Source organism: Tamandua tetradactyla, chromosome 3, assembly GCF_023851605.1.
Source record: "Tamandua tetradactyla isolate mTamTet1 chromosome 3, mTamTet1.pri, whole genome shotgun sequence".
NCBI lineage: Eukaryota > Metazoa > Chordata > Mammalia > Pilosa > Myrmecophagidae > Tamandua > Tamandua tetradactyla.
This window is the reverse complement of record NC_135329.1, coordinates 1,309,267-1,453,445: the sequence shown is the minus strand read 5'-3', so window position 1 is coordinate 1,453,445 and position 144,179 is coordinate 1,309,267.

The following is a 144,179-nucleotide window of genomic DNA, read 5'->3' as shown; positions in this document are numbered from 1 at the left end:
CGCGTAAATTCCTAGTTGCTCCTCAAGATCAGTCTCACCTGCCATCCCCTGCCGAAGCCCTGGACGTCAGGTCCTTGTCCGCGCTGAGCTGCCCGAGGCTCCATTGACCTCCTGCAGCAAGGGTCGGTCTTGCGCTGCGGTGTCTCCAGCACTTCACCTGCGCTAGCTCCCAGCAAGGTGTTTTCAACAAGTCGGGGTGGGGGCGGGGCCCGCTAATCCAATAAACGGGAAATAGAAGGAAATTGCCCACAGATCAGCACAGAATCATATTTTAAAGGTATTAAATTGCCTTCTAAGCAACACAGGAATGGATGTTATTACCTCACCCTGTATTTCATAAATAACATCATTCCACCTGAAAAACTTCTTTGATTGGTAAAAAAATAGTTTTACTTAAAATGAGGGTTGAAGAAGTAACTCCCTGAAGAAACCCTTATCCAATTCACTTATATATGCCTAACCCAGGATTTTTTTTCCTTCTGAAGAGTGTGTCAGAAGGGATAGAAATGGGGGCGCAGGGTACATCAGGGGTAGAATTCCCACCTGCCATTCGGGAAGACCCAGGTTCAATTCCTGTTCCATGCACTCCCCCCCCAAAAAAAATAGCAAAACAAACAAACAAAAGTTTAATAAATGGTGCTGCAATAACAGGACATTCACATGGAAAATAATGAAATACAGCCCCGCCATACAGCATACACAAGAAAAAGGATGGAGATTCATGCATCAGCACATTGTTGCAACAATTTATTTTCTTAGTCACATTGATATAGACAGACTGTTCGAAAATCATTACAGGTTCCTTTCATGAAAGAAGATATTATACTACTAAATTATTTATCTACGTCACTGCAGCTCTGGTTTTGAGGATGAAAACTTTGCTAGAATGTAACAAGAATACTCGTCTCCATAGCTGTTTCTCCCAAAAGTGGTCAAGAACCATTCTTTTCCAAGTTCAGCCACATGGCAAGCCCATTCGTGATTGTTGGACCCAATTGAGGCAATATAACCCAATGACGAGGCCAGCAGATTTATGAAATGTTCATCAAAATTTCATGCAATGAAATATTGCAACTGAAGTCAGAGGGCCAGAAAGATTGGTCACAACAAGTAGCACTAATTCCCTCCCTGAGGCTTCATGAGAAGTCGTGTGCTGTTGAAGGACTATTAACCGCCCAAAGCCATAGATTCAACCTCAAAATGGAGACCCAAAAACAATAGTGAAGGGTGGACATTCATCTAACTGCACAATCTTATCAGTCACATATATTCAGAACATATTATTGGAGGCATACCAAATGAGGAGGAAAGACTTCTAATAGTTACCACCTTGTGTGCCTTCTTTATGCCAGATGTATCAATTTATGAAAATGGTGAATTCGCTAGAATGCATTGACTTTTGCCCATAAATTTTGGCTCTGATGTATTTACCAATATGAACACTCAGACTGTCGATAAAAAGAGTTTCAATTGGGGAGAGACTGTTGTGTCTTGAATGCACAACACCATCCAGATGACATAAATGATTGCAGTAGCTTTAGTTTCAGATTGTTAATGGGATGACAATAATCTGATTGACCTTGTGTTGTTTTTGCAGGAAAGCCCTGAGGTCATCCTGTTCACAGCTCTTGCAGTATCTGGTCACCTGGGTGAGGACTGCACCATGGGGTGGCGGCCTGCACTGGAGTGGAGGGCCAACGGGCATCACCCAGGGCCCACACGCCCTGCAGGCCATGCCTTCCACCCCTCCCTGTATGGGTATTTTGCCCCTGATCTTTGGCACTGAGCAATGCCGTATGGTTGCACATCCTTGTTGGACTGCTCACCCAGAGGTCACACCAAAGGGGGTGCCCAGAAAAGAGGCCAGCGGTGAGGCACAGACCCCAGCCTGTCCCTGCACTCCTCATTCAAACCCACCTCTTCCTTCCTCCTTTCCCTGCCTCCCTTCTGGAGCCTGGCCCTCGACACGGGCAGGGCGGCATCACTAGGGGTGATGGCTAATTCCCTGTAAGTCTTCACTGCAAAGTCTTGGCCAGGTACTGGCTTCACAACGTTCAGTAAATATTCAAGGTCCGGCTCAAATGGAGCCTGTTTCACAAAAACTGAGTCTTTTTTCTCTTCTTTCATCACTTTTTCTGGTCTGCTTCATTAATCATTTTCATCATCTCTTTTATTCCCTACATGACTTCAAGCACTTTGAGGGTAGACACGGCACCATTTACACGCCCGCATCCCCGGGAGGGGCACACAAGGCGCTCTGTGCACATCCGCGGGACGGAAGACCGAAGGAACGCAGCAGCATTAGAGGCAAGAACTTATTAAGCACTTAGGAAAACTAAGCCAGTTTGAAATGTCATTGCTTAAGTACAACTTATTTAATCCTGCCACAGATCTGAAAAGCAAGTAGATAAAAAGAAGGGCTTTTGACTCCTCCAACACTTTCCTTCTTAAAGAAAGACAAAGAAGGTGGAATGTGAACAGAGGGAAGCGGAGGAGGAGATGGCAAAGACAAAAAAATATAGAGAAAGGGAAGATTTTAGTTGTATGAAGTTACACCTGGAGGCTGGGGGGGTCTTTTGGGGAAGCAGAATTTAATACAAGTGAACTTATTCTGACCGCCGGAACGACCAAAATGCTCCCCGGGCCTGGCGAGGTCCCGAGAGCAGCGTGTGTGAGTGACCGCGGGGTGTGGCCCCCGCCACTGACGGCACTCACAGAGAGCCCATCTCACCCCGCCCCTCGCGGGACTGGACATGAAGAACTTCTATTGAGGGCTTCTTTACTGCCTGGCATGTGGTTTGACTTGATAATGAACCCTGGAGATATGGTTGAATGATTCTTGGGATGTGGGGACACAAATCAAACAAATAAGATGGAAATCAAAATGGGACAGAACATGCAAAGAAGCAAAGCTAAGTCAAGAGGCAGCTGTAAAAATACCAGCAGCAAAGGGTCCCCTTTGCAGGTGCCCAAGGACTCGAGACCTTTCCCTCATGACTACGGAATTAGGAAAGCCTTCAAGGAATTTTTTACCAAGTTCTCCTAAGTTTTAAACAGATCCCACCACGGTTTGTTAGCTACAGGAACACAGTGTACACAATGTGCTTCTGACTTTAAAAATGTTTCCAGGCACTAAACGGGATGCAGTGTATCTAACCATCTTAATCAGCTGAAATGAAATTACTTTCAACTCCTCCAGGATCTTATTTACTAATGGCTTTGGAACTAAAATTAGCTTTGATTCAATAGGTTGTTTCTTCATCAATTTGCCAAAGAGAATGCTGAGGTGGGAGAGAGAAGACGAGCAGGCCAGGTTTATGATTAGCTGCCACGTGATTTCAGGATGGAATTTCTGATGCTAAGATCAACTCTGTTTCCATGAAACCTGAAGACTTCCCCAGACCAGGATGCCGAAGCCCTTTAAGCCTCTGGATTATAAAAGCCTTATCATTCTGGCCATAAATCACAGCAGTACAAGGATGAGGGTATGCTCCAGTGGAATCCCGATGGATTGAAAACCAAATAGAGCTGAGACATGTTTATACAGCTGCATGAGTTACCACAGCAAAGAACCGTCTAGCCATAAGGAGGGTGTGGACCGAGGTGCAGTGGCATTTGCGTGCTCCTGAGGTCGCACTGGTCTAGGCACTCTGAGCTTAGTGGACAGATCATCAATCAGGCCTGTTTATGCCGTCATTGAAATATGGGTATCTGAGCTTATCAGAACTCTCTGCCACCTAAGCCCAAAATAGCCACGTCTGAAAGTATGAAGAGTGTCATAAAATTGCCTGTCGTCTCTGTCAGGGCAGCGCAGCCAAGGCTGGTTCTTCGCAATTCCCAACGGGAGAGATGGGGTCAAAGAATCGGACAGACATCTCCATGCAGCCTGTATAGACGTCAGAGCTTCCTGACATGGGTTTGGCACAAGATGGGCTGCAGGGATGCGGGGAGCCCCACCTGAGACGGGCTGGGGTGACACAGGGAGCCCCGCCTGAGACGGGCTGGGGTGACGCAGGGAGCCGCCTGAGACAGGCTGGGGTGATGTGGGGAGCCCCGCCTGAGACAGGCTGCAATGACACGGGGAGTCGCCTGAGATGGGCTGGGGTGACGCAGGGAGCCCCACCTGAGACGGACTGGGGTGATGTGGGGAGCCCCGCCTGAGACAGGCTGCGATGACACGGGGAGTCGCCTGAGATGGGCTGTGGCGACGCAGGGAGCCCCGCCCGAGACGGGCTGCGGTGATGGGGGGACCCTCGCCTGACGGTGGACCTACCGCAGGTGATGGACCCAGAAGGACCACCAGGAGGTCCGGACGGCAGTGGGGACGTCAGAGAGGGTGGTCAGCGTCGCCATCTACCTGGGCTCAGGCAGGCTGACAGAAGAGCAGGAGACCTGGGCTGTGGCAGCTCCTGCAGGGTTGGACTGCTGTTCCAGATTCTTCCAGGAAATCTGTCCACATGCAACAGGGACCCGAGAAGTGGCCAAGGAGGATGGAACAGGCCTAAGAAGAGGGGCTTGGTGAGAACTTGTTTAGGCTCTGTGGTCCCACTGTGGACAGGCCTGTGGCCAAGCAGCTGTTTATGACCAAAGAAGGAGCCTGAGGCAGAAGACGTGCCTCGTGGTCGGCCCCCAGCCAGCTGGAGACACAGGATGGGGACGAGTCAGACACCGGGTTCAGCTCTGACACAGGGAGGCACCTCACGGGGTCCAGGCGCAGGAGAGGCGATACCACTGAGGCCCCATGAGAGGGTCATTTGTGACTGGACAACACCTGTGACTGTCGGGTCACCACCCCTTGCCTCTAGTGGGGGCCCTGCTGGGCTGGGAAGACGTGTTCTTGTGCGTCCTCTCGGAGGCATCCTGGAGGCGATGGAGATGGCCTCGAGTCCAAGAAGAGTCCAGCACAGGCAGGGCCTTTCACCATCGCATGAAGGGCTGTAAATTCCATGACTTTCTCCCATTTCAAGGTCACCTCCAAGGAGAATATCGCCGTCAGCCTCAACCACGCTGCCCTCCACATGCTGTAGTGAAGAGAAGATGGACTTTGCAACCAGTAGATGTAGGTAGGTTCAAGCCTTCGCTCAGCCACTCAGGGGCTGGGCGTGGGAGCGGGGTTCATTACTGACCACAACTTGTGCTGTGCGCAGGTCAAAGGTATTGGGGGAATGAAGGAAAAAATTATTTTCTTATCTGAAGAATGAAAATGGTGTTATTTCCTCATTACTTATGAAAATTAAATGAAGCAATGTAGTTTAGTAGATATTATCAATAAATATTAATTCTCTTCTCTATCATCCTGTGCTCCATCCACAAGATTAATACACTCGTGATATTTTTATTGGATTCAAAAATAGTACACATTTTGACCTAAGTTACCTTAATCATAAGATAATTGATGTTCTAAGAATAAACGATGATTTACACCACATTGCCCTGCAAATTATGATTGAGACCAATGTGGAATCATCGATTTTTTTCTTCGTTTATTACTCTAAGTTCTGACTTGGTGTCCATACCAGCAGTTAGCACCCAGAACCATCTTCACCATCTAAAGCACAACACGATGCCATATACTATCCAGGGAGATGTTTTCAAGCCACTAGATAACTGAAATACGGGGTATTTTTTGAAACTTCAAACCTAGTGGGGAGAAGATTATACATAATGGCACAGAATGTTCAGTCTAAAATGTAACCAAACTTAGTGTGATGCCCCAATATAACCCAGAGTAATTTGGGCAGTAATAAAGAAATATTTGCAGAGTCCCCTTGGGGGGCTGGGGGAAAGAAGGAAATACTCAACTTCCTTATTTGGAGAATTCCTGATATTCTTGCAAGCAGTGGGGACAACAAAATCAATAGGCTGAGCCCTCAGTCTTGGGGTTCACCCCTATGAAACTTATTCCTCAAAGGATAGGCTAAGCCTACTTATATTTATACCTAAGAGTCACCCCCAGAGAACCTCTTTTGTTGCTCAGATGTGGCCTCTCTCTCTAAGCCAACTGGGCGAGTGAACTCACTGTCCTCCCTCCTACATGGGACATGACACCCAGGGGTATAAATCTCCCTGGCAATGTGGGACAGAAGTCCCAGGATTCATCAGGACCCAGCATCATGGGGTTGAGAAAGCCTTCTTGACAAAAAGAGGAAGGAGAAATGAGACAAAATAAAGTTTCAATGGCTGAGAGATTTCAGAGTCCAGAGGTTATCCTTATGCATTATATAAATGTCCCTTTTTAGTTTATGGTGTATTGGAGTGGCTGGAGGGAAGTGCCTAAAACTGTTGAGCTGTGTTTCAGTAGCCTTGATTCCTGAAGATGATTGTGTAACTATATAGCATTTATGATATGACTGTGTGATTGAGAAAACCTTGTATCTGATGCTCTTTTATCCAGGGTATGGACAGATGAGTAAAAAATATGGATAAAATAAATAACTAATAGGAGGAATACGGGGTAAAATAAGTTAGGTAGATTGAAATACTAGTGGTCAATGAGAGGGAGGGATAAGGGGTATGGGATATAAGAGTTTTTTCTTTTTATTTCTTTTTCTGGAGTGATGCAAATGTTCTAAAAGTGATCATGGTGATGAATACACAACTATGTGATGGTGTTGTGAGCCACTGATTGGTATGCCATGTATGGTCTGTATGGGTGTGAAGTTTTGTCAATAAAAACATTTTTTTTTAATGCAACCAAACTGAACATCAAATTTGACACTGGGCCAATAAAATGTTTTGTCTTATTTTGCTTTGGTAGTACCATTTGAGAAGGAATAGGCACAAAATTGTTTGAACATTGTTCTGTGAGACTCCCAAGGAAAGGTGACACTCATTACAATTACTGGAGTGGCAACTTGGCATTTAGCCTCTCACAGTCGGTATTTAGTTGTCCCTTTGTACCCACCCACCTCCTGTGTTCTCCGCTCATCACCTGGAGATAGCAAGTAGGGCCCAGTGGCCAAAAACGGGCTCTCTCCTCAGAAAGGCGGGGATCCCAAATCTTTGGGCAATTTTTAAAGTTGTTTTGTATCTCATTTTCCTCACCTTTAAAGTAGGAATGATAGTACCCATCCTACATGACTTCTGTAGTGAGATGACGCCGCCGAAGTGTTTATCACAAGGCCTCACACAGGTGAGAGCCGTTACGCTGAGGACTCTGGGGCTTGCAGACCGTGTGAGGACCTCGTTCCCAGCTCCCACACACACGCATTCATGTACTCGCCCTCCTACCACACATTAGTCGGCCGGTCACTGATTTACTCAGTCATTGCACAACAAGCATAGAATCAGTGCCTACCACGTGCCACAGCCTGGGCTGGGCACCATGAAAGATGCAGAAATGGATTCAGTGTCCACCCTGCTACGAAGACTTCGACAAGGCTAAAAAAAGACTAGCTCATGGCCACAGGTAAAATAACACAAAGCTGGAGGTGTAAGTGGCACAAACTATATTCCTTGAAATGCACTGTGGGTTGAAGACAGAAGGACTCACTATTGCCAGGGAAAAGGACGAGCTGAAGCCATTTAAACCACATGCTGGAAGAGGAATAGAAATTGACTTTCAGAGACGAAGAAAACAAGAGCAGTTCAGACCGTCTGCTGCCCCTCCGCCTGGAAGTGTCCCCTCTGCACCACCAAAGTCCAAGCCCATGGGTGTAAGAGCTGCCCCTCCTCCTCCTTCCATGGGGCACTGAGATGTGAAGGGGGAACAAGCCCAGGACTGCAGTTAGCGGCAGGTCTGAGCTGAAAACCCAGATAGCCTGACTCCCACCACGGAATTCATGCACTTCTCAGAAACGCTCACTAAACAGCACGTGCCCACTTAGTGGCCTGTTTATGTAGCACTCTTCCACATGTCTAGTTCAGTAGGCTGAATCATCACAGAGCCCAAATACCAATAACGTTTGGCTTTGACGTGAACACCGATGCACAGCTGGTGCTGAGGTTGTCGGGGTTGACATCTGGGGTCACTCACACGTGTGGTGAGTAACTGCCTCTGCTGCCCCAAAGCCACGGCTGATGGTGAGAGTCGTTCCATTCTCAGTTACTGCCCTCTATTAATGTTCATTACTTGATTACACAAACATTTATCATGTTACTCTCATGCTACCAAATGCAGGCACTTTTTAATTTTTACTTTAGGAATAAAGAATAGATGGCTGGACGCACTGACGGGTGGATGGACAGATAGGCTGTGGCAGAGAACTATGGTTTCACATAAGCAACAGCGTCATCAGCCGAGGCGGGAGAACGGGCTGAGATCTTCCGCATTTTTGAAAGATTTGAATATCTAATTGATGAGCAGGCAACAAGTGTGGTCCGTGGTTGGCCACGAGATAGGACTAGGGATAGTTTGGAGAGGAAAGGTAGGCAAGGGTACAGAGTCAGTAAGTCTGGGCATTTTAAGTAGGAAGAGGTGGTGGGTTCGCCTTTGTTTTGGGTTGAATTGTGATCCCCCAGGAAAGACATGCTAGGCCTTAACCCCTGGTTCCATGAGTGTGGCCCGATTTTGAAACTGGTCTTTGAAGATACGATTAAAGTGAGACAAAACCAGATAAAGGTGAGCCTTAGTCTAACATACCTGCTGTCCTCAAAAGAAGAGGGACGTGTGGACTCCGCCAGATGGACACACAGGGGAGAAGGCCGTGGGATGATGGCGGCGGAGACTGAAGAGCTGTGCTGCAAGCCAAGCCCCCGAGGCTTGCCAGCCAACCCCAGAAGGCAGGAAGAGGCAGGGCGGGCATGCTGCAGGCTTCAGAGGAAGCTGGTGCTGCCAGCAGCTCGACTGTGGTGTCCACCTCCAGGAACATGAGGCCAGGAGGGTCTGCTGTTTGAAGGTGCTGTCGTGGTATCGCGTCACCATCACCCTAGGAAACTGGTCCAGCCCCCAAAACCAGATGTGAACGAAGGGAAGAAAATTCCTGCCTCACGGCTTCCTCCCTTTTCCCCTTTTCCTGCCCTGGTAGGAATGGCACTAAGGGCACAGTGTGGCTGCAGACCTTTCCTGCCCCTTGGCTGGTCTGTCCACTCTGGGGCCACAGTGAGGTAAGGAGCAGGATGGTTGTGGAGCCCAGCAAGGGAACGGCAGTCGGTGGCTTTAGTTGGAGCCCCAGCTCCTTTAGTAAGGAGGGTTCCATATGGTTCAGAAGAATTTGTCATTAGGCTTCTCTGCATTGGGTTTTCTGTGCCGAGTCTCAGCTAATAACGATGAGCTCTTTACTTCCGTTTGCTGCAACTCCCCAGGAGAAGATTTCCCTCCGGAGGCCGTGAGGAGGGGGGGCTGGGGGCCCCACGCAGGCACCCATCCAGGTTTTCCAGTGCAGAGAGGCTTAGATCTGAACCCCAGCTTGGTCACTTCCTAGAAATATAAGTTTAGGAAGTTTTATGAGAGTATATAAGGATCATAAAAACTAGGTCACAGGGTTGTTTCCAAAGCCCAGTGAGTCCGTAAAGGTGAATCCAGTTTGCAAACGGTGAAGAAATGTGCATAGAGTGGATCAGAGAGGAATTGTCCTAAGTTCCCACCTCCCTCACTATCAGGTGGCCTCCGCTTCCATGTCTGCACCTCTGACATGAGTTTACTAGTACCTTCCCCAGAAGATAGTGTTTGCACACTCTGAACATTGCAGGCACTTAATTAATGGTTCTTTCCATTTCTGTTTGAGTTGCTGTTATTAACATCAGCTGGGCTTTGTGATTATTGAACCGAAGATCCGGTGGGCGGAAATAACACCTGAGACTGTGGCCTCTGCTCTCTTTGGAGCCGACGTCCGACTTCACTGCCCCAGCTGGGGACAGACCGTTCAGGCCCGTCTCCTGAGGTTTGAAGGGGGGGGGTGTCCGGCGCCGTCTCGCTCAGCTTCTGATCCCCGGCCGGCGGAGGGAACAGGAGGGAGAGAGAGACAGACGCAGACAAACCGACTCAAGTGACAGACACGGGTTCGAGACACGCTGCAGTTGTGAGCACAGACCTTTACTGGAGCTAAGCTTGCAAGCTCTGTTACAAATTCCGCGCGGGACAGAATACCCCGCGGGGGAACAACCTCTATGCGGCCGTCAGGTACGGCTCCCTATGGGTCGTCTCCCCCCACCCTGTCCGGGTAACCTCTTATATACTGTGCCCAAACCCAATAGGTTAGTGCCACGTATACAGAGGTGATTGGAAGATAGGGTTGGTGGGCGCGTGCGTCATACGCGGAAACAGGATGCGGGCGCCATCTTGACTCACTCGATGGGCGGGGGGGAACTCTAGAGCAGGCCGCAGCGTGTCCACTAGGCCAGACCCGGGAGGCGGCTCTCCACATTCTCCCCTTTTTTTATTTATTTTGACCCAGTGTCTCCATTGATGAGTGTGCTCCCGTGGGCCTGAGTGGCCCACTACATGTTTTGGTGCTTTGGGGAGTCTGGACTAGGCTTGCTAGGCACCAACCAGAATGCCACCTCATATAGAGACCGGAGAGCCCGTGAGCTGGAAACCACGTGACTCTCCCTGCAGTGCTTCGCCTCGCAACTGGGTTATGAGGGGGGGCAGGAGAGCGGCAACCAGAATCGAGAGTGTCGCTAGGTGTCTCTGTGCAATGGCTGGAGTCTAGTCTGGCCAGGACTGCGACTTCGCCTAAGAGATCAGCCTACGACCAAAATTATGACTGCTGGTGCCGCCTTTTATACCCGGGACACAGCCATGGGCCTTGCAGCGGGTCTTGCTTTCGAGCGTCCCGCCCTGAGTGGCCGGGATGGGTCATACGGTGAAATGGGGGACTGGGCAGCAGGGCGGTCGTTGTCAGGAGCACCAGGGGCGAGTGACATAGCCAACATGGTAGTAACACGCAATTGCTGCTGTGTCTGGAACAAGCGTTCTAACAAGCATTTAACAGTGACTAATCCCACTAATAGTCCCACCGCTACGAGAATCCAAGTAGTCAAATTGGGCCAAGAGAACCAAGAGGTGACTCGGTTCCACAGACTTTGTACAGTCTCGCCCAGTTTGGAAAGGTCGAAGGCAACGGGGGTTAACTTGATCTTCCCAAGCACTTTAAGGTCTGATTCCACCTGTTGGGAGAGCGGGGGGTATTAAAACTGGTCCCCCCTTCTAAACAGTCGAAGGGTGACCGGCGTTTTCGTTGCCATCTCGTCAGTCGCCGCCGTCATCAGCAGAGTTGGAGGCCTGATCTGATGGTTCAGGTTGAAGGCTTGTTGGTTTTTTGGGCAACAGCTCCGTGGCCTCCTCGGGCGATGTCACGGTTCTCACCAGTCTTTCCGGAACCCACACTGGTTGACGTCCTGGCTCCTGGGGAAAAACACAAACAGAGCCTCTGGCCCAGCTGAGCACGGGGTCAGGGCCTTGCCACTGTCCCGACAGGACATCCTTCCATCGGACTAGACCTCTATGTGGAGGACTCGGAGTGGTGTGTTGAAGGGCAGGTGTCATTCCCTGTGAATTTTCATTTAAAAAATTGTACGTAAACAAGGCTATAGACAGTTGAGCCTTTGGGGACAGGCCGTGACCTATTCCCCCTTTCTGTTTCTTTAGTAAGTCTTTGAGAGACCTGTGAGCCCTCTCAATGACTCCTTGTCCTTGAGGGTTGTAAGGGATGCCATGTTTTAATTGTACTTCCATATTATCACAAAATTTTTGGAAGGTTCTACTGGTGTAAGCAGGTCCATTATCTGTCTTTAATATTTTTGGCTTACCCCACGCTGCCCAAGCGGCAAGGCAGTGTGCAATGACTTGGTGGACTTTTTCTCCTGTCTCAGCAGAGGCAAATAATATCTGAGAACATGTGTCTACTGACACATGCAGGTATTTAATTTTACCATACTCTGAATGATGAGTGACATCCATTTGCCAAATGTCTCCTGGGATGAGGCCCTTAGGGTTAACTCCAACCGAAGGGACTGCTCTTTGTTCTGCACAATCCCTGCAGGCTCGGACTATATCTCTAGCCGCTGCACGCGGAATACTAAACCGCTTAGCTAGGGTACCTGCATTGATATGAAATTTGGCATGGAACTCTCGGGCTTGCTGATATGGTGTCAGCGCGGGGAAGACGTGTGGCTGTCGAGTGGCCACATCTACTATGTGATTTCCTTGTGTCATGGGACCAGGCAGGCCTGTATGGGCCCTAATATGAGTTGTGTAAAAGGGATGTTGTCTAGCACGTATTGTCTCTTGAAGCTCGAGAAAGAATGTGCTCACTGTGGAGGAACATTTTATAATGCCCACAGTTTCTAAAATTTGTAGAGAATTTACGACATAAATGGAATCAGAGATAATATTCAGGGGGCCAGGAAACTCTTTCAGGACTGTAATAATGACTTGCAATTCAACCCACTGAGGTTTTTGTGGTTGAAAAAATACTGTTTTGGGAGTGTCCCCTTCCACACAATACGCCCCTGTACCGGAGCTGGAGCCATCCGTGTACACGGTGAGGGCGCTCGCTAGTGGCTTAGGCGAAGTCACTTTGGGAAAGATCACTGGATGTCGGGTAACAAATTGTAAGAGGGGGGCTTTAGGGTATTGACTGTCAATACATCCCAAAAAGGTACACCGGAGAACGGCCCATTGATCTATGCACCCGGTAAGTACTTCAATTTGCTGGAGAGAGTAAGGCACCCTGAGGTTTTTGGGTGGCTGGCCAAAATGTTGTATGGCCTTCTTGATGGCTTCTAGGGCTAGTTCTGCAACTGCGGTAGGGTAATGCTCTAAAATCTTTTTTGGAGAAACTCCGGGATGGATCCAGAGTAATGGTCCCTGTTGCCACAGCACCGCCGTGGGCTGTGACTCTGTTGGCAGCAGGCAGGCTTCAAAAGACTCGTCGGGATTTATTCTCTTTAAAGCGGCGCTGCTGAGTGCCTGTTCTACTCGGTATAGTGCTTGCCTCGCCTCGGGGGTGAAGTGCCGGGGCGAAGTTATGTTCGAATCTCCTTTTAGTAAGTTAAATAAAGGCATTAATTCGGCATTGGGTAATTTTAGATACGGGCGAATCCAATTTATATCCCCCATGAGTTTTTGCAAGTCATTGAGGGTGTGTATGTTATCTAGCCTGAGAGACACCTTTTGGGGGGAGACATGAGTAGGCGTAAGTTTGGTCCCCAGGAAGGTGGCGATCTCTGTCATTTGGATCTTTTCAGGGGCTACTTCTAAGTGGGCTTTTCTAAGTGTAAGGACTAGGTGTGACAGAACTGTCTCAAGGAGATCTGTATCTTCATGAGTCAGCAGGATGTCATCCATATAATGAAGGATTTTTGCTTGGGGGAACTGTTGCCGAGTATCGGCCAGCTTTGTAGCAACATACAGTTGGCACATGGTAGGGCTATTAGTCATGCCCTGGGGCAGGACTGTCCACTCAAAACGGTGACAGGGCTCCTCTTGATTTAGAGAGGGCACAGTAAAAGCAAATTTTGGGGTATCCTCAGGGTGAAGTGGGATAGAAAAGAAGCAGTCTTTGATGTCTAAGATGAAAATAGGCCAATGCTCTGGCAGAGCTGAGAGAAGGGGCAACCCCATCTGAACAGGTCCTAAGGACTCCATGCAATTATTAATGGCTCTTAAATCATGTAACAATCTCCATCTGCCTGATTTTTTCTTTATGACAAAAATAGGGGTGTTCCAAGGTGATGTGGAGGGAATGATGTGGCCCTTTTTTAGCTGATCTGACACTAGAGTGTGTAATGCTGAGAGTTTTTCCTGTGATAAGGGCCACTGAGGCACCCAGACTGGAGTCTTAGTTTTCCACCTTAGTTTTATAGGTGTGGGTGGGAATCTCTCCTCAGTGGCCCCTAGGAAAAACCCAGGCCTCGTCTGTCAGAATTGGAGACAGCTTGTATAGGCCTTGCGCGCCCGTGCAATGAGGCTCCTAAGCCTTTGCCGGGGACATATCCCATTCCTTTTAACAAGCGCTTAGAAGTTGGAGAGCAGCCACTGGTCAAGGTAACGTCCATCTGGGTTAGAATGTCTCTTCCCCACAGGGAAACGGGCAGGGCTAATACATAAGGCTGAAAACTACCTTGATGTCCTTCCTCATCTGCCCAGTGGAGGGCAGTGGCACTCAGCATGGGTGCTGAGACCTGGCCTATTCCTCTAATGGTGTCCTCCGCCTTGCACGTCGGCCAGGTGGAGGGCCAGTCTTATTGTCTTATAATTGATCGATCGGCCCCGGTATCTAGCAGGCGCAGGAAGGATCTGCCTTGTACCTTAATAGTCAACATGGGTCGAGACTCCAGAGACATATGGAGGCCCTCAAAAACTTCTCCAGAAGACCCAAATCCCTTATCTCTTCTCTGTCTGGGTCTACTCGGAAAGAATGTATGTAAGCTGGGTAAGAGCAAGAGCTGTGCCAGCTTATCACCTTTTGCAATGACCAGAGTACCTTGCTGAGATTGTACCATAATTTGGGCGTAACCTGTGAAATCTGAATCTACAACGCCTGGTATGACTGTTAGTCCTTTCAGGGCTGTGGATGCCCTCCCTATTATGAGCCCAACAGTCTTCGTTGGTAAGGGCCCTTTAAAGGAGGTCCCTATCAACTGGACACCCATGGAGGGGGTCAGTACGAGTCTGGAGGTGGCACAGAGGTCCAGTCCTGCTGATCCAGGGGATGCGCGAATTTGGACGGGTGTTGTGTCGCCGGATGGCATGCAGGGGGGTCCACCGAAAGGGTGGACCCCCTCTGCCCGTTTTTTGGGTCCTGTTCAGGACGGCCAGAAAGGCGCACACCCTGCGCATTGAAGGCTGACCTACAGTCTTCTGCGCGATGGGGTCCCTTGTGGCAACGGCCACATAGCCTGGTTGCCGCATATGGTCTACCAAACTGTTGAGTGGCAGGTGGTTGGCCTTTATTGGGACAGTTTCTCTTAATGTGTCCCAACTGGCCACAATGATAACATCCTCTTGGCTTTGTTCCTAGGTCTTTGGATTTCTTTGCAGCTACTTGTAAGGAGCTGGCTAGCATGGCAGCTAGACCTGCATTAGTTAACGGGCTACCAGCATCTCTGCAGAGCCGAACCCATTCCGTCAGGTTTTTTCCTCTGTTTTGTGCTAGGATAACTTTACATTCCTTGTTGCACTGCTCAAATATCATTTGTTTAACTACAGTCTCTGCCACTCCTGGATCTGAGAAAATTCTCTCAGCCGCAGTTTGCATTTTGGCTACAAAATCCACGAAGGGTTCTGTGGGGCCCTGATGTATGTTGCTGAGTGAGGCTTGAGCCTCTCCCTCACCTGTCAGCTTTTTCCAGGCTCCTACGAAACAACGGAAAATCTGGGCGTAGACTTCTTGAGGGAACCCTGTTTGATTCTGGGAGTGGGCACCTTTCCCCAATAGCATATCTGCATTCCATCCGCCATGTCTCCCCGCTGCGTTTTTCGCAGCTTGCTCCTCCGCTAACTCTTCGAACCATGCTTTCCAATCTATGTATCGGCCCTGGGGCAAGCAAGCACGGGCCAGCTGATATATATCTGCGGGCGTATGATTCAGGGTGGAAAGGTTTTCAACCATATTCAAGGTAAAAGGAGCATTGGGGCCATACTGATGGACAGCTTGCCTCAATTCCCTTAAAACTTTGTAATCATATGGCTCATACTGGTTATTACCTTGGGGATTGATAATAACCGGGTACGTCTCTGAGACTGGTTCTGGCTTAAGCAGCTGGTAACCACCCATCATACCGAAAGGTCTAAAGGCTGAAAAGGGGTTCCATTTCCAGAAATGTCTCCCTCCATCACTTGGTGACGTAAGGTCTCGAGGGCTCGCGTACGCAGGCGGGGGGTACGGCTGTAACTGCCCTTCCCATGACCAGCCTGCAGGGGGCTCCGGATCTCGCAATGGAGGGCAGACGGAATTACCTGATGCTGCCACTCGAGGGAGCCCTTGCCTACCATCCACCGGAAGGCGCCGCGTCTCTAGGGGCGCAGCGGTAGGCGCGGGCGGGGCGGAGGGCAGCGGGGGCGAGACCGGGAGCCCCCCCAGATCGATCAGCAGAGGTGCGCCTGCACTCTCGGCCTCGTCACCATCTGACTCTGAGTCAGAGTCGTCTGAACTAGCGCCAGACTCTGGCGGCTTACAAGTGGGCGGCTCACTTTCACAGGAGCCGTCCGCTAAAAGGGTCTTTAAGGGAGCTAACAAAGGTAAACTTCCGGACTGCCCCATGTTTGCAGTCGGCACTGTACTTTATTTTTTTTTTTTTAGAGAGAGGAAGGAAGGGAAGGAAAGACAGAGAGAAGGAAGGAAGGATGGAAGGAAGGAAGGGAGGAAGAAAGGGAAACATTTTTCTTGTTTTTTATTATATTTTGTTTGTTTATTTGTTTTTTACATGGGCTGGGGCCGGGAATCGAACCGAGGTCCTCCGGCATGGCAGGCAAGCACTCTTGCCCACTGAGCCACCGCGGCCCGCCGGCACTGTACTTTAATCACTCGGAGAGCTCTTCCGAGTCCCCGGGGCTACCTGAAAGCCCGCGGGCCTTAACTCTCACGTAATAAGAAGTACTCACCTTCTCGCGGTGATCAGGCGCGGGAAGTCCGCTGCGAGCTCAGGATGCACGTCCTTCTCAGTTCAAGAAGAGACAGTACGGCTCTCCTTGCAGAAGAGGTGTCGAGAGAGGAGAGTCCCCGTACGGGCCACCACTTGTCCGGCGCCGTCTTGCTCAGCTTCTGATCCCCGGCCGGCGGAGGGAACAGGAGGGAGAGAGAGACAGACGCAGACAAACCGACTCAAGTGACAGACACGGGTTCGAGACACGCTGCAGTTGTGAGCACAGACCTTTACTGGAGCTAAGCTTGCAAGCTCTGTTACAAATTCCGCGCGGGACAGAATACCCCGCGGGGGAACAACCTCTATGCGGCCGTCAGGTACGGCTCCCTATGGGTCGTCTCCCCCCACCCTGTCCGGGTAACCTCTTATATACTGTGCCCAAACCCAATAGGTTAGTGCCACGTATACAGAGGTGATTGGAAGATAGGGTTGGTGGGCGCGTGCGTCATACGCGGAAACAGGATGCGGGCGCCATCTTGACTCACTCGATGGGCGGGGGGGAACTCTAGAGCAGGCTGCAGCGTGTCCACTAGGCCAGACCCGGGAGGCGGCTCTCCACAGGGGGGCCACAGGGAAGTGGGACTGCCCCCGTGTTGCCGGGAAGCTTCCCTCCCTACTCGGCTCTCTGCCCTGAAGTGGCCCTTCACAGACCCCAGGGCCTGCGGGACGAATGGACGTGCTGCCCGGGCCATGGACCAGCGCAGCGTCGCTTCCCGTGAGCCACTCCACGAGCCAGGAAATCTGCTCAGAAGTGAGAAATACGCCACAGTCCTAACCACAAGCAAAGCCAGCTGCGCCCTTCGCTGCGATGGCAGTGCAGTGACCTGGGCTCCGGGCGGGGGCTGGACCTCCCGGCCTGAGAGGGCAGAGACTGGTCACTGACCCCATGACCTGGGGCGCTGCTAAGGACAAGTAGGAAAGCCTGTGCTCACTCTCTCCAGGCTTGCCCAGTTAGCCAAAAAGACAATTACTACCAACTTAGCTCATTTAATGAATGAACTCCTTAGTCAGTCAACCACTCACAAAAGTCCTGAGTGCCCAGCTGAGTGTTTACAGGAGTAAAAATGCCTGTCATCATGGAGCTGAGAACCCAGCTGATATTTTGCTTAACTGAACAACATTTTTCCTTTGCTTTCTTTTATTTTTCTGCTCACGGACTTATTCATGTTGAATTTTAGTTAGTAGGTCATTTTGTAGCTGAAATCTCTACTTCTTCCCATGGATTCTAAAGAACAAACACACAAAAGTAAACCCCATGTATGTTCTCTGTACTGGGTTGCAAATCCGAAGCCCTGGTCCCTGTTCTGTTCTGTCTGGGCATGTGCATTGGAGAAGCTGCCTCCCTCCTCTGGGCTGAGACAGCCGCAGCTGGATGCAGCATTAAGTCTTCTCCAGGACAACACGGCTAGAATCCTTCCAGCAGGCCCTACTCTATGTGCTAGAAGTCCCCTCACTGCCTGCTCCACCAAAAGCTTGTTTTCTGACTGATGGACAAAAACTAGACTTCAAAGAATAACTCTGGTTGCTGAGCAGTGTCAATGTTGTTGATTTTAAGATCTGAGATAGCGATGCCAGTAATAGTAACACAATTTTTGCAAAGCATTTGAACAGGGCTTTACCTCTTCCTGGTACTACATCCATTGGCCCGTCTCTCATGGTGAGCCAGACGACACATCTCATTAGTGACAGGCAGGAGGAGACAGCCCGCTGCAAGCTGAGAGTGATACCAGCACTATTAGGTGATATTAAAATCCTCATTTGCCAGATGCTGCAGACTGCCGTGAGTGGGCTTCGCCTTCCTTCCGTGCCAGTTGTTATCTTTCACCTGTGAGACCAGGCTGGGCAGAGCAGACAGATCCACAAACGCTTGGGTTCTGCTACAATACAGCAACCAAATGATAATAATAAAGCCTCTAAGAACAAAGCAAAGTTGTTGGTTTTTAGCAAGTCCACTCCTTCTGGCCTTGGTTACGCCATCTGTAGATTGAGCGGGGCGTACATTTCTTTGTTCCCGTTTATCTCTATCATCCTGCGAGCTCCTGCCCCACCACACCCCCTGCGATCCGGGCAGGCTCCGTGTCTCCCTCCCAACCTCCCACCCAGATAAACAGGGGCGGTGGCGGCTCACACTCGGAATCCACCACGAGGGACAGGGGAGCCAAGGTCATGAAGTAGAACACAATACCAGACCTGGGTCTGGGGTCCTGGGGATCTTAATAGAACTCTGACTTGAAATGAATAATACCAAGCATCATGCATTGAATGAATCAGGGCCAGGCACTGAGCCAGGTGCTTTCATTTAACTCTCACAAGAGCTTGAGAAGTAGGCATTGCCAGTCCCATTTTTTTACAAGTAAGGCAAGAAAAGCTCATAAATGTTGAGTAATTGTTCCTGAACCCAGAATTGGTAAGCAGCAGAGCCAGAGTCATACACAGCCCCCTTCCTCTTAGAAGTCACTTGCTATTTCTTTCTGAACCACAATTTCTCCCCCATAGAAAGGAATCATTTGAACCTACTTTATCAGAAAAGTTGAGTTCAATTGGCAAAAATAGGAAATGACTGAAATACATCCTATATATCCAAGAGGAAATGACTGTGTCCTATCGAAGGAAACTAAGCCCCCAAATAGCTAAAAAAGTCTTCTAATGTCCCATGCATTGGCAGGGCCCTATTAAAAAATCACCACTCCAAGCTTGGGGTTCAGAAATGTCTGTCCCCAGAAAAATGCATGCTTCAATCTGCCCTCGGAGAACAATGCAATGTAGAGGAGCTCTAAAGTGAAAGGAAGAAATAAAGACCCTGGTTTGTTAAAGGAAATGGCTGTAATGGCTGTATTTTCTTGAAAACCTACTACTCTCTGCCTTTTAAGAACATTAGCCAGCATCTTATATTACATTATTCAGGTTGTCTAATGATGCTCACTTTACCAAAATTTCAACTCCAGTGATAAATAATTAGCATGGCACTTGAGAGTCTTCAATTGTTTTCACTTGCGTTCTGCTTTTTTTTACTTATAATTATTAAGAAATAGTTAGAGCACTTTATTATGACAAGATATCATTGAATGTCAGAAACAAATTTCCAGGGGTAGGTCGAGATTTAGACACTCCCAATAGATTGAAAATTTAAAACAGAAATTCAATATGCAAAACAAGTACACATTATGCAGGAAGCAACCTTATGTGCTCTGTTATTTAATAATCACAAAGCTTCTATCATACAAGACCAATACCTATTCTTAAATGAGAAGGCGACCATGCACAGAACTGAGCAATTTGCACCAAGTCTCAACTTAGGAAATGACTGAGCTTACAAGAATCCCAGTCTCTAACTCCCAGTTCCTCGCAACCCCATGGTGTTCCCGGAGACTTCCGTTCATTCTTTACCTAGGAAATCCTATAATAATGCCCGCCTTGGTACCAGTTGCTATTTCTGAGCAAATGTCCCTTCTCCCCATCCTCTCGAATTAGCAGAACCCTAATTTTTCTCTCGGCACATTTTACGTAGCTACAAAATTGCATTTCCCAGCCTTCCCGCAACTCCCTGGGACTGTGCCCAGGTCCTTTCCAGTGTGCTGTGGGGGGAGTATTGCATAAGACCCGTAAGGGAGGCGTCCACCCTCCCCCTGTGAGCTCCAACATTCACTGACAACCTCGAGCTGGGAGCACACTCTAGGCCAGACTCACTGCGGGAAAGCTGGAGGCTTCACCCCTTCCATGACGGTGAAACCATTGTGCTATCCTTGGATTGATGCCCTGTCTTCCTTCACTAGGGAAATAGATAAAGGTGCATCTTTTAATGCCCTTGATTTGGGGACATCTGTCATTTACTGTTGAACATGAACCTGATATACCTTATCAGGAGTAGTAGAAAATAAATGTCAAATTCAGCTAAAGTGCATTTCCCTCTCATGCAGGTTTATGTGTGTGTGTTTTATAAGCTATGATGTTGCATTTTACACAACCTCAGAGTGCCTCCTGAAGATCACTGACCTCGTATTGTCATTCTTCGTGTCACAGTGCCAAACCCACGACCTGCAACAGAGCAGCTTTGTGTACTGAAACTGTGCCCTGCACAAGGCGATAGAAATGGGCCATATGATGCATGCAAATTGGTTCAAAGGCAAGGCTTTAAGGCCATCGTTGTTATTATAGGACAATGCAAATCAAGGCAAAGAAAATCTAAAATGAATAAGCCATTGCATTCTTTTTGCTTTCTGGAGCATGGGAACAGTTATTGTGACTGCATGGATTTGTACTCGGCATTTAGTCTCAGTAATTGGACAGACTATATTCAAATGTAAATGGTAACTAATGCAAACAGAAAGTAATCTGAGACAATTAGTCTTTCTTCTTAATGGAGAACAGAAGAGAGGCTCTACCATTCAGAATACCATAAACTGAGAGAAGAACCTCCTGGTGACTACCTACATGCCATGGGTGGCAAAGGACTCTACAGTCCTACATATACAGACAGCACACATGGATGCCCACGGATCAGCATCTGAATCGTGACAGACCCTCGGGACTGAACAAATGAACATCAGATGCACTAAAAAAAATCAAATCTAGCACAGAGACCAGCATGCAAATAAGTAACCACACACAGTGAGACAGCTGGTGCGCCGAGCACACAGGAAGTGTAGGAAAAGCAGCCACTACATGTGCTTGGTAAAGAAAGAGAAAGGAAGTATTTCATAGAGAGAGAAGCATTTGAGTTGAAATTTAAATAGTGACTAGTGTTTTCCTAGTGGGCAGAGTAGGGAAACACACACCAGGAAGAGAGAGGAAGTACTGTCTGCAACGGAGAAGGGATAGAACTGTAAGGAATTTGAAGGAGCCTCACAATTTAGGGAAAGGGCAAGTCGCTCAATATTGCTACCTCCTGTGATCTCATACCTTGATACTCAGCTGTCCGTCTCGGGTGAAAATGTTTTTTTGGGTTAAGACAATCCCCAGAAATCCACGAGTTGGGAGGGGATGGTTTTCTTGTTTATGTGAACTACACACTGACAAAGCGAAGTGAGGAAACTCGGGTGGCAAAGCTTCCTTCCTGAGCCTATGGTGGAGAATTTCAGGCAACCAAGAAGTTCTAGGAAACTCCCAGAAGCCTTATTTTCTTTAATTCTTCAGAAATGTATGATTTATTGTCCTTCCCTTTCCTGAAGTCCACCAGTGTGATAACTCAAGAAAAGTTCAATGCCAGGAGCCCAGAAACAACAGGGAAATGGCACCTTCAGAGAGTGGTATTTACTTGTCAACTTTCCAATAAGCAATTATTTTATTTTAGGTTTGTAGTGGAATGGTTTTTATAGCTGCAGCTCTTCAGGTTTAAAAAATAATGCTTACCTACATGATACGACAGATCCAGAGACAGGAGGAGATGAATGATGGTTCCACTAAAGGCACTCCGAGAAGAATGAGCGATCTAACAGCCCCGGGGCCCCTCCTTTTGACATCGATGACTTGTCCCAACTATACTTATTTGAGACTCTAGTTTAAACAAGGCATGAGTTTTCAATCTTTGGGTTTCAAGGACTTGGATTTTTACCATTAGTCTACTGAAAATGCCCAATATATAAAGTTAAACAACAACAACAGGGAGGGGGAAGGGTTGGGATTTAAGGGAATATAGACTTAATGAGCGTGTGAGGAACATACTAAGACAGAAAGACTTCCACAGGAAAGACTGGGATAGAGGCCAGAGTGTTATTTTCCTCCTCTGGATTCACGATGCTGTCCTGTTTTCTCCAAACTGTAAGTAGTTGCTTAATATATGTTGTCCACTTTTGTAGCTGTGGATGGCAGGAGTGTCACACCAGACCCTAACAAAGCCAGAGCCTCAGAGGAGACCAAGCACGGAAATGCTGAGGCTGGTAATCTGCTGTTGAGGGAGTCACTGACCTTAGCTTTCTGACCCCAGCTGCTCTAACTGGTGTCTTTACTGGGAATGGTCTTACTCTTTCTCATAAGCAAACGGCACCTCCAATTGCTATCAACTAAGAAGAGAAGGTAAAGCCCAATATTATTCACTGCAGAGAGCAGAGAAAATCTGGAATTGGCTTCTGGGCTGCCAAACTACACGGCCCTTCCTCTGATGGGAACTAGAGAGATACCAGAGAGCTGAAATATATAATTGCTTTTTTTCTCCTAGATCTTAACTGTCTTAGGGCAATACATATTAATTTATATTAAGGAAATTAAGATGTAGGGAAAAAGAGTCATCCTATTCCTTATCTATGGGTGAGACATTTCCATCACTCTGTCAACAGGACGCACCACTTGTGTGGCCCTAGCAGCCTACTCTCAGCAGGACAGAGAGTAAGGTAGATGACACCAATAGGGTGTGATGCCCTTTCAGACGTCTTCTGGGGTCACTAGCCATACACATCAAAGCACTAGGGAAAACAACATGTAATTTATTTTCAGATTCCTCCAAGGAGGACTTGTAAAGGATAAAGAAGCTCTCTTCAAGTTCTTGAGAGACTGTAATTTGCAAGAAAGAATTGTACACTGGTCAAATAGAATTTAGGACCAGGGAATGAAATCTATACTGAGACAAAGTTTAGCTCAATATAAGGAGAAAGACGTTTCTAATGTGAAAGCTGCCTGACTACAGGACGGATATGATCATTGCATGTGTTCACACTGAAGTGGAATGAGCTTTCTTCCTTCTAGTGGAAGGAAAGTGGACTATTTCACTGGTTATTACCAAGTGTAAGAGTCAATAATTCCTGTCCTCAATCTTGAAGATTATATAATTTTCTTAAATTCCTTTTAGAAGGATAGGGATAATAAAGAGAAAATATTGCTCATATCTAAAGGATTGCAATTCCCATTTTCAGTCTGCCTCCCATATAAATTTATTTGACATCTTTTACTACTTAAGTTAACAACATTTCATTTAGCAAATAAGAATCCTGCTTCTCCCATCATTCTATGAGTCTAATGATACACACAAGACAGAAAATATCAAATTTAGTTTACTTTTGAAATGAGCTTGGGCTCAGTTTCAGGAGAGTCCTGGAAGTGTGTCCTTGGCACATCTCAGCTCTGTAAACACAGAGGAAGGTCAACAGCTGATTCCACTTCAAGAACCAAGGTGATTTCTTTTCTGACAACTTAAAGAGCTAAATTATTTTCTCTCTGATCTTGCAAAGTCTTTAAATGCTTCAATTTCTCATCAACGGTTCCAACTTCATTTCTTCCAAGCGACAATCACATGGGGTGCCATTTTTCATGAGGACTAATGAGATATTGTCAGTAAAGTGTGTTCCCTGGAAGAATAGCACCAGAAACAAATTTGAAATAACAGCATTCTTGTCTTCAAATTGGCCCTTTTCTCCCAAATGAAAGAATTACAATTAAGCATAATCAAGTTTATTTTTTTTTTAAATGCTGCTCAAATTTGCAAAAGTAAAAAGGTCCATGTTTATGAATCTGTGTTTGTAGGCTGGAACTGAAGCAAACTACCAATTCTGCCTTTGCTAACAGATTTTCCTTTGCAGGCTCATTTCCTATTCCCTGATTTATAACAATCTAAGGGGACTGGCCCAGGAGAAAGTCCATGGTGACAGCTTGCTCCTGACAGCATCTGAGGAAGGGCCACTGCTCTTGGCCCTGACGGGGTGCTGGAGACCTGAGCCCACATCAGCCTACACTCTGCCCACCTGGGAAAAAGGAAAAGAAGTGGTGAGTAATGCCTCTTGTTTTATTCATGTGGTGCAATTTTAAATTGAGGAAGCCAGTTATTTCCCCATGAAATGTGTTCTCTTTCCTGACAACTTTTTCTTGAAAGCAATATTTCAATAGACCCAGTCACTCCTTATTTCCAGAAAACATGTTTATACCTAGAAAAATTTCTAATATATACAATCTAACATATGAAAGAGTTGGATTTAAACCAAATAATACTCTTATGGTTTAGCAATATATCTCTACCTTCATTTATTTACTTTCCAAACAATCCTCTACGCAGATAGAAAGGCAAGACTTAGGCTTGTCTAAGGTCTAATGGCTATTAAGCAGCATGGCCAGACCCAGTCTGAGGCTTTTTGGTTTTCTGACCCACTATCGCTCCCTGGCAGAGCCCTAGCAGGAGGAAATAGGCAGCTGAGCTTTCTTGTTCATGGGCTAACTTATCTACTCTACATCAGTACACTCACTGCTTTGGGAACATTTTCAGTATCTCCTTATCCTTGGAGACTTATAAAAGGAAGAAACTCAAGAAGCAAAGACTTATAAGACTCGTTTTACACTAAAAAATGATTCCCAGCACCAACCTGTGCTCTCGTCATACCTCCCAACATCTCCTGGGAGGTGCCAGCTTATAAGGTAATGGTCAGGTATTTCGTAGGCAAGTTGGTAGCAGACAAGACAGATGAGTTCACGTGAAAGTCCTTCAGTTCATTACTCCTAAATTCAAATAGTGCCTCTTATGGTTGGCAGTACAAGAGACATTCTGCTCTCTTTTTAATTTTTTGTTTGTTTCGTTCTCCCAAAAGGAATTAAGCTTGAGTTAGCAGATGGGCAATAGTTTGGCTAAGGAACACCCAATCTGAGAACAACAGCCTTCCCCCACCCAAAGGAGCTGTTTCACTTGCAGTTTAAAGGGATTTAACCACTGCAGAATTCCAGATATGCTGAGATCCCACATCATACCATCTTCCAGCTTTGAAAGGACTTCAGCCTACAGGCAGAAGGTGGGGAGTTTCAGACCGGTGGACCTGACAGATCATGTTCCATTTATATCACTGATGCTAAACCACCAATTCTTCCAGAAGCAGCTGCTTCCAAGTCTTTTGAAACTTACCATTGACTCTCCCATCTCTTCTTAAATAATTTAAAAGCTGCAAACACCCTTCCTCCAATGAATGTTTAAAGATAGTTCTTTCCTAAGTCTACAGATATGATCTGAATCCTTAATCCCACTAGCCTGGGAAGCTAGAACTACTTGGTTTCCACTTGAGCCTTGTTTCAAGTCGGCATCAACACTGGAGGCAGGTAGCAGAGTACAGAGTTAACACACGGTAATTGTGTTTACCATGGAGTCCAGTAGAAACTGCTCACTTGTCCAGCATGTTCGGTCATCCTTTTTATTCCACCCTAAATCAATGTCTATAAAGACTCATCTTTTGTCCTGGCCTTCCTGTTCTCTATCACCAAAATCCTGCCCTGAATTCCAGTTCCTTCCTAAGCCTTTCCCTGCCTTACCCACCCAGTCCCTAAACCAAACATGTCTTATGGCATCTCCTACATCAGCTACCACCGACTACAACCTCTGCCAAATTCCTACTTAGTTTTGCTTTTGTATTCTGTCCCATTGTCCTGCCTATCCTTTCTCTCTCTAAAATCACTTAATTTGAGAGAAAACTTCAAACTCACATCCCTACATGCCTGATTCTAGTAAAAAGAAAATAGCCTCTGAGATATGACTCTCTTCTTCCTTCAAAGCTCCTCAAATATCAGCAAAGATTCAAGTGGGAATCCTGCTGAGAAGGGCAGGATGAGGATGGAAGAGTGAGCTCTGTGCCCTGTGTTGAAAGCCCCCAGTACCCCCGGTCTGAAGACAGGGGCCGTCAGTTCTGAGCCAGGGGCCTGGCTGGGAAGTGAGCAGCAGTGTAGGTCCTGCCTTTGTCAGGCAAATGTCTTATTGCCAAGAAGTGTTTCATCTGTCCAGTGCCAGGAGGACTAGCCATGCAGTGCACCCTTCCCTTCATTGACCCCTTCAACCAACTATCAAAATTCATTTCATAAATCTTCCCAAAGCCTTTGAGCCCAGTTTTCTTCCAAATTCAAGAGGCAGTATAATGGCCCCTTTTTTACTTCCTAGAGTTTTACTTTTCCAAAGAACTCCATAAACAGGAAACATTGAAAAAATATGCTCTTGAGGGTACAGATCTTCTTAATGGAAATGTATCCTTTAACCTTGATGTTTAATCTCCAAATGGTTCAGTCAAATTCCAATCTTTCACTGTTGAAACGCACTGACCTCAGAACTCATTGGATTTCAGCTTACGGCATGAACAGATGCCAAGTACCTTTCAGAAATCTGGTCTTCCATTTTGGACACTGCCAGTCCCTTTGGATGCCATCCCCTGCTGAGAGGGCGGCTTTTTGTCTTGTTTTATAATCTTTTGTTGATTGAGAGAATACCAAAGCAGCAGGAAGTCTTGGAGCTCTTCAAGCATGACTCCTTATTTCATAGATGACAAAACTGAGATAGATGGATCAAAGCCGCCCAGCTAGAACACAAGCGACTGAAATCCTAACTCACTGAGCCATTAGCAGTCACTGAGTTCTGTGCCGGGCACCGCACTGGGCAATCCAGGTGCAAAGTCCAGCCCCTGCCCTTCAGGAGCCTGTGCACCACATTGTTTCCTCCTTAGAGCTCAGATGGATGGTCGCATGTAAGGTGTTTGTTCTCAAACTACATTTTCTTAGGAAGCTTCTGGAGGCTTTTCCTTCAATGAGCCTTAGAGGACAAGCTCACTGGGATAGAAAGTGAGTGACCTGCAGTAAGCGAAGGGGCTGAATAAGAGAAAAAGACAACCCACCCTGTTGCCCACACCCGCCTCATCCTGCCATCAGCCCCACAGTCAGTGGCTATGATTTGTCCTGCAGCATCCTGCGGTCAGTGTGAGGCAGAGGCTGTGGGACCCAGTAGAAGGATCCTTGAAGTCAGGCAGACTGGGTCTGCATCTCAGCCAGGAAAGCTGCATGACCTTGGACAAGTCACTTTTGGACTTCAGTTTCCTCTTTTGTAATGGAGACAGGAAGGAATTCCAACTTCAGAGGGCCATTGAGAAGGCTGGATAAAGCGTGTGCCAGGCTGTGGTCACCAGGTGTTGGAGAACTTAATGCATTTCCCTCCCATAGGGCAGGGGTGGCCACGGTTCTGGACTCATGGAGGAAGGCTGGGGACAAGGAGCATACTTCTCCAGGCCTGACGCTCAGAGATGGAGAGGTCTTTATGACCGCTTTATGATCACCTAGACTGCGGGACCTGCACAGATGCTGTGGAGGCAGCCACGGGGACCAGGGCCCAGCAGGCTTAGGCAGCAGCAGCCCAACACTCTGTGCTTCCTCGTTTCAGCTTCCCACAGCAGCGCATCCAGGGAAAGGATCCTGCCATTGCAAACAAGTCTGTAAACCACTGGCGCACGGCAAGCCCTTCTACTGACCCATTAGAGGTCTGCAGACCAGACAGCCTCCTGGTGGCCCTCCATTTGCTCCTCCCCTCCTCCCTCTCGCCCCCCATGCTGCGGCAGATCCAAAACTCCAGTTTCCAAACTCAGCATGCTTTTCTTGCCTCTCGCTGTTGCACTGCTGCCCTATGAACCCGGGATGCCTCTCCTCCCTTCGTTTCTCTCCGCCAGACCTACTTCCTCATTCAGAACGGAGACCAGGGACACTGTCCTCAGGAAACCCACCTGACCCCAGCCCTGAAAAGTCCAGGCTGCGGAGAGCCTCCTCTTTGCCCCCTGTGCTTCCTCAGCGTGTGACGCCGCCTTCCCCGTGGGTGTGAACTCCTTGTGGGTGTGACTTTGTGTTCTATCCTCAGCGTTTCACATGGTCCCATGCCATGTAGGCTGATGCTGAATGATTTTTGAATCCATTAATGATAGGCCTGTTTGTAAGTTAGCTTAGAGTGGGATTACTATCGACAAAAGTGCTAGTGAAAGTGATAGAGACTACAGATCTGTCCTGCAAGCCTGCAGCTTGTCTGAAGTGCTTTTTGCCCTATCAGTTTTCAATCCCTAGAAATATTCTGAGCAGGGCATGCACTCACTGGCAAGGAAGGCAAGGCATCCTTCACCTGGGCTCCCTGATACTCTGCACTGAAAGTGCCCAAACGCAGGCACTTCTCTGCACAGCTATTGCTCCACCGTGCCTGCAGAGTCCACAGCTGCATGCAGAGATCCGCAGCCAAGCAGGTGAAGCTGCTCAGGAGCAGAGAGGTTACCACATTCTGCTGGCTTCCACTGCACAGTCAGGGCAGGAAAAATAGGGAGTTTTTCAAGCATAAAAGACTCTTCAACTCCAACTACTAAAACAAGAAAAATGCCTCACCAATGGCATCTTCTCTTAGACATCAAATTTCTCTGTTGACAGCATTTTTAATCAAAAAGTCAGAAGGAAAAAGATGAGTAGAATTTATAAAGATGCACCCAGAGAGAATAAATGAAGACATTTGTCATGTTTCTGCAGGGAAAAGAGGCAGCAGAGACCCACCTCTGCTCAGGGGCCCTCAGACTTGTTATTGGACTGATTCTGCCAAGTCCGTAGATCCACCGACCTGAGAAGCATCACGGGCTCCCTTGGGACACATAGTTGCCAGGAGGATCTGTGCGGGCTCATCTCTCTACTGGGACCCCTGAAATGCAGGGATGCTGTGGTAGTTAGATTCAGTTGTCAACTTGGCCAGGTGAACATACCTAGTTCTGTTGCTGTGGGCATGAGCCAATGGTACCTGAACCTCATCTGTTGCTAATTACATCTGCAGTCGGCTAGGAGGCATGCCTGCTGCAATGAGTGATGTTTGACTTAATTGGCTGGTGCTTAAATGAGAGATTGCAACGTAGCACAGCCTAAGCAGCTCGGCATTCCTCATCTCAGCACTCGCAGCTCAGCCCAGGCCTTTGGAGATACAGAAAGAAGTCACCCCGGGGAAAGTTGTTGGAACCCAGAGGCCTGGAGAGAAGACCAGCAGAGATTACCCTGTGCCTTCCCATGTAAGAAAGAACCTCAGTGGAAAGTTAGCTGCCTTTCCTCTGAAGAACCAACAAAATAAATCCCCTTTTATTAAAATCCAATCTGTCTCTGGTGTGTCGCATTCCGGCAGCTAGCAAACTAGAACAGATGTGTGACAAGAAGGTGGAAGGAGGTGGCAGCCGAGAAGCAGCAGACCCCCCTCACCTGCGGGGCTCGGATAATATGAAATCTTCCGAGTCTTCAATTCCCAATTTTCACCAAGTTAAATTACTGAGCCAGAAACCTACCATGATTTACACTTGTCTTCATAAAACTCTGCTCACCACCAGAAAACTCTGAATATAAGATTTTTGTTTACTATGAAACAATAGCATTTCAGGCTGTAGTTATATAAGGACAGAAAGGCTCACAAAGGAAGAGGGAGAGGATAAGGGGGAAATCTGTGACTTCTTGAGTTTGTCCTGTTGCCAGTGAGCTCTGAAAAACCAGCAGGTATTCAGAGTGAGGGTCATGTTTCCTCCAAAGAGTTTTCTAAACTTTCAAATATCTGATCTGAAAGTCATGATGCCCTACTAGGGGGCAGACAGTTCCTTGCACATAATAGATTCTTAGCACACAATGTGGAGATGACATGATTTGACTGGGTTTATAATCACAATGCAATTGGCAGAATTCTTCTTCAAGTCCCATCAGATACCCTCACTTCCTCTAGGTCCCTGGTTCCATGGATTCCATCATGCGGGGATTCTCCATAGAACTAGACAAACCAACAGACAGCCCCATAGATAGCAAATGTCACAAGCAGGACACAAGCAGGAAGAAGACAATGCATCCCATATAAAAGTTCCAGCCCTTGCCAGCCCCCCACGCTGGACTCAGGCACTCACGGCAGGAAACAAGCTCACCCGGGCAGGGAGGTGGGTAAGACATCCTGTCGTGTAAGGCACAAGACCCGGCCTGGGGAAGGGAGGCGCAAGCCAGACCTGCAACAGGTAGTGCCCATAAAACCTGGTAAGAGCCAAGCTGCAGGCGGGCAGAGGTGTTGCGATGCTAAGGATGGGCCAGCTAGTCTGAGAGGGGCAGTGGGCTGTAGGGAGCGCTCCTGAAGGAAGGTGCAGTTGGCATAGAACCTGAAGTGTGTATTCGCCAGGAAGGGGAACAGTCAGGGGGCATCTGTCTCGCTCGGACTCCCAACAGCAAGCAGATGTCACTCTCTAGATAGGATGGTTCAGAGAGTTTATTTCAAAGGGACGATTTACAAGTGTTTGGATGAGGAAATCACATGGTGCACACTGCCCGAGGGCTAGAGGAGGCTGCACTTACTACCAACCCCAGGCCAAAAAGGATGAGTGGCCACCAGGACCCAAAAAGTGTCACGTGGGTCTGGCTGCCTGGAAAGGAACAGCAGCCCCTGGTCGGGGGGTCCTGCCAGCTTCAGTCCCCCCATCCTCCTGCTGGGCATCACCTTGTCCAAACCCATGTGGAAGCCAAAGGGCATGGGAAACTGTTGGTCGGGTAGGCCTGGCAGCATGGAGGGGGGTGGGGAAGGGAAGAGGGCAATCTGGGGGGCCCACAAAGGATGTCTTCCTGGTTTCAAAACAGAAATCACCACAGGGCAAGGACCTGGGATAGAAACGCAGAGAGCTGCTCAGGACACCAGAGAAGCTGAGCCTGGTTCCACCCTACAGAAGTACTGATGGAGACGAGCGACAGCCCCTCCCAAAGCGAGGGTCTCCGTGCCAGGCGTGCCTTCCAACCTGGGCACTGGCACCTTTCATGAGCAGACCTGAGCTCTGACACCCTTCTCCACGCCGTCCCCACTGCAAGCCCAGCACTGACCAGGGTCCTGCTGCCCCACCTGCTCCCCTGTCTTGGCCGCTGGTCGTGGTCTCAGGTCAACCCTCGTGGTCAGTGGAGAGGACAGGCGAGCTGTGGATCCTGCCCCTGCCCCCCGTGCTCCACCAGCCTGGGTCGGGCACCGTCAGGGAATGGCCAGGCCCAGCAAGGACACTGTGGGCGGTGGGGCTCTCAGCAGCCCGCAGTGCCTCCACCCTGCTCTGGGGCTCCCCCAGGTGGAGCCACCAGACCCCTCGTATTAACTCAGTCACGGCTCAGAACCCCTCTTGACTTTCTTCTGTGCCTCAACTCCTTGGTTTCTTCTCTGATAACCTGCCTCCTGATCCAAGCCCTGCCTAGCTCTGGAGACCACCTTACCAGAATCTACCTAATGTCACCCTGTGTTCTAGTTTGTAGCTGCTGGAATGCAACACATTGGCTTTTAATAAAAGGGGACTTATTTCGTTAGTTCTTCAGAGGAAAGGCAGCTAGCTTTCAACTGAGGTTCTTTCTTACATGGGAAGGCACAGGATGGTCTCTGCTGGTCTTCTCTCCAAGCCCCTGGGTTCTAACAACTTTCCCCGGGGTGATTCCTTTCTGCATCTCCAAAGGCCTGGGCTGAGCTGCAAGTGCTGAGATGAGGTATGCTGAGCTGCTTGGGCTGTGCTATGTTGAGCTCTCTCATTTAAGCACCAGCCAATTAAATCAAACATCATTCATTACAGCAGACACGCCTCCTAGCCAACTGCAGATGTAATGAGCAACAGATGAGGTTCACGTACCATTGGCTCATGTCCACAGCAACAGAACTAGGTGCCTTCGCCTGGCCAAGCTGACACCTGAATCTAACTACCACACCCTGTATTGGGGCTGCCTGCCCGTGTGAGTTGAGGGACAGCATGCTCTGCCCAAAAGGCTCTCCTACTTCCTATGGATGTTACAAAATCCTCCAGATGAGGCATCCATGCACTAGCCCACCAGTTTGCAGGTAAAGAGAGGGCTCTAGATTATAGGGCATTTCAGTCTTTCAAGCCTCCCACCAATAAGCTAAGAGAGGAACTTGACAAGGGAAAGTTACATCTGACTGAGGAACTGATTCTGAGGTCCTTCAAGGAGAAAGAACTGACACATAACAAATGTGCATTGTAGATTCTATAGTATGTCTGGCCCTGTTCTATGAATTTATTTCACACCTTAGCTTAAGTAACACTTTGATCAAAAGCATTTTCCAATTCACCAATCTAAGTTAGCTATCCCTTTCACATGTTCTAACAGAGCCAGGGTCCTTTCTTTCAGATGGGCTGTGCCATGCTGCCACACAGGCCAGGCACCGCCACAACTTCAGGGAAGGCCATTCGCAGGGACTAGAGCAGCGGGGGTTACAGCTGCACAGCCATCGCCCTTGGCCCCCCTCGCTGCAGTCCCATGCCTACTGATATAAGCTTTTGATAAATTAACCTACAGGCTGTATGAGAACAGCAGCCCCAGTGCCTAGGAGAAGGCGTCATCATGAATGCTTAATAAACCATCTGCCCAGGAATTCTGCACGTTAGGAAGCCAAGGCCCAGGGTTTTAGTGGCCTGCACAAGGTCACTTGGTAGTTAAAAAGGAGTGTGTAAGGGTGGAGTCAGAATTTAAACCCAAGTCTGAATGGCACATGTGTTTTCATGACGTGCTTTGGAGTCGGGCTGAGGGCAATGGAGACCAGTGATGGTGAAGTCACGGGAGCCTAAAAGCCTTACCTGGTGCCCAGCTCGCTGCAGCTTAGCATGAACCACTTGGGCAGTTTCTAAGAGCCTCACTGCACCTCCTGTCCTTTCCAGAAAGAGGGACAGGACGGCCTAAGAAGGGTGGAGCAGGATCTCCACAGACCGCTTCCCGCCGCTGGCCGCAGCCTCCTGCGCGCCTCCCAGGGCCCTGCAGCCCCTCACCCCTCCCGGCTGGCGCCTGCCTAGGGTCCGGCACCTGTCCCACCACCTTCCTGCTTTCGTCTCTGCAGGGAGGGTGCAAAGCGGCTCTCCCCTCATTTTCACAGAACTCTCCAGAAGCCCAGCATTTATGACCAGCCAGAATGTCCTTTACACGCCCCGTTTTCCCACATGTCACTCCCTCAGGATTCAGACTTGCGGCCACCATAAAGTTGATATACACGGCATCAAAGTATCTTCACTTTCTCAGGGTTTTCAATGATGAAGAAAAAAAGGAGCACTCGTACCCAAGAATTTATGGCCCGTTTTTATCAACCTCTGCTGTAAAAGCAGGTTTGCCAGGTGACCTGCTGCAGACAGTTTGCTCACAATGCACATTCGGTCTGGCAAGATATAGCTACTCTTACAATCAAAGCAGACACAGACCCGCCCGGGCTCGTCCAGCCTCGAGAGGCAGGTCCACGGCGCGTGCAGGACAGCATGGGCCTCAGGGGGGGTCCTCTGGGTGTCTCTGGGCACCTCCGACCCGCCACCCCATCCGGCCGCGGGCCTCCAGCCCCCGTGCTATGCCTCCAGGCGCACGGAAGCCTGGGGACACAGCGCTGGTCGGCCCCATCAGTCCCCACGCAGGGCGTTCCTAAGAAGCCGGTACCAAAATTCAGTTTTATTTTTAATAAGGAATGTGGTTGGCTTTTTTATGGCTTTTCCATACGTTTTAACTGAAGCCTTCTGTGTAGGTCTTTGCCCAGATGTCCTTGTGCCTCTGCCCAGGGCCACGACGGTGCCTTGGAGAGAGTCACCCTGTGCTTAGTTCACGCGGCAAGTCAGAGAAACTTTACTCAACACTTTGACATTTTCTATTCGATAAAAGCTGCTGGGGACGGGGTCGTTCTGGCCCCACCTCTCATTATTGCCAGAAGGAAAATCAATGAACCCGGGCACACGAGACTTCGGTCCCAGGCCCGGCACTGGTAGTTTACTCACCATTATCCCCTAGGTAAGAGAAAACCCACATCAGCTTTGTTCTGACTCCCTGCAGGATGGCGCTAATATCCCACCCATGCCTAACCACAGCTACTGTCAGTGCCCAATGAGACAAACCAGGTAGAGGATCTTACACGAAAGGCGATACAAATCATCATTGCTCTCTGGAAACTTCTGGTGGAGTTGACATCAGGTGAACAATAGATGACAATGAACAGTTATGCATTCCTTCAAATGTTTGGTTTTAATGTGTGATTCCAACTTTTGAATAATCCTTCAAGAGTCAGGGAGCACATCAATAAGCATAACGGGCAGGGAGGAGATGGTGTCAGATGGATTTGGAGAGATGACCAGATACCACATCATGGGACACATTACCCACATGGCGGAGGGCCGCCATCTCATCCTTAGGGCAATGGGGAGACTGAGAGGGTTCAGGGTAGGTGATGAGGTGTGCGCTGATCTGTGTTAAAAAATCACCCAGAGTTCTTTGTGTACAAACATTGTGGCAGGAAGTCTGCTTGGAAGGCTTTGCAGAAGTGCAGGCAAGAGATGATGATGGGTTGAAGGGAAGACAGGTAATGGAGGGGCTTTGGAGGTGAGTTAAGGCTCTGCTGGTGGAGTAGATGGGAGGGCTTAGAAGAAAGGAAAACCAAAGAATTGGTCTCACTTGAGAAGCTCGATGAATATGAAGGTCATTTAATGAGGTAGGAGAAGCTAGAGGAAGGAGTAAGTTGTGGCTAGGAATTGGGCACCTGTTTTGGCTGTGCTCATTTTGAAAAGCCTAGGAGGCCTCCCCTGAGCCTCATCCGTTCAGCAGCAGCATCCTTGCTTGATCACTGAGAACGACTGCAAAACGGAAGTTCAAGCTTCTCCTCTGAGATTCGCATCAGCTAAATAGGACGAGTCAGCAGGAAAGAGCTGTGACTTACACAGCTTTCCAGAACTGTGTCAAGGAAGACTTTCTAAAATTTTGGTATCAGAAGACCAATTGTGATACATTTAATTAAAAAAGAAAATCCACTGGTTCTTGAAACAGAAAATGTCCAAGATTATATTCACACATGGCTGGTTAACACGTTCCACATCTCCAAAGTCTGCCCCTCATTCCACTTCAGTATGTTGATTCATCCTCAGACAGGACACCCCATGGACTGGCATGGATGGCCCAAGGTCAGCTCTGATTTCACTTCCTATCAGCTTAGCAATGCCAGAGGGAAAGGGCACCTTTTACCCAGCAGCATCAAAATACCATTGGCCCATTCTGAGCCTCTGTGCACCCCTGGAGCAAAAGGCAGGTCGACTTCTCACAGCTACGTGAACTGAGGTGGGGATTCCCCAAAGGTGTAGGGTAGAAGAAGAGAACATTGCCATTGGGCCGGGCTAATACCAGGTGGCAGAAGAAGAGGACATTGCCAGTGGGCCGGGCTAATACCAGGTGGCAGAAGAAGAGGACATTGCCATTGGGCCGGGCTAATACCAGGTGGCCACTAAAACAGCTTCTAGAAGTAACCTTCAACAACAACAACATAATGTTTCACAGATCTCCACTGACACTCCACACACCGTGGGATTTATCTAACAACATGCATGGAAATAATAAAGAGGGAATATTGAGTTCTCTGCTTGAGAAAAATGATTACTGTTGCACACACTAAAATTAACTATGGCTGAAGTAAACAAATATAAGATGATGGTAGAAAACCAAATTGTATACCTGTCAGATCTTTGGATGGACAACTTTCTAAATTTTCTATTGAAGCAAGGAAAGAAAACAGAAAGGAAAATGGTGCCAGATTCATCTGAAGAATTTATAACTCTGGTACAACCAAACAGAATCCAGACGTCAAGTGGGGTGCAGATCTGCCTAGAGAATTCCTTCCTGTATCTGTTCACTTAATGGGCAATCAGGCAGTGTGCTAGTCCCCGCTGCAAACCAAACCAACTGCCTCCTCTCTCCAGGTCCAACCATAATTTGATTCTTTTGATCTCCCTGAAATCTAACCTTAATGCATCCAGAGAGCACAATTAAGGGTTTGATTCTGCCTTGGTACCTTATTAATTGCAAAGCTAGGAATTAGTCCCAATGTTTTAGCCCCACCCAACAGGGTGCCTCAACCCACAGAAGCAGTCACAGAGCCTCAGGGCTGCTGAAGCACAGCTCACCCAGGAAGGCAGGAGGTGGCCAAGAGGGTTCCATGCCTGCAGCTGGGCCCTGCCCAGATAATCGAGGCCACCCCCTCCCAGGAGGCTGTTCCATCCAAGACAAAGCAAAAGCGACTGATGCAACGCAATTACAGACTTTTTGTGCTCTAGTCTAGACACTGGTGCAGAGAGCTTTCCCTACATGTGCATAGAAATAGCAAGTTCTCTTTCTTCACTGCAATGCAGAGTCATTATACCTATGTATGCTTTTTCTTTTGGAAAAAAAAAGACTTGAAAACTTTGCTGAGGGATACACATCAGGCAACCTCAGTGCTGCCTTGACAAGGAAATACGCTCCCCTGAAGACGTTGCTTCCTCTAGGGCTTCCCGCAGCACTTCTGAGTATCCACCCCTGCCCCAGACACTTCACCTACATTCAATACGTTCATTCCTGTGCAGAACACAGGCAGGTCATGTGGGGCCAAGACAGCGTGATGAATTAAATAATAGATTTAATAACAAAACAAGCCTGGAAGTAACCAAGGCCTCTCTAGATGGAAATCAGGCACAGGTGAGAATGAGGTGCTAGCATGAGCTTCTGCAAAGAGAAAATGTGCAGAGAAAATGTTCAATTTTGAATTGCCAAAGAAATACACAAAGTGAGGTTTTTTTTTATCTGATACTCAAAACTGTTAATGCAAGATCCAGTGCTGGTGAGTTTGAGCTGGAACCCTTTAAAGGCCCTTTTAAAAAAATGTGACAATGTGGAGAGGCACGTCCTTTCCTCAGAATTGAACCTCTGAGGATTTAACCTAAGGAAATCTTCCAGCATCGGCACTGCCTTCTCCAATAGGGAATTATTTTAATAGTAACCATAGAAATAATTGATGAATCACACTATACCATCTTGTTAGGTATTTTTGTGGTTATTAAAATTATAGAAATGAAGCCTATATAAAGTTTGAGTACAGGGAAGCTGTTGCATGAATCAGCCCACACAGTGGGTCATCGCTGACCTGCCACTGGAGGACACGTGACCCGGGGATGGACAGAAGCACAGCTGTGATGGGAACCAGCCGGGATCTGAGCGACCTTCTGAAAACAAGAGGCAGGAAGAGAAAATCAAGAAATAGCAGTGATAGCCACAGGAATGAGAAGGCCATGTCCACAAGGGTACTCAGGGAATACCCTCATGATTATCACAGGTGTCCGTCTCCAAGAGAGAAGGGCTCCCACTTGGGCTTGGTGGAGAGCTTCCTGAGAGCCATCTGTCTGACAGCCGCGCCATGCAGCCTGTGACCTGCTCTCTGTGTCCGGTGGGTGCACTGATGTGGCTTTTCCTCTGGGATTAGTTTTCCCCATAGCCTCCCCCGGGGCGGGCACATGGGCTGGACAGTCATCTCCCTAGCCAAATGCGTGCAGAGAGGGACTCATCTGCTACTGGGTCTTTCTAAAAACAGCCCCTTGGAACTTTGGAGCCATAAGGTGTCACCCGGGAGGCGATGCACGCAGGACAGCTGCCGGTGGGAAGGAGAGGGCAGTAACTGCGCCGTGGAGGTGGGTGCAGCCCGGAGACTGCCCAGAGAAACAAGCCAACGGTGTGGAACCTGGGTCGTCCCGAAAGCTAAATAAGAGCACAAGTATTGCAGTCGTGTAAATTTTGTTTAGATTCCAGTTCAACCTGTTAGTAATTGTTGAAGCTTGGGCAAGTCACTTCAGCTCTCTCTCAGCCTTCCTTTCCTCTATAAAAGCACCTCACGGAGTCATAGGAATTAAAAATGGCACATGTGAGCACCACTGCTAGGCCCAGCTCATTGAGTGCCCATAACTGATAGCTATTACTTTAGCCTGAAATCACATAAATTGGTAAGATTCGCCATTTATGCCATAGAAGGAGGCTGTCCTGCCAAGGTGCCCTGTGCAGAGAATACCTTCAGCTGCAGGAGGCTGAAGGGAAAACTGGGACCACAGGTCTAAGCTCTGCCCTCTGCGGTGGTCGGTGCAGGTGTCACCTTGGCCAGGAGCTGGTGCCTAGTTCTGTTGCTGTGGACTTGAATCACCAGCAAGTGAAATTCATCTATGGCTGATCACATCTGCAGTCTGCTAAGGGGAGCGCCTTCCACTAGGAGTGAGGTTTAATTTAATTAGCTGGAGACTTAAAAGAAAGAGGTCAGAAGAGAGCTCGATGAGACACAGCCCAGCAGCTCAGCACACCTCATCTCAGCACTCGCAGCTCAGCCTGGACATTTTGAGATGCAGAAAAGAATTGCCCTGGGGAAAGCTATTGGAACCCAGAAGACATCACCATGTGCCTTTCCATTGACAGAAAAACTAAGATAAAAGCTAGCTGCCTTTCCTCTGAAGAAATGTACATTTATAACTAAATAAGCACCTTATTAAAAGCTGATTCATCTCTGATGTGTTGCTTTCTGGCTGCTTTAGCAAACTAAACACCCTCATCCAGAATTGTCAACAATAAGGCTCACATTTTGAGCCCTGACTCCTAATTTCACTTGGTTAAGATTTTGAGAAAGAGTAGAGAAGGGCTATTCATATGATCCAGCAATCCCATTACTAGGTATACTCACAGGAACTGAAATTAGGGACGTGAATGGGCATCTGAGCAGTGATGTTTATAGCGGCTTATTCACGATTGCCAAGAGGTGGAAACAGCCCCAAATGTTCATCAGCGGACAAGAGGATAAACAACTGTGGTATACACCTACAATGGACTATTATGTAGCTGGTAAGACAGAATAAAGTCATGAAGCATGTAACAATGTGGATGGACCTTGAGGACATTATGCTGAGTGAAATAAGCCAGAAACAAAAGGACAAATACTATGCAGTCTCGTTAATATGAACTAGCATTAATGAATGAACTTTGAGATTAAAGCTGAGAACACAGGTTACCAGGAGATAGAATGAGGGTAGAGATTGGGCAATTGATGCTGAAGGACTAAAGAATGTTCCACAGGATTGATTGCATGGATTCAGAAATGGACAGCACAATGCTACCTGATGGTAGCACAATACTGCAAGTATGATCAATAAAGCTGAGTGTGAGTATGGTTGAAAATGGATGGCTAGGGGCATGTGTGACACACAGAGAGAGAGAAAGTATGAAAACTGAGCCTGTATAACTTAGTAAAACCTGGAGTGGACAACGATGGTGATTAAATGTACAAATACAAGAAACTTTCTACATGAGGGACAACAAATGAATGTCACCATTGCAAGGTGTTAAAAATGGAATGGCATATGGAAAAAATACAATCAATGCAAACTAGGGTCTTTAGTTAAAAGTTATATTCTTCATTAATTGTAATAAAGCCAAAATAACAACACTAAATGTCAGCAAGAGGGAAATACAAATGGGGGCATGGGATTGTTGCTGTTGCTGCTGTTTCTCCTTTTTAGTTTTTAATTTTTCTTCTTCATCTTTCTTTGCAGAAGAAAGGGAAATGTCCTCGTATAGATTGTGGTGATGAATGCATAACTATGTGATCACACCAGGAGACACTGATTATAAGCTTAAGATGGATTGCATGGTATTGAATAAAACTGCTTAAAAAATGACAGAAAGGAATAAGCGCTGGAGAAGCTGTGGAGAGAGAGATTCACTCCTACTGGGAAGTAGAATGGTGCAGCCTCCGGAGGGGAGAGCGGTGCATCCACGGAAGGCTAAGTAAAGGGTGGCCCATGATCCTGCAACCCTGTCATTAGGTATATACTTGGAGGAACTGAAAGCAGACACAAATAGACATTTGCACACCGGTGCTTATGTTGGCATTATTCACAATTTGCAATGAATGAAGGTGGCCTAAGGGTACATTGACTGATGAATGGAAGGGCAAACTGGTATATACATATGATGGAATACTGTGCAGCTGCAGAAAGGAATGAAGTCATGAGGTATGCAGCTAGGTGAATGAACATTGAGGACATATGTTAAGGGAAGCAAGCCAGAAACAAAGGGACAAATATCATATGGTCTCACTAATGTGAACTAACTATAATGAGCAAACTCTGAGAACTGAATCGGAAAGCATGGGTTGTCAGGGGATGGAAAGTGGACAGAGATTAGGCAACCAATGATGAAGGAGTACAGGATGCTCATCAAGGCTCACTGTAAAGTTTCCTAATTGTAAGCTCTTACATCAGTCACTTCTATTCCTGAGTTTTAACTGTTATTTCTAAATTCTGAGGTGCTGTGCTCTTTGTGTATAACCTGGTAGTTTCCTGGAACTTTGGGTATCTGTGTGATGACTGAGACTCTGACTTGGAGTTCTGCAGCTCTGAAAGTCAACATTACTCCATACAGCAACTGTTAAAGAAGCTGAAAAAGATATCAGACTTCAATTAGAGATATGAATGAAATGGTCCAGCTTATGACTAAAGGAAATCAGAACACCAGTAAAGGATAATATTGCCTATATTTTAAAACTTCAACTTCTGTGGGAAACCAAAGAAAGAGATATTTATTTGGGCCAAAATGTAAATTTTCTATGGCACACTATCAATTAAACCTTCCTGGTCAGTTTATTTAAGCAAAATAATTACATGGAAACTAGAATAGGGAATGAGATCATGTTATTCTGTACAAGTTATTGTAATACTCTGATACATTCCAGGGTACTCATGGCAGAAAATAAAATAGTATTTGCAAAGTCCCTTTTAGGGACTGGGGGAAAATGTGAAACTATTAAATTTTCCCACCTGTGGAATTCCTGATATTTTCTCAAGCATTAGAGATTCCTAATTTAATAAGCCATGCCCTTGGTTTTGAGGCTTGCTCCTATGAAACTTATTTCTGAAATGGCAAAGCTAAGCCTACTTATAATTATGCCGAAGAGTCATCCCCAGAGAGCCTCTTTTGCTGTTCAGATGGGGCATCTCTCTCTAAGCCAACTCCACAATTAAATTCACTACCCTCCCCCGAGATGGGGCATGACTCCCAGGGTTTAATTCTCCCTGGCAATGTGGGTCATGACTCCTGGCATGAGCTTGGACTTGGCGTCATGGGATTGAGAATGATTTATAGACCAAAAGAGGGAAAATAAATGAAGCAAAATGAAGTTTCAGTGGCTAAGAGACTTCAAATACAATTGAGAGGCTATTCTGGAGGTTACTCTTATGCAAGCTTCAACCAGATATTGCAAAATTGTCATGGTATGCCAAGCCCCAGTGAACAGTATTCCTGAAAACCCTAAACAAAACCCAGGGCTCTACCTAAGACTCCATAAATTTTTTTCTTATTTTTGGAAACTTAAGGCCTAAAGATTGTTCCTATGCCAGATAAGCACTGGACCCAGAGGTGCCAGTCTCTCCAAGAATATCAACCAGTTTTATTCCTCGACCCCATAAATTCAGTACCCTCTTCCAGCATGAAGAAATCATTGCCCAGATATCCCTGAAGATTGAGAGAATGATCAAATGAGAGGGAGGAAGGGTAACTGAGATCTTAGGATTTAACAAATGATTATGATCACTGACATTATATAGACATTTCTCTTTAGTTTCCTGTGTATTAGAACAGCCAGAATGAAATGCCTGAAACTGTTGCACTGTAACCCAGTAGCCTTGATCTCTGATAATGATTATATAACTATAAAGCATTTATTGTGTGTCCATGTGATTGCAAAAACCTTGTGACTGATACTTCCTTTATCCAGTGTAATAAAATAAAGACAGTAATAACAACAACAAAATGGGTATAAGGGGCATGGGATGTTTTGGGTTTCCTTTTTTATTTTTATTTCTTTTTTTGAGAATTGAAAATGTTCTAAAATTGATTGCACAGCTATATGATGATACTGTGAGCCATTGATTATATGCTTTGGATGGATTATATAGTGTGCAAATATATCTCAATAATTTCATTGAAAGAAAAAAGGAGAGAGAAGGGCTATCGCCTAGTCCTTCTCAGATACCACCAACAGCCAGCGTTTATCACAGGGTCTGACACACAGCTAACACTAAACAATCTAGTCATTGACTAATGAAGTCTACGTGCATAAATGGAAGGTGGGGAAATAACTACCACAAAGTCCATGAAAGCTTTATGAAACCCAAAATTTATCAGGAAATCATTTTAGCACTATCCTAAACTACTTGTTAATAAAAGTTGATGGTAATTAACCTGAAGCCATTTTTCAGATTCTCACCTTATGGAGCGATCCATGCTTACTTAAAGCAGGTACTGATTTAATGAATTTTTATCTGATTTCTTCATTACCTTCAGAATACACTAGTTATGAGTTGGGGATGGGTTCAGCTGGTGGAGCCAGGAGGACAGGGAGAGAAGACCTTCTGAGAAATTCACAATGACACTAGAGTGAGATATCAGTGACAGCTGGTAAGTAAATTGAGAGCTTCTGGGCAGGGCCAATAAGAATGAAAAGGAAAAAGCTCTAAGCATGTCATTGTACATTCCTGAGAGCAAACCTACTTGTATCTCAGCGTACATACTGAATCAGCATTGCACTCGAATCATCAAGCACTGGACAATTTGTGTTCTCTATGAACTACCAACAAGGATAGAATACAATATTTTTAGGAAATATTTCTATCATGGTTAAGGTTTTTTAAAAAGTTAAGTGGTTAGAATGCTGATTTAGTCTGGGTTCTCTAGGGAAAGAGAACTAACAGGGGATATCTGTAAATAAGAGATTTTAAGAAAGTGTCTCACTTGGGGATGCACAAGTCCAAATCCCTTAGAGCAGGCCGCAGGCTGGCAGCTCCGATGAAGGTCTTCACTGAATCCCCAGAGAGGCTGGCTGGTGGGAGGTGGAGACAGCAATCTCTCTTCTGATTTCCCCTTGAAAATTTCAATTGGCTTTATTAAACATCAAGAATTGTGGAAGACATTCTGCTTGGCCGACTGCAGACGTAATTAGTGGTGGAAGAGATCAACATGCTGACAATTTAATAACCCAGCCTTCTGGTTTTTTAGCTAACCATGAAAGTCCTTGCAGTAATGGTGAGGACAGAACTTGCTTGACCAGACAATTAGGCACCATCACCTGACTAAGTTGACACCAGAACCTAACATCACAGTCCACCCCTTGTCAACTTGGCAGCTATATAAATCACCTTAAACCATACTTAATCTCTAAAAATAACACAATAACAGATATATGTTCTGCCTAACAATACTCAGCTGTCCTGCATACAACCAGAAATGCACTAAATCTCTCCAGAAGAGGGTACGAGTTCTTGGGTAACATTCACTTTTAAACTGCAATATCCTATAACTTAAATACTATACCATAAAAATACAACTGTCATATAAGAAGAAAACAAGATAATGCTTTATGTACAAATACAGAAATACTCATAACAAAACAAGGAGGAAACATCCACACCAGCAGTCTTCATTTCTGTAACTAGTCACAGGTCATGTCGTACTGATCACTGCCACCTCCGCTCCTTTTCCCCTTCAGCTGGTGGTGGTTCTTCGCCTGGTGGAGTGGCCCAAACCATCACTCCTGGAGCGTCTGGGCCATTGTAGTCCTCTGGTAGTCCGGCCTGGTTTGGGTTGTTGCAGTTTTCCACTGACTTTAATCACAAGGCATGGCAGTATTAAGAGATGCCCTAGGGGATCTTCTGTACTTCCGAAAAACACTCATCTTTACCTCCACTGTTAGTTGCAGTCCTATTTTTCCCACACAGAGCAGTAACCTCTTTTGTGCCTGTTGATTCAGTGGCATGAGACGTCCAAGGTGGCCAGGTGGCAGTCTTAGCTTCCAGTTCAGTGGGTCATGGCTGTAACTCCTGGAAGGAGCAAGACGTGTAGACCAGCAGAGCTTAAGGTTTCAGGGACAGGAAGCAAAATTTTTTCTAGTGGATCACAAGAGGTGATGGTGAGTGGTGTCACTCCCCTTTCCACACTTGATTCCTGGACCTGTGAATCCTAGCTATGGGAGAAACGGCACATAGAGTGGACACTGATTCAGAGCAAACACAGCCTCCTGGAGAACACTGTCCCAGCCCTACGAGGTGTTGCCACCTAGTTGGTGCTGTAATTGGGTGTTCTACCCCCAGCTGCCTCTGGATGCTGGAGAACATGGTAACACCAGAGAATTCCATGAGCACGTGCCTATTCCCACACTTCATTTGATGTAAAGTGGGCTCCTGGATCAGAAACAATGCAGTGTGGAACACCACAATTGTGGAAAGGCATTCTGTAAGTCCACAGATGGTGGTTTCGGCAGAAGCACTGCATGCAGGGAAGGCAAACCCATATCCAGTGTATGTGTCCATTCCAGTTAGAACAAATTGCTGCCCTTCCATGATAGAAGGAGTCCAATGTAACCAACCTGCTACCAGGTAGCAGACTGATCACCTCAGGGAATGATGTCATATCAGGACTGAGTGTGGGTCTCGGCTGCTAGCAGATTGGGCACTCAGCAGTGGCCACAGCCAGGTTAACCTTAGTGAGTGGAAGTGCATGTTGCTGAGCCCACGCATAACCTCCATCCCTACTACCACGCCCATTTTGTTTATGAGCCATTGGGCTGAATCATGTGGCCCAAGTGGCAGAGCAGTTTTCACAGCAGCCTGAACCTGTTGCAGAGCCTCCTCTTATTCCAGTCACCACTCAAAACTGTCAGCTTTTCTGGTCACTCAGCAAGTGGGCCAGAGTAGCACACTCATATGAGGAAAATGTCTCCAAAATCCAAAGAGGCAGAGTAGACATTGTGTCTCTTTTTGCATTGTAGGACGGCCAGATGCAAAAGTTTATCCTTCACCATAGAAGGGGTATCTCAACATGCTCCACACCACTGGACACCTAGAAATTTCACTCAGTTGGAAGTCCCCTGTATTTAGTTGGATGTAGCTCCTATCCTCTGACATGCAAATGCCTTACCCATAAGTCTAGAGTAGTTGCTACTTCTTGCTCACTAGGTCCAGTCAACATGATATCATCAACACAATGGACCCATGTGATGTCTTATGGGAGGGAGAAATAATCAAAGTCCCTGTGGACAAGACTTAGGGTTGAACAGTTGTTATACCCCTGAGGCAGAACAGTGAAGGTATACTGCTGGCCTTACCAGCTGAACGCAAACGGTTTCCAGTGGTCCTTACTAACAGCTATTGATAAAAAAAGGATTTGCCAGATCAATAGCTGCATACCAGGTACCAGGGGATGTATTGATTTGCTCAAGCAATGATACCACATCTGGAACAGCAGCTGCAATTGGAATCACCACCTGAGTGAGCTTACAATAATTCACTGTCATCCTCTAAGACCCATCTGTTTTCTGCACAGGCCAAATAAGAGAGGTGAATGGGGATGTGGTGGGAATCACCACCCCTGCATCCTTCAAGTCCTTAAGAGTGGCAGTAATCTCTGCAATCCCTTCAAGAATCTGGTATTGCTTCTCATTTACTATTTTGCTAGGTAGGGGCAGTTCTAGTGACTTCCACTTGGCTTTTCCCACCATAATAGCCCTCACTGCATGAGTCAGAGAGCCAATGTGGGGATTCTGTCAGTGGCTGAGTATGTCTATTCCAATTATGCATTCCATAACTGGTGAAATAACCACAGAATGGGGTCCAGGACCCATTGGACCCACTGTGAGATGGACCTGAGCTAAAACTCCATCAATCACCTGACCTCCATAAACCCCACTCTGACTGGTAGACAAGAGTGACATTTTGAGTCCCCTGGAATTAATGTCACTTCTGAGCCAGTGTCTAATAATCCCCAAAATATTTGATCATTTCCTTTTTGCCAATGCACAGTTACCCTGGTAAAAGGCCATCGGTCTCCTTGGGGAAGGCTTGAAGGAAGATTAACAGTATAAATTTGTGGCAGTGTAACAGGGTTCTCCCCCAAAGAGACCTGGCTTCCCCCTCATTCAAGGGGCTCTGGGTCTGTAAACTGTCTCAAGTCTGGAAATTGATTAAGGGGCATGATTTCCTGTTTTTTTAATTCAAGTTAGACTTTTGTTCACTTGAACTCTTCTGCCTATGGCTTAATCAAGAATTTAGTAGACTGCCCATTTATTTTACTTCTAGGTACCCCACAATCTACTAGCCAGGCTTTGTGAGACTTTAGTCACAGATCTTGAATTAAAGAGGGGTGGTGGGGATAGGTCATGGAAAGAATTACAAGTGTTTTCCAAGCCAATTACCTCAGGGCATTCCATTGCAGTTTCATCCGGTGAAACTAAACCAATCCCTCCAGACAGAGGAGTGAGGGCTATTCCCCTGGGGAGGTGGTTACAGGCCTAGCCGGTTAATCTCATCACATGGAGGTTGGATGTGAGACTCTTCAGGGAGGACTGGAGTCCAGGAAGCTGTTACCTCAAAATGCAATATATAAAACATAAATGTATATATATATATAAACATAACTGTATAATATGTAAACATGAATTCATGAAACATAATGTATAAAACACAACATGATTATAATATTTATGCTTTACATATTGCATTCTGTATAAAAGGCCATGCTATACAGCATTTTTCAGACACATCTGGCCATTATTCTCGACTCAACAAACATTTATTGTCCACCTACTCTGCAGACACTGTGCTAGCTACCTTAAAAGAAGTGTTATGCCAAATATAAATAGGTATTGTTATCAAGGTCAAATCAATTTGAGAAGCCTGGAGTTAGAGTTAGGTGTTCTTGATTGCAGGCAGGGCTTTTCAGCACATTTAAGATGTTACTACAATTTGAAAAGTTCTGGGTGAGGGACCTTGTATGTATATGCAACATTTCCTCACCTGATACATCTGGGAGCATCTTTCCCTTGAGGAGCCTATTTTAAGACCAAGATTGGGCAAATCACACACTGGGAAACCTGCCATAAATGACACCAAGATAACAACGTAACAGTTTCACAGACTTCACCCATAGGAAGCTACACTCAGAAAAGATGATGGGACAATGACACAGACAACTGCAGCACGCAAATATGCTGAAATATGGACAAAATTACAAGATTGTCTCTTGGCAATGTCTATTAAGCATAAATCTCAATGAACTGAGTTGATATTTTCGCAAGTATGGATTATAAATACTCTTTTTTAAGCTACCATTGTTTCTCTCTGCTAAGCACTTTACAAATATGATCTTTCATCTAACAGAAATTCTGCAGAGGGGAATATTATTCTCATTTTACATGAAGCTGATATCTCGAAGATGTGTGTGTCCTGCTTAATGTTCGACAGCTCCTCCGGCGAAGACCCAGCTCCAGCTGGAGCTCCATCCACCCCCACCTGTCAAAAGGTTTGCATTTCTCTTTAAAACATATATGCATAATTAAAGATTTTTTTATTATGTGCAAACACAAGAATACAAAGCAATAATATTGAACTGTTCATATATGGCCAAGAAAAGATTCCATTGTACTGAGGTTTAATGTTGACTGTAAAAAAATAAAAAATAAAAATGAATCTTTAAGATCTGTATTCCAAGAAAATGCCTAAACAGCAACAACAAAAAATTAAAACCACAAAATTGAAATACTTGCAGGTAGCTGATAGGTAGAAAGAGAGGAGTTAAATGCAGACACCAAAGAGAGCCTAGAAATACATCTGGTGACCTTTCCAAATCTTCGTCAATTATTCTAGTGTTTTTACTTTTTATTATCTGTTTGCGCTATTTAAATGCAAGCATCATATTGAAGTTTAAAATGCATCTGTTTTTTCTGCTTATCCTCAAATAGAAAAATTCATGAGATAACTTGACCGGTATATTCCAACTGCATATTATTTATGGCCATTTGCCTGTACAAGGTCAGAATTCGAATCATTTTGGTCATTAGGAGACTGACAATTTAAAGGCTGAATGTTGTCAGCCATTCAGAACCTGTACTGCAGGTTCCTTGCAGCTACCTGTCCCTGCTTTCGTCAAGTAGGTTCAGACTGGAAGAAGAGAGGAGAAATTGAGGATTTGAGCATGGAGAGACAAATGCTTCTTCAGAAGCCTTTGTTGAGCGAGAACTATAAATGACCATTCAAAGCTAGATTTACAGTTTGCTTATATGTGCTCCAGACATATTGCTGAAGGTTTGCACCAGGAATATATGAACCTTCGACCAAAACAACACAATAAGAACCAGAGGAAGAAGAGACCACAATTTCAGGCTCATGAAATTGCAAATTCAAATTTGCTACCACAGCTGTGACTATTTTGATAGATTTTCAGGCAGCCTAAATGCCAGTTTTTAAAACCAAACCCAGTCTTGATAGCTTACAAATAAATACTCTAAAACAAAATGATGTGCAATAGCTTTGCAGTTTAACCCTTCTATATAATCAGTGAAGGTTGTGATTGAAAGACAGGGCACTACAAAGAAGCGAATTTAGTCTGAAATCTTGCTAGGATGACAAATTATCATATTCTCCAGAAATTTCACAAACAATTCATATTCTATCCTTAACCCAGGGGAGAAAAATGCATTGCAACTGCTTTATACACATTTGTATCTGTGTTCATTAAAATAAGTTAGGTACTTAAAATCTGCTTGCGCGATGATGGCAAACATATTTCCCCTCAACCCAAATGTAAATGCTGATACAAAATTCTTGCAAACTGGTTAGGCAGCATAGATCCTTGTACATTCTCCTCTGCAGGCTAAACCCATTCTGCCCTCAGCTTCAACCGGAGAATATTTTCAATAACAAGTTCAACTGATGGTTGCATGACGCAGCCTGCAATTTGTGCTGAGGGAAAGGCCATCTGTAAAAGCGCCAATGCCTTTTCTCCTGCCCAGTTTATTTTGCCGGTAAATAAATTCTCAAAGCATTACACAAAGCATGTTCCCCGGCTCACCTTCAACTCTCCTTCTTCCAGAAAGCTACCTCCTCCTTTTCTAAAGCTTCCTTCTCTCTCCAAATTCCAGTACTTCTTTTGTCTCAGACTCATTTATGGCTTAGCATCTTATTCTCAAATGTTTCAAGAGCACCAGTTGTGCCCACTCAGGTTAACCAGAAACTCAAAATCTCTTCACCTCGGAGTTCCAGGAAGCTGTCAGAGTAGGGTAGACTGGGTGTGTCCCCTGCTCCATGGAACAAAAGATAGAGGACATAAAAAATGACCAGAATGGCAGTCTCAGGCAGTGGGTAGTTGAGGAAGGTCTTCAGCATTCCATGGGGAAGTGCTGGCCAAGAGAGACAGAGAGATTGGGATGGGGAGAGCCGGGTGGGTCTGAATGGCCTTGAAAATGTCCAAATCAAGGCATCAACAGGACAATAGCTGGACTCTGAAGACAGGCTGCCAGCACCTGGGGCTCCTCTGTCACATGACAAGGCACATGGCCACGTCTGCTGGTCCTTCTCTCCTGGGTCGTGTGGCTGCCAGCCTCCAGCTTCAGTGGCCCCCTCTCTCTGTTTCCCTGGTGCTCTCCCAGTGAGCATCTCTGAATTTCACCTCACAGCTTCTGTACGTGTTTTATCCTCTTATAAAGCATTCCAGCAAGAGGGTCAAGCCCCACCCTAAATGAGGCGGGTCACATCTCAACTGAAATAACCTAATCAAAAGGTCCCACCCCCAAGAGGTCTGCACCTAGAGGAAGGGATGGAAGGAACATGGCCTTTCCCGGGGTACATCACAGCTTCAAACTGACACAACGTCCAACAACTGACATCTACCAATCTCACTCCTCTCTCGGCCTCCTCACCCTGGGACCTCAGTGTTGGGTTCAGCAGCCAAAAGAGGTGAGAGAAGGCACTGGTCTGCAAAACAGCCTCAGGACTTTTACATTTTTTCCTCTTTCAATGGGAAATTGTAAGTTAATAAATTCCCTTTGTAAATGCCACCCCACCCCAAAAAAAGAACCTTCAAGTCCCCAGCCTGTGGTCTAGGTCGCCACTCCACCAAGAATTTCCAGGCTCTCCAGCACTCAGAAGAGAATTTGCAGGCTCTCCAGCAACCCGCTGAAAACTCCCAGCGCTCTCTGACACCACACTTACTAACCCACTTGGCTGCCCACTCTGACTTGTCCTTGAATTTCTCCTGGGCCTGAGTCACAACCCCTCACGGTGCCCCATGGTTGGGGTCTCCATGTCTCCGAGAACTCCCAGGCTGTCTGGCATCAATTTGAACGAGAGCCTCTCGCTCTACAGAGATAGTAAATCTGACCCAACAACAGTCAAGAATTAGAGATCAGAAACCTGGGCCTCCCAAATCCCTTTTCTCAGCTGTATTCTAGGGATGCCATGTTGGGCCCAGCCCCAGCAAACGGCAAGGCCGGGCAGGCAGAGGGCAGGTCCTGAGTGCTCACGCCCCACACGGCGGCATCTATCTCCCCCAACGCGTGTCGACAGAGGAGCCATCTGCCCACTGAACTGCAGAGTAACACGTGTTCATGTGGGTCTTAGACTTGCAATTTGGGGCATGGTTTCAGGTAGGGACAAACTGTGTCCCATCGTGGGGCTTCCAAGCAAGGGTTTTTAAGGAAGAAGGTTGCATAAGTTACTTGTAAAGAATTGTGAATGGTGCTGTTTGGGGCTTTCAGAATAGCTGGTTTTCTCAGCTGACCGTTGGTTCCTGGGGTCCAGATGGCCTCAGAAACGTTGCTTTGGGTTCTGCCCACCTTGGCAGTTGGTGGTATCTGGCAGAGATGTGCATTAAGAGTAACTTCAGGAATAGCCTCCTGACTCCATCTTAAATCTCTCACCCATGGTAACTCCATCGTTTTACATTTTCTCTCATTTCACCCTTTCAATTAGTTGGAAGTAACCCCTCCATGCCACCCAGGTTTGTCTTTGTGAGTCATGTCCCACGCAGGAAGGAAAGTTGCAGGTTTATTTGCAGTGTTGACAAAGAAATAGCAAACTCAGCTGTAAAGCAGCAAACACATTTATTTGGGGTCCTAGAATTGCCGTTCAGGAAGCATAAGAGTCGGGTAGCACCCAAAGGTCCCATCTCGGGGCTTCTGAGCAAAGGCTTTTAAAGGCAAAGAAAAAGATCCCACAAGGTTCTTATAAAGAATTAGGAATACTGCTGCTGCCGCCTCCTCGTGGTAGAGACAGCAGCAGGCACGGGGTGAAAACTAACTGGGGAGAACACAAAGACACGGCTCCCGGGAACGATGCAGAACCTGTCCACGCCCCGACTGGGCCATGACAAACCTTGGCACCTTTTCACTGCCTGTCATCCTAAATCTTTATCAACAAATTGCTCCACCCCACATGGCATGGATCTTATAGTTTAATTAAATTGTTTATATCAGCAGGGAGTAGAACATTATTTGCCGGGGACCTGGAGTACTCTAGGGGCAGCCCTGATTGTCCTTGTCCTGAAGCTGTCCCCTGACCAGGAGGACTCACACTCTGACAGCCCAAGGATGGGCCAAAGGCCCCAAACCGGAGCCAGGCAGGTGGGGCCAATTGCACCCAAATCATGTGACTGAGCTGGGCCAGGGTGGTGGCCAAGGAAAGGCAGATGCTATTTCCAAAGCCTGGAAAGCAGATCAGCACAGCCTAAAGTCAACCGATGTTCACGGGGTCCTAGAAGGCAGACCCCTAAAGAGTGGAGACACTGGACAATCTGTCCAGCACCCACAGCATTTCAGGGCCTGGCCAAGTGAGGGGCCCACAGCCAACCTCAGCTAGTTGGGGTCATCCGCCCTCGGCCATCGCGGACGAAACCACTTTAGAGTGCAGTCGGCAGACGGGCAATTCCAGCTCCTTCATTGGCTGGCTGTGTGAGATTACACATCCTACTCTCCAAATCCATTTCTTCAGAGATAAAATTCTGAATAATCATAACTTTCTAACAGTGAGGATGTTAGGATTAACTGACTATGCACAAAGGGCTAAGCCTAGGGTGCAACTAGTAATCACAGAGGATATAAAGGACTGAGCGCTGTGTTTTACTTATTTACTCCACAGACTCTGAAACACGTCCTCCATGCCCGACGGTGCTGTGGGCATCTGGAGCCCAGCAACAGTAGTGTGACTCAGGGACCTCACTCGGGGAGAGGGCGGCAGCATCCTCGTTCTCTAAATAGGGAAACTCAGGCCCAGGAATAGCCAGTGATTGCTCAGGGTCAGCAGCTTCAAGCCGGCCGCCCCAGTAGCCCCTCCAAGGACCACCCTCCCACAGACCCGGTTCATCACCCTCGGCAAGCGGCAGCACTTTAGCCATTATGATTACGGAGGAGAACGCGGGAACCCAGAGGCATAGGAATCGCTGAAAACGCGCCCTGGACCTCGTGCTTCCCCGTGCACTGCCCTTCCCGGGGGTCCGCCCGTCCCCCGCGAGGGGACATGTAGGGGGTGGTGGGACTGCACCGCCTCTGACAGGTGAGATCTTGCAAGCAATTTATCAGGTGTTATCGTGGAGAAAAAGGGTTTTGTTCTATTTTTCCCACAAAAGACTTTAATTGCGCGTAAAGCAGAAAAGGAAGTGAGTGAAACCTCCCTAATTTGAACACCGCTAAATTCCAACATTCCATCAGCTGGTAAGTCACGACGCGAACCTCTCAAACCCGCAGGGTCAGGGTTCCGCGCGGTAGGATGGGCGGGGGGCATGGGGGTCGGCGGGGTGGGGGGCGGGGGGGCAGGCGGGGTGGGCGCGCAGAGGCTGGACACGCGGCCGCGGCCTGTACCGGGCGGTGCTGCTGGACCTCGGGTCTCCCGGCCACGCCTCCCGGTAAAGTTGCCCTCTGGGAACCGAGCCCAGCGGAGCCCCGGCCAGCCTTCTCCCGGAACGTCACTCCCCGCTCCTCTGGGGCGCTCAGACCACGGCGTAAAGGGCAGTCATCCATGCCCCGGGCTGGAATGACGACTAATTTTGTGTCATCTTTGTACTTTCCACATTTTTGACAGGGACCATCTATCACTTTTTTCTTTAAAGTGGATTCAGTGGTGCTAAAATTAACCACATAGGGAATTGTCTCCAAGAAAACACAACTTCTAAACTGTTTATAACTGATTCTCCATAGAAATAATGCTGACATTTTCCAGAAGTTCTCTAAGTTCAGGTTCTTAGGCTGAGCAGTAAATTTATAAGAATACAGATGATAAAATAAACAAAACCCTTTTATTTCCATTTTTTAAAAAATGCCTGGCTAAGAGAGGATTTAAGGAAGAGAAGAGAGACTCCGATGCTTGGCAGCTGCTATGCCTTCCAGTCGGAAGACACCCCCACCCCCACTCAGATGCTCCCGAACTGGTTCTCTGGGCCTCTGCCCAGGCAGCTTTCCCCGGGCAGGGGGCCGGCTGTACATCCTTTGTCAGGGAGGGACAGCCTGGCCTGGCAGCTCTGTCCAGTCCCTGGAGAACCTGAAGTCAGTTCTAGAAAGAGGCCAGATAGCTTGGGTTTAAGCTGATGTGAAACATGTCCCTCTGACGGCTCTCCAGCGCACAGGGGTCTGGCACTCCCCAGAGGGGCCTGGAAGCCCAGATCCTCCAGGGACCGGGCAGTATGGACATGGAGTCCCTCACCCTGCGCTGAGCCCCCTGCAAGGCCAGATGCCCGCGCATGTCAGAGAAACACAGCCCTGAATGACTTCGGAGTCACCTCACCCCAGAACCCGTTTCTTCTCCCTGGCAAATTTAAAGTAGTAAAACTAACCCCAAAGCTTTCTAAGGGTTAATAAGAACACACTACCCAAAGCTGGCACTCAGTGACTTCTATCATTGTTTTCTCCTTCAAAAACGTACACCCTCCTTTTGCAGGTTTTTCATCTTTTTCCCTTTTATACACCTAATTCTTTCCCTGATGAAATCAATAAATAAGCTTCTCTGCTAGATCAAGCAGTGTAGTGCACTAAATGGACATGAGCATAATATGCCAACAAGTTTCGTTTTACAAAAGAAAGCAGAAGGGTGAGTAGGAAAGACCCCAGCTGAGAGGCGGGGACGCGCATATTCCAGCACGACCTCCGTGTGCCTCACTGCCTGGAAGAAGCTGTGTGGGCCGCAGGGGAGGCACAGAGTTTGGAACAGGAGACCCAAGGTTCAGCTCCCACCTTCCCAGCCTCGACTGAGAGGTCAGTTCCCACACCCACACCCGCAGCACCTCAGACTGCCCAGGTGGCTGCACCCTGCTCCTTTGCCCAGTGAGGTTAACCTTGTGATGAGGTCACCAGCCTGATTGGCAGCAGGTGATGCGACAGGCGGGGACGGGAGCAGGTTCTCCTCTCTCCGGATGGTGCATCTACTCTCCACCCCGTGCTCCATGCCTGGTTGGGGGTCCGCCCACTTTGCCCGCAGCAGCGCACCCCGAAATCCTTCAGCATCGTAAACCCAGTGGGGGTGTCAGTGCCCTCAGCCAGCTCAACAGGCCCAGAGACTCCCAGCAGCAGTTCTCTGCTCTGCTGTGGTCTGGCTGGTGGGTGACCAGACACAGGACCCCAATCACTGCACACTTATGCTGAGGGGTGGGGGGGCAAGGCTGCTCATGTAGACAGGTCGGCGCCCTTGCCCATGCCCACCCGCTCTGCAGGAACACGTGTCCTTTCAGAGAAGCATGTCAGTCTCCACCCTACTTGGCGGCTATGTCTGAAGGTGCTTTTGTTCCCTCCGTAAGGCTCAGGTGGAGGAGGGCTGGGCTCGGGTGGGCTTTCCAGCCTTGCAGGTGACCCCACCTGGCCCACTTCCCTGCAATGCAGGCCGAGGGGCCACAAAATGGCTGCGGAAAGGACACCGGCTCTGGCGAGGCCGTGGCACAGCACCCGCCATTGGCCCCCACCCTCACTGCTGGCGCTCATCCACAGAGCAGGGGTCTTGCGGGTGTCTGGGACGCCTCTGGGCCACTGCAGAGCCCTGAACAGCGTCGCCCCACCCCTGTGGCCACTCGTGGACCTAGCCTGGCTCCTGCTATGTGAACCCAACCCCACTCTCTGTCCTCTGCCCCCCCCCCGTTTCTGCCCCTCACAAACCTTCGAGTCCCAGAAATGTTGAGGAAAGGGAGACGGGGACCCACTGCCGTCCGGGTTATGTGGGTGATGAAAACCAGCAAGCTGGAACCATCGATGGCCTGTCTGGGGTCTCGTGCGCTGAGCCATGGCTTTGCTGTCCTTTCTGCGACTGCAGCTCGGACCGTCCTAGCTCTGCACCTGTGCAGGGAGGCGGCTGCAAGGAGCCGACGGCCTGTGCTGCACTCACCCTGCATCTGTGCCGCGCTCGCAGCTGCTGTCCCGCGCTCCTCGCCACACTTGAGGAACTCGCCTGGGTGGTGTGCGCCCTGGGAGCCGGGAGGAGCCGGGATGGAATCCTCCATCCGCCACCTAAACAATGTGGTCCTCAACTTACGAACGAGGACAGCGTCAGTCACGGACTTGCTCGGGACCGTGACTGCACAGTGCAGCGCCGGGGGTGGACACGGCTAGACTGCGCCCCCTGCAGGGTTCCGGCGGCCCACGCCCCTGCCCCACCGCCCTCGCAGCCCCTCCCTTCCAGGGTTCCCCTAACCCTAACCTTGCCCTCGGACCCCGGTCGGCGTGATCTTCAGAACCTCCCACCGTCAGAGTTGGGGCTCCACTGCGAAGTGGACATATGCACAGAGAAAGGGAAGTGAACCAGACCCTTCAGGAACGCTTAGAAAATCTGTGCCGAGACGTCCACCCTCGCGCCAGGCAACGGGAGAGAAGCGATGGTCAGGCCACGGCCACCCGCACAGGGACATGGACGCTGAACGCAGGAGGGACATGGCAAGAAGCCGTGGAGGGTCAGGTGGGAGCAGAAAGGGTATGACAGCCGCGGTGGAAAAAGGGGCCCGCCGGGGCTGCCCACTCCTGGCTTCTGGAAACCGTGGCCACACCTGAGGGCCAGAGTCAAGAGGGAGGTCCAGCCTGTTCATAGCACGCCGATTAATAGACGTGTGCATGTGTGCACACACATGCACACACACGCAGATGCACACACAGAGGCATATGCACACACAGATATATACACATGATACGTGCACAGAGAGAGATGCACACACACAGATGCACAGAGGCATATACACACACAGATACACACCAGAGAGATGTGCATGTGCACACAGGCACGCACACACAGATGCATATGCACACAGATTCACACACACAGATGCACGCACACACACGTACACATGCATGCAGATGCACACACGTAACACAGATGCACACACATGCATGCACACACGGATGCACACACACACACAGATGGACGTTTCACGTACACAGGTTTCATACAAGCGAATCATTGGCTTCCCCTCTGCGAGATGCCTACAAATGAGAGCACATGCCCTGCGACATGACCCGGGCTCTGATTCGGCATCATGGAACCATCGCACGTCGGCTCCTGCCCTGGAAGGCTCCGGCCATGGCCGACGTCGCCCCAGCCATCCAGCTGCAAGCACCTGTACCCTCCTCCTTCAGTTAAGTGGGAGCCAGCCCCGCCCGTGCCTGCTATCGGGGGTGGGGGGTGGGGGTGGGAAATGGGGAGCGGTTCACATCGCCCAGAACACTGGGCTGGTCAAGTGCGCAATAGAACACTGGCATGTCCACTTCCGCGTCCATGAGATGGAAGTGGCTGTGAATGGTCTCTAGGGGTCAGCAGCCAGTCTGGGCTCCGGCCAGCAGCAGGCTGCCGCTTTAGCCACACAACACAGTCACGTGGGGAGCCTTTAAAACTGCCACCCCTGCCTTCAATCAATTAATCACTTTTCTAAGCATAGAACCCCAGTATTTCAGCCCGTCCCAGACAATGTAACACTTGGCCGTTTTGAGAATTACTCATCTATAATATTCCTTGGAAAAGGGCTGAGGTCACATGTGGACTACAGGTTACCACCTGATGCATACCAGCCATGTGGGAAACCGTGTGAAGAACTAGCCACAAATGCTCAGAGTAGGCAAGAGTTCATCTGTGCTCCCCAGGACAACTGCACAGCAATCAAAGTGTCTGCTGCGATAGCACCTCAGAACAGCTCTCACTGCTCTGGGCAGGTGCTCCCGACCCCCGCAGACTGAGCTCAGTTCCCTCCCTCCTCACCTGTGTTTCCTCCTCTCTTAGGTTCCTGTCCTTTCAGGGTTGCAGCCCTCCATCTGGGTCCTGGTGTCACAGAGTTACTCAAAGTTCCAGGGAAATGCCAGCCGATGCACACACAGCTCAGTGTCTCAGAATCTAGAAACACACTTACAACTTCAGACTGGGTGTGCTTGCTGCAAGGGCTTAAATCTCTAGGTTCCAATTTTCTTATAAGTATTTTCTACAAGAGACCTTAGCATGTTTTCTTTTGTTTCTGACTTATTGTGCACAGCACATTGTCTCCAAGGTTTATTCAGCTCATTGCATGCCTCTCAAGGTCCTTCCTTTTTGTAGACACACCATATTCCACCATATAAATGTGCCACCGTTAGCCATCTGCTTCTCAGCCATTGTACCCTTCAGCTCCCTCCATCCATTGGACGTCACGGACAATGTCCAAAATAAGCAAACTGTGTCTTACAGTAGCCTCGCTTGGTTGCACAATCAGCAGCACTCTCAATTTTAGACATTTTTCATTGGTCTGAAACAATAAAGAACCAACACAGTGTCACCAATTAACAAATTAAAACTGCCCTTTATCACCTGTCCTTTCCCCCCAGTTGGTTGCCCCTGGAATTGCTGTGGTACTGCTGATGTCTTCCTGTTAGCTATTGGTCATGGTATACATCCTTAGTTTTCCCGCTACCCCCTGCCATTGACTCCACTATTGAACAGTTGAAATAGTTCATGTGAGAACTTATTTATAATTGTAGATTTAATCAGTGTACTACTTAGCACTATGCATCCCCTTTCAATCATACTCAACTTCAATATAGCAATGTTACTCATAAACCTACTAATTAGTTACCATCACTTCTACCCATCCCCTTGCATTTAGGTTCAACCTCTTAGGGTAGCCTTTCCCCTGTCTCTAGCTTTTGTGTACCTCGAGATCCTCTACATTGTGCCATGTAACCTCTGAGGGTCGTAGTAGCGACTCATGCAGTATCTGTCCTTTCATGTCTTGACTTATTTCACGCAGCATCATGTCCTCAAGGTTTGTCCATGCCGTCATGTGCTTTGGGACCTCACTTTGTCTTATTGCTACATAATATTCCATCATATGTATATAAAACATTTTCTTTATCCACTTGTCTGTTGATGGGCATTTGGATTGTTTCCACCTTTTGGCGATTGTGAATAATGCCACTGTGAACATCGGTGTGCAAATGTCTGTGTCACTGCTTTCAGCTCTTCTGGTTTATACTGGTATAGGTATTACTGGGTCATAGGTCAACTCAATATGCAGTTTTCTAAAGAATTGCCAAACTGTCGTCCATAGCAGTCGAACCATTATACATTCCCACTAGCGTGAATAAGTGTTCCTATTTCTCCCCATCCTCTCCAACATCTGTAGCTTTCTGTTGTTTAATAGCAACCATTCTTACAGGTGTGAGGTGATGCCTCATTGTCATCTTGATTTGCATTTCCCTTATAGCTAATAAAGATGAGCAGCTCTTCCTGTGCTTTCTAATGATCTGTATTTGTTCTTCAGAAAAGTGTATATTCATATCTTCTGCACATTTTATAATTGGGTTGTTTGTTCTTTTATTGGTGAGCTGTATGATTTCTTTATGTACACAAGATATCAAGCCTTTATCCAATATGAGATTTCCAAGTATTTTCTCCCATTGAGTTGGTTGCCTCTTCACCTTTTCAACAAAGTCCTTTGAGGAGCAAACGTTCTTGGTCTTCAGGGGTTCCCATTTGTCTATTTATTCTCTTGCTATTTGTGCTTTAGGTTTGGATTTAAGGAGCTGCTTCTTATTACTAGATATTGAGGATGTTTCCCTGCAATTTATTCTAAAAAGTTTTATGGTACTGGCTCTTACATTTAGGTCTCTAATTCATTTTGAATTAATTTTTGTATAGGCTGTAAGGTAGGGGTCCTCTTTCATTCTTTTGACTATTGATATCCAATGCTCTCATGCCCATTTATTGAAAAGACTGTTCTGTCCTAGATCATTGGATTTGGGGCCTTTTGAAGATCAATTGTCCATAGATTTAGTGGTCTATTTCTGTACTCTCGATTCATTTCCTTTGGCTGATATGTCTATCTTTATAGTAAGTTTTAAAGTCAGGAAGTGTTAGTCCTCCCACTTTGTTCTTCTTTTGTAAGATATCGTTAGCTATTCTGGTTATCCTTCCTTTCCAAATAAATTTTATAACTAATTTTTCCAAGTCTTTAAAGTAGGATTTGGGGATTTTGATCAGTGTTGCATTGATTCTGTAGATCAGTTTGGGTAGAATTGACTCAACGACAGTCATTCTTCCTACCCATGAGCATGGAAAGTCTTTCCATCTATTTAGGTAATTTTTTATTTCTTTTAGCATTTTGTAATTTTCGGAGTACAAGCCCTTGACATCCCTGATTAGGCTTCTTCTGAGATACCTGTTTCTTTTGGTCAAGATTTTGAATGAATTTTATCCTTGTCTCCTTAGTTAGGTCATTGCTTGTGTATAAAAACATAACTAATTTTTGTACATTAATCTTGTATCCTGCCACTTTGCTGAATGTATTTATTTGCTCAAGAAGCTTTGTCATAGATTTCTCAGGGTTTCCTCAGCATAGGATCATGTCATCTGGATAATGAAAGTTTTACTTCTTCTTTTCAGATTTGGACGCCTTTAGTTCTTTCTCCTGTCTAATCACTCCAGCTAGGACTTCTAATACAATGTTGAATAATAGTGGTGACAGAGGGCAGATATATGTACGAAACAGCATATAGATGGATTTTATTATGTAATCCATTCTGATAAACTGAATCTTTTAATTGGTGAATTTAGTCCTTTAATGTGCAAAGTTTTTACTGCAAAGGCGGTTTTTAAATCTACCATCTCATCTTTAGTATTTATTTGTCAGATCTATATATTCTTTTCCTTCTCTCTCTTTTTATCCTTTACGTTACCCTCACTGAGACTCTTCGATTCTGTGCTCTCCTCCAGGCTCCCTCTTCTGTCTTTTCTCTCACCTGACAGGACCCCCTTTAGTGTTTCTTGTAGAAGGTCTCTTGTTGTCTAGTTCTCTCAGTCTTTGGAGATTTTACTTTCTCCCTCAATTTTGAAGGACGACTTGGCTGGAAGCCTTTCTTGTTCAGGATCTTACATCTATCGCCTGCCTTCTTGTCTCCGCGGTGCCTATTGAATAGTCCAAACTCAGTCTTGTATGCTTTCCATTGTATGCAGTAGGTCGCTTTTCTTATGCTGCTTTCAGGATTTTCTGTTTCTCTTCAACATTTGACAGTTTGATTAGTGTGTATCTTGGAGAAGGCCTATTTAGATTTATTCTATTTGGAGTTCACTGGGCCTCTTTGATTTGCATATTTATGCCTTTTATAAGGGTTGGGGAATTTTCCCCGACTACAACGTCAATTAACTTACCCAGCTCTTTTCTCTTCTCCTTCTGTGGCACCATTACTCTTATATTTCTGTGCCTTTTGTGGTACATCATTTCCCTGGCATCCAATTCCACATTTTCTATCTTTCTTGCCATTTGTTCTTTTGTGCACTCGAATTCAATTGGTCTTTCTTCTAGCTCACTTATTCTTCCTTCTGCTTCTTCACTTCTGCTATTGTGTGTCTTCAGACCTTTTCTAATTGGGTCTACTGTATCCTTCATCTCTGTGAGATTTGCCATTTTTCCATTTAATCTTTTGAATTCTTCTCTATGCTCGTTTAGTACCTTCCTGATATCCTTCATTTCTTCATAAATCTCCTTGAGTAGTTGTTCCACACTCTGTGTCCCCTTTGGTATTTTGATTTGGTCATTTAGCTGGGCCATTTCTCCCTGTATCTTCATTTGCTTTGTAATTTTCTGTTGTGTTCAGAACATCTTATTATCTTAACAAGGTTATTTTGCAAGGTGGTTTCCTTCACTCATCTAAAGCTTTGCATTTACTTGGTTTTGCATTGACAGTTTCCTTTTGTATTTGGTTTGTCAGTAGTTCCCAGTCAAACCAAGACCTGGGTGTCATGTAAGGCTATAATTCCACTTGAGGACCCATTAAAAGCTAGACTGGTTGCACAGGCACTTCACTGGCAGAATGCCTTCCACCACGCAGGAACCCAGGCTCAGTTCCTGGCCATGTGCCCCAAAAAAGAAATAATAATAAAATAAAAAATAGGTCACACAACAACAACAAAAACATACCTCACCAGCAGTATGTTCCAAAGTCAGAAGGGGACACCCCAATATATAATGGGAATGAACTCCGACTGATGCCCTCAGAAGAGAAAGGAAATGATTTTTTAAGTAAATAAATAAAATTAAATGATATAGAATAACATAAATTAAAAATAAACAATAAAATTATAAATAGATAAATATGTATAAAATAAAAATAACAATATTACTAATAAAAATACTGAAAGTGAAATAACGTTTAAAAAAGAAGGGAAAAATGAAAAGAAAAACACAACCATAGGCACATAGGGTGTCTGCCTGCCTTGCACCTGCCGCTTCTCACCAGCAGGTGGTGCCCTTGAGGCCCCTCTCCCCACCCCTGCAGGCTGCCCCTGCTGGAATGCAGCTGCCCCCTGGAGCCGTGGCAGGCTCAGCAGGGTGGGTCCTGATGCAGGGGACAGGATTGCTGACCACTGTCTGGGGAGATCAGCTGACCTGTAGCGCCCAGTACTTGGTGGATCAACCACACACCACACCCAACTGGCCAGCTCTTTGGGACAGCCGGCTGGGTGGCCAGTCCTGGAGCCCAGGGGCACAGCTCTAGCAGTTGCTGACCCACCTCCAGGCTCCCTGCGAGCACGTTCAGCTGCAGGGCCATGCAGCAAGGCCTCCCCAGCAGGCAGTGGGCAACCCATAGCGGGGGGACGGTCAGTTCCCTCGGACCTGCACCTCCATGCACCGTCAACACTGCTGGGCATCATTACCCATCTGACCCCCTGCTCTCCCCATCCTGACTCCCTGCCCCCTCCCCAAAACACCCTGAGGCCCTCTCTGTGTACTCACCCCTTGGTGCCGCAGTCTCGGCTGTTGTCTCCCCACCCCTACCTTGTCCATGGAGCAGGGGGTACTTAATCCACCCCACACTGCCCTCTCCTCAAAGCCGCTTCATCTAACACATCCACAGCGACCCTCATTCTGGGATAATGAGTATTAGGCTTCAACGGAGCTTTCTGAGGAACACAATTCAACCAGAGTACTTCTTAACATAGCTTTTCCCTCATGTTCCTGCTATGCCTTCTTATTGGCATGTCCTCCCCCCAAGACTTGAGCTCCTAAGGACAGGCCCTGCACCTTAGTCACCACACCAGCAATAACACCAGGCAGGAGGCAGCGAGTGCATTTCATGAATGAATGCATGAATGAATGAATGCACAGATGGAAAGAGGCAACGTGGAAAATTTGACCCAAGATGATGTTAGCAATGGCTTGCTGCTAAGGTAATTTGGAAGAAGGGTCCATCTGCCATCTTTGTCAAAAATATGTTTTATTTAATTTTACTGCCTTAATTGACAGAGTACTTATTTGACAACAAAGTTAAGAATATACTGAGTCCTGCTTACTTCTTTTAAGACTGTGCTTTCTAGCAAAGATACTTTAAAACACAAATAAGACATACCGTGTCAAAGCTTCAGATACTTCTTCCTGAGAATCAGTAGTTTTTCTCCTTTGAAATTAGAAGGGGTTCTTATAGATTCACAAGCTTGACGCAAATCAGTTCATGGCCTTATATCTTCCTGTTTCTTCCAAAAGTCAGGCTGCACTAACTCAGGGCAGGTATTATTTTCATTTTGCATGGAACTGAAATGCATTTTTACTGAATACCAACTATATTTCATGTTTTGCACTGAGGGTAAATGGAGAGCCCCTGCCCACAAGGGAGTTTACTCTAACATGGAGGTAAAAGAATGGTAGCTAAATTGTTGTATCAGATCTGATGCAGTGTCTGCATCAGATAAAACTAGACTAGATAGAGTAACAGATTTCAGTCAAAAGCTATAAAGTTTGACATGACAATAAGTTAAAATGGAGCAAACATTCAGCACATGATGTGAAAAGATGGCTGAGCAGATGCTGAAGGAGAGTCAGGTTTTGATAGTATGGGTGTAGAGGAGGAATTCTAAATGGAGGAAAATGAAGCACAAGTAAAGGCTCCGAGGTGGGAATTCCCATAATCGGGAAGTGCTGGGCACCAGCTCCCCGAAGTGTGGGAGGAGAGGGTGGTGTGAGACAGGCACGTGCGCATGGCATCTCTAAGGTCCTTGAGGGCAATTGGTGGCCATAGAATATTTTTGAGCAAATTCTATTATTGAAGCAACATAGTAGAAAGATTAATCTTCTAAGAAAATACAGGGTAAATTGGACACAGAAAAAGACAAGAAGCAGGGAAACAAGTATAAAAGTTGGACTCAATTGCAGTGTTGATGAGAAGACGGCAAAGAAAGCGTGGGTCAGAGGCCCATGGCAAAGGACTGATGGACATTTCAAGCCCTAGATAGCATCTGAAAACAAGCCTCTGTCTCCCTATCTTCTGGAGATGTCCAGATATAGAAGTAAGTGAAACATCACTTAAAAGCAAAAGAGCTGAAGAGAAAACAGATATACCAATAATACAAATAAAACCAACACCAACTACCTAGAAAAATATCCATTCCCATTTGTAATTGTGAACACACCACTTAAGATCTCGTCATTAGAAGAAAATTAACAATATGAAAAAGGCAGATTAATAAAACTAGATAGAGTAACAGATTCCATAAAAGAAAGATAACTCACCATAGAGAAAAAAAAAAAAGAAAATACCACCTTAAATAGTATCCTTAGAGAATTTCAAGGGAATATTATAGGACATTATAAAATTGTAACAGAGAAAAAGAAAAAAAAAACTCTTAGAAATTAAGCATCAAGTCAAGAAAATAGGGCAGAAAGAAAAACACAAGTTTGAGAAAAAGATAAGAATAGAATTGCAGTCTTGGAGGTTGCAACCAGTGAGGGCTCACTCAGGGAAGCAGAGCTGCTGTGAACTACGGGCTAAGGGATTTGTCCCAGGGATTAGACCGGACACAGCTGTAGGAGAAGCTGAGGGAGTTAAGGTGAGGAGGGAGCTGGAGGCTGAGCGGTCACCACCATCTCCCTGGGGTCAGGCACACCCAGCTGCTCCGGGACCTGCAAGGAAGGCCTTGGGCAACTGTGCCCCTGGGGCACTCCCCCTCTGGGTGCTGCCACGCCTGCCGGGGAAACTGGAAGAGCAGAGGAGGGCAAGGGTGCGCTGGAACCCCCGCCCTGTGCCTCTGTCGCCACATCCAGGGGCGTGACCCTCAGGGCAGTGTCCTCTGCTCACTTCGGCTTCAAAATCCAACACACACTCCTGTTTTGGCCAAATCTAAAGTAGAATCTCCAGGAAGCGGCTGCTGAGACCTGTCATTCCAGCTCAACCAACTTAACTCCTTGCAAGCCCCTCAGAGGGCCAGTATCTGACAAAGCCTGAAGGAGCGAGGACACGGAAAATAGGCTGGGGAAATGCTCAGGGTGGTAAAGAGGGAGACCGATACTCAGATTAGAGGAGCAAAGGCCAAGCAGGTTCCCGTAAGAAGACGCACACCTAAAACTACTGTTCGACTTCACAGCGCGGGTGATAATCTCACCAGCCTGTAAGTGCTTCCAGAAGGAAGGAGTGAGTAGAAATGAGGATGTCTCTCACCAAATGTCTTATCAGACACACTGGGGGCCAGAGGACGTTCCCAGGGAAGATGCTGGAACCTCGGTCCTGTACCCCAGCCTCGTGCTCAGGCGTGAACAAAGCCAGGTAGGCGTGCAAATAACCAGCACACTTATTCCCAAGGTGCCCCTTCTGAGGATATTTCCTAACATGACAGGATGGGAGCCACAAAAAGAGGATGATAGAGGATACCTGGATGTGTCGCTAACTCAGGTGTCAGTGAAGAATCTGCAAGTCTGCACCTGGACGAAATGCGTCGGTTCAGATGCAAACAGAGAGCCGCAGCTCCGTGCTCGCCAAGACTGAGCACATGCTTCGCAGTAGGCCGAATGGCTGGAGACATGGATTATCTTAGTGATATACTGAAGAAAGCACATTTATTCTCTTAACAACAACAAGAAAGCGAAGGCAATGACAAAACATAGACAATGGAAAACTGGAAAAGCCATTGTTCAAACAGGAAACAAACTAAAGTTAACAGATTGGCATCAAAGTGGTGCCACGTAGCCTAGATGTTAGATACATTTTCCTTTAAGAAAAGAATGGGTTATGGGGAAGGAAATATAATCTCAGCACATCATTTGGTTCTGACTGAACAATATTAAAGTCAAATATAAGTACGTTATTTCTGTTTTTATTTAGGTGTATTATGTAGATACAAAGATGATCAAGGGAATAGTGAAAACAATAATTATCAAATATCAGAAAAGGAAAGAAGAAAAATATAAGTGCATTGTATATATATTCATTTTTCCTAGTGAGATATAAATAGATATTTCTTAAATAAACTTTTAAAAGGATAATGCCAAGCATGTGGAAATATCTCAACAAATATTCATTAGATGAATGAATTGGTCAAGAAATAGTAAAAGTATATTATTCAGCATTAGGGATAAAATTAGCCAAAAAAATGAGAAATAGAAATAGTTAATATTTACGGGTTCTGAGAAGTAGAACTGGAAGTAGACAGAGGTATTGCTATGTTTTATTGTAAGAATTTCTATGCTATTGTGTTTTTACCATGTATGTGTTTTACTTTGGTTTAAAGAAGTTAAGGGGTTGACTTTGATTAGTATACTAAGCTTATGTTAGAGAATTATTTGGTTTCAGGAAGTACACACTGAAGGAAAAGAACACCACATCTGCAACTTTGTAAAAAACCTGGTATGGGGGGTGTGCAAGAGTAGCTCAGTGGTAGAATTCTCACTTGCCTTGAGGGAGACCCGGGTTTGATTCCCAGCCCATGCACTTCCCATAAGAAACAAATAAGCAAACAACTACAAAAACAAGCAAACAAAAAATTCAGGAAAATGGTGCTGCAATAACGGGATACTCACATGGAGAGAGAATGAAATGTGACCCCACCATACAGCATACAAAAAAAAGACATTCAAAAAATCTAATAATAATTATAAAAACTGGTGTGGGAGGCAGGTACATGCAAATGTACTAAATTGAATATGGATGAAAAGTATTTTCCAGAAATTTTTTTACTGTTCTTATAACTTTTTTGTGAGCCCCAAATTATGTGAAAATGAGGAATAATCATAAGAAATAAAACCAAAAAGAGAAATCCTTTTAAAAGTATATTATAGGGCAGTGCAATTGTGGCTCAGTGGCAGAATTCTCATCTGTCATGCTGGAGACCCAGGTATGATTCCCAGTGCCTGCCCATGCAAAAAAAAAAGAAAAGAAAAAAATATATCATAGGGTGTTAGTAATATTTTAACTTCTTGCTGAAATATACTTTAGGAAACATTCTAGCACTTTTGTATACCCTTCAGTCTTTAAAAAAATCCAAAAGTATTAAAACTCTGGAAAAAGACTTGAATTTCTCTATATATTTGTAAATTCTGCTCTCAATATTATAAAATATATATGTGTGTGAAGAATAAAAAGTATTTCTAGCTTATATCTCTATTAATTTAAATCTCAGAAATTACTGTATTTCCATGACATTTTCGCTAATAAGATGCTTCATTTTCTTGGAACAAAGCAGCTCACGCGGCATAAGCGCCTGCAGGATGAGCAGATGTGCTGTTGAGGAAAGGTCACGAGCACTGACATGGGAGAAATACAGCAGTCATCCTGCAAGGAATGTGAAAGTGGCTGTGTGACGTGCATGTACCAAAGACCATGTTTGCTTTCCTGAAAAAAGTTATAATTAAAAGAGATAGAGGATGGGAGGTCTGAGAAAGGAGTTTATAATCACTGAAGGAAGGGAGAGGAAGAAGCCAAAACGATGTGTGGTGCTGCTGGGAGAAACTGAGAAGTCAGGAGGAAGCAGCGGCTTGGAAAGCGCGAGGCTGCGTTGACGTGTGGACTGCGGTGTCTGAGATGTCCGTGGGGCATCAGCTGGGAATGGACAACCGTCAAGTGGAAATCCGGGCCTGGTGCTTAGGCGAGAACTGGGGATGGGTAAAATAATCGTCACTGTGACGGGAAAGAAGGTTGATGAGGAAGAGAGAAGAAGGCATCTGAGAAAGAAAGCTCCAGTGCCCTCCCCCGTCAGGGGACGGGAGGGGGAAGAAGGGAGCAAGGAAGGGAGTGGTGGAGAGGTGGGAAGAGAACGAGGGGGCACAGAGGACAGCGAGGCCAGGAGGCCACGGCCAGCCGCTGGACGACGCTGCACAGGGACACGGAGCCCAAGGACAGCGGGGAGGTGGCGGCGTTGAGGCTCAGCAAAGCTGCTCGCCAACACGGCCTGAACCAGCGGATGGACAGAGGGGTGCACACGAAGGACAAAAAATACATAAACAACGGGGGGACAAGGGGCACTGGAAGTTTCAGGTGTTCTTCATTTTATTTTTATTCTTATGTGTATTTTGTGGAGTAAGAAAATGTTCAAAACTTGATTGTGGTAACGAATGCACAACTACGTGATGTTTCTGTGAACCATTTGTACACTTTGGGTGAGTGTAGGGTGTGTGAACATAGCTCGATAAAATTGCGTTAAAAAAAGAAAGAAAAAGAAAAGCGTGGTCTGCTTTTGAGTGCGCCGAGTAACAGAGCAGAGAAAGAGGCAGCCGGGCTGCATGATGCCACAGGCCCGACGAGGCTGAGACCGCCGAGGCCGTGGGAATTCTCTAGAAGGCTGACGGTGCCAGGCAGGGGGTGGCGCGTGAGCGGCTCCTCGTGGAGTGGCCGCGGCTGGCGCTGAGCTGGGATGAGGGCGTGGGTTTCCCGCACCGCCTCCTCCTTTCAGGTCAGCCGGCGCCCCCTCTCCCTCGGGTGCGGGCTCAGGTGGCGACGTGGTTCCCGCAGAGCCCTGTGTCTCCGCGTGGCCAGGACACAGCGGCGGTCAGCTTCGGGGCCACCGGTCCCTGCGGCCCGCTCCACAAGGGCCTTTCAGAAGCCCACCATGTCCATCCCCCGGCCCTCCCACACCAGCTGGTCTGCTCCTGGTGCCCTCCCAGTGGGCGGTCACTTGGTCCCCGTACATTTGCACGGTTCTGCAGGCAAGTGGAATGGTGACCAAATCGCAAGAACTGGTCACTTTCCCAGAAAACATTTTAACGTGTTTTCAACGTATTTCTCCAAATGGAAACAATGGCCCACTTAACATGAATATTTTCACCACATCTATTTCTTTTGAACTTTTCGTTTGAGATCTACCTCATTTGTCTTTGTTTTCCCTCTAAAAACTCTTTGAACCTTTTCAAGAGTGTTTAGATATAATCGTTAGAAATGTCGTCATCATATGAGGCAGTAACATAGAACATATTTGAAGTCCTAAAGAAAATGTCATTACTGACATATTAGAGATTATACTTTATTTTACACCATTTCCAAATAACTAGAGTTTTCTAATTAGTTTTTGTAATAAATTGTATACTATATGATAAAGGTTTTGTCCTATGGGTATAAAAATGGTAAAAACAATGAAATTTAGAATTGTGTCCAATCTGTATTGCAGTATTCTTAGTATTGCAAAAATATTTCAGCTGTGCTGTCATTAAGTTCTGGCAGAGCAGCATTTTAAAACAAACCAAACTGACTTAAACTCAGTCATTGTTACTTTTAAAATGCTGTGTAATTTAAATCCTGTCCTTGAGGATGTTACCTAATCAGTTTAAAAAGAGAGTTGTTACAAAAAATCTAACCGCTAATCTTTCGGGGGAAAAAAATGTTCTTGTCGCATACTTTAAGCTTTACTTTTTGTCCCCAAGCAAACCTTTGCTCCATGTTCTCTTCTCTCAGTTTTCTTTTCAGCCTCTGACCCGGCAGGAAACACAGGCAATGATTTATATTTATCATCACAGCTGTAGACCTAAAGAAATGAAAGCAGACCACAGCTATATCATTTCTAGCCTGGAGATATTTCCTTTTAATTCAAATAGTTTAAGCTCCATAAAGCATATGAAGCTTTATTTTCAAACGTCAAAGCATATAGCAAATGTGTTCTTCTCCCAGTATCATTTAGTATTTGCCAACTTGCTCCTAAATGATTTTCCTCCCTAAATATATTTTTATTGGAGTTTCTATCCATTTGGGTAGGGTCTTGTAAATCTTCTCTGGCACTCTATAGTTCTAAACTCATTCTTTCAAGTACAAATGTTTTCCTTCTCTGCTGCTGAAAAGATATAAAATAACTCTTCGAAACATATGCTCAAGCACCACATATTTGTTCCAAAGCTTCATGGGTATCCGCTCCCTTCAGCCCTGCATGGTGTGACACGCGCGGGCCGGGGGCAGTGTGGAGGGGAGGGCACGCTTGCATTGACCCAAGGCTTCAGGGCAAAATGGAAGCGACAGTCTTGTGACGCTGGCAGGCGGGCCAGGGTCAGTGGGAAAATCACACACCAGCAGATTCCCGCTCAGTGGAGGGACTCTGGAGTGCGCTGTCCAGCGGTGCGTGTGGGGTCTTAGAGCGTTGGGCGGTCCTGAGGGGCCCCCCAGATGTCAGTGCCTCTCCGGGGAGGGTCAGGTGGCAGAGCGGGGACCCGGGCAGAAGCCAAAGAGGCCCCCCTCTTCTTACTACTCTCGCTTCTTTGATTCTTTCCTTGATGTAGAGTAGACATCATCAGTCTCAGGCCCCGTTTGGCAGATGAGAAAACCGAGATGCCCTGGGGTTAACTGAAAGGCCACAGGGCATACGGCCATGCAGGCGGCCCAGAACCCCCACTGGCCCTAAAGTTTGGTTCCTTCACTGCCTTGCTGCTTGTCAAGGGGATTTAAAAATGGCTGATCCACTTCCGAAATGACCCTATTGTCCAGTTTGCTGAAATTGCCAGATATAACATACCAGAAATGGATTGGCTTTTACAAAGGGGATTTATTAAGTTACACGTTATAATTCTAAGGCTGTGAAAATGTCCAAGCCAAGGCCCCCACGGGGATGCCTTCCCTCAAGCGAGCTGATGGGGTCAGGCTCCCTCTGTCCCGTGACGTCTGCTGGCCTCTGGGTCCAAGGCCTCTTGACCCCTTCTGCAGCCCAGACGTCCATGCCTTGGTTTTGTCTCTCTGCTCTCTGGTCAGCTCCGAGCTCTCCCTGTTTTCTGCCTTTTATTCTCTTCATACAGGGCTCTAGTAAAAGGATTGAGACCCCCCTTGAGTGGGTGGGGTCACGTCTCCATGGAAACGACCTCATCAGAAGGTCCCACCCAAACGAAAGGTTTGTCCCCACAAGATGGGACTAGAAGACCATGGCTTTTCCGGGTGCACAGCAGCTTCAGACCAGCACACCCTCTCTAGGTAAAAATGCATTTAACACATTTTCCGGTTGAATGACTATAAAACACATTTTCCAGATGAATGACTATGAAAGCAGATTTTGTTAGAAATTAATGGTTAGAAGAAATGCCCTTTTGTGGCAATGCTCCTTCTAAGCTTGGTTCACCTCGCGTAACATCAGCCACAGCCTACATGCCATGCTCTGAGCTAGCCCAGGAGATCCAGAAAGAGCTAAGACTGCTCCCGTGGCACTCAGAATGCCAAGGAACGTGAGATGGATGTACAAAAACTTGTTACAATGCAGTGAGTTTGTGCTCAACAGAAACACATGCTTTGTCCAGTGCTGTGGAAGATAAAAGAAAACCTCTAAATCCGTGCAGGGAAATTCGAGCAGCCTTCACAGAAGAGGTGACCTCTCATCTGCAACTTGAGGTCTGGAAGCAGGACAGAGGGGACTGCATGTGATAGGAGGCACGGGGCAGGCTGTGAACTTGCCCGCGCTGGGGGACCGAGGCTGGACCGCCGACCATGCCTGCCAGCCGGGCCTGACCTCTGGAAGCGGGCGGCCGCTGTGTCTCCAGAGACCCGCCTGACTCTGTGAAGGTCTCCTATATCAGAGGCGGCTCACGCAGCCCCTGCCAGGTTCCTTATTGGTTTACTGAGTCCATTTCCCAATTTTGAACAACACAATGTTCATATTTCCCAGAAACACTTCTGAAAAGAGAATAGCAGAAACCTTGGAAAACCCAATCCTGCTTTTCCTACTTACTCCCAGGGGTGGCGAGCTTTTGAGAGTGGTTTTGGTGCTATTACCTGCCATCCTGCACAGCACTGGGACACAGGAAGCCTCGGCAAATATCTAAAATGTTGGCATATGGAGAAAATGCATCATTTTTGAAAACAAAGAAGAGAATACCAGTCATATTTTACCTGAAAAACAATTTTGAAAAGCAATGACTTTTTTGTTCTAGTCAACAGCTCCAACACACTCTTCCTTCGATGACCCGTCTTCCCACCCACCTCCTCGCACCTATCTTGGGTGACGTGCCCGAGCTTCACCCCCCAGCCCATGCGGTTTGGCTGCACGGACCCACGACCAGCTCCAGAGGCAGCAGGTTCCTCTCGGCAGGGCCCAGCCACCCCAGGGTCCCCGCGCAGGGACCAGACATCAGAGCCAGCGAGACGCCACAACGCCCTTGCTGGGGGGTTGGAGAGGAAGCCGCAGCCTTCGCCCTACACGTGAAGCTGCAGGTGGGACACAGCCTGGAGCCTCTGTGATCGTGGAGGGGCCCTGTGCCCAGGCTGAGCTGACCCCGCAGGGGACAGAGCCCCGGGACGGAGAGAAGCCCACACGGAGCAGGCCCAGCTGTGACCCCCGCCGCAGTCACGGCCACCACCCGCGTTTTCACTTGCATCAGTCATGATTCTCTCTTTCGCTTAAGCGAGATCGGAGTACACACTCTGTCACTTGCAGCCCAAACTCCTGACTGATACATGTGGCTTTGGGGGTAAACGGATGAGATCAACTTATCGTTCGCTCCATCTGCCCTGTAAGGAAGTGGCCTTTGTGATTAAATTACTTCCTCCATAAAGATACTATTTGGATGGCATCTTTCTCATTTGGCCCCGAAGCTGCACAGAGGGTGCGTTTTCCAACCCTGTCCCTACACGGCACCTCCAGCTGTGCCTCCCCGGCAGGGCCTGCGGGCGGCTCTGCAGTCGGGGAGCGTGTGGGGCTTGTTCCGTAACTCTCGGTCCTGCACGGGCCTTAGCACAGGGCCTGGGTGGGGCAGGCCCAGGAAATGTCTTATGAAGTGATTGCATCTGTTCCAGCAATTCAAACATATCACCCTTTTAGGATGTACAAAATTGAATTTTGAGTTCTTCTGGCCGTGCTGTTCTTTTTAAAAGTCAATATAAAATATAAAACTAATGAATACATTTTCTTCTGAGTGGCCATAGACTCTGTATGCCTGAGAATTCCACGTGACACGGAACCAGACAACATTCTGGAGGAGAATCCAACATTAGTGAAAACGGGATTTTAAAGAGCTTTGCGCTGTTGAAGAAAGTCTTACTTTCATAGAACTAGGAAATCATGTTTTGGCAAGAATGAAAAATAAACCTGAACACAGACAATCTAAAGTTATGTTTGAGATTTCTCAAAAAAGAAAAATCCCTTTCATCTCATTTAGAAAGCCAGTGCAAAGGAAAACTATTGAACTGGTAACACAATTTATCTCCTCTTCCTTCATCACCATGTTCGCTGTTTGGGGGAAAATCATGTCAATGATTTTCAGTGACTGTCCTGGCTGCCACCATCCCCATGGGACATTTCACTCCTTAGCACACTGACTGCATTTATTTAGTGCCCAAAGAATATCTATTGAACTAAAGGAAAGGAAAGAAACGGACTTTCCTGATTGTTTATTGTCAAGCACTTTTTATTTTTTAAAGATATTTTAAATGACAGTTCTTTTATTCATTCATGTATCCACTCATTCATCATTCAAAAGATATTTATTAATGACTTTCTGTGTGCTAGGCATGGTGTGAGTGGGGGACGAAGCCTTCCAGAGCTTACAGACGGGAAAACACCAGAAGAAAGCAGTGGCCTCCTAGAAAACAGAGGGACCAGCTAAAGACACTGAGACCAGACCTCTCTGAGGAATCGCCATTTCCGGGCATAACCTGGAGATGGAACAAAGCCACCTTGGGCAAAGGGCGATCCAGCAAGAGAAGAGAATGAGCAAAGGCCCTGAGGCCGAACGGGCTTAGCCTGTGGAAGGCAGAAACCGGTGTTCCTACTCTGTGATACTGCTACTTCCATGTGCAGATGACACATTGGAGTACAGAGAGGCTGGTAAACTACCCAGCGGCCCGCAGCGAGTGTGAGCCGGACCCAGGGCTTAGCGAGTGTGAGCCGGACCCAGGGCTTAGCGAGTGTGAGCCGGACCCAGGGCTTAGCGAGTGTGAGCCGGACCCAGGGCTTAGCGAGTGTGAGCCGGACCCAGGGCTTAGCGAGTGTGAGCCGGACCCAGGGCTTAGCGAGTGTGAGCCGGACCCAGGGCTTCAGGGCTCGTTTGCCCCAGTGGCCCACCGTCTTTCCAGGAAAGTTCTACAGACCTTCAAGGGAAAAGCCAGGAGTGCATATCCTCAGGGCCCAACCAAGTTTGGGTCAGAGTCTTTTGCTCCCCAAATTATCATCCTCCTCTTCTCTCAGGCAGCTGGCGGCACCACCTTCGGGGACCTACTGATTTCATCGCAGCGCTTTTCATTCCCCAAATTCCTGCCTATCAGCGCATTAACACTAACAATCAAATCAGTCCACTGGTAAGGAAAATAACATAAGGAGAAAAAAATTGTCTAATTTTTCTTCCAAGCAAGGGGAGAAATAGATGTCCAAATTGTAACAGGAAACCAAAACTATGAAAGCATCAACAATACTCCACTACGCCTGCACAGTATTTTCTGTATATGTAGTTTTTTTCATCCAGCAAACCTGCATAGGAAGAACAGATAAAACTACATCCTTCACGCCTTTTATTACAGATGAAAAACTGAGGCCCAGTGGGTGAGGAGAAATCTCGCCCCAAGGTCCCAGGTCACTGAGTAGCAGAATGAGATTGAGTTCAGGACTCCTGAGCCCCTGGTCCGTGTCCTCCCCCCAGTGATGTGACACCCCCAGAGCTGGGAAAAATAGCAAAGATCTTAAGCACAAGAGTTTCTCAGGTGGGAAGTCCCAGGTCCGCCTTGGAGGGGTCATTATGTGGCGTGTGAGGAGAAGCACGTAGCCCCAAAGCCTAAGTAACTCTAGGAGTTTTGATGGCATGTTAGGATTTCCAGGTTCTCCATGTGAGTGAGTCAGTGAGACTGAGAGCTGCTCTACTTTGGTCTTTAAACTTCTTTCATATGCCAACTTCATCCAGTGGCAAATAATTTCCATTTACTTTTTGCTTGCTTTGCCAAGCTAACATATCCAAATAATAGCAACTATTATGTTTTGGATAGTTATGACACTTCAGAAGCTACAAATTGTGTGGCACACAGCATCTCGTTTAATCCTCCGAGATGCCTGTCACATCAACACTAATAAATCCACTCATTATGGGGAGAAAATCGAGGTGTCACCACGTTAAACATATATTTGACCAGCAAGAGGTTGAGTGAGGGTTATCAGCCCATAAGTCCTGGAACCATGTAACCCTGTTACAGTGTTAATTTCTTCACAAGCCCCTTCGGCAAAAGCCGCTTTAGCTGCTGTGTGAACTGGCCCAAATTCTGAGTGGGTCCAAATTGCCGGCATTTTCATAGATAGATTTTTTTCTATTTTTTCCTAAGGTACTTTGGGTCAGATTCCACAAGAGTGGTTTTGACAGCTAAAAAGCAGAAAAAGAATTACGTCTTATCAACCACAGACACGTTTTCCACACTCTGAGGCAGCTGCCTGCTGGGTGGAGAGGTCGCTTTCAAGTGGGATTTGGAGATACCAGAAAAAAGGGAGATTCACGCCGCTGCCCCAGTGCAGCTCAGAGTGGCAGCTTTGGGCAAAGAGATCAAATCAGTCGTCTGAGGCAGGGGCTGCTCCTGCTGCAAAGAGGAGGGTCTCCTTCTCCCTCCATCCTACTTGATAAGAGCCTGGATTAGCAAATTACACAATTTAAGTAAACAAGTGTGGGGGGGATTATACAGAGTGTTAGAATCGAAGGAATAAAGGGCTGATTAATCTTATCTCCTCCATGGCTTCATCCATTTCTCACCACCCATAGCATTTTTACCTTATCCCAAAGCCCCCCCAGTTCCCACAGGGACCCTGCAGCAGATTCTCACTGGCACCCTGACCACCAGCTCTCACCTGCAAACTATTTCTACATTACAGCCAGGGCGGTATGTTTAAACACAAAATTACTCATATTGTTCTCCTGCTTGAAATCTCAAAGTGGTTTCCAACTTTTCCTTGAATAAAGACAAAACTTTATCATACTTCAAGACCCAACATGGCCAGCCTTGCCCCTCTCCCCAGCCTCAACGGGAACCCCTTAACCCCAAGGTTGGGGTTTCCAGCCCCGCAAACATGTCCTTCAGGCTCCCAGACCAGGTCTCTGGCCTCACAGCACCCCGTCCTCTCGTCACAGCACTTCTCACAGTTGCAGCTAAGTACTCAGCTCTGTGACTATTTGTCTCCCACGGACTGGCCAGGTCGGGGGCCAGAGGCTTTGTCGGTAAACCCTGGGTAAACATTTGTCGGATGAATGACGCCAGGTGGAAGGAGCCTTGACCTCCAGGTGAGACAACCAAGATTTTAATTTTTGAATATAGGAATCCATTGAAGACTGCTGAACCTGGAAGTGAAGTGGTTAGATTTTCATGGGTTTGCCTCAGAATGTGACTGAGGCAATGCAGCACAACCTCTGCAGTTTGATTCTCTGGACAAAATCTGAAGCTTCCTGACACCTCTAGAGTGCGTGGAATCAAACAGAAAAGCTGGTGCCTTCCAGGGCCTCTTTCAGGAGCACCCTGAGTCACGCTTTCCGAGGAAGGAGGTGTCCCCTGCGGGGCAGCAGGCCAGCGCAGCCCCTGCACAGTCCCAGGCCACAGGACATGCTGAGATCCTGACTCCCGAACTGCAGAGAGAGACCCTTGAGTATCCTGAGCCAAGGGCCATAACTCAGAAAGACTCAGCAACAACAGAGTTAAAAATCTATGCAGTCTAGAAGTCACGGCTAAGGCTATTTATGAGAGGTTGTCTAGAGAGTGTCACGATATGTAACTGGTTGGTGGATTTGCATAAACATGCATTTATCGCCTGTCAGTATAAAAGTAAAGAATGTCTGCAGGAGGATTTGCTAGTCCCATTTATCTTCATTGAGCCTCAGAACCCAAAGGACATGTTGTTGCTACAATCACAGGATTTGGGTTAGAAAGAAAAAAGACTGAACTCAGTCCAAAATACAGTTTTACTTGCAAGGCCTTCTGTGCACAGACATACCCCAGAAGCAATGCAAAGTTGCATTACTCTTCATTACTGTATTGGAATAATATGCTGGCTTAATAAGGGAGCTCTGATGTTTTAAATAGGAAGTAGCAACAGTTCCTGAGATGGTGAATTAGCTTGCTTTTAAAAAATAAATGAATTTTCTACCAGGGTAACCTTGCTGAAGGGATTCAATCCCTGCTATTTCTACTTGCTACTAATATTCAAAATCCATAGAGCTCTGTATCTGATGAATGCTTTGACTTCTGTATCTGACTTTACATTTCCATTCTATTTCTTTAATCTTATTTGGTTAGCTGGTAAATAACAAAAAACTTGCTGACTCTTTTTTTAATCTTGAATGAGTGTTTCAAGATTAGGCAAAATCACTAAGTGAGCGAAGAAGGAAGTTTAGCACGCCGCCTTCTGTGACACTCAGAAGTTTCTGCCTTCCTCTAGAAGTGACACGATCCACAAAGCCTCTGGAATGTTTTACTATAGCACTTAAATTCTACTGTCCTTTGCCAGAGGAAATCAGCTGTTAATGTTTTTTTTAGCTTTGGGATGGGGTACTGTGCTGGTGTGAAAGGAAGTATGCCCCCTAGAAAAGCCATGTTTTAATCAAAATCCCATTTCATAAAGGTAGAGTAATTCCTATTCAATACTGTATGTTTGAAACTGTAATCAGATCATCTCCCTGGAGATGTGATTTACTAAAGAGTGGTTGTTAAGCTGGATTAGGTGATGACATGTCTCCACCCATTTGGGTGGGTCTTGATAAGTTTCTGGAGTCCTATAAAAGAGGAGATATTTTGGAGAATAAAAGAGACTCGGAGAGAGCAGAGAATGCTGCAGCACCACAAAGCAGGGAGTCCACGAGCCAGCGACCTTTGGAGATGAAGAAGGAAAACGCCTCCCAGGGAGCTTCATGAAACTGGAAGCCAGGAGAGAAAGCTCGCAGATGACACCTTGCTCGCCATGTGCCCTTCCAGCTGAGAGAGAAACCCTGACTGTGTTCGCCATGTGTCCTCTCACTTCAGAGAGGAACTCTAAAGTACATCAACCTTCTTGAACCAATTTGTCTTTCTCTGGATGCCTTAGATTGGACATTTCTATAGACTTGTTTTAACTGGGACATTTTCTCAGCCTTTTGTTGTGGGGCACACCGAAAGAGAGACCACATAATTCAAAACTGCAAGCCAATTTGGAGTCTTTATTAGCCGGCCGGTGACTGCCCCAGAAACTTCCAAGAAGGAAGATTCAGAGAGCAGCCCCCAGAGGTTTTCAAGGTGAGCTTATAAAGGCTAAAATCATGTCGTGGTTTTGCAGTTGCTAGCAAGGAAGCGTATCATGGAAGCAGAAAAATGCTGTTAGCTGTTGCCAAAACACATCCCATTCTCTCAGTTTCTTAAGATTGGTTATTGTTTAACTCTCGGGGACATTCCGCCCCAATGTTGGGGGGACTTTCCCTGCTTGGGCCTGATTGATTGCTCCTGGCCCTCCACACTTTGAACTATAACCTAGCAACTTATTAAATTCCCCTTCTTAAAAGCCATTCTGTTTCTGGTATATTGCATTTCAGCAGCTAGCAAACTAGAACAGTACCAAATATTCAACTTTGAAAAAACATTTTTGCTTCAGGTTAAGAGATACTTGAGTGTTTGCATGTACGTTTCTAACATTATAGCACAATGTCCATTTTCTCCCTACTTGCTGTGGGTCATCAGCATCCCAGGCCTGGCAGACCTGACAATCTGTGGGAGACAAATAGTCACACAGCTCTATTAAGTGCCCTGATGGAGAAGTCCACAGCCATGATAAGTAGCATGAGTGAGAGTTCTAGGACAGGTGAGCAAGAGCTCTAATGGGGATGCAGGACAGGTGAGCAAGAGCTCTAATGGGGATGCAGGACAGGTGAGCAAGAGCTCTAATGGGGATGCAGGACAGGTGAGCAAAAGCTCTAATGGGGATGCAGGACAGGTGAGCGAGAGCTCTAATGGGGATGCAGGACAGGTGAGCGAGAGCTCTAATGGGGATGCAGGACAGGTGAGCGAGAGCTCTAACGGGGATGCAGGACAGGTGAGGGACAATCTAGCTGAGGCTGCAGACCAGGTGAGGGAGCCTGAGGGCCGCGAAAGCAGGTGGAGCACATGACTGTGACCAGAAAGGACCCCAGGGAGCCCTTCCAGCTGCGGGCAGCCCATACCTAACAGAATCCAGACCTCAGCATGCCCCCTGCTCCCCCAGGCCAGCAGCAGCTGTGGGTCTGCAGAGTGACCTAGAGTGACTGGAAGGCACACAAGCCGCTGTGGGGAGTCAGGGGTGAGGTAGGTGGGTGAGAGGCTGCTGTGCAACGTGGGCCAGCCCCGCTCTGCTACTAAAGTTGAAGGGAAACAAATATCCATGAGTTTCCCCATTCCATTCTGTGTCTCAGTGAATAATGGTTTGAATATTTTGGTGCAAACATGAGTTTGAAGCTCTTCTAATAAAAAAAAATGGACTTCCTTGCAAAAAATAAAAGTTTCTACACAACTCAGCATGAGACCTGTGAGAGTCCCTGGCTCACCTCTAGAAAGGAAACGATCCTCTGTCCAAAGTGGGTAGCCAGGACCAAGTGAAATGGTGAGCATGCGAGCACCTGGCAAACTGCAATAGGCCTGGTGGGCGCGAGCCCAAGGGGCTTGCTTGTTGGGCTGTATCCAAACCAACCAGTGGGTGGGGGCCCTCGGGGCACATAATGTGTGAGGAAAGAGGGAATGTGACAATCATTAGCCCCCCTCTCTCCACGGCACTAAGAAGGGTGCCGTGTGCCCGGCTGTAGGAGGCTCTGCTGCTGGGGCAGGGGTTGGAATTGCACCGCTGCCTCCCCACCCAGTCCATTCCAACGTCTCCTGGCGATTCATTCCATAAACCCCGAGTGCAGTCCTGAGGCCGGGTATAGGAATCTGAGAAGCACCAGGTGGGATGGCCTGCCCTGGGCAGGCAAGTCCTAAACCTCTTCCCAGACCCCTAGAAGAGCCACGGCCTGGCTGTGAGGACAGAGGAAAAGGACAGGGGAGGAGGGAAGGTGAGAGCAGAAGAGAGGAGGGGTCTCGGGGAAATAGAGCCGGGGCAGCAACTCCGGATTGGAGAGTCCAGGGGAGAGAAGCGAGGGCAAGGGCACCAGGCAAAGAGGAGGCGAGCAGTCCAAGGGCTACTTCAGAGCAGATCACGGCGCCGCACGCTGATGGCCACCCCTGAGGCCGCAGCATCTCTGACCAGGTGACCAGCGGGGAGGAGTGAGAAAGTGTGGTCACCGGTCACCCCAGAGATGACCCATGGAGTGCTAACCCCTCATACGCCAGACTGTCTGGGCCCCGAGGGGTCCGCCAGCACCTTCCTCAACAGAGGGCCCGGGTGAGTGCCCTGAGGGGTATGGGTGGTGACCACGAGGCAGGGGGTCAACCGCGGCCCTGCTGCGTGCCAAGCCCCGTGCTTACCCCAACCTCAAGGCTCCTACAAAAGTGCTCCTTGTATGTCCTAGTTTGTGAGTTTCCAGAACACACTACACAGAAACAGGGCAGCTTTTCAAAGGGGGAGTTCATTAAGTTACAAGTATACAGTTCTAAGGCCATGAAAATGTCCTAATTAAAGCAAGTCTATAAAAATGTCCAAATTCAGGCACCAACAAGAAGTAACCTTCACTCAAGAAAGGCCGATGAAGTTCAGGGTTCCTCTCTCAACTGGAAAGGTACATGGCGAACCTGGCAATGTCTGCTAGGTTTCTCTCCAGGCTTCTTGGTTCACGAAGCTCCCCCAGGGTGTTTTCCTTCTTCGTCTCCAAAGGTCTCTGGCCAAGTGGTTCTCGTGTTCTCATGGCTGTTCCGTGGCTCTCTAAAAAGGATTCTTTCCAAAATGTTTCCCTTTTTAAAGGATTCTGGTAAACTAACCAAGACCCACCTGGAATGGGTGGAGCCACATCTCTGTGGAGACGATCTAATCAAGGTCCCAGCCTATAGCGCTGAACAGGGGTTAAAAGAAATGTCTGCTTCCATGAGATGGGTCAGGACTAAAACACGGCTTTTCTAGGGCACATCATCCTCTCAAACTGGCACATCTTGTGTTATCTTTATGACTTTTGATCCCAGCTCTCTGGCTATACGTTCTGGGAAGGATGTATTCCAAGGATAAATAGAGACACAAATAAATCTCCCAGAAAAAAACTATTCCTCATGGAAAGCCATAACGGCCCTCAGGGGACGCTTGCTTTGTTAAAGAGAATGCACATAAAATCCGAGCTCCAGCACTTACCCTTGGTGTCTGTGTAAGCTGGAGGAACTTTCTGAACTTCACTTCTTGCACTAGTAAAACAGATATAATGATAACCTCCCGGGTCACCGTGACAAATGCACATGGGACTGCACGTGCCGTTCCCAGCACACAGCGGCTGCTCCAAGAACAAGTGTTTCTAGAAGTAGTTGTCCGCTCTGGCATCTGCTCTGTGCCCACCTGAAGCTGCTATGTACCCAGGAAAGCCAAGCCCTTCAATGCTGGCTCAGCGCTATAGGGCAGAAACCTCTGACTACATTGCTTCCATGAAGACTGGCCCACTCAGCTGTGGGTGTGCCCTCCAGGTTACATGGAGATGTGACTCCACCCATTCTAGGTGGGTTTTGATTAGTTTACTACAATCCTTTAAAAGGGGAAGCATTTTGGAGAAAGCTCAGATGCTTAGAGAACAGTTGCTTCCAAGTTGACAGAGAGAGCAGACACCTAGAGACAGATGTTCAGAGAAGCAGAGCCGAGCAGACACGGCCATGAGCCTTCGCATGAGATGCTGATAAGCCACAACCCAGAGCTGTGTCCCAGAGGAGCTGACTGAAGACCCACAGACGCTTAGAGAGGAAACCACTGGTATCAGAAGCTGGAAGCAACGGAACCGGGAATAAGGACCAGCAGACGCCACCACGCGCCTTCCCATGTGACAGACACCAGCCTTTCTTATGTCAGTGTGTCGCTCTCTGGATACCTTAGTTTGGACATGTTTACGGCCTTAAAACTGTAAACTTGTTAAAGAGTAAATTCCCTTTATAAAAGCTGCTCCATTTCTCGTATATTGCATTCCGGCAGCTTTGACAAACCAAAACTCTGTCTGTCTTGACTTGTCCTTCATCTAGCTGTTGGACCAGACAGCGTTGTTTTCCTAGTGCTTTTTTATCCCTGAAAACTCTAAAGACCCGCAGATGATTCACAAATGCTTAGTGATGAGGCTTAATTTCACACAATTCACAGTGAGTTCAAGCAGCCCTGACCGGACATTTCGCCATGTGGAGGGCTGTGGTGGACATCTGCAAGCTTATGGAGGGGGGCGTGGCCAGCTGCGGGTGACCTCAAGGGTGCCACAGATCCCAGGCTGTCCTCTCCCCGCTTCCCTGCTTTTCATGTCCGGTGCCTAGAATTTAACCCTTTACTCAACATGCACACCCCCTCCCCCATTTTGAGGGGAAAAAACCCAGAGGGCTCTGAAAACACTTTGCTGGAAGAGAGGGAGAGGGGGAGAACCTGGCCACCAAAAGGAAGAGGCAGTACCAGGAGCGAGAGACGACAGGGGCCGAGGCCACGGCAGGCCCCACTGACCCTGTTCAAGGGAAAGGCTGACCCGAATGACTGCAGGGCTGGGGAGGCTTGTTGCCTAAGCAGGGACTGAGCCAAAGCCCACCTGCTGTGGTCCCCGTGCTGGCAGAATCTGCCTGGCCCCTGCCTGCACCCTCTGGGGCCCACACATCCCAACTGACCGGTGGCACTTTCCCCAGGAGCTGGTCGGATGGCAGCAGCCCTCTCTGCTGCTGTGGGCCCTGCACGGGCATTCCTGGGGGACAGAGCCAGCGAGGCACAGGGCAGGGCCGGGCCTCCCGCCTGCTGCATTGCCATTGCCAGGCCAGGTTGAGCGACTCCCCTCTGTGTCTCCTGAGCCCCCTGGTGTCCCCTGAGTCCCCCTGTGACTTCTGAGCACACCCCATGACCCGTGAGCACACCCCGTGTCTCCTGGCTTCTCCGCCTCAGGACACACGCAGGTCCCTGCGGGAGAGAGGGACGGACCTGGGGAAAGGCGGGTTCCATGACAGACAGCTGAGCAGCTCTGCCGAGAAACCTCCTTCCTTCTGCAGACAACTGCAGGGCTGACAAAGGCTGTGGCGTGCTCCTAGCTGCACTTCAGGGCTGACAGCACGGGGGCTGGCCAGGAGGGGGCTGGGCCACAGCCCTGAGGTCAAGGGGAACAAGAGGAAGGACGAGAGTCCCTGGCTGCCAAGGCCCTGGTGGACCGGTCAGAGCAAATTGCTAGAGGAGAGGAGAAGAGAGGCATTAAAGCTGTGGATACCATAAGCCAGTGTTCCCTGCCAGCCTTTCCCTGGGAAAGTGGAGAACAACGGATGGCCCAGGTCATGGCTAATTAGAGCCCCGTGGCCACGTGCAGCACTGGGCACTCTCCAGCCTCACGTCCCTCCACAGCCGCGCCGGGGCTGGGAGATGCTGCAACGCTGCCCCCAGGACATCACTGCCCCCAGCACGACGCTGCCCCCAGGATGCCACTGCCCCCAGCACGACGCTGCCCCCAGGACACCACTGCCCCCAGGATGCCGCTGCCCCCAGCACGACGCTGCCCCCAGGACACCACTGCCCCCAGGGTGACGCTGCCCCCAGGACAAAGCTGCCCCCAGCACGACGCTGCCCCCAGGATGCCGCTGCCCCCAGCACGACGCTGCCCCCAGGACACCACTGCCCCCAGGGTGACGCTGCCCCCAGGACAAAGCTGCCCCCAGCACGACGCTGCCCCCAGGATGCCGCTGCCCCCAGCACGACGCTGCCCCCAGGACACCACTGCCCCCAGGGTGACGCTGCCCCCAGGACAAAGCTGCCCCCAGCATGATGCTGCCCCCAGGACACCACTGCCCCCAGGACAAAGCTGCCCCCAGCATGACGCTGCCCCCAGGGCGACGCTGCCCCCAGGGCGACGCTACCCGGCCCCCCAGGGCTGCTGAAGCTCCAGAGACGTGCCCCACCTGCTGCCTCACTCCCCCACTCACGGCACTTCACTCCAGAGATTAAATCCTTTCCACAAAGGGGAAGGACCTCACCCTGCTCTTTATTAGCTATTGGATTTTCCATTTCTCAGCGTCGAGGAAAAGAAGATGCGATAAAGGCAAACAGCTGGAAATTGATTGTTTGCTTCTCTCCAGGGTAATTTCCTGGCAACTGACAAAATATACAGACCATGAGACGCCATCCCAGACTTAGTGTAAACTTCTTTTCTTCGTATCTTAGGTATTTAAATTATCCTCTGGAAGCCCTGCTTTCCTTCCTTTATCAACAAGAATCATGACATTAATCTCTCAGGGTGGTTGTGAGTGGTTCTCCACTCGTAGGGTGGAAAGCGAGGCCCCGCCAAGCTGCAGGGGGCTGGTCCCATAGACTACAGCGGGAGGGGCCCCGGAACTCATGCCCAGCAGCCCTGGCTCTGGGACAGGGTGAAGGGAAACCGCTTCGTAAACTCTGAAGGGCTGCTGTTCCCCTCCTCTCAGAAGGCACCAAGGGATCACTTCTGTCCCTGCAAGCCATGGCCAAGCCCACTGGGAACCCAGGCCCAGCTGGGGGGTGCGGGGCGAGGGGCTGAGCCTCCCTTCCTCTCTTCCCTGTGCGGTTCCTTGTCCGGTCACAGAAACCCTATACAGCTCTCAGGGGCTTGGAGACAGGCAGCTGCTCCAGCTTTTCCAGGGTCCTGAAGATTCTCAGGGAACGGCTCACATGCCATCGTGGTCAACAGGAACCTCCAAAATGCTTTGTCAAACTTAGCTTCAAAAAGGAGCTGGTCCTTGGGCTGAAACCCCGTAGCCACCGGCCGAAACGCCTGCCCTGCCACAAGGTGCTCAGGGCCACCTGGGGACCAGGCAAGGACCGGCTGTGCTGCATGCCAGCCCCAGCCCCCACCTGGGCTAGGACCCCCAGCGACCCGGCCCCTAGCCCCACCTGGACTAGGAACCCCCCCGCGTCCCCCCCCAGCCCCCACCTGGGCTAGGACCCTCAGCGACTCGCCCCCCAGCCCCCACCTGGTTAGGACCCCCAGCGACCCGCCCCCCAGCCCCCACCTGGGCTAGGACCCCCAGCGACCCGGCCCCTAGCCCCACCTGGACTAGGAACCCCCCCGCGTCCCCCCAGCCCCCACCTGGACTAGGAACCCTCGTGCCCCCCCCAGCCCCCACCTGGGCTAGGACCCCCAGCGACCCGCCCCCCAGCCCCCACCTGGACTAGGAACCCCCCCGCGTCCCCCCTAGCCCCCACCTGGGCTAGGACCCCCGCGTCCCCGCCCCCCAGCCCCCACCTGGACTAGGAACCCCCCCCGCGTCCCCCTAGCCCCCACGTGGGCTAGGACCCCCGCGTCCCGCCCCCCAGCCCCCACCTGGGCTAGGACCCCCAGCGACCCGGCCCCTAGCCCCACCTGGACTAGGAACCCCCCCGCGTCCCCCCCCAGCCCCACCTGGGCTAGGACCCCCGCGTCCCGCCCCCCAGCCCCCAAAATGGGGGAGGGGGTGTGCATGTTGAGTAAAGGGTTAAATTCTAGGCACCGGACATGAAAAGCAGGGAAGCGGGGAGAGGACAGCCTGGGATCTGTGGCACCCTTGAGGTCACCCGCAGCTGGCCACGCCCCCCTCCATAAGCTTGCAGATGTCCACCACAGCCCTCCACATGGCGAAATGTCCGGTCAGGGCTGCTTGAACTCACTGTGAATTGTGTGAAATTAAGCCTCATCACTAAGCATTTGTGAATCATCTGCGGGTCTTTAGAGTTTTCAGGGATAAAAAAGCACTAGGAAAACAACGCTGTCTGGTCCAACAGCTAGATGAAGGACAAGTCAAGACAGACAGAGTTTTGGTTTGTCAAAGCTGCCGGAATGCAATATACGAGAAATGGAGCAGCTTTTATAAAGGGAATTTACTCTTTAACAAGTTTACAGTTTTAAGGCCGTAAACATGTCCAAACTAAGGTATCCAGAGAGCGACACACTGACATAAGAAAGGCTGGTGTCTGTCACATGGGAAGGCGCGTGGTGGCGTCTGCTGGTCCTTATTCCCGGTTCCGTTGCTTCCAGCTTCTGATACCAGTGGTTTCCTCTCTAAGCATCTGTGGGTCTTCAGTCAGCTCCTCTGGGACACAGCTCTGGGTTGTGGCTTATCAGCATCTCATGCGAAGGCTCATGGCCGTGTCTGCTCGGCTCTGCTTCTCTGAACATCTGTCTCTAGGTGTCTGCTCTCTCTGTCAACTTGGAAGCAACTGTTCTCTAAGCATCTGAGCTTTCTCCAAAATGCTTCCCCTTTTCAAGGATTGTAGTAAACTAATCAAAACCCACCTAGAATGGGTGGAGTCACATCTCCATGTAACCTGGAGGGCACACCCACAGCTGAGTGGGCCAGTCTTCATGGAAGCAATGTAGTCAGAGGTTTCTGCCCTATAGCGCTGAGCCAGCATTGAAGGGCTTGGCTTTCCTGGGTACATAGCAGCTTCAGGTGGGCACAGAGCAGATGCCAGAGCGGACAACTACTTCTAGAAACACTTGTTCTTGGAGCAGCCGCTGTGTGCTGGGAACGGCACGTGCAGTCCCATGTGCATTTGTCACGGTGACCCGGGAGGTTATCATTATATCTGTTTTACTAGTGCAAGAAGTGAAGTTCAGAAAGTTCCTCCAGCTTACACAGACACCAAGGGTAAGTGCTGGAGCTCGGATTTTATGTGCATTCTCTTTAACAAAGCAAGCGTCCCCTGAGGGCCGTTATGGCTTTCCATGAGGAATAGTTTTTTTCTGGGAGATTTATTTGTGTCTCTATTTATCCTTGGAATACATCCTTCCCAGAACGTATAGCCAGAGAGCTGGGATCAAAAGTCATAAAGATAACACAAGATGTGCCAGTTTGAGAGGATGATGTGCCCTAGAAAAGCCGTGTTTTAGTCCTGACCCATCTCATGGAAGCAGACATTTCTTTTAACCCCTGTTCAGCGCTATAGGCTGGGACCTTGATTAGATCCCGCCCCCCAGCCCCACCTGGGCTAGGAACCCCCCCGCGTCCCCCCCCAGCCCCACCTGGGCTAGGACCCCCGCGTCCCGCCCCCCAGCCCCCACCTGGGCTAGGACCCCCAGCGACCCGGCCCCTAGCCCCACCTGGACTAGGAACCCCCCCGCGTCCCCCCCCAGCCCCCACCTGGGCTAGGACCCCCAGCGACCCGCCCCCCAGCCCCCACCTGGGCTAGGACCCCCAGCGACCCGGCCCCTAGCCCCACCTGGACTAGGAACCCCCCCGCGTCCCCCCAGCCCCCACCTGGACTAGGAACCCTCGTGCCCCCCCCCCAGCCCCCACCTGGCTAGGACCCCCGCGTCCCCGGGGCGGCTGTGCGCCCCACCCCCGGCGGCGTACCCGCAGCCCTCCCCTCCCTGCTGCCTACAGCGCGCCCCGCGGCTCTAACACGCGCCCACGTTGGGTGCCCCCCCCCTCCCGACCACACCCTGAGCCTGTTGGTGGAAAGCGAACCCCCCCACCTGATTTCAGGTGTCTCTCCTGCGCCCTGTCTGGCTCGCGCCCCCCCCCCCCCCCCCCCCCCGAGCCCTGCCATCCGGGCACTCCCGTGTCCTGAGCCTTGGCGGGACCCAGGGCTCTCCACCCCGGCCCTTTCCCCGGCCTGCGGGCCTTCGCGCCGCCCTAGCGGCCGCCTCGCCCTCATCCTCCGTCCTGGGGACACGCGCGCCGCGAGCCCACCCCCCACCTGACCGCCCGGCCTCCTGCTCCTCCCGCAAGAGCCCAGGGGCCGCAGGGGCCAGAGTCTCCTTCCTCCGCGGGGCTCTGCGGCGGGGGGCGGGGCCGTCCCCAAGGCCCCCGGCTGAGCAGCGCCCGCTGCTCGGCCTCCCTTACCCCGTCCCCTCTCCGCCCCCTGCTAGAAGAGCTATTTCGTGTCTTCTCTCCTCGGACCCCCAGCGACCCTCTCCCACCCCTGTCTTGGCTGATAACTGTGCTTCTGAATTCCGTGGGCAAAAAGAAGCCATCGAAGAGAGACGGCCACGAGCATCCACTCCACATCTTCCAGGCTCCCCATCCCCCGTGGGTCCTTCCTCTCACCCCAGGGCATTGTGCCCTTCCTGAGGAAGCGCTTCAATGTAAGCCCAGTTGTCAGGCCTCTGCAGAGAATTCTTCAGTGGCTTCACATCCTACCCAGCATTTAAACTTTAAAGAGCCAAAGCCCTTCCAGTGTTTTTCAGGTCATTACCTGCCCATCCTGCAGCCTGCTCACCTCTCCAAGCTGCCGCGCCCCTTCCTCGCCCGCCTGCGGCCCCTCTGGCCTCCTGCCTTTCCCAGAGTCTGCACACATGCCCCTCAGGACCTTTGCACGCCCTTGTTCCACGTGCTTCTCCCTGAGGTCCCAAAGCCTTCCTTCCTCACCTGCTCCAGAGCTCACCTGACGCCCTAACAGCGTCAGCCACCCTGGCTGCAGGCTGGACGCACATTTCCTCCCTCTGTTTTCTCTACCGCACCAGGTGGACTCTCCTTCTCCTCACACTTGGATGTAAAATCTTTGAAAGCTCGACTTCTGTCTTTTTGTTGTGGTTCAGTCACTTCTGGGCACAGATCTGTGTCTGACACTTGGTTGGCACTCAAATATCTGTTGAATGAATAAATTAATGAATAAATAAATTTCACTTCCACTTAAGATTTTCTTACAGAAAAGCATTCAGCTTCTTAACCAATAGTCTGAAAGCCACTGTTCTGGAGTACAGAAGCGATCGCTTGGGCAAATTTAGTCCATTGCCTTGAAGCATTCTGAAATAGTAACTCTTCTGGGCTTGCAGGACTTGGCAGCGAGGGGACCACAGCGCAGCTGGCTCTGGGTTTCAGAAGTAAGCGGTTGGCTCCTTCTCCTCCCCCATTTTGCTTCCCAGGTGAGTTTTCTCAGAGCCTGAGCTGGGCGCTGCCCGCAGGCGGTCGGCCCCAGAGGCCGTGTTCCCTCATAGCGAGGCCTCACTGAGTGACCCGAAGCCAATGACCCGGCGCTGTGCCTGTCCGTGAGGACTCAGGCGGCGTCTCTGATTATTTTGAGGCAGACAGGCTGTCCTTGGTTAATCTACCCTGCCAAAGCCAGGGGAAATCTGTCTCACAAGGAGAAGTTAGAGAGCTGTCTCAGCTACTGTGGAGCCTTGTTCTGTTTCACCGAACCTGCCCTGAGCATGGACTTATGATTCCTTCCTTCCTTCCCGCAGCAGTGAGTCTTCGGCTCGGCTTGCTCATGAGCTCCTGGAACAGCACGAGGCCCCGAGTCAGCGCTCAAAGCTAGCTGTCGGTGAGCAAACGAGGGAGTGGAAGGACACACGTACGTAGTCCACTGACTTTTGTTTGGTCCGTCCGTGTGTCATGCACAGACAAATACAAAGAACGAGCAAGTGAGTGGAGAGCCCAGTGACCAGGCCCCAGGGCAGCAGGAGATGCAAACCCTACGCTGTGGTGAAGACAGACCTGGAGAACGAGCCGCAGAACGAGGCGGAAGGGAGCGGGAGCAGGGGCACTTGCAGAAGTCGTGCTGGAGCAGGAGGGAAGGCGTGGGTCGGCCCGATGGGGCGAAAGTCCGAGGCAGCGCCTTCGTGAAGTGGAACTTCAAGCGTGACGGCCACTTCGCAGTCAGAACTTCCAGTGAGGCCGAGCTGGACCAGCGAGCCTCCCCTGCTGCCCTGCTCCCGAACCACGGGCGGTGCTGAGATACTCTGCACTTCCGTTTCATTTTTCAAGGAGTTTCTAATCCATCGTGGGCTGAGCCTTTTGAAAACACAATAAAAGTGTCAGGGCCGTGCCACCTCGTCACGAAGGGTTCTAGTGCCTCCTCTCCCTTCCTGCGGTCACTTGGCAGGCGCTGACCCAGCAGGACGCGAGGGCGCCAGGGGTGGCTTCCAGGCTGTGGGGGGGGGGGGACCCCCTACGCCCTCGTTCCTCTCCTTGGCTCTCCAGGCCCTGGGGCCCCAAGGCCTCTGTCCAGGCTGGGGCTGCCCCAGACCCGGGGATCAGGCGAGATGGTAGGCGCAGGTGGTCTGTCAGGCTCTTCTCAGTCACCTTTACTGAACCCGCAGAACAGCTGAGCAGGCCGGCGTGGGCCAGGCTGAGGACACTGTATCCTCGCAGCCGGGTTTGCTGCAGGAGTGCAATCCGCGTGGACCGTGCATGCCATTATTTTCAGCTTTATTAGCTTTAATTAAAGAAACTCGCCAAGGACTGAAATTTAGACGTACATGCAAATTAAACCAGCAAATCTGCTGTGACTTCACAAGTAAAATCCCTGGCTGGTGTGGCCTGAAAAGTAATAAATCACGTTCCCTAACCATGTAAGAGGGAGAGAGTCTATTTCCAGGGTTTCCAGGGAAGACACCCCTTCCCTTCCAGACTGAGATGGAGTCCAAAGGAGTGAGACAAGGGGAAAACTCCGGGAGTTCCTCTATTCCACATTCTACTGGAGGTACCAGGCAATGCCTAAAGTTAAGAAAAAGAAACAGAAGTATAAAATGGCGGGAAAAAGCAAAATATATTTGTAGATAGTATGATTTTCTGTGTTGAAAATGCGAGATCATATATAGACTCACAGAATTATTTAGAGACTTTAGAAATTTGCTAGATACAAAATAAGATAAAAATCAATTATATTCCTGGCGACATGGGAGATGACTTCCAAGGATGAGCCTGGCCCTGGCATCATGGGATCAACAATGCCTTCCTGACCAAAAGCGGGAAAAGAAGTATATAACAAACTATCAATGGCTGAGAGAGTTCAAATAGAGTCGAGGGGCTACTCTGGAGGTTACTCTTACGCAAGCTTCAGTGAGACATTGCTACCTATTATAACTTGCCAAACCCCGACCAAAACCATTCCAGCCAATCCTAAAGAATACATAGGGCTTTATCTGAGATTCTACAAAATTTCCATGCACTGTGATTACTTTCCAGAAGCTACAGCCTCCAGATGGGTCCCTAGACCAGTTGAGTCCTGAAACACAGAGGGCCCAGCCTCTCCAGAACATCAGATAGTTCCATCTCCCTACCCCATATTATCCACGGCCCCTTCCAACATGAAAAAGTTAGAATGCGTATAGCCGATAGCGCTGAAGAGTGGGACAAAGACCAAAGGAGATGATGGAGTTATGCAGAGAAGGTCGGGTTTAACAAATGAATGTGAGTGCTGAATCATTATATTATAAAGTTCCTTTAGTCTCCGGTGTCTTGGAGCACTTAGAAGTAAAAAACAAAAATTGTGGAATTGTAACCCATACCAAACTCTGAAATCTGTTCTACTTTGTTGCAGCGTGCTTTGAAATTTTTTGAAATTCTCTACTTTGTTGCAGTGTGCTTTGAAATTTTTTGAAATTTATTGCTTTTTTTTGTACACATATTATTTTTCACAATGAAAAAATCAATTATATTTCTACATGCCAAAAATAAACATCTAGAAGTTTTAATTTTTTATGGAAATATACCATTTATAATAACAACAACAACAAAAATCCCTTAAAATATTTAAGAATAAACTAACAAAAGATATGCAAGATATTTATCAACATTATTGTAAAATTGTATGGAAAGATTGTTTAAAAAAACTAATGAAAGACAAGAAAAGAGATACAATGTGTTCTTAGGGGGAAAGATGAATATTATAATCTTGTCAGTTGCCTACAAATATATACCAAGATTTAACATAATTGCAATTAAAATACATACAAGTTTTGTCAAAAAAACTTGAAAATTGAATTCTACTATGAATATGACAGAGCAAAGGACAAATACACAAGACACACCGAAGAAAGGCAAGGCAAATGGCTCACTCTGCCAGATGTAGGGATTTGTTTTAAAAAAAAAGGAGTTGAAGTTAAGAAAAAACAGTGTCAATTAAGTATAAAAATATATATGTATAGGCCAACCCAGGAATATATGCAAAGTTGTTTAATGTCAAAACTTGGAGTTCAGATCAGTAGGGAAATGAAAGACAGTTCAATGATTGTTGGTGTAGCTAATTTTCTATATGGGAAAGTAATTGCAGCTGAATCCCTACTTCACACTATATCCAGAATCAAGTCTAAGTGAACCAAATACCAAATTGTGAAAGGTAAAGCCATAAGAGAATCCCATTATTATCCTAGGTGAGAAAAGGATTTTTTAAAACCAAAAATGCTCAACATATAAAGGAAAGGATTATCGCATTTGTGATAAAAATGTAAATTTTTATTCATCAAAAGATACTAAAAAGAGAGTGGAAAAACAAGCCTCAAACCACCAGAAGATTCACCTTCAAAATTAAAATCTAGTGATATAAAGAACTCCCACAATTTAAAAAGAAAAAAATTAAAACCCTAATTTAAAAATGAAGTGCATGAACAGACATTTCACAGTAGGGGAAAAACAGATATTCCATATAAGATGTGAAAAGACCCTCAACTTCTTTCTCAGGCAAAACCAAAATGAGACACCATTTCAAATTCATTAGTTTAAGAAAAACTTAAAAATTGAAAAAATTGCATGAAGCAATGTGAACTTCTCTCCACAGCAGGAGGGAGTGTAAATTGGTTCCGTCAGTTTAGAAAACAGATTCTCATAACAATAAGGTTTAAAATGTGCATAGCCTATTTTCCATAATTTCAGCTTGTACGTGTGAGTGCCCTGAAGAAACGCTCTGCGTGTGAACCAGGAGACACGCACGAGACTGCTAATCACAGGGTTAGCTGTTAAAAATCAAAATGAAACAAAAGATCAAAAATTGCACCCAAATGACCCTCAAAACAGAACAGATAAAGGTTGTATGTATTCGGTCATACCATGAAGTACTCCTAGGCAATTAAATGAAAGAATGAATAATATTAATAATTAATAAAATAACACATGACTGTTCTATATATTAATGAATATTAACATCAAATACACAAATATTAAGTGAGAGAAACCAATCACAGAACATGTTTGATATGATTTCAGGTAATCAAAGTTCACAAGTCGGCAAAACTAAATGCACACACATATACATGCACACACATGTATAATGTGTATACACTTATCTCACATGTAATGTAATGTGAGTATGCCTTACATCATGCACACACATATGCACATGCATGCATGTATTTACACGCACACATACATGTGTGTATATGCTTATCTCATATGTAATGTAATGTGAACATACCTTACATCATGAGCGCACACAGATACAGATGGAAATCATAAGCCAACAGCATTGGTGCACTGTGTACAGGGTCAACGAAGTACCACCTGGGGCCAAGTCCCCTTGTGCACTGCCCTGAGCAACTTTCCATCTGCAGCAGCCGGCGCAGGTGTCACAGCAGAGCCAGCAGGGCCCACAAAGCCAAAAGTATTTACTATCAGTCTCTACAGAAAAAAAACGTGCCAGTGCCTGATATACACACGTTCTGGACATTAGCAGCCCCTGGGGAAAATGGAACGTGATGCAATCAGCAAGAGTAACTGCTAGTGTTGTCTCTTAATCTGGTCCATTGAGATGCACTTTATCATTTTTCTGTACACTCTACAGATATTTTTATTTAGGCTCACCATACTCCACGATGTACATGAATAAGTAAGGCCTGGGAGCCTCAAACCTAGTTCTCAACCCTAGACTTCCTAAATCCCTCCCTGGCCAGTGAGGTGTCGATGAGAGAACAAGCAGGAAACGGTGGGAGAAATAAAGAAGGAAGATAGCACCCCGGAAGGCCCCAGGGAGGAACCCCAAAACGAGTGCAAACACTAAAAACTGAGCCCACGGTATTGCAAATGAGTAAAATAAACACATCAAAAGGGGAGGGGAAGAAAAGAATCCATCTAAGATCTAAGTAACTTTTTAAAAATAGCATCTTTGGCTGGATACCGTAAACCTAGAGACAAAAAAAAGCATGTACAAAAATACTGTTCTCTAGTTAGTAAACGTGCATCTCAAATGTAAATGACCTGGCAGTTCTAAAACTACTTTCCAAGCACCTCAGTTTGAACAAGTAAATAATTTTTTGCAGATACGAGAGCCAGGTTTCTCACGCTCAGATAAATCATTGTTTGTTACACTTAAGGAAGTGGAGGAGGCAGAACAACCTTGGGGTGTTGGCATGGAATTGGAGGCATCTCGCAAACTCATGGTCTTGAATGAATCATATAGAAGGAGAGTGGTTTACTAAAAAAGTAAACCACAGGCTGGGCCACGGTGCCTCAGCAGGCAGAGTTCTTGCCTGCCATGCCGGACACCTGGGTTTGATTCCAGTGCCTGCCATGACAAAAAAAAAAAAAAAGTGAGATAGTGTGTGCTTTTGCCTAGTTCCCAGCTCCGCACTCCAGGGAGACCTAGACCCAGTGGCGGTCCAGTAGCAACACATCAGGCACCCGGATACTGGTTTCCGAACACCATTCCCCAAAGGAGAGGAAGCAACATCCCTCAGACCACAGCTGATGCCAAGGCTGGGGAAGAGAAAACACAAGATGAGCCTAGTGCCACATTTTCTAGTTCCAGAAAGTGAACACCTGCTCAGAAAATGATGGAGCATGTCAAAAGGGCAGAGAACTAGCTCGAAAGAGCCCCCAATGGCCAAAGTGGGATGCTCTGAGCAACAAAATACTGGAGATATTGTATTATAATCCATGGAAAAATAAGTTTCCCTGAGTCCATTATGAAATGAGTTAACAAATAAATGGGGGAGAAGAGCCAGCTCTTCCCGCACAGAATTAATAAATCTCGAAGGAATGAGAGAAATAGAAAATCAGTTAAAATAGCAGGAATAGAATAACTGCTGAAAGCAAGAATTGTTGCTGGATGCTGGTACTAACGGGAGGGGGATGTTGAGAAACAGGTACTTAGGTAGTCTGCAAGAATCTCTCCACCAACCACTTGTCATTACAAATGGAAAAGTGGTGACCACAGCACGGAGACCTGGGGGTGCCGCCATGGCAAGGGGTTCAAGGTCAACCTCAGCAGTGATGAGACAGCATCACAGACACTCCTTGGTGTCTTAACCGAATCAAGAAAAAACATCAGAAAAAAAAAGCATTTGGAACCATTTTTTCTACGGCCTTACACACAAAAAAGTCAATATGGATTTTCGTACTCCAGGTTCTCCAGAGAGTTGTATTTGAAGCGATATTGGTTTCTATCACTGCCTAAGCAAGTCACATAAACTCTCAGCTTTAAAGAACCCCACAAGTTGACCATTTCACCGAACGGTAGGTCATAAATCCATTTGGCTGGCCTGGGTTCTTGCTGGGGTTTCACAGGCCAAAATCAAGGTAGGGTCCTCTGGTTCTTATGGTGTGCTGAGAAGAAGCCTTGGTTTGGGGGTGAAGCCCCTCCCGCCCCAGCTGTGCTCACAGTGCCCAGTGGACACTTCTGGCCCCTGGAGGCTGCACTTCAGCCATTGCCCATGAACCCTCTAGATTCAAAACGAGCAAGAGGGGTCGAAATCCTCCTCAGGCCTGGGATTTCTCTGACTTTTCCTTATGCTGAATCACTCTGACCCCAACAGGCAGAAACATTCTGTTCTCCAGGGCTCCTGCGACTGGATTGGTGAGGATAATCCAGAATATTCTGATTAATCCAAGGTCATCCTGGAAACCAGGATAATCTCATTTTAAGGCCCACTGCTTTGATTATATCTGAAGAATTATTTCTGCAAAGCCCCTTTTGCTCTGTCTGCTGATACAGCCCCAGGTCCCGGGGATGGGGTTCGACGCCTTTGGGTGACCGTCTAGGAATCTTCTCACCTCCGGCAGCACATGGGTTGCACGGGGCTGCCCAGGGACCAGTCCCTGCTCACAGACTGCACGGGGCAGGGCCAGGGGGCCAGTCCCCACCCATGACCGCCCCACCCAGCTCATTCTCTCGCTCTCACTGGTCTTGGGGCCCTCCCTCCGTGCACAAGTACCAGTTACTCGGCTTTGGCCTGTGATGTGGAACCCGTTTTTCACGCCTTCTAAGCCACAGAGCTAGAAGCTAGGACATGGCGTTTTGGGGGTGCAGTACCTGTGTAAATCATTTAATATTTCTAAGTCCCGTTTCTTTCTCCAAGCAGTGGCAACCCTTCACCTTAACCCACTTGCAGGTCAGCTGGGAAGACTCGCCGTCGCCGAGCCCAGGGACGTGCTCTCTGCACTTAGCACCCAGCATGCGCACCAGGCCTTCCGGGTCTGCTCACAGACGAGCTAGCACGCGGCGCCACGAGCAGCCTGCGGCCAGGGATCAGCGACTCCCTCCTCTGCAATTGCACACTATGGGCTGTGAGCAACCAGAAACCATCAGCGCTCCCGCCACAACGCTGGGGTACATGGCGTGGGAGGGACACGAGGAGAAGGCACGTTCGGGTTTCCTATTCGGCGAGGCTGTGTTTATCAGTTTTCTGTCTCTTGGAACAATGAAATTTTCTAAAATAGAGAATGTTGAAGGGCTGTGGACTTTGGGCCTTCTACATGATGCCCAAGGAATGCAGGTGGCTGGAGGATGCTCTGACGGAGAAGTAGGTTGGAGAATGATGGTGTATACTTGTGAACGAAGGTTGTGCTGCTACAAAAAGGAACAAAGTCGTGAGACATACAACGATGTGAATGAATATGTGGGACATCTGGTGAGGCAAAATAAGCCAGAAACAAAAGAACAGAAATGGTATGGTCAACTTAACAAAATGCTTATACTAAAACAGGGGCCTAGATTATAAATTCTTATGGCATTCAAATTTAGTGCAGAGTGGTAATTATTATGTCTGGGTTTTGAGGGGCTGTTTTATATATCTATAACCTGGTACTTAGAAATAAAAACAAAGCCGATCAGGTCGGAATTAAGGTAGTTCAGAACACAGGGGTAAGTAAAGAAGACAATTATCTATATTTTAGAACCACACCTACTCTTTGAGACCAAAGGAAGAAAGGATTATTTTGTCCGGAACCTAAATTTTCTGTAGCACATAATGTAATTCAACCTGTCTGGATAGTTCATTCGAACAATTGAAACACAGGGAGCCCAGAGTAAGCATGAGGGCCTTTAATCCTGTACAGCTTAATGTAATGCCTGGATACATCCTAGAATATATTAAGCAGATAATCAAAAAGTATTGGCAAAGTCCCCTGAGGGAGGGGAGAAAGACTATGGAACTATTAAACCTTGCCATCAGGGAATCCCCTGATACTGTGTCAAACATAAGGGACACCAAATCAATAGGCCATGCCCTTGATTGTGAGGCTTACTCTTGTGAAGCTTATGTAGGTGATGGAGAAGCTTAGACTACCTATAGGATGCCTGAGAGTTACCCCTGGAGGACCCCTGTTGTTGCTCAGATGTGGCCTCTCTCTCTCTAAGCCCAACTGTGCAAGTGAAATCACTGCCCTCACCCTATGTGGGACATGACATACAGGAGTGAAAGTCTCCCTGGCGATGTGTGAGATGACTCCCAGGGATGAATTCAGTCCTGGCACCTTGGGATCAACAATTCCATCCTGACCAAAAGGGGCAAAAGAAGTGTAACTATTAAAGTATCAGTGGCTGAGAGAGTTCAAATAGAGTTGAGAAGCTACTCTGGAGGTCTCTCTTATGCAAGCTTCAGTTAGACATTGCAACCTATCATAACTTGCCAAACCCCAACTAAAACCATTCCTGCCAATCCTAAAGAACACCTAGGGCAATATGTAAGATTCTACAGAGGTTCCGTGCACTAGAGTAACTTTCCAAAAACCTTCAACCTCCAGATGGGTCCCTGGTCCAGATAAATCTTGAAACCTAGAGGGCCCAGCCTCTCCAGAATATCAGCTAGTTTCATCTCCCTACCCCATTTTAGTGACAGACCCATCCAACATGAAAAAGTTAGAATGGACTTAGCCCAAATACCCCTAAAGAAGGGATAGAAAAATCAAAGGTAATGGTGGAGTTAAACAGAGAAGATAGGGTTTAACAAATAATTTTGAGTGCTGAATCATTAAATTGATGTTTATTTTAGTCTCCAGTATCTTAGACCAGCTAGAAATAAGAACCTAAAATTGTGGAATTGTGGCCCATGCCAAGCTCTGAAATATGTTCTACAACTAATTGTTGTGCTGTGCTTTGAGATTTAATGCTTCTTTGTATATATGTTATTTTTCATAAAAAAGAAAAAAAAGTCGATTGTGATGATAAAAAAAAAAAGTATTTATTCCTTCTAGCCGCCTATATTCTGGAGTAGTTAGAAGGAAAGATCTGAGAGGATGGTGTCATAGCCCATGACAAGTTCTGGGATCTGTCCTGTAACTACTTGTTGAAGAGTACTTTGAAAACTATTGCTTTTTTCTTGCTTGCTTTGTATATATGCTATATTATACAATTAAAAAGTTTAAAAAAGCAATAAATATCTAAATATAAACTACTGTAAGTGAAGTGATTGTGGTAGTTAGATTCAGGTGTCAACTTGGCCAGGTGAAGGCACCCAGTTCTGTTGCTGTGGACATGAGCCAATGGTACGTGGCCCTCATCTGTGGCTCATTACATCTGCAGTTGGCTGGGAGGCGTGCCTGCGGAAATGAATGATGTTTGAGTTAATTGGCTGGTGCTTAAATGACAGACTCAACGTAGCACAGCCCAAGCAGCTCAGCATACCTCATCTCAGCACTCGCAGCTCAGCCCTGGCCTTTGGAGATGCAGAAAGGAATCACCCTGGGGAAAGTTGTTGGAACCTAGAGGCCTGGAGAGAAGGCCAGCAGAGACCATCCTGTGCCTTCCCATGTAAGAAAGAACCTCAGTGGAAAGCTAGCTGCCTTTCCTCTGAAGAACTATTGAAGTAACTCCCCTTTTATTAAAAGCCAGTCATCTCTGGTGTGTTGCATTCTGGCAGCTAGCAAACTAGAAAAGTGGTGTCTAAAAGAAAAGGCAAAAGTTAGCATTGCTGAGGACCATCTGAGGAAAGCGTCCTGTAGACCCTGCGTGTGAAAGCCTGGATGTCACTGTCTAAAGCTGGTCACTGACCCTGGAGTGGGACGTGCCAGAGGCAGCCCGGGTGAAACATCTGCCCTGCCTGCCTCATGAAGGCTCAGCATCATCGCTGACCCACCCACAATGAATCATGTGGACTTTACTTAGCTTCAGACCCCTACCCCTTCCCTTTACGCTAAACACCCTACCCCACATCCCCACTCGGAACCGGTTTAAAGATTCCTCCAGGTCCTGGCTAAGTGCAGGTAAATCCCCTTCACGCCAAGAGCCGGGCCAGGCAGTTCCTCCATGGAGAGTGCTGAGCCTGCATGACCACAGACGCCAGGACAGGGCATTTCTCTCCAATTCACAGCAGGCGGACAGAGCATCCTCTTCCTTTCCATCCAGAAAGGACAGGAAAGAAGTCAGGAAAACAGGAGTTGGAGAGTAGGACACATTGAAGGCAAATGCAGTGAGTGGCACCCCTGATAACTGCCTCAGCTGCCCCAGCTGATCCCTGTGGCCGGACCAGGGAGGCACCTGTCCACCCCGGAAGCCGCCTGTCCACCTGGAAGGTTTTGTGCCTCCTCCCTTGCTCCAGCCACTGCCTCCCTGCATCACTTCCCGGCCCCTCTGCCTCAAGCAGCCCACAGCCTCCCTGCCCGCCTGTGGACCCAGCCCAGAGCCCTCACCTCTCTTCCATGCCCAGGTCTGCCCCATGCTGCCCCTGTCCTCTCAACAGGAACTCCTGCCAAAGACCAACTCCACATACTTTCCACAGCTCTGAGCAGTGAGGCCCCAAGGCGCAGTTATTTCCAGCTCCCCTTGAGTTCTGACGCGGTGGAAAGTGTGCGGAGTCAGGAGTCTGGTTGAGGCCATTTGCTGGGCATCAGCACACAAGTCACACACCTTCTCTCTGCCTCAGTTTCTGCCTGTGAAGCAGGAGAATTAATAATAAATGCCCCTGGGCCGTTTTGAAAACATGTATGTCCCCTAGAAAAGCCATGTTTTAATATAAATCCCATTTCATAAAGGCAGAATAATCCCTATTAAATCCTGTATGTTTGAAACTGTAATCAGATCATCTCCCTGGAGATGTGATTTAATCAAAAGTGATTGTTAAACTGGATTAGGTAGAGGCATGTCTCCACTATTTGGGTGGGTCTTGATAAACTTCTGGAGTCCTAAAAAAGAGGAAACATTTTGGAGAATGAAGGAGATTCAGAGCAGAGCAGAACAACATAGCCACATGAAGCAGAGTCCACCAGCCAGCGACCTTTGGAGATGAAGAAGGAAAATGCTTCCCGGGGAGCTTCATGAAATAGGAAGCCAGGAGAAGCTAGCAGATGATGCCGTGTTCGCCATGTGCCCTTCCAGATGAGAGAGAAGCTCTGAACTTCATCAGCCTTCTTGAACAAAGTCATCTTTCCCTGGATGCCTTAGATTAGACATTTCTATAGATTTGTTTTAATTGGGACATTTTCTTGGCCTTAGAGCTGTAAACTAGCAACTTATTGATTCCCCTGTTTAAAAGCCATTCCGTTTCTGGTATATTGCATTCCGGCAGCTAGCAAACTAGAATAGCCCCACGTGGGGTTTGTATAAAGATCAGTGGGAAAGCATATGCGAAATGCCTAACCGTGCTGGCACGTGCTGAGGTCACGTTGTTTGGTGCAATGGTGGCTCAGCAGCAGAGTTCTCACCTGCCATGCTGCAGCCCTGGCTTTGATTTCTGGTTCCTACCCATGCAAAAAAAAAAAAAGAAGAAGAAGAAGAAGACATTGGGCAAACAAAAAGAAGAATTCAAAAGTTTGAAAAAACAAGTCACGGAACTTTTGGGAATGAAAGCACAACAGAGGAGATAAAAAAAAAAAAAAGGAAACCTACCACAATAGATTTGAAGAGGCATAACAAAGGATTAACAACTAGAGTAATGGACATCTGAAACATGACACACAAAAGAAAATACAGGGAAAAGAATGGAAAAATACGAGCAGAGTCTCAGGGAATTAAATGACAACATGAAGCACATGAATACACACATGGCAAGTGTCCCAGAAGGAGGGAAAAAAAGGGAAAAGGAGGAGAAAGACTAATGGGAGAAATTATGACTGAAAATTTCCCAACTCTTATGAAAGAAATAAAATTACAGATCCAAGAAGTGCAGCATACCCAAAACAGAAAAGATCCAAATAGACATACTCCAAGACACTTACTAAGCATATTGTCAAAGTCAAAGACAAAGAGAGAATTTGAAAACTGCAAGAGAAAAGCAATCCACCACATACAAGGGAAGCTCAATAAGACAATGTGTAGAATTCTCAAGAGAAACCATGGAGGTGATAAGGCAGTGGTGTGATATACTTAAGATTCTAAAAGAGAAAACTGCCAATGAAGAATTCTATACCCAGCAAAATTGTCCTTCAAACATGAAGGGGAAATTTTTCAACAAATGGTGCTGCAAAAATGTGACAGTCTCATGGGAAAAGAATGAAATGTGGCCCCCACCAGACAGCATACAAAAATAAATATATTAAAATATTTTCAGACAAACAATCACTGAGAGAATTTGTGGCTAAGAGACCAGCTCTGCAAGAAATATTAAAGGGAGCACTGCAGACAGATAGGAAAAGGCAGGAGAGAGAGATCTGGAGAAGAATGTAGAAATTAAGACTATCAGTAAAGGCAAAAACAGAAAAAAGATAGATAAGAAATATAAAATCCAAAAGACAAAATGGTTGAAGTACTGCCTTTACAGTAATAAATTAAATATTAGTGGATTAAACTCCCCAATTAATGGCAGAAAGATTCAAAAACAGGACTCACCTATATGCTGGCTATTCATTTTAGACTCCAGGAAAAAAATAGGTTGATAGTGAAAGATTGGGAAAAGATATTTCATTCAAACAACAATAAGAAAAGAAGAGGATTAGCTATATTAATATCCAACAGATTAGACTTCAAATGTTAAACAACTGAAAGAGACAAAGAAGAACACTATGTACTAATAAAAGGAACAATTCAACAAGAAGACATAACAATCAAGAGGCAAGCACTGACAACACTGAAGGGAGAAGTAGACAACTCTACCATAGTAGTTGGAGACTTTGATTTCCTATTCTCATCAATGGATAGAACATCTTGACAGATGATCATAAGGAAACAGAGATTTTGAATAATATGATAAACAAACTAGACTTACAGACATTTACAGAACATTACGGCCCACGACAGCAGGATACACATTTTTCTCATGTGCTCATGGGTTATTCTCAAGGGTCACAAAGCAAGTCTCAATAAATTTAAAAAGTTTGAAATCATACGAAACACTTTCCTGTATCATAATGGAATGAAGTTGGAAATCAATAACAGGCAGAGAACCAAAAAATTCACAAATATATGGAGGCTAAATGACACAGTCTTAACAACCAGTGGCCAAGGAAAAATTGCAAGAGAAATCAGTAAATATCTTGAGGTAAATGAAAATGAAAACACAACATATCAAAATTTATGGGATGCAACAAAGGCAGTACTGAGAGGGATATTTACCACCTTAAATGCCTGTATTAAAAAAGAAGAAAGAAAGGGATAATTGGAGCTGAAGGGATACAGACTGTACAACGGGACTGGATATAAAAACTCAGAAATGGACAGCACAATACTACCTGACTGTAATGTAATTATGTTAAAACACTGAATGAAGCTGCATGTGAGGTATAGGTTTTTTGTTTTTGTTTTTGTTTTTTTTTTTCTTTCTATTGTTTTAATTCTTATTCTGTTGTCTTTTTATTTCTTTTTCTAAATCGATGCAAATGTACTAAGAAATGATGAATATGAAACTATGTGATGTTATTAAGAATTACTGATTGTACATGTAGATTGGAATGATTTCTAATTGTTTTGTTAATTCTTTTTTTAATTAATAAAAAGAAGAAAGAGCAAAAGTCAAGAAATTAATTGTTCACTTGGAAGAATTAGAGAAAGAACAGTAAACTAACCCCAAAGCAAACAAAAAGAAAGAAATAACAAAGATTAGAGCAGAAATAAATGAAACTGAGAACATGAAAACAATTGAGAAAATCAATAAAATCAGAAGCTGGTTCTTTGAGAAAGTCAATAAAATTGATAGATCCTTGGCTAGGTTGACAAGAAAAAAAAAGAGAAGGAATGCAAATAAATAAAATCAGAAATGGAAAAGCAGATATAACCACTGACCCTGCAGAAATAAAGGGGATAATGAGAGGATTCTAAGAGCAACTATATACCAATAAACTAGACAACATAGATGAAATGGACAACTTCCTAGAAGGCACGAACACCAGCATTAACTTGAGAAGAAACAGACGATCTCAACAAACCAACCACAAGTAAAGAGATTGAATCAGTCATCAAGAAGCTCCCAAAACAGAAAAATCCAGATGGCTTCACATGTGAATTCTACCAAGTATTCAAGAAAGAATTAGTACCAACCCCGCTCAAACTCTTCAAAACAATTGAAGAGGAGGGAAAGCTACCTAACTCATTCTATGAAGCCAACATCACCTTCATACCAAAGCCAGACAAAGATACTACAAGAAAAGAAAATTACAGACCAATCTCACTAATGAAAATGATGAAAAAATTCTCAACAAAATATTTGAAAATCGAATCCAGCAGCACATTAAAAGAATTATACGCCATGACCAAGTAGGATTTATTCCAGGTGTGCAAGGATAGTTCAACATAAGAAAATCAATTAATGGAATACACCATATCAACAAATCAAAGCAGAAAAACCACATGATCATCTTGATTGATGCTGAAAAGTAATTTGACAAAATTCAACATCCTTTCTTGATGAAAACACTTCAAAGGATAGGAATAGAAGGGAACTTCCTCCACATGATAAAGGGAATATATGAAAAACACATAGCGTACATCATCGTCAATGGGGAAAGACCGAAAGCTTTCCCTCCAAGATCAGAAACATGGCAAGGATAACCTGTGTCACCATTGTTATTCAACATTGTGCTAGAATTTCTAGCCAGAGCAATTAGACAGGAAAAAGAAATGCAAAGCATCCAAATTGGAAAAGAAGAATAAAACTCTCACTGCTTGCAGATGACAGGACACTACATGTCAAAAATCCTGAAAAATCTACAGGGCAGCTACTAGTGCTAATATTAAGCACAGCAAAGTGTCAGGGTACAAGATCAATGTCCCCAAATCAGTAGTGTTTCTATAGTAGTAATGAGCAATCTGAGGAGAAAATCAGGAAAAAATCCATTTACAATAGCAACCAAAAGAATCAAATATTTAGGAATAAATTTAACTAAGGATACAAAAGACCTATACACAGAAAAGTACAAGAAATTACTAAAAGAAATCATGGAAGACCTAAATAAATGAAGGGCATACCATATTAATGGATAGGAAGACTAATTGTAGTTAAGATGTCGATTCTACCAAAATTAATTTGTAGATTCAATGCAATACCAATTAAAAACCCAAAAACTTACTTTGGAGAAATAGAAGAACCAATAACGAAATTTACTTAGAAGGGCAGTGTGCCCCAAATAGCTTAAAATATATTGAGAAAGAAAAATGAAGTAGGAGGTCTCACACTACCTGACTTTAAAGCATATTTGAAGCTACAGTGGTCAAAACAGCATGGTACTGGCATAAAGATAGAAATATTGACCAATGGAATCAAATTGAGTGTTCAGAAATAGACCCTGTCAACTATGGATAATTGATCTTTGATAAGGTGATCAAGACAAACCACCTGGGACAGAGCAGCCTCTGCAATAAACAGTGTTTGGAGAACTGGATATCCATATGCAAAAGAATGAAAGAGGATCCATATCTCACACCCTACACGAAATTAACTCAAAATGGATCAAAGACCTAGACATTAGAGCTAAGACCATAAAACTGTTAGAAGAAAACGTAGGGAAATAGCTTATAAATCTTGTAATAGGAGGCAGTTTCCTAGACCTTACACCCAAAGCATGAACATAGAAAAAAGAAACAGATAAATGGAATCTCCTCAAAATTAAACACTTTTGTATGTCAAAGAACTTTGTCAGGAAAGTAAAAAGGCAGCCTATGCAATGGGAGACAATATTTGGAAACCACATATCAGATAAGGGTTTAGTATCCAGAATATATAAAGAGATTCTTCAATTCAACAACAAAAAGAAAAACAACCCAATTAAAAAATGGGGAAAAGACATGAATAGACACTTCTCAGAAGAGGAAATACAAATGGCTAAAAGGCACATTAAAAAGATGCTCAACTTCACTAGCTATTAGGGAAATTCAAATCAAAACAACAATAAGGTATCATCACACACCCACTAGAATGGCCATTATCAAAAAAACAGAGAATAACAAGGGCCGGAGAGGATATGGAGAAAAAGGCACGATTATCCACTAGTGGGAATGCAAATGGTACAACTGCTATGGAAGGCACTTTGGCGTTTCCTCAGGGGGCTAAATATAGAATTGCCATCTGATCCAGCAATCCCATTGCTAAGTATCTATTCAGAGGACATGAGGGCAAGGACACAAATGGACATTTGCACACAATGTTTATAGCAGCATTATTTATGATTTCCAAGAGTGGAAACTGCCCAAATATCCATTAATGGGTGAGTGGCTAAATAAGTTGCAGTATATATATCTAATGGAATATTACACAGTTGTAAGACAGAAAAATGTCATGAAGCATATAACAGTATCAATGAAACTTCAGGAAATTATGCTGGATGAAATTAGCCAGAAGCAAAAGGACAAATACTGTATGTTCACACTAATGTGAACTAACATTAGTGAGTGAACTTTGGGACTTGAAGTTAAAAACACAGGCTCTCAGGAGATAGAAATAGGGTAGAGATTGGGCATTTGGTGCTGAAGAAATACAGAGTGTGCAACAGGACTGATTGCAAAGGGCACAATCCTACCTGATTGAAGCACAATAACGTAAGTGCACTGAAAGAAGCAGAGTGTGACATAACTGAGGGAGAAGGGCTGGAAGCAGGTGTGAAACCAGAAGGAAAGATAGAAGATAAAAACTGAGGTGGTGTAATCGAGGAATGCCTAGAGTGGACAATGATGAGGGTTAAATGTACAAATACAAATTTGCACATGAGAAATAAAAATGAATGTGAGTAATGCAAGCCCAACTCTGCAAATATGGCCCTCCGCACTACATGGGACATGGCATCCAGGAGTGAAAGTCTCCCTGACAATGTGGGACATGACTCCCAGGGATGAGTCTGGCCCTGGCACTGTGGAATCACTAATGCCATCCTGATCAGAAACAGGGAAAGAAATAGAGTCAAGTCTGGAGGTCACCCTTACTCAAGCTTCAGGTAGACATTGCTACCTACTATAACTTGCCAGGCCCCAACCAAAACCACACCTGCCAATCCTAAAGAATGCCTAGAGCATTATATAAGATTCTACTAAGGTTCCATGCTCTAAGGTAACTTTCCAAAAACCTACAACCTCCAAATGGGTCCTTGACCAGATAAGTCCTGAAATGTACAGGGGCTAACCTCTCCAGAACATCAACTATTTCCATCCCCTTATCCCATATTATAGACAGCCCTTTCCAACATGAAAAAGTTAGAATGGGCATAGCCCAAATACCTCTCTAAAGAGTGAGTGTGCTGGTTTGAAAGGAAGCATGCCCCCTAAAAAAAGCCATGTTTTAATATAAATCCCAGTTCATAAAGGTAGAATAATCTCTATTCAATACTGTATGTTTGAAACTGTAATGAGATCATCTCCCTGGTTGATGTGATTTAGTTAAGAATGGTTGTTAAACTGGATTAGGGGATGACACGTCTCCACCCATTTGAGTGGGTCTTGATTAGTTTCTGAAGTCCTATAAAAGAGGAAACATTTTGGAGAATGAGAGATTCAGAGAGATTCAGAGAGAGCAACACTACAAAGCAGAGAGTCCACCAGCCAGCGACCTTTGGAGATGAAGAAGGAAGACACCTCCCGGGGAGCTTCATGAAATAGGAAGCCAGGAGAGAAAGCTAGCAGATGACGCCGTGTTCACCATGTGCCCTTCCAGCTGAGAGAGAAGCCCTGACTGTGTTCGCCATGTGCCTTCTCACTTGAGAGAAACCCTGAACTTCATCAGCCTTCTTGAATCAAGGTATCTTTCCCTAGATGCCTTTGATTGGACATTTCTTTAGACTTGTTTTAATTGGGACATTTTCTTGGCCTTAGAACTGTAAACTAGCAACTCATTAAATTCCCCTTTTTAAAAGCCATTCCGTTTCTGGTATATTGCATTCCAGCAGCTAGCAAACTAGAACAGTGAGAGAAAGATCAAAGGTGATGGTGGAGCTATACAGAGAAGGTAGGGTTTAACAAATGACTATGGTTGCTGAATCATTATATTGACATTTCTTTTTGTCTCCAGTGTCTTAAAACAGCTAGAAGTAAAAACCTAAAATTGTGGAATTGTAACCCATACCAAACTCTGAAATCTTTTCTACAAATAATTGCTGTGATGTTTTGGTAATTTGTTGCTTTTTTGTATATACATCATTTTTCACAAAAGAGAAAAAAAGTTAATTGTAATGATGAATGCACAGCTATATGATGATATTGTGAATCATTGACTGTACAAGTTTGGATGATTACATGGTATGTGAATATACATATCAACAAAAAATAAGATCAAATAAATTTTAAAAGTCTCATTACCATGAATATAATTTAGAAAAGAAAAAAATAATAAGGTTCCATTGTTTGCATGCTAGCCAAAATCATGCGTGCCACTTTTCTCTTGCTTGGGTGACAGATACTGCTAGGTGTCTGTCTATCCCAACACTCAGCAGTTCCTCCAAAGCTCGAACACTTTCTGGGCATCGTGCTCACTCTCTGTTCGTTCTGGAATGGAATCACTGCCTAGAGGGTAACAGGATTCTACCTGGCTCTTGGTGCTAATTAAAGTCCAGTACTCGGAAGAAAGCAGCATGTGGCTTCCCTGGGAGAAGTAACTTCCTCCAAGACTTCTACCCCAAAGCATGCCTCGGCCCCTGTCCCCCCAGCTCACCCCTCCCCCAGGCTGGCATGCCTGGACCCTAGCTTCAGGATAGAAATGGGTTGGGGAGGGTGGGCAAGAGGGGATGTGAGGTGATCAGCAATGACACTTTACAGAGACCCAAATGAGATTGTTTTGCCTTGGGTGAGGATGTGGGTAGTTGGAAGAAAGAAATGGGGATAAACTTGAGATGTATTTAGAAAATATATTGACAGAGTCCTGTCTTGGTTGGATGTTGGATCAAGGAAAGCCTGGTTGTGTTGGAAATGCCAAGTTTTCCTAGCAAACATGTTTCCCTTGGACTAAGCAAGGACCACATGGGAGAGAAAGCTGGAAAGGACCCATCCTGCATCCTGCCCAATAGGTCTAGCAAAGGAGTGAAGGGACTCTGGCAGCAAGAAGTCAGAGTGAATGCTCACATTCTTACAGGCTACAGGAGTCACTATAGCCAAAGAATCGGAAATAGAGATGCATTTGCCAAGTCAAGGAATCTTCAGAGAGGTAGTCAGTAAAAGGACCTCTAAAAGATTCACAAAAACTCCCTGAAAGCTTTCTTATGAGAAAGAAGCATTTTTAAATACCTTTAAACCTGAGCACCCACAGAATTTTATTTTGTTTCACCACTTCTGCCAACGTGCTCCCCCTCTGAAGGGGGGTCAGGAGCTGGTTAAGACTGAAGAGTGGAATAGAAGAGAAGCAAAAAGCACAGAAACTGAGAGGGTCCAAGCCTGCTTCTGCCATGCAGGTTGTAGGCATGAAGCAAGTCCTGGATGCGAGAACAAGAGAAGAGTTAAGATTAGCTGAGGGTCAGAGTTTTCATTATTACATATTAACAAATGACTATGGACATCCTAATTTCTGAATTAAGACTAGGAGTAACTACAGTGACTTCTACCAGGAGTGAGGAGAAAGCCAAGGGACTTGCAGAGTTTACACACAAGAACAGGAGAAGATGAGCTGCTCCTATTGTTTAAAAGGTAAAAGAATTGTGAGGCAAAATTAAGGAATTTAGATTTTAGTCACACTATAAAAGGAAACCTTTGGAAGGTGTGAAACAGTAAAGTGATAATAAAATAAATAGATTTTAAAAAGAAAACTGGATGGTGAATGGGGAATGTATCAGAAGCAAAAATGGAAGTTCAACCGGGATGCTGGTTGAGTATTCTAGTTAAGAGCTTTGGTGCCTTCACGAAAGAGTTATGGCTATGCAGAGGGCAAGAAAATATTAAGTGATATGCATATTTGATTATTAATGGCTTGAATATGGGATGAGATGAAAAGAAAAGAATCACGGATGACTCCCAGATAATGTGACCCAAGCAACTGAGTAGATTTTGGAACCATTTGTTTTGATGAAGCACTTTGGATCAAGTGCTCAGTTTTAAATTCATTAAATTTAAGATGTGTTATTAGACATCTAAGTGAAGAATCCAAGTGTGAGGTTGGATATGAAGAGATCAGAGCTGATTTATAGATCTAGTTGTTTTTACCTTATAGATATTATTTAGAAGAATCCAAGTGTGAGGTTGGATATGAAGAGATCAGAGCTGATTATATAGATTTAGTTGTTTTTACCTTATAGATATTATTTAAAATCACAGGACTGGCTGACAATAGACATAATGTGGAAAGAGTTAAGCAAGGGTTAGTAGCAAAGAACAAAGGCCAAAGAGGTAAGTAGAGAACCATGGGAATATGTCATCACAGAAGCCTGGAGAAGGGAGTGTTCCGCTCCTTCAGCTGCTACTGAGAAATCAAAGTAGATGAGTACAGTATACCGTCCACCGTTAACTTTGGCATTGGCAAGGTCATCCATGACCTTGAAAAGTACAATTTTAGTGGAATTAGGAAGAAAAGGAATAGAAAGAATTAATGATGGAATTGGAAGTGAAAAAATAGAGAATGAGTGTAGAGAACTCTTGAGTAGTTTTGCTGAAACTTGAGATTAAAGGAAAGTTTGTTTTTAAGGCATGAAAGTACATGAATGTGGATTATCCAATAGAGAGGGGATAATAGCAGGAGTTAAGTCTCCGAGTAGACCATGAAACCCAGGGCATGCATCAGGAGGTCTTATGAAGACCAACTTCTCCATGGTAATAGCAAGGAAGACAGAGATATGTTCACAAAAAGCCAAGTGGACATGTGGACTCAGTGGTAGTCACTGTCCGTGGCATGGATTTCTACCGTAATTTAGCAGGAGAAGTTTCTGTGTAATAATAGAGGTGGGAGATAGCTTGGTTTGGAGGGAGAAGAGCACGGAAGTAAGGAATTGGAGGCAGCACGAGTAAATGTGTCTTTGGAGAAGATGTCCACGGATAGGACAAAAGGGGTAATATGCTAACAGGCTGGCAAGGTGGGCTCATGGGAAGGTTTTGCTTTTGTTTTTGAGGGTTATCACTTTATGCTAAGATGGAGAGAACTTGGGCACCTTCAAATGTTGATGGGAGGGATTCAATTTAGAGAGAGAAAGGTTGTAAATAGAGGAGAGAAAAAGAAGATATTATAAGAGTAAGCTTTCCCAAAATGTGAGTCTGGGCTGCCATATAGCAATGTAAGCTTTGATTTTAGAGAGTGGAAGGGACACTTTTTTATTGTAAGAGGAATAAAGAGGAGAGGATGGAGCAAATGCTGATAGTTTCCAAATTTAAAAGATGGACATTTATAGTATTTCTCCTTACAATGGCTTCAATTTCCTCTGTGAAGTAGAAGGGAAGGGGCTTAGTGTGAGAGAAGAGAAGGAAAGCTAATTTTATAGTTCACATGGGCTAATAAAGGATGTGCCCACCTAATGAGTATTTGGAAAAGAAAGAAAACCAAGAAAGGGGGAGGGAAGGAAGGAGAGAGGAAAAAAGAACTGAAGAGTAGAAAAGTATGGTTTCTTCTAACATATTTTAGCACCTGTGCCTACCTGAAAACCTTATGTACCCCAGAAAAGCCATGTTTTAATCCTGATACAACTTTGTGGGGGGGGGCAGCTGTTTCTTTTAATCCTGATTCAATAATGTAGGGCAGAAATCCTTATTCAATACTGTAGGGCAGAAACTTTTGATTAGATCCTCTCCAAGGAGAAGTGACACATCCACTTGTGGGAGTGACCTTTTGATTAGATGGAGATGTGACTCGCCTCATCCAGGGTGGGTCTTGATTATTTCACTAGAATCCTTTAAAAGGGGAAACATTTTGAAGAAACTGCAAATGTAGACGCTTGGAGAACAGTTGTTCCAGAGCTGACAGAGACACGGATGTTTGGAGATGCTTGGAGTGTGACAGACAGAGCAGACGCCTACACATGGGCAGAGCCCAGCAGACGTCACCGTGCACCCATGACATGCTACACAAGTGAGAACCCAGAACTGGGTCCCGGAGGAGCTAAATGAAGCCCCACAAGCTCTTAGAGAGGGAACTACTGCATCAGAAGCTGAAAGCAACAGAACTGGAAACAAGGAGCAGCAAATGCCAGCCATATTCTTTCCCAGACTACCTTCCTTGAGCCAAGGTATCTTTCCCTGGATGCTTTAATGAGGACATATTTATGACCCTAGAACTGTAAATTTGTAGCTTATTGAATTCCCTTTTTAAAAGTGGTTCCATTTCTGGTATATTGCATTCCAGAAGCTTATAAAACTAATACACCATCTCAGATGAGATACTAATGGTTTTTACCATTTGGGATTCCATTATGAAATCTTGAAGATCAGCTCTTGCTGTCATGATGTAGAGTTGTGCCAGAATATCCCGAAATTCTAGTAATGGAGTGGGTGTTAGAGATTTTCTAGTCCAATAATCTTATTTTGCTAGGTAACTATCCTAGAAGCCAGAGTTTTCTTCTCAACTTCACCACTCACTTGTTGAATGACCTCAACCAGGTCACACCTCTTCGCTGTGCTAACCCATCACCATCTCTAGCCACACTCTGTTCCATTTGTGCTTCCAGCATTCAAAGTAACACTTTCAAAATCTGGACTTGCTAGTATTTTGAACTTGGAGAGAAAAGTCCTCCAGTCACTATGCTTTGATGTTTCCAACTCATCACATCATTTATTCTCAGATCATAAATGCACCAGTCTCATTTTACAGATGGAAGAATTAAACAAGGTGACACATGGAAGACCCAAACAGTTCTGTAATGCCCCTGAGGGTGTTATCATAAAGAAGGGTTTCAAACTAGGGCGTACAATAGGTTTTATTATTCTGCATTATGATATGAAGGTAATTTGGCACAAAATAAAATTGTGTTCACAAGCTTCTTAGGATTTTTCATTTCCTTTTCATTTAGCAGCAGTAGCCAGGATCCCATCAATCGTTATGGAATAAAGTGTCTTAACAGTCATAATGTCTGAGGATGAATTCAGAGCACCCAAGAACCAGGGTCTCAGCATTGCTCAGAGCAGCTCTCAGACAAAGGGCAAGGTCTGGACCATTGTTACCAGAGCTCACTGGGGATTCCAACCCTCTGTGGGATGGAGCATTTTGCTGCCTTCTATGCCATGACAACAGCAGCCAAAATTACTGTCCTGGGAATGGAAGGCTTAGAATATAGGGGGAAAAAGACAGTGGGAAACTAATGTATCGTTAGCGTGCCTTTGGGGACGCTCCTTTGGTAACTACAAATGCATTATCCGGGCCAATTTGAAGATGAGAATCAATTTAATTAATTTTAAATGGCTTTGTACATTGACAAAGCCAAGGACTGAAGGAAATGGGAGACTGGTTCTGATGTATTCTATGGAAAGAATCACCGAGAACAGAAGATAGAGAGAAGACAGAGCTCTGGGAACTGGTTCTTTGTTACATGAACCTTTAATGAAAAACATTAACATGAAAAGCAGATGTGGCTTCAAAATACCTGAATTCAAACCCTGAATCTGCAGTTCATTCATTAAACCACTTGAGAAGGTTACTTAACATTTCTAAGCTTCAGTCTATAATGTATGGGAAATTTCCATAATGACCATCAAGATGCACTCTCCAAAACACTTCCCTGAAATGCGCTTCATTTGTCACAGATACACTCGCAGTGTACCCTGCCTTATCTCATTATCTGTTCCATTGTCTGACCCTGTGAAACCTATTATAGTGGGTATGAGCATGCAGTGGACGATCAGTGGGTCCACCACAAAGCTGAGTGTCCAGGCTGTGCACCCAGCTGGGAGACCTAAAGGATGGTGTAGCTTCATCCCTGTTTCCTGGGAGCTTTTAATAATACTCATGAGATGAGATGCCCCTAAGAACGGAGAGTAAAATGGCATACAGGTTCATCTGTGTGTCATGCTCTGTGAATGGCACACATACTGGTATGGAAGAGACTAGAGGAAGAGATGAAAGAAAATGCAGAATCCTGGAGAGAAGGTCTAGGCTTGAAGGATGGGTGGAATGCAGGTTATTCCCTGCTTCCCTAGATTGGAAGATATAAAAGGGAACTAATGGAGCGATCCCAACCTCCCAGAGATGGAAGGAATCCAATTATCCCAAATGGATTTCTCATCCACTCCATTCCTAAAATCCATCCCAAGTCTATTCCATCACCAGAGAGGGGCACAGACACCTGGGCTCTTATCTGGGTCTGTCCTTGAGGATGAGACTAAGTGCTGGGTCCAGACATGCCAGCCCCCATAACTCATGTCCAAACAACTTGCTTTGAATTACATGGGTGATCTCTGTATGCTCCAAGGCTGAGTCCCGGGAGCAGCTCAACAGCAAGAGACACCTGGGGCTTCCTGGGCCATGAACTCAAGTCAAGTCAATGTGGGAATAGTTCTTAAGTGCTCATGTTCAGCAACAAGTGCTACAATGGATAAAAAGATTATTGCATCATGGTCTCTGCTCTTGGGGAGTTCGTGGAGTAGCAGCATGAGTTGGACAAATGCATCTCGAGCTACTCTAAGACATGATATAAATGACACAGGAGAAGAAACGTGACGTTGAAACTCAGCGAAGGAAGCAAGTGCATCATATAGGAGAATTGGGGACAGGTTTCTTTTTAGAAATGGAGATGACATCTCTGCTCCTGTCCCACATCAATAAAAGGGGGAAAAAATACTGCACCTATCCCACAACATCATGATAAGCATTAAATAAGTTATTCCATGTTAAAAACTAAGGATAGGATGGTGCGACGGTGGCTCAGTGGCAGAATTCTTGCCTGTCATGCAAGAGACCCAGATTCGATTCCTGGTGCCTGCCCATGCAAAAAACAAACTAAGGAGAGCACAAAGTGACTATAATCGTGGGCTGTCTCCTGTTATGACCTGCGGATGGCCTTGAGGAGGGGTTGCTGTTTATCTGTAGAAACACATGATACCAGACTGCAGTTTATTATCAATGCAGAAATAGTTCCTGTGTCCACTCAGCCACTGTCCTGGTCAACAGGGAGGAAGGGCTCCAACGAGGGAAGGTGGGACAATGAAGGGTGAGCCCGGGGTGCGACCAGAGCGTCACATGGACGAGCTGCGGAGAGGAAGCCGTAAAGCAGGTTGGGAGGACCTTGAACACCAGTCTGAAGAGTTTGCACAGGGCCTTGGCCCCTGCCCAGGCTTCCATCACGGACCAGGAGCGTCATCCACACCACCTCAGTCTGGCAAGCAAGCCACACGTGGATCCAGTTCTGGGTGTGGAGTCGCCGCCAGGCTCGACTGAACCCAGGCCTCGGAGCTTCGAAAGTGCAAGTTTTCAGCCCCTCCAGGCACAATCACTGATCGGTGCCGCAGGCTCCCGCCCTGGACGGTCTTAGCTGCCTTTGCATGAGGTGCCTTGCCTTGGCCTTCCTCAGCAGGAGGAGGAGGAGGCAGGCTGTGCTCCTGAGTGCCAGGAAAAGGGCTGAAAACACAACTCTCACTGTAGGGATGCGTGTCACTTAGGACCAAGTGCAAAACTTCTTTTCAGGCAAACTTTCTTTTGCTGGAGGAAAAGAGTAAACAGAAGACAAAGCAGCATCACAGAGCAGTAAGAGGCAGTGGGGGATCAGGGGCCAAGAGGGGCTTCCAGTGTTGGGGCTCGGTGCAGACCTGGGGCAGGGGCTGTCAGGGGTGTGGGGATCGAGGAAGTCTTCTTAGAAGCGGAATACGCAGGATAGAGAAGAACCGGGGAGGCAGGAGCTCTTACCGACCTCTTGCATTTGTTTATTCAGAATATTTATTGAGCACCTGCTGTGTACCAGGCACTGTCCAGCCTTGTGATGGTGGCCAGGCAGAGTCCTGCCTTCGTGGAGCCTGCACTGAGCTCCACGAGAAGGAGCTCAGAACAAGTTCTGACGAGGGGACAGTTGATCCAGATGGCCTGATAGGGTAACTGTGGAGCTCCCCGGGGCGGGGGAGAATGGCAACGGCAAAACATCTCACTGTGTTCTAGAAAGAGCGAGTGAGGTCAGTGCTCCTGGAGGAAAATGACCACAGAGAATAGGGGGAGTTGGCAATAGCAAGTGGACAGGGGCCAGACCTGTAAGGCTGTGAGATCGCGGTAGGTTCAGACTTGGGGATTTCTTCTAAGTGGGAGAGAAAGCCTTGGAGGGGTTTGATTATGTCAGTGGCACCATCTGACACATTCTAAACCAATTATTCTTGCATAAGAGAGAAAAATAGTATGTAAGGGGCCCGAGTGCCACAGCAGGGACACCACTTAAGAGGTGTCACGGCTGTCCAGGGAAAAGGAGGTGGCAGCCTAGACCAGGGTCACAAGAGCTTTCTTGTCATCTGCAGGGCCCCAAGCTTGGGATACGGTGCCTCAAGGTGGGTTAGAGGCTCATCACCTTCCCCTGCAAGAACAGAAGCCCAGGTCAGAGGCTGCCTGTAGGCAGGACGCTAGCTTAGCGCAGACACTTGGCAAAGGGCTTGAGAGCTGAGACCTAAGACATGACCCTCAGTGCTCCAAAGGCCCGTCCACCTCGCACGGCCACCTGTGAGTCAGACGAGGACCAGGTGGCAGCTTCCTACCACTTTATAACAATCCCGGGGGTCAAGAAGCACAGCTGAGAACTTCCACACTCAGCTCTCAGCTAGCCAGGCTGTGGAGGACAGAAGTTGTAGATAATGCAAATAACTCATGTTTGTTGTTACTGCATCATACGGCTCCCCATCCGTTCAATGTCTTTATCTCTCTTGACTCATTTTCTTTATGTCAAAAGATTAAAATGATCATCCAAAGCACAGGGAACAGTAAACGTCTTTTGCCAGTCAATAAATCCACCAGAATAACTCTCCTGACACAATTCAACATTGAAGAGCCCTTCAGACATAAAGGCAAGTGTACCCTGCAGCTTGGTAGAACTTTCTAATATCCAATGCAGTTTAATAACTATTTTTCCCTTTTATGCACAGAATTTTTAGAGGGACCTTGAGTGCTCCCTCTGTCCCTTATTTCTATGAGTGGAATTCTTATCGAGAGTAGCCTGCCCGGCCTCTCTGGAGGAGTATTTATGGTGAGTACTGTGATTCTTGCCCTCGTGCAGTTAAAATTGAAAACCGGCACCCGTTTGATTTGCTCTCTCCTGCTCTCTTGGCCTTGACATTCTTCTCATACCTGATGAGCAAGTGTCTGTTTTGCAGGCTGTCCCCTGACGGCTGTGCCCACAGTCTGAAGGAGGTGGGGAGGAAAGATGGAACGCCTGGCCCAGCCGCAGGCGGGTTCTCCAGCACGGCCTCAGCTGTGGCAAGGTGGGCAGCCCCGTCCCACCTGCCTGCTCTCCAGTCCCCAGCTCAGCCGCATCGTCCCAGGGCCTCGGAAGCTGGAGTTGGTGCCCAGACGATGTCGACAGATAAGCAAACGTCAATCAGTTAATATCCACCCAAAAAGGCCCTAAAAGCTAAGAGAAAACAAAGAAAATAGTCAGAATCAGGTCATGTTCAAAGACATCTTGAATTAGTCTAGAAGAGGTTTAAAGGTCTTAAGATCCAAAATATCCCTTGGGTGGGGTTCCAGCTTTACTCGAGAGGCCAGGAGAACTGGGTAAGGTAAACTTTAGCCCAAGGAATGAAGGTGCGTAAACAACACCTTTTAGTCATGGGGCATTGTGACAAATAAAATAGGGACCAGAACTGCATTTTACCACCAACAAAACTCCAGTCCTGATTCCTGGCCAAGATGGCGGCTCAGCAATGGGCGTGTTTTAGTTCGTCCTCCAGAACAACTACTAAATAACCAGAAACAGTACAGAACAGCTCCTGGAGCCACGACAGTGACCGAACAAACAGCGTACCCCAGACTGGACCAGCTGGACTGGCTGCGAGACCCCCAGAACCGTGAGTTCCCCAAGCGGCAGCGTCCAGTGCCCCTCCCCCACAGGCTGCTTCCCAGAGAGGAAAAGGAAAGAGACTTTATCAGCAGCAGGGGCTGAGCCCAATCAAATGCCAATTGTGGAATTAATTAACAAATTCTGACTACTAAAAATAGGCCCCCGGCCTAGGAGAACCTGGTCAAAGTGGAGGTCGCTCATTTTTGCCCAGGTGCCAAGGGGGCAGGGCTGATGGAAAAAGGAAAAAAAGAGAAGGAAACATAGGTTTTTGTGGCTGTGTATCTATAAAGGCTTGATTGCCTCTGGATACAGCAGCAGGGCTCCTCAGGCTGCAACTGCCTCAGGCATAGGCAGAAACAAGCTCCTTTCAGGGCTTGTCTGGAGCCTGTACCTTCCCCAGGGGAGGGGTGAAGCCCCACCCAGGTGGAATCCCTCCCTCAAGGAATTCAGACACCAGGGCTTGGTAATTTGAAGCCATTAAAACCAGCCTACAACCTCTCCTCTGTCTCCACCACACCCCCAGTAGGGAGAGTCTGCCAAAGTTAAAGGTACTGCATCATCTTATGCTGGTGGGACCTGCAGTCAGACAAGCACCACACACAAGACAGGATAAGAAAAACAGAGTCCAGAGACTTCACGGGAAAGTCTTTCAACCTGCTGGGTCTCACCCTCAGGGAAAACAGACGCAGGTGACTCTTTCCTCCTGACAGGAGGCCAGTTTGGTCTGGGAAAATCCAGCTGCAGTCTATAATACCTAAGTAGACCCTCCTAAGGGTGGGGGGGGGGGAAGGGCACCATAAAAGCAGGGCAACAAACAAGAAAAAAAGAACTGAAAAATTCTCCTCTGTTAAACAAAACCTAAGCTAGAGGTCCAGATAAAGCTGAACTGAATGTCAAAGAACAGATAGACAACAAATTCATCCAGCAAGAAAACCCTAGGTAAAAGAAGTGAAAGCAATCTCCAGAATAAACTAATTAAGGTAATTAAATGCCTAGACGCCAGCAAAAATAACAAATCACACTAGGAAAATTGAAGATATGGCCCAGTCAAAGGAACAAACCAACAATTCAAATGAGATACAGGAGCTGAAACAATTAATTCAAAATATACGAACAGACATGGAAAACCTCATCAAAAACCAAATCAATGAATTGAGGGAGGATATAAAGAAGGCAAGGAATGAATAAAAAGAAGAAATCGAAAGTCTGAAAAAACAAATCACAGAACTTATGGGAATGAAAGGCACAGTAAAAGAGATGAAAAAAAACAATGGAAACCTGCAATGGTAGATTTCAAGAGACAGAACATAGGATTAGCGAACTGGAAGACAGAACATCTGAAATCTGACAAGAAAAAGAAAATATAGGGAAAAATATGAGCAGGGACTCAGGGAACTGAAAGACAATATGAAGCGCACAAATATACGTGTTGTGGGTGTCCCAGAAGGAAAAAAGAAGAGAAAAGGAGGAGAAAAACTAATGGAGGAAATTATCACTGAAAAATTCCCAACTTGTATGAAAGACTTAAAATTACAGATCCAAGAAGTGCTGCATACCCCAAAGATAATACATCCAAATAGACATACTCCAAGACATTTACTAATCAGAATGTTAGAGGTCAAAGAGAAAGAGAGAATCTTGAAAGCAGCAAGAGAAAAACAATCCATCACATACAAGGGAAGCCCAATAAGACTATGTGTAGATTTCTCAGCAGAAACCATGGAGGCAAGAAGACAGTGGGATGATATATTTAAATTATTAAAAGAGAAAAACTGCCAACTAAGAATTCTATATCCAGCAAAATTGTCCTTCAAAAATGAGGGAGAAATGAAAACATTTTCAGACAAAAAATCACAGAGAATTTGTGACCAAGAGACCAGCTCTGCAAGAAATACTAAAGGGAGCACTAGAGACAGATATGAAAATACAGAAGAGAGAGGTGTGGAGAAGAGTATAGAAAGGAAGACTATGAGTAAAAGCAAAAAGAAGGAAAATTAGATATGACATATAAAATCCAGAAGGCAAAATAGTAGAAGAAAGTACTACCCATGCAGTAATAACACTAAATATTAATGGATTAAACTCCCCAATCAAAAGACATAGACTGGCAGAATGGATTAAAAAACAGGACGATCTATATGTTGTTTCTACTCAAGGACATGAGAGCAAGGACACATACGGACATTTGCACACCAATGTTTATAACAGCATTATTTACAATTACCAAGAGATGGAAACAGCCAAAATGTCCATCAACGGACGGGTGGCTAAACAAACTGTGGCATATACATATGGTGGAATATTATGCCACTGTAAAACAGAATAAAATTATAAAGTTTGTAACAACATGGGTGGGCCTTAAGGACATTATTCTGAGTGTGATTAGCCAAGAACAAAAGGACAAATACCGTATGGTCTCACTGATATGAACTGATTAGTGAATAAACTTGGAATATTTCATTGGTAACAGAGACCATCAGGAGATAGAAATAGGGTAAGATATTGGGTAACTGGAGCTGAAGGGATACAGATTGTACAACAGGACTGAATATAAAAACTCAGAAATGGACAGCACAATACTACCTAACTGTAATACAATTATGTTAAAACATAATTGATGTTTAACTGAATGAAGCTGCATATGAGAATGATACAGGGAGGAGGGCTGGGGCATAAATGAAATCACAAAGAAAGACGATAAATATTGAGATGGTGTAATCTAGGAATGCCTAGAGTGTATAATGATAGTGACTAAATGTACAAATTTAAAAATGTTTTTGCATGAGGAAGAACAAAGGAATGTCATTACTGTAGGGTGCTGAAAATAGATGGTAATTAATATTTTAAAATTTCAACTTATGTGTGAGACTAAAGCAAAAAATGTTTATTTGGTACAAAATTTATATTTTGGCTAGTGCATCTCCTCATATAACTTATGTAGATCGTTGGTTGAACAAAATAAGTACTTGGAATCTCAGGTAGGACATGAGATTTTGTTGGTTTGTCCAGAGTGATGCCCCAGTGAATCCCAGAGTGATTTGATCAGTGAGTGGAAAAGTATTTGCAAAGTCCCCTTTGGGGAATGGTGAGAATGGGGGAAAATTCAACCTCCCCAAGTTGAGTTCTTGTTATTCTCACAAGCAGTGTGGACAACCAAAGCTATAGGCTGAGCCCCCAATCTTGGGGTTTGTTCATATGAAACTTAACCCCACAAAGGATAGGTCAAGCCTACTTAAAATTAGGCCTGAGAGTAACCCCCAAGAGAGCCTCTTTTGTTGCTCAGATGTGGCCTCTCTGTCCAGCCAACACAACAAGCAAACTCACTACTCTCCCCCTGTCTACGTGGGACATGACTCCCAGGGGTGTGGACCTTTCTGGCAACATGGGACAGAAATCCTGGAATGAGCTGAGACTCAGCATCAAGGGATTGAGAAAACCTTCTCAACCAAAAGGGGGATGAGTGAAATGAGACAAGTGTCAATGGCTGTGAGATTCCAAACAGAGTCAAGAGGCTATCCTGGAGGTTATTCTTACGAATTAAGTAGATATCACCTTGTTATCCAAGATGTAATGGAGAGGCTTGAGGGAACTGCCTGAAAATGTAGAGCTGTGTTCCAGTAGCCATGTTTCTTTAAGATGATTGTATAATAATATAGCTTTCACAATGTGACTGTGTGATTGTGAAAACCTTGTGTCTGAGGCTCCTTTTATCTACCTTGTCAAAAGATGAGTAGAGCATATGGAATAAAAATAAATAATAGGGGGAACAAATGTTAAAATAAATTTAGTTTGAAATGCTAGTGATCAATGAAAGGGAGGGGTAAGGGGTATGGTATATAAATTTTTTTTTCTGTTTTCGTTTTATTTTTCCGTTGTCTTTTTATTTCTTTTTCTGAATTGATGCAAATGTTCTAAGAAATGATCATGATGATGAATATGCAGCTATGTGATGATATTGTGAATTACTGATTATATATGTAGAACGGAATGAGCATATATTAAGAATGTTTGTGTTTCTTTCTTGTAATTTTTTTAATTAATAAAAAATTATAAATTATTATGAAAACCTTCAGTCCTTTTTATGCCAAAATCTCTTGTTATGCAATCTCAACCAAATGGAAAAGTTGTCTTCCAAGTTAGCTCCAAGTCAGCTCAGGTGTCATTAGAATTAAGTCTGTAAGTAGTTAAGAAAATCACAAAAGTATGTAATATTTTAATATTTAAAATGACTTTGATTTCTTAAGAATTAGCAATGTTTTAAAAAGTATTTGGCCTATTTTTTAGCAGACAAAGTTCACAACTTCAATTTAAAATGTATATTTGAATAATTAATCTAGACCCTTTTAAAATGAAAAATTTGCACATTCATATTATGACATTGAAATATTTAAGATAATTCAAATTTACCATAAAACTATGTTTAATGTATTAAGTTTATGAATTATTTAAGTACTTGTGTAAGTTTTATTTGTAAGTCAGACACCTGATGTGCTTCAAAAGGAAATCAGATACATTACATACATCAATACAGTTAGAAATATTAAAAGAATTTATGTTGACAAAACTCATATTAAATATGCTAGGTAAATAAGTATAATATTTATCAAGGGACTTACAAGGTAAAGGGAAAACTTGGTTTATGAATATGTGATGATAAAAAAGCAGGAAAATCTGAAACCAGGGCCTCTCCTAAATAATCTCTTTCGCACAGAAAAATGAAACTTGGGGATACAAAACAACAGCCATTACCCACGCTAGGAGAGGAAGCGAGGCCGGACTTGTGGGAACCCCAGAGCAGTGTCAGCAGGACAGCTTGGCAGGGGCTCAGAATGGGGGCAGGGCGGAGCACACCTGTGAATTGTGGGGTCCTGCGCAAACCACCTTCTCTTTCGGAGTGTCGGGGTCCAGGAATTGCTTATTTGTAAGATGAACCAAATAACACCCACCCTACCAGAGTGTTCTGATTGGTAATAGGATAATGTACCTGGAAAATAGCATGCTGACGGAAACCTATAAAATAACATGCATGCGTGGTGGCTGTGACTGCCAAGGGGATTCCAGTAGACCCCAGCAGAGGACGCCCTGTCCACGGCCGCACCGCTGAGGCCTGGCACGCTATGCCACCCTGCTTCATTTCATTTCGCTCACACTGCATCATTCCCAATGAGCACTGCTGCAATCTCATTTTCCTGCAGAACAAAAATGCTCTGAATTTCACCCACTGAAGGGCCAAATGGACGTGATGACTTTGCTGCGGGCTGCTCTTTCCACAGAGTGTGCTCCAGGGACCCCGCGTCCCGGGTACACAGTGCACTTGTTGAAACGCAGATGCCAGGTTCCCCCCAGACCTGCAGAGTCAGCGTCCCAGTAACGGGTCCAGGAACCCAATTCTGACCAGCTCCTCAGGGGTTCTTCATTTCTTAGCCTGTTTCATATAATTAGAAGGGATTAATTTTACTTTTTATTTTTGCATGGACAGGCATCAGGAATCGAACCCAGGTCTCCTGCATGGCAGGCGAGAACTCTGCCTGCTGAGCCACCGTGGCCCACCCAGAAGGGATTATTTTTAAAAGCAGCGTTAATTTATGGCCCCATAAGTTTAAATATCTCACACCCGACTGAACAGAGGGTGTGGGATGGGTGGTGGCGTCCCACGTGGAGGAAGCTGGAGGCACCCCTCACAAGTTCCCTGCAGTAACCCTCTGCCCACTGGAAATCTCCAGGCTCTGCCTCCCGTCCTGCTTTCTGAACAAGGTGACGCTGTTGGCACTTCCAGCCCCTCTTCCCAGCTCATGCCCTTCGCTCCTCTGCCTTCATGCCTGTGAGTAGAGGGACCTCCTCCTGGGCCCCTCTCCCTTCCTTGGCTCTACTCTCTGACGTCCTGAAAGGAGCCGGCCCTCGGACCCTCCCCGTGGCCAGGTCCCGCAGGGCTTCCTCCCCGCTCCCCTGGGAGGAGCATTTGCATGGGGCGGCCTTGGTGCGGTCACCCTGCCTGGAGCCACTGCCTGGAGGAGGCACTCCGATCCCCCACGTGGACGGGCTGTGGCGCGTTGCTACGGGAACAGGGCCCCTGGACAGACGGCTTCGGCATGGCCAGAGCACGTTAAAGTGAGGGCGCACAGGCCCCGAATCACGCCCTGCAGCGCCGCTGCTAGGTCCTCAGGTGTCCGTTTTCACAATGAGAAACCCAGCTTTGAAACACCTTCCTGGGAATTTTAATGTATCTGGAAAATTCACGATGATTCTTCCAAATAGTGCCAAGAGCCTCAGACCAAATATTTCAAATATTAATTACACTATGCAGACCTAGAGGGAGCCAGAGCACCTGCAAAAATGCAGATTCCTGGACCCAGCACCTGGAAGAAGGTTTGGAGCCTGCTTTGGCAGGTCCCCCCAGGGGCTGCCGCTGGTCCTCCTGGGAACGAAACTCCGGAACAGAGGGGGCCGAGCCCAGGGTCGTGGCTCCCCTGCCTGGCTCACCAGGAGCCAGTCCCGAGGTGCTAAGAGCGCGCCCATGTGTCCGCGACGAGATGGCCAGGCCATGTCTTTGTGTCAGGACAGGTTCCTTCCAGCAGGCGTGAGGCAGTTGCCCCAACCCATCTCCCACGCCTCAATAAAAACAAATTCACACATACAAAAGAATGTAGCTTTATCATTTTAAATCCAGTAATATTTTCAAGAATTTCATTATATTTGCAATAGTGAGCATGTATCCATATATGGTGGTGTGTGTATTTATCCAGAAATACAGCTTTAACATCCACACTTCAGCACATTAAGCCTTAATTGACATTGGAAGCTGATTTTTCTCTTTAGCAATACACTTACAGGTTTGGGGTTGGATTGCTATTTCTAAACGAATTTTAGGTCATAGAAAATATGTGTGTGCTGAATCATGTCAAAATGATTACTCAGACAAACTGAAGATAAATTAAACTAAATATTAGGATTTTTTTAACTAAGAGTGCCTATTTGTTCCTAAATTGTTTGGGAAGAACCAGGCAAACAGGCCGGCTGTGTTTACTTCTGGGAGACTGAGTGCAGCCTTTCCCAGCTCTGCTTATTAATAGGCCGAGATGCGGTCGAAGAAGCTTACATTTTATTAGTATAAGGGATATATCTGAAGATTGCGTATGTAAAAATAATTACATTTAACATAAGACATGTGCATAGTGCTTCTCTGATTGGAAAATAGGCAAATTCTTAACAACTTTATTGAGGTATAACTTACATACCATCAATTCATATTTTAATCAAAAATCCAATATTTTTTAGGAAAGTGACTGAGTTGTGCAAGCAGCACCAAAATCTAGTTTAAGACACTTCCAGCACTCCAATAAAATCCCGTGTGCCGATGTACACGTCTTCCTCATTCCCACCCCCAGCCCAGGCAGCTGGCAGCCTGAGGCAAATCATCTTCAGGGTACTTTGTGGGGAAAGGGGTCCTGGGAGCTCTCATGCTCCCTTACGGTGAGGACTTTAGGAAAACCATAGCAGACCTTCTGCTAACCAGGACACTTACCTGAGCACAGCTGAATGTGTCGAGAGCGCCGAGCATTTGGCTTTCTGTATGTTGGTGCTTACATTTAAATTGAACCTGGACCAGAGTCCCGGGCTGGAAGCCAGTCCTGGCAGGAGCTGCAGTGCCTGAGGAGTCATTCCCCAGTCATCAGAGCCCAGATGGAGCCCAGGCAGTGTGATAAGTGCACGGGGCAGGGGGCAGCCTGGAGCTGGAGAAGCTGTTCCTCTCAAAAAGCACTGAGAGGAATACACATTCTTTTTTCAAAACAGGAGAAATATATTTCTGTAACAATTTCAGATGCCTCCATACATAGACCATTTGTTAACTTAGATGCTTGTTTCCTTCAATGTCCGTTCAATGTTAACAGATATCTGGGCACTTACTCTGTGATGGGCACTGGCGTGGGGAGGTGAACAAAGAAGCCCCGTCTCTGCCTCCCAAGAGCGGGTGGCTTAGCTTTCTACAAGGTGGAAGCTCCTGCCAATCGGTCAGGAGAATCTCCTCCTAACAGCAGCGTGTGCGTTCAGCGCGGAGGTCTTCAGAGGCCAGTCCCTTCACTTCCTCCCTCACCACACATGGTGAGCTGAGACTCTGAGCACCTGAGGATGGGACGAAGGGGTTATCTGGGAACAGTGGTCAATCTTTGGGGACCAGAGAGGACTCTGGTAAGCAGACACTGACACCCCCGCACACAGGTCTACACCCTAACCTATGACTGTTTCATTAACTGCAAAAAGAAATTCGCAGGTGTGATTAAGATTATGTACCTTAAGATGGGGGGATTATCTTGGATTGGGTGGGTGAGCCCACTCTAATCATTTCTGTGCTAAAAGCAGAGAACTTTTCCAGATGTGCTCAGAGAGACACGATGACAGACAGCTCAGAGGGATGCAGTGTGAGAAGAACGTGACTCACCACTGCTGGCTTTGAAGATGGAGGAAGAGGCCACACGCCAAGGAGTGCAGCGACCTCTAGAAGCTGGAAAAGGCCGGGAACTGGACGCTCCACAAAGCTTCCAAAGAAAGGAAGGCAGTGTTGCAAACACCTGCCCTCAGCCCAGTGAGGCCTGTTTGGACTCACGGTGTACAAAACTAAGATGATAGCTGGATGTTTTTAAGTCGCTGAATTTGTGGCAAATTGATATGGGAGCCATAGAAAAGTCAAACATCATATCTGACAGCTCGTGAACCCTCCCCCAAATCTCATTTTCCTCACCTGTGAAATGAGGACAACGCACTGGTGGAACTGTTTGAGGACTAGCTTTGATAATGACCATCAAGTTCTCAGCGTTATGCTTAGTACAGAAAGGTAGTTACGAGCAGGCCCCAAAGCTGATTCACCAAAGAGCTTTGCCACAAGCCAGAACACCCCAAAACTGGCCCAGAGCCTGCTATCAATGATATATATCTGAACTTCGGGGAGTCCTGCCCTCTTCCAGGCTGTAGTTTCTCCAGAGGGGGTTTGAGCTGAGACCCTGTGGCTCTAAGGATTTCTACGGGAAGGTCCTGCTGAGGCACGGACGAATTGTAGAAGCGCCTGCAAGTACGAAGAGAAAAAACATCATTGCAGCAAGGAATCGATGTGATAGTCAGCATTCTGACAGGTCCTCTCACAAAGGGCAAGGCTTGAGCAGCCTGGCCACGGCAGCACTCTCCCTGGCTTGGGGGACCAAGTGGTCGAAGCTCTGCCAACGCCACCAGAGGCTCCAGCCCCCACCAGCAGAGCCTTTTCCTGGAATGAAGCTCCCCGGTGAAGCCCTCTAAAGGCTTTCGCAAGGTGATCCCTGGAGCTACTTCAGGCATGCATCAGGACGCTTAGAGCAAACAGAGATAAAAGGTCCTTGTCTAGTACTATTTGGAAGTGATTGCCAAATGTCAAAATACCTCTCGCTAGTTTCTGTTGCAGACTTTGAGTGCAATTCCAGGAAAGCTGCTACTGGAAGCAGTGAGGAAGTGAGAAGGAGTTTGGGATTTTAAGCCAAAGGAAAAGTATCCGTGGTGGGTCCATGGACTAGTTCTCTCGGGTTTCCAAAGGACAGATGGGGAGCTGCTGTTTCCGTGACCGGGGGTGTCCTCCAGAGCCCGGACCGCCGAGGTCTGAGACCCACCCCTGCTGGGTTCTTAGCAGGCAGCGCGGGGGTCACGGGAGCTGCGGGGAAGCTCGGGTGGGTCCGGGGAGCGGGGCCTGGGCGGGAGGCACATGCGCGGCCGAGCGCGGGGAGCGGGCCGCACGCGGGGCGGGGAAGCGGCGCTGGCCTGGGGCTGCCGGTCTAGTTCTCTCGGGCGCTCCCGCTGTCACCCGCCTTCGCGGAGGACCGTGGCCGGCCCTGAGCTGCAAACGCTAAGCTCGCTAGCTTGCTTTGTTTGCTTCTTGTCCCGGGGGGGAGAAAAAGACACATTTGGGCTTTAAAGAAATCACATGAAATCTGGGAGGAGTGGGGTGTTCTTACATTCAATTGTCAGTAAACAAATCTATAAAATTATGTGATGGGCACGATGATAAAAAAAAGTTTTATAAATTGTATACATCCTTTGCTCAGTATTCCTTCTTTAGGAATGTATCCTAAGGAAATAATTGTAACAATTGCATTATTATATGCAAGGTAGCAGTCACTGTAACATGGCTTATTATAATAACAAAATGACAATTACCTAAATGGTAATCATTAGGGAACTGGTTAAATATATTTTAGCACAACCCTACAAATGGAATATTAGTAAACTCTTTAAAAATATGAGAGAAATGCTATATATGTATATATACTATACATTATTATATATTAATATTGATATAAACACATAAATAGATGGAGAGAAGTCTAGTTTATAATTTTAATTTTGTAAAGCATGTTATTACTTATAATAGTAATTATAATAATGAACTTTCTATAAGAATATTTATATTTCTCTATTAATTAAAATAAAGCTAAAAGGTAGCTTCCAAAATGTTAATAAGGTCAAGAAAAATAATCTTATTACAATTTCAAATGGTAAAAGAAATCTCGGCAGTAATCAATCAGTCAATCACATGGAGAGATGGCTTCCCTCAGCCCAGAAGCACGTCCTAGCTTTCAGTCTGGGGTGGGTCTCCTAAACAGGGTGTAGGGAACAGAGAAATCCAGAAGCCAGTTCCCAAAGACAGGTGTAAGGCAGCACCTTTGAAAACTGCCAGAGCCAGGAGAGCAGGAGACAGTAGAGGTGCCAGCCAGGTGCGCCAGGGGCTCGCAGGTGGGGCCAGACGGGATGTGGGATGGGACACGGGACCAGACGGGACAGGGGACGAGGTGGAGGTGTGGCCAGATGGGACATGAGACCAGATGGACGTGGGGCCTTACAGGACATGGGGCCTTACAGGACGTGGGACTTTGGGCAGGGTAAGGCCTGAAAGCTCTGAGTCCTTGAAGACTTGAACTGCATACTTCGCGAGCTGAATTCATTTTATTCATGGCCCTTCCAGGCACCTTCCCTTTGTCCTCTGGTTCCTGTGTCTTTCCCTGCAGTGGATGAAAATGGTCACAATTGTCCTGCCCTCCTCCCCATCGGGGGTGGATGTGAAGTCCCCTCACACAGGACACTGAGCTGGTCACTGGCTCCCTTGGCCGAAAGCACATGAGCACACAGAGGTGCCCGAGCGTTGGCACGATGGGCCTGTGCACGGGGTTCTCGCCTTGGGGCTGTGCCTTGAGACGGCCGTGCCATGGTGAAGCTGGCGGAGCTGCCACAGGGGGGCTGGGGGGCTGAGAGCCCTGGGACAGGGGCCAGGTGTCCGCACGGAAGCCAGCAGCAGCCCCCGCTGTGGACTGCTGCCGTCCTACTGGCGCAGCCGTGGGATCCGCCATCCAGAGTAGGAGTGAGCCCGGAAGAGAGCTGCAGGAGAACTGCAAATTCTGGACAACAAAGATGAATCACGTTTGTTTTAAGGCCTGGTTTTGGGTACTCTGTTGCCCAGCTCTAGATAATTGACACAGCAGTTACTGAAGCTCCTTCCGAAATCTCTGGACAGTCTGGCTCTGCCAATGCGTGGCCTCCACGCTGGTCACAGGAGCAGAGATTAAAATGGCGACACTTGGTGGGTCTTGGGACCAAGACCAGGTCATTTGGTTACTTGTTCCCAAGTCCACAAACCTGGGAAGAGGAAGCCCCTTCCAGAGCACGTTTCTGCCCAAATCTTGGAGAATCTTTACTGTCCATTTTGCCTGAAAAATCTTTTTTGGTTCACAAACTGAAAAAATAATGAGTACTTAATAGTAGGAAGATTGTGCGACATTCATCGATGGCTCGCAAGGCAAGAGGACAGGAAGGTGTGCTCGAGTTCTATTTTGCAGATGGGGAAACTGAGCCTCAAGGAGGCTGAGTGGCCCCCCCAGACCCAGGCAGCCTCAGCACCTGGCCGCAAGACCAGCTTTGACGGATGGCAAAGCCTCGCCCCTCGCCACGACTCTCAGATTCTACACCAGTATCCTCTCCTTTTCCTGAACAACCCACTCGGATGGGAGATGAGTCATGTCCGTTTCTGAACCTCAGTTTCCCCATGTATAAAATTGGGGCCATGGCAGTGACGGTCTCCTGCAGCCTGGGTCAACGAGATGACGCATGGGGAGCCGTGGGCTCTAAGGAGCAGAGTGGTGGCTGGGAAGCAGGGCAGTGGTGGCCTCGGTTGCAGATGCCACAAGAACTTGCTGATCTGAGCCTCGTCGATCACTGGACGAAGAGCTGTGTTCATGGTTCCTCGACTCAGGCCCGTGGCTGTGTCTCCACCCCACCTTCCCTCCGACATGGCAGATGCTTTTCTGTGCCAATCACTGAGAACCACAACTCTGGCTTCCGGTAAGAGGGGACAGGAAAGCATGGAAAGCCACTCCCACCACAGTGAAGTTTGCATAGCTGGGACCCTGTCGGCAGCCACTGGATTAAAATCCAACACTCCTTTCCTGTTGGCAGAGGGGGTGATCAGTTCAGGTGTCAGCCCCCAGGGGACGGTGCCCAGTTCTGCTGTTGTGGACTGGCATTGTCAGCATGTGAGACTTATCTACGGCTGACCACATCTGCAGTCGTCGGGCAGTGCCTTCCACAATGAGTGATGCTTAACTTAATTAGCTGGAAGCTTAGAAGAGAGAGGTCAGAAGAGAGCTCAGCGCAGCACAGCGCAAGCAGCTCAGCACACCTCATCTCGGCACTGGCAGCTCAGCCCAGATGTTCAGAGATGCAGAAAGCAGTCGTCCCTGGGAAAGCCACTGGAACCCAGACGCCAGGAGAGAAGGCCAGCAGACGTCGCCCTGTGCCTTCCCATTGACAGAGAACCTCAGATGAAAGCTAGCTGCCTCTTCTCTGAAGAACTGTTCATTTGTAACTGAGTAAACCCCCTTATTAAAAGCTGGTCCGTCTCTGGTGTGTTGCATTCCGGCAGCTGTGGCAGGCTAGCACAGCAGAGAAGGGCACAGAGTCAGGCCACGGCCAGTGCCCTTTGGCCGCGGGCAGGTCCTGGTCCTGGGCTTTGGCTCTCACCTGCCCACTTCCCTCCACCTCAGCCTTCCCCTTATTCAGATGAAGAGTCAAACAGGAGGGTTTTGTTGCTGCGATTACATGGCGCGTGGGTGTCATCGCCCATCTTCTGGGTGGGAACACCCCTTAGCTGGACCCTGAAGCTTGCAGTTTGCTACAAGGCGCACAGGGCTCCCGTGTGCCTGCTCTGGAGAGAACGTGCATCCGTTTCAAACGCTTCCAGCTCCTACAGCAGATCAGTCAGCTGTCATCATGAGGACAGCTCTCAGCCGCCTAACAACCTGTCTCCCCCAAATAAGGAGACCTCCGGGAAGCTGGAAGATTCCGTTCGTTTCACATAGGCCCCTGCTCCCTTCACCGTGCACTTACCGCTCCTCGTTCTGACAATTCTGGGAGGGATTTGCCCCCCTACCTCTGGCAAAATAGAGTCCCTCTTTCTGGGGCCGCACCCAAATTCCCATCGGTTTCTTATGCAAGAAATTCATGTATTTTCTTGGTCTCAGGGTCGCTCATCTCTAACCAAGCTGGGCCACCCCCAGAGGGCCACAGTCCTCAAAGTCTGCGCTGCCCCCGGGGTGGGTGTCTAAACAAAGACATTTCTCCCACAGAGAGGAATGCTAGCTAACAACTTTGGATCAATACTGCCTAGGAGGAGCTGAATTGTAGAGTAGAAAACACAAAGCTAGGAATCAGGAGACTTGTTTGAATCCCAGCTCGGCTGTTTCTTTGCTTTTTGAGTTTGAGAGAAATAATTTTACCTCTGTGAATTTCTCCTTCCTTTGCAAGCTGTGTCTGATGAACACCTCGCGGAGCTCGTGTTAGGGTGAGTGAAACTGTGGGTGTGGAAGGCTCATCGCGGGGCCAAGTTGGGGTGTGATTTAGCAACACTCAGACAAGCCGAGCCGGGCTCTCGGGAACTCACACTCCAGCAGAAGAGAGGAGGAGACACGGCAGTCAGGAAGGCTCCGGAAGGCCAGGGTGACCCCTGCAAGCAGAGACGGGCAGGGGGCTCCCCGGGGTGGGCCTCCAGGCGGGCTCGGGGGTGTCTAATATTAGAGACGAGCCGCGACAGCCCTGCAGGTGGGAGCAGTGGGACGGCAGGACCCAATTCCAGGAGGCAAACCTGGGGTCTGCTTAGGACTCCGTAAACCAGAGGATCAGCGACGCAGGCATCTGATGAAGCCACTGCATCCTGTACACAGAATATTTTGCTCACAATTCCAGGTGTTTTCTTTGTCCGGCACGGATGAGACAGAGGTCACATGCTCAGTGTCTGCGGGAACCGGCACCTGGTGCCTGAAAGGACCTAAGTGTTGCAAAGCTGCCTGAGTCTGGGGTGGAAGGAGGCCTTGGGAGACAGGGAGGCAGATGGTTCAGCCCAGCTTCCTCCTTCCCCTTTCTTTAGTGACATTGGTTACTTTCTTTATCTCCCAGCCCTATAAAATAAACAGTGCTGGCCCTCTTGGGGTCTTTTAGTCTCCAGCCCAGCTCAGAGTCCCACCTGTCCCAGCTTTAACTCCATCTGCCTCTTGTGTTTCTTTCTCGGTTCCGTGTCCCCTCCCTTCAGTCCCGACCCGGAGCCGCGCTGGTCACGGCATTTCTTGACTCTCACCCTACAGGGTAAAATCTCTTGGCTTCAGAGCTTTTTTGCTCGTTTCAAGCCTTGGCTCTCATTTCTCTCTCTTTGGACCCAAAACTTCTCGACTTTGGAATATGCCTATATTAATTTCCCCTGGATTCTTTCTGTGCTAAGGAGCTTCTGGGGTTCAAGGGAACCCAAGAAACGACACTCCTGTTGCTTGCCCAAGTCCAGAAGCAATTAAGAGAGAAAGACAAAGGAAACAGGTAGAGGGGACAAAATGCCCTCTCGATTAGTTACCAACACTGTTTTGGATGACGTGGCTTTAGAACATGGCGGCAATGCCCCTCCTAGGGCCCCCGTCCTGCAGGCACGTCTCCAGCCAGCATGGAGAAAGGACACGCACAGCCGCAGCGCCGGACTTGGTCAGGGTCAAAGCCCAGCCTGCCTGAGGGACGAGGCACAACAAGAGTGAGCTCCACGTGCTTAGGACTTTTCATGCATTACCTCCACCCAACGAGCAAATGCGCCAGCCGCTGTCTCCCACTGACCAAGGAGCTCACTTGACTTCTTTATGGAGCAGAAACGTCTGGAGCCAGAGCCAGTGATATCTGGGGAAAGCCGTTAGACACGGTGGGGAATAAGTGTCCCCCTCAAAGGTGCTGTTTTCCTTCCTTCCGTCTCTTTTACCCATCGGTTCAGTCATTCGACAGAAACCCACGTGAGCTTCAGACATGCTGCCGATGTCTGTGCTGGGCCCTGGGGATAAAACGGAGAGGAGGGGAGAAGGTTCCCGCCGCGGCGGCGCCTTCTGTCTGGAGGATGAGGCAGACACTGGACATAACCCCAACCACACAGGTGACAGACTGGGGCACGGCAATGGGCAGAGGTGTGCGGCGCTGTCCGGGCGTGGCAGCGAGCGGCCAGAGAAGGCCGGCCGAGCCTGTGGCCCTTAGCACACGGGATGGCCCGGGTCTCTGCCAGCCTCTTCTGCCCAGCCTCACCATCTGGAGGGGACTTGTGACCCTGGCATCTGCTTTGGCACATCTCTAAGACACAAACTCGGACATCTGCTCTGGCTCCAGAGAGGTGACCCTTAAGATTTAAGTCTCAGGAGATTGCCTGTCGTAGCCACCCCTCTCAGGTGTGTGTCTTTCCACAGCTCTCCTCCCACAGGTGGTTTTGCCAGAACTACTGCCACCTGGAAGTAACGGGATTTCTGGAGAGACCTGAGTTTTCCTTGTCCTGGATGCAACATGTTGGACCCAGACAAAAGTCAGAAGTACCAAAGGAACTGATGGTAATGGAAAATACAAACGTGGAATCAATAAAAGACACAGAAGTGATTATAATAAACAGTTGCTACCTAATGGGCTGTTGATGATTTTAAAGAGCACCATAACACAAAGAACTAGCTGAAAAACGATTTTATGCCAGTTAGTCAATGGAATATGGATTTGTGAACCAATGAATGATTTAGATTTGAAACCAAGACTATGCATGGAAGTGTAAGCTTCGTTGTGAAATCTGAGCAGAGCATAATTCTGGAAGATGCTTCCAAGGAAATAAAAACAGATCCAGCTCCAAGCTTCCCCAGATCACCTCTGAATGGAGAATCAAAGGTTAGCAGAAAGTCAGAGACAAAAGAGAGCTACACAATCTGGGCAGACCTCAGGGCAGCATGTATTATGAATTCCAGACTCAGTGAGATGGAGAGAAAAGCACTGTGTAGACCGCATGCCTGGGAAGTCGGGGTGCAAGAGTATGAGCCAGAGTGGGATGTTGGGATGTCAGGGCCCAGGCAGGAGAAGAAATCACCCCACAGGGAAAATTCAAGAGTGAGTGTCCACGGAGGAACCTGGGGCCCAAGATAAGCAGGAGAAAAATAGCTGCTAATTTGGGGAGCTAAGATTCAGCCCCAAGCAGCCCTGTGTCGTTTCATTCACCCGGGTTTGTTTATGTCAGACTCTTTTCAAAACCCTTGGGCCCCTCCTTACATGCCTGCAAATTATCTGAAATGCTTTTAAAAGAAAAGCATGCTGGTTCTGGAGCCTAGAAGAGATTAGATGATGAGATACTAGGAAAAGGCACTCCAGCTGTCAAACAAGAAGAGAACAGATGCAAACAAACCTTGAGATGCAACCTAAAGGAAGACGCAGGGAGATGGAAGTTATTGAAAACATTCCACTAGCCATAATTTTAGCCAAAGCAGCATAAACATCAGTTTTCTTTTTATACCTAAATAGGGAAACTATGAAACAGATGTGTGCAAGACGGCGGAGAGCATGGTGGGAGGGTGGGAGAAGTGGAACCTACTGATCAAAAAATTGGGTTTTCCATATTCCAAATTCCATTCACTTTGCCCACTATGTGTTCAACATTTCCCCTTTTCGCAACGACTCCTATTTCCCACCTAAATACTCCACCGCGAAATACATATAAATATGTATGTGCACATGCGTATACATACACACATAAACAGGTATTCAGATGGAGTGGTAGGTGGAATTATGTGTTCAATTTTATATGAATAAATATAAATCCGCATTCCTGTAGTTTGAATTCATCATAAACAGGACCTTGTGAAGATGCGGTTTGTAGGTAAGGTGTGGCCAACTGAGGTAGGGTGGGCCTTAATCTGGGTTACTCGATGACTTGCAAAGAGAGGAAACGCGGATGCAGGAAGTCAGAGAAGGAAGAAGCCAGCAGCAGTAGAAGCAAGAGAGAGGGAGGGCGGCAGGTAAGGGGGGACAGCAGGTAAGGGGGGATGGCAGGTGAGGGAGGGTAGCAGGTGAGGGAGGTCAGTAGGTGAGGGAGGGCGGCAGGTGAGGGAGGGCGGCAGGTGAGGGGGGACAGCAAGTGAGGGGGGATGGCAGCTGAGGGAGGGTAACAGGTGAGGGAGGGCGGCAAGTGAGGGGGGTCAGTAGGTGGGGGAGGGGCAGGTGAGGGAGGGCGGTGTCCTGGGAACTAGGCCGAGCAGGGGGAACTGGCCTTTCTGGGCATCTGGACAATTTGTAGCCCCTCAGCCTTCACGCCCATGAGACAGCAGACGGCTGTGGTTTAAGCCATGCCATCGTGAGGTGTTTGTTTGCACCTTCAGCAAAACTAAGACTCTTGTGAATTCACTCCAGATGAAACCAAACTTATGGAGAACTCCAAAAAAAAAATTTAGAATATATAATTAGTTTGTTGGAAGAAATAAAGGAAGGACTAACTTCCAGTTAAAAGTCAAAAAGTTATAGAGCACAAATAGTCTGAAATAAAATGAGACTAGGTGTATAAGATGAAGGAACAGTGAGAACACTTTGAAATAAAAACACAGTAATTAAATTTTAAAAAAACAGCTGCACTCTGGTAAATCCTAACTGTTTCCAGCCCACTTCTTCCCCTCCTGGGCAGACACTGGACCATGCTTCCAGCTTCCTGTGCTCCCGTGTGGCCAGGGGCCTGCCCTCTGCAGTGGAAGACGCAGGCTGGCCCCTGAGTGTCCCTCATCTCTTCCCACGCTGGCCGGCTGGGAGCGGGTGGCTGTCAGCAAACCCAAGCCAGCCGGGTGCTGGGGCCGCAGTCCGGGACCACGCTAGCCCACGATGTCGAAATGGCGGCAGAGTTACGGGGACTGTGTATTTTTGTGCATGATTTCTATAAGTCTACAGTTTCTCTGATAAAAATTTAAAAAACAGAAATCCTCCTAAATCCTCAAAGAAAATCCTCACATGCAGTACATGGCATTATTGGAACTGATGATTTTTATTTGCTCATTGCATATGTTCTGTCTCCTTTTTTTAGAGCACGTGCTCCGTGAAATCACAGATTCTGCCTTCTTGCCATCGCGTCCCAAGCAGTTAGAATGACACTTGGCTTATGCTGGGCAATCAGTTGCGTTGATTGATTGCAAGAATGAATGAATGCATGCACAGTGCAAATTTCCACTTTTCTGCCATAAGCAATTATTGCTTTTTCAGTAAGGAAATATATTTGGCTAGTTAAGAGAACATATGAATACAGATTGAGAGGAAATTCATCAAGATTCTATTAGAGTGGTTGGATTGTTTGTTGAGAAGTAGAGGGTAGAGATTCCATTTTACCACCAGTTTTAAATGTTCTGAAATGTGCTTGTATTATTTTATAGAAAGACTTAGACTTAACATTTCTTTATTTTAATAATATTTGTTCCAAATATAAAAGAAAATATATGCTTATTATAAAACTTTGGGAAAAAATGAAGAAGAAAATGAAAGTCATCCATTGCTGACTGGCGTTAATACACGGGTGAATTTCCTTCCAGTCTTTTTACCTATGCATTTGCACAAAATTTAAAATTTTTAATTCTGCTAATTTTCACTTAATATTACATCAACTACTTTTCAAGCAACTAACAAATATCTCAGCCTAATTCATTAATATTTCCTCTTTATTTCAGTTTTACAGTACAATTTAACACATGGCAAGGAAAATACTCCCTGTTACTTACACTTCTAAAGTATTTTTAACTCACGATTTGCTTATTTCTCCACTCAATTCCAAACTCATTCCAAAGAAAAGATGATAAGTGTCCAAATTGGGAGAGTGGGAGCACATTAAAAGAAAAAGAATGGATATGAGTTTTATCTCTAAAATGAAGATCATTCCACTTAATCTCAAACTTGTTAGAAGGCATAAATCAGACTGAATAAGACAATGACTGTCCAGTGGCCAGCTGTGCATCTGGCAGGAAGAGTTTGGGTAAACTTCACTTTAATCGCCTTTCTCCCACCCCCAGGGAAAGTCATTTGGATTCACAGCCGTGTTTATGCTTCGACTCCGGACATCGAAGAGCCTCTTGTGGGGTCTTTTCCTTTCTCTCCTTTACACGCTCCACCTCCATCTTCAGCTTCTAGTTCTTCCTTATGCTCTTTGGGGTCGGGTGCCCAGGCCGAGTTCCCTGTCTCACAGACCCCTGTGTCTCCAGATACCTTTGGAGACCTCTCAGAAGTGGGAAGCAGCACCGTTACCAAACAAATGTGGGGTTCCCTGCCCAGTGCACATCCCAGCAGCCCCCCAACTCCAGGGTTTCAAAGAGAGAGAGAGTTTATTGCTACATGCAAAGCAAGGGATCAGATGCCCACTGGCCACGAATGCATCTCTCCAGGTCCAGGGGGTTCCAGGTTTTCACGGATGCAACAAGGGGAGGTGGAGCTGTTCCCACTGCAATGCCGAGCACAAGCAGGGCTGGGCCAGGCTGAGTGACCACTGCGATGGCGAGTGTGTGGGGCTGAGACAGGTCAAGCTTCCATAGTTTCAGGCCTGAACTTTTTGGCTCTTCTACAGCATAGAAAGAAAATCGTCTATATGACGATTCAGGGCCCATAGTCATTTGTTCATTCTTAATCTCTCAGCTACGTGCTTCTGGGCTGGGTGCCGGACAGGGTCCGGGTCGGCCACACTCTAGAACCCCACCGGTCAGGGGAAAGCCCGCAGCCGTTCCCCGAGCTGGTGTTTCTTCATCGATGACTCAGAGAACTTCCGAACACACTGACCTTGGCCGTGTGCCTTGGAAATGGCTTTGTCACCACAAGTCTTTCTCTGTAGCTGGAAAGGGGAAGAGAGAAAGGGTGAGGTAGGAATGTGGTGAATGAGGGAGAAAGAAGAGAAAGAGAAGAGTCTAAGGGGAGATATATGACCCCCAAGTCTGCTTTCACCTTGATAGCTGCTACTCTTATTCCTGGTACTTATCCAGCTGAGTGAGTTTTATGTCATTTTGGCCAGAGAGAATTCTGGCATAGAAATGCCTGAGACACATAATTGTAACTACAAGCATATGTTCTGCAGTTACAGATAACAGGTCATCATTTCATTGCACACACAGGACTTTGCCTTCAAGGAGAAACTTTCCTTCAGGAAACTCAGGGCATTTTATAAAATCCAATTCCAATCAACAACTACAGCAGGTATAATAAATCACTGTTAATAGAAAGTGCTCTCAGCGGGCATGTAGAAATTTGTTTAAAACTCTGGTAATAGATCTCTATTTCCCTTTGCTCAATATTGCAAACAAACCTCTCTTTAAAACACAGAGCACCGTCCAAGCCCTAGTGCAGGGGCCAGGAAGATTTTCAAAAACGGAGAGAGCAAAGGGATTCTCTTTAGATCGCCTAATCATGTCCTTGGCTTCTCAGACATCTCGGGTCACAGCGAAGTGACAAGCATCTAGGCACACGGAATGAGGGGCAGCTGTAGAACCAAAAGTGACCCTGCAAGAGCATCCACCAGCTCCCAGACCCACCTTCCACGCTCCGTCCGCTGCGAACCACAGGAGGGCAGCTGCGTGGACCACGCCCAGCTCGTGACCCTCTGGCTGACCCTTGGGCTCAGCCATGGGTGGTGGCAGCACCACCAGGATTTAAGGGGAGCAGAGAGGGGAGCATTTGTCCCCCCGCCCCACCGCTGCTGGGCCGGTCTGGCTGTGGCCGCTCCCCCGCCCGCTCCAGCTCCTGTCTGGGGTTCCATCAGGTGCCTCCGGCTGCTGTGGGGCGATTGGAGCCTTTATCTCCTTTGCTCCATCAGAGGAAGGTGGGAATTGCTTCCCATCCCTTCGGGCTCATTGTCCCTTAGTACGTCCTTGTTGCTTCCCTCCCCTCCGAGAGGAGCCGTGTTATCAATTGCTCCTCAGTGGCTCCTTCAGACGGATCCTCAGCTCTCCCCATGACCTGCTAGGAGGGCTTTTCTGATGGGCTCTAAGCTCATCCCAAGAGGAAAGCATGGTCCTCTGCCCTGGCACTCCTGGAGCTTGGACAGCTCCCACTTCCCGAAGAGGGTGGGGGAGCAGTACCTCTCGCTGGGCCGACTCAGCAGTGAGGAGAAGAGCTTGCAGTCCTGCCATCTGTGTCCGGCTGTCAGGAGACTGAGGGTTTGAAAGCCAGGAGGAGGCCCTGGAAGCGGGGGTGGGGGTGGGAGGCAGGTGCACCCAGCGTGCAGAGAGTGGGAGGGAAGGAGAGTGGGCAGTGGGGGCAGGCCAGGAGCAAACGCCTAGACACCACACGGCAGCCTCATCTGCAGCGGGCATCTGCAGGGCCCTGCCACACGCTTGGCACGAGCTGAGAGCTGATTTGTTCTAAGAGATCACTGCAGGCAGGGAGGGGTCACCTGCACAGACAGGACAGTGGATGAACCGAGCGTAGCCAGCCTCTCTTGGCTGCAGGACAGACAATCACTCCTTAGGGATGAGAAAGAACCATCTGAACTCAGCTCAGCCTTGCACAGTTCACTCAGTGGTGCAACGTCAGACATCTGTAATTAGGAAATAATTTAATTTAATGTTCAGCAAATCTGGTTATAGTGTGCTCTGCAACATCCTGAGAGAACATTTCCCAAGCAGTATGGTTGGTCTTAATAAATTCCTTCTTAAATTGGAAAAGCTAACATATTTTTTTTGAAGAGTATCTGCAGTCAGGTGGACCTGACCTCCCTCTGTTTATCCGATGGGTGCCCACCAGAGTCTCATCAGGGGGTGCAGAACTGGCCTCTCATCCAGAGTTGTAGGGAAAGAAGGAAGAGAAACAGAATTATACAACTTAGAACAGGAAGAGGCTTTACATATCTGTGCTAACAACTTCCTTCACCCACTGTTAACAGACGAGAAAACTGACACCCCTTTCACACAGCTGGACTAGAAGCCGGGTCTCTGTATTCCTAGGAAATTCCCATCCAGAAAGGATAAGCGGCCAAGATCACAGCTAGTGCCGGGGTCTGCCCTCTGGGCATCTGGCAGGCTCTCTGGCCCCCGCATACATGGAAAACCCAAGGTAGGGGAGGAGCGCCACGTTTCTTTAGCTTAAGCTGCTGAGCTGCCTGTTGTTGGCTTTACCTGTATCAACTAGAGATGTCTTTTTGCCTGGAAAAATCACAAGTTTATTGCCAAAGTCACCAAGAGAGACTCCTGTTTAATTTCTCCAAAAAAAAAAAAAAAAATGCCAGCTTCTGAGCTCAAGCCTGGCCACTTCCTTGAGGCCACTGGGTGATTTGTCTGCTGTGAGCAGTTTGGCTGATGGAGCAGAGACTGTGCTGTGCATAGAGATGACATATAACCGGCCCTATTTTTGTTTCACAGAAACAGCTTCCAGGATAGCCAAGGAAGATGGAAACCATGTCTTTGCGAGGGTCATGAGTCCATAGTCCCGCAGTCACTGCACCGGACCTCCCTCCGTCTGAGGCATCTTCACACTGACGCCCTCCGTCCTGAAGTCTGGGAGGAGAAGACTTCTGCTCTAGTGTTCTCACCGTGTGTGGAGACAACAGACTGAGCTATTCACAAAGGGCATCACGGCTTCGAACTGACAACATTTATGCTGGAGCTTCCTGGGCATTCCTCAAATGGAAGAACCATTCTGGAGAGAAATACTCCTCTTCTCACCCATCAACGAAGCGAAAGTCCTGGGTTTAGAGATACTGATGGCTGTGCGGCCAAGAGATGCCCACACAACTCAGGAGGCTGCCGGGACTAGGGCAGCGAATTATAGTGTGAGGGGGCGGGTCAGACTGGGGGGTCTAGATCCAAATACCCATCAATAGAGGCGAAGGATCCGACTGAAGAACAAGGCCATGTGCCCGGGGAGTGGGTTCAGAGGTAAATCCAAACTACGGAAATAAACCCAAAGGGTAAACGATTCTGATACGGCTAACAAAATCCCGACTCAGAGTTGGAGGTCTGCTGTCTGACTCTGAGCTGGGCCAAGGTCAGAGGGGGTGAAAGCCAAGGGCTTCTTTGGGTAACTCTAGAGGAAGATGGCTGCAGATAGAAGAAAATTGAGAAAGTGTCTAGATTTCTGTGAAGGAAAGAGGTAGATTAGATATCCCTGCGGCCTTTTCTAACTTTAACGCTCTTCTGGCAGCTTCTGCAGAGCTGAGGTGGTGAAGGCAGGTGCCGGTCCATAGAGAAGGAGACACAACCGTGGAAGCAGAGTGACTTGCTAGGCTCACAAAGCCAGGGCGTGGGGCTGGAGCCCAGGTCTCCTCATTACTGGGAGGCGGGAAGAGCACAAGAAAAAGCTGCAAAAAAAGGAAGAAAAGAAATCTGAATTCTATTTTTATTCTGATTCTGTTATCCCTTAATCTTCCTGATTTCCTCGTCTACGAAGTGTGGCCCACACTGCTGGGGCAGTTGTAACAAGTTAGGGTGGATGGCGTGTGCGGTCTGTAGAGCGATGTTTACACGGATGCAAAGTGTGATGCCTCCTTCTCCCTGTCAACACTTTCCGGAAAGGTCTGGTGAGCAGGACTGAACGGTTTCAGCCCGGGAGGTTTTCAGGTGCCCGCCCCCGCTCCGGCCTTCGCACCCGCCATCAGTTTCGGAGCCATTTCTCTCCATCCACTCAAAGGAGAATGGGGCAGATAAGAACACACTGGCCCCCCTCCCAGCACGGCCCCCCAGTGCTGCCGGCCACTCTGATTCAGTGTCACAAAAGGCTGCCTCCTCCCTTCCAACAGCCTGGTGCTGCTGAAAACTGCGTGACAGCTACATAACATTTTATCTCAGCAAGAAATGTGACCCCGAAGGTCTGGGGACGCGTCCCAGAGTGGTGAGAATCAGCCTTCTCCGCCGTTCCCAGGCCCGGATTCGCGATTCCCACAAACGCCCACCGGCCAGGGGCCTACGGCAGGGCCCAGCTTCAAAAACCACAAAGTGGTTTGCTGTAACTCCCCCACACCCACACAGTTTGTCTCGTGAAATGGCGTCAGCAGTAGCTCGGGGATTTACTGTCCAGTTGTCCAATCCCCCCGTCTGTCTGCGCAGCTTAGTAAAATCGAGTAATCTCAACACCAGACAACTTAAAAAAAAAAGGCCAAGGAAATAAATGTGGAGAAGGGAGAAGATAGAAGTGGTGGATGTAAACATCCTATGTTTATAGGACACGCCGTGTACAGAAGGTCCCAGTTCTCTTGTGCTACCGTCCCCAGACCGTGGCTGGTGGACACACTGACAGCCCGAGCTTCTCTCCCTTCAGGAGGACATGTCGGAGAAGGGGGGACAGATTTATGACCCCCTGGGCTGCCAGCTGCTGGCTGCTGGGCCCCCATCTTAGGCAGCCAACTTCCCGGATGATGCTGTGAGGGCACCCTCTGGGCAGCCACGTTGTCACCTACAGGTGGACTGCCGGCAGCCCCAGGCTCTGTCCCCTCTGCCGTGCCTGCCCCCTCCCTGCTCCCATTTCCTTTATCTCCTGCGGGTTCTCTGCTCTGGAGGTGCTGTCAGAAGGGAAGAGCTCGCAGCACTGGCTCTGCCACTCTTTCTAGCCACAGGAGACCAGTCCTCTTTCAGTAGCACTGCAAAGGAAAGCATTCCTCCTGGCAATTTTTAGGAGCACTGTAAAATTATCTCCAAATGTCATACATTTTAAACCAAAAAAAACTTGGAAGATAACCCTACACTTAACTAGCATAACTTTCTTTTAGTGTTTATTTCTTATGTAATTTTATTGAGATATAGTCACATACTAGATAATCATCCTAATAATAGGGTTACAACCAACGGCTCACAGCATCATCATACAGTTGTACATTCATCATCACAATCAACTTCGGAACATTTTCACTACTCAAAAATAAAAATAAAAAAGAACACTCAGAACATCCCATAGCCCTTATCTCCCCCTATTATTTATTTTCATCTTTATTCTCTTACTCATCTGCCCATACACTTGCTAAAGGAGCCTCTGTCACAAAGTTTTCACAATCACACGGTCGCATCGTAAAAGCTCTGTAGTTACACAACTGTGTTCAAGAATCAAGGCTACTGGAACACAGCTCCACAAGGCCAAGTCTTTCCTTCCAGCTATTCTAATGCAGTAAAAACTAAAAAGGGATGTCTATAGAATGCATAAGGATAACCTCTCGACTCTGTTTGAAATCTCTCAGTCACTGACTTTATTTTGTCTCATTTCTCTCTGCCCCCTTTTGGTCAAAAAGGTTTTCTCAATCCCTTGATGCCGAGTCCCAGCTCATTCTAGGATTTCTGTCCCATGTTGCCAGGAAGGTCCACACCCCTGGGAGTCAAGTCCCACATAGACAGGGGGAGGGCAGTGAGTTTGCTTGTTGTGTTGGCTGGAGAGAGAGGCCACAACTGAGCAACAAGAGGTTCTCTGGGGTGACTCTCAGGCCTAATTATAAGTAGGCTTAGCTTCTTTGCAGGAATAAGCTTCATAGGGACGAACCCAAGACTGAGTTTGTCAGTGTAACTTTTACTGACCTTCCGAGGGCTCGTGAAGCCTGACAGCAGTCTGTGGAATGCTCTCTCCACACCTGACAGGTGATTTCCTTCTCACCCGCCAACCCCCCACCCCAAAGGGTATCGATGAATGAAATTTTCTAAAACTCTCTAAGCAGAAGAAAAACTGTCAGGCGTCACACCTCGGCTCACAAAAAAGAAAAAAAAAACAGTAAAATGAAATGGCAGAAGGCACTGATTTCAGACTGGCCTCAGCCACAAAATAAGCCAGAAGCAAAAGACCCAATGAGAGGGGGGCCTAGAGCAAGGGCCGGGGGTCCCCAACGGACAGCGCAGCCCAGGGACGGGCTGCTGAGTGGCCCAACCACCCTGCTGGGGTGAGGGGCTGAGAGGGAGCCCCACTGCCAGCCCTGGGCCCCGCAACCGTGCCCAGCGGGGCCTCTTCAGTCACCCAAAGCCCCTCCCTGGCCAGCTGTGTCCACAGGGCGGCCCGGCCATCCTCACGCAGCACAGGCAGGAACTGTTATACGCGAAGAGCCACGGAGAGGAGAGGAGGGGGGGGGGGGGGCAGGGGGGGACAGGGAAGGGCGGGGAGGAGGCGTCTGTGCTCAGGAGCAGCAATCAGGACCAGCTGCAGCCCCCCATGGCCAGTTTTCTGGGACGTGTCCCTTGGCCTTGGCACCCACTATCGGGGGGCTCTCCGTCCCCACCCACAGGCAGACAGGATAGGGCTGCTCTGGCCAGCCATGTCCAGGTCCTGCTGGCCGGCGTGATGGCCCTCCCCCACCTCTCTGTCACCCACCCCCTCTCCCACCCCGTCCCCTCCCCCACCCCGTCCCCTCCATCACCCATCCCCTCCCCCACCCCGTCCCCTCCGTCCCTGCCTGCCCGTAGAGCTGCGCGGCAGCTCAGGGCTAGTGGAGGGGCATCAAGGAAGGGGAGCAGAACCCTGTGGGGGCCACGGCGCTCTCCTACTGGAGATGTTTGTGGACCTGCCTTCCGGGGTGACAGCACAACATGGGGTGTGCCTGCCTGGCCTGCACAGCCTCCGTCACTGGCCTCAGGCCTGGACAGCGCCGGGGCACTCCTGCAGCAGAGCTGCTCTTCCCTCCACTGCCCGGCAGACAGATGCCCGCAACTGCCCTGACCCCTGCCCTGACCCCTGTCCTGACCCCTTCCCTGACCCCCCGCGCCCTGCCCTGACCCCCACCCTGACCCCTGTCCTGACCCCCACCCTGACCCCTGTGCCCACCCTGACCCCTGCCCTGACCCCTGCCCTGACCCCTGTCCTGACCTCTTCCCTGACCCCCGCGCCCTGCCCTGACCCCCGCCCTGACCCCTGTCCTGACCCCTGCCCTGACCCCTGCTCCCACCCTGACCCCTGTCCTGACCCCTTCCCTGACCCCCGCGCCCTGCCCTGACCCCCGCCCTGACCCTGCATCCACCCTGACCCCTGCCCTGACCCCCACCCTGACCCCCACCCTGACCCCCGCACGCTGCCCTGACCCCCACCCTGACCCCTGCACCCACCCTGACCCCTGCCCTGACCCCCACCCTGACCCCTGTGCCCACCCTGACCCCTGCCCTGACCCCCGCCCTGACCCCCGCGCACTGCCCTGACCCCCACCCTGACCCTTGCGCCCACCCTGACCCCTGCCCTGACCCCCACCCTGACCCCTGTGCCCACCCTGACCCCCGCCCTG